The 121,703-nt window shown below is 43.9% G+C and overlaps 33 protein-coding genes and 2 non-coding genes across 35 annotated transcripts; 16 read left to right on the top strand and 19 right to left on the bottom strand.

Moving 5' to 3' along the window:
- Window positions 1-31,415: 31,415 nt before the first annotated feature.
- Window positions 31,416-34,291, bottom strand: BT62DRAFT_990110 (MFS general substrate transporter). The gene is made up of 16 exons (XM_043190202.1): window positions 34,095-34,291; window positions 34,029-34,038; window positions 33,957-33,974; window positions 33,836-33,896; window positions 33,625-33,784; window positions 33,535-33,575; window positions 33,363-33,483; window positions 33,264-33,310; window positions 33,128-33,218; window positions 32,954-33,076; window positions 32,666-32,903; window positions 32,226-32,618; window positions 32,121-32,171; window positions 31,979-32,073; window positions 31,771-31,923; window positions 31,416-31,713 (listed from the first exon to the last, which is right to left on the bottom strand). The coding sequence occupies exons 1-16, from the start codon at window positions 34,242-34,244 to the stop codon at window positions 31,495-31,497; spliced, it is 1,971 nt and encodes a 656-aa protein (XP_043046693.1). The 5' UTR covers window positions 34,245-34,291; the 3' UTR covers window positions 31,416-31,494.
- A 3,318-nt stretch (window positions 34,292-37,609) lies between these two features.
- On the top strand, window positions 37,610-38,638 carry BT62DRAFT_1070847 (uncharacterized protein; the record flags this gene model as incomplete). Its single annotated transcript, XM_043178696.1, has 5 exons — window positions 37,610-37,681; window positions 37,743-37,823; window positions 37,875-38,165; window positions 38,223-38,360; window positions 38,408-38,638. The coding sequence occupies 3 exons, from the start codon at window positions 37,610-37,612 to the stop codon at window positions 38,157-38,159; spliced, it is 438 nt and encodes a 145-aa protein (XP_043046692.1). The 3' UTR covers window positions 38,160-38,165; window positions 38,223-38,360; window positions 38,408-38,638.
- A 1,335-nt stretch (window positions 38,639-39,973) lies between these two features.
- Window positions 39,974-41,990, top strand: BT62DRAFT_1070846 (uncharacterized protein). Its single transcript, XM_043178695.1, has 2 exons — window positions 39,974-40,862; window positions 40,913-41,990. Exons 1-2 carry the CDS (start codon window positions 40,026-40,028, stop codon window positions 41,810-41,812), a joined length of 1,737 nt encoding a protein of 578 aa, XP_043046691.1. The 5' UTR covers window positions 39,974-40,025; the 3' UTR covers window positions 41,813-41,990.
- BT62DRAFT_50846 (uncharacterized protein) lies at window positions 41,940-44,103 on the bottom strand. The gene is made up of 6 exons (XM_043181199.1): window positions 43,914-44,103; window positions 43,811-43,850; window positions 43,593-43,755; window positions 42,782-43,541; window positions 42,544-42,730; window positions 41,940-42,488 (listed from the first exon to the last, which is right to left on the bottom strand). Exons 1-6 carry the CDS (start codon window positions 43,981-43,983, stop codon window positions 42,068-42,070), a joined length of 1,641 nt encoding a protein of 546 aa, XP_043046690.1. The 5' UTR covers window positions 43,984-44,103; the 3' UTR covers window positions 41,940-42,067.
- Window positions 44,104-44,659: 556 nt separating this feature from the next.
- On the bottom strand, window positions 44,660-47,108 carry BT62DRAFT_50419 (uncharacterized protein). The gene is made up of 16 exons (XM_043181182.1): window positions 47,099-47,108; window positions 46,394-47,044; window positions 46,310-46,336; window positions 46,235-46,256; window positions 46,097-46,177; window positions 46,011-46,045; window positions 45,820-45,899; window positions 45,508-45,766; window positions 45,412-45,453; window positions 45,297-45,342; window positions 45,204-45,242; window positions 45,136-45,146; window positions 45,058-45,077; window positions 44,918-45,005; window positions 44,829-44,862; window positions 44,660-44,778 (listed from the first exon to the last, which is right to left on the bottom strand). The coding sequence occupies exons 2-16, from the start codon at window positions 46,720-46,722 to the stop codon at window positions 44,767-44,769; spliced, it is 1,125 nt and encodes a 374-aa protein (XP_043046689.1). The 5' UTR covers window positions 46,723-47,044; window positions 47,099-47,108; the 3' UTR covers window positions 44,660-44,766.
- On the bottom strand, window positions 46,878-48,939 carry BT62DRAFT_50458 (uncharacterized protein). Its single transcript, XM_043181184.1, has 14 exons — window positions 48,649-48,939; window positions 48,565-48,591; window positions 48,493-48,514; window positions 48,353-48,436; window positions 48,221-48,294; window positions 48,075-48,163; window positions 47,757-48,018; window positions 47,658-47,699; window positions 47,554-47,599; window positions 47,463-47,501; window positions 47,400-47,410; window positions 47,330-47,349; window positions 47,188-47,275; window positions 46,878-47,132 (listed from the first exon to the last, which is right to left on the bottom strand). Exons 1-14 carry the CDS (start codon window positions 48,831-48,833, stop codon window positions 47,033-47,035), a joined length of 1,089 nt encoding a protein of 362 aa, XP_043046688.1. The 5' UTR covers window positions 48,834-48,939; the 3' UTR covers window positions 46,878-47,032.
- A 175-nt stretch (window positions 48,940-49,114) lies between these two features.
- Window positions 49,115-51,616, bottom strand: BT62DRAFT_977591 (kinase-like protein; the record flags this gene model as incomplete). Its single annotated transcript, XM_043189288.1, has 9 exons — window positions 49,115-49,318; window positions 49,375-49,613; window positions 49,667-49,781; window positions 49,829-49,982; window positions 50,038-50,175; window positions 50,223-50,452; window positions 50,502-50,836; window positions 50,889-51,217; window positions 51,273-51,616. 9 exons carry the CDS (start codon window positions 51,614-51,616, stop codon window positions 49,115-49,117), a joined length of 2,088 nt encoding a protein of 695 aa, XP_043046687.1.
- Window positions 51,617-52,359: 743 nt separating this feature from the next.
- On the top strand, window positions 52,360-52,759 carry BT62DRAFT_915473 (uncharacterized protein; the record flags this gene model as incomplete). The annotated part of the gene is made up of 3 exons (XM_043183939.1): window positions 52,360-52,464; window positions 52,506-52,671; window positions 52,722-52,759. The coding sequence occupies 3 exons, from the start codon at window positions 52,360-52,362 to the stop codon at window positions 52,757-52,759; spliced, it is 309 nt and encodes a 102-aa protein (XP_043046686.1).
- A 1,010-nt stretch (window positions 52,760-53,769) lies between these two features.
- On the top strand, window positions 53,770-54,015 carry BT62DRAFT_835498 (high mobility group box; the record flags this gene model as incomplete). The annotated part of the gene is made up of 1 exon (XM_043182424.1): window positions 53,770-54,015. A coding segment is annotated over one exon (246 nt), but the record flags the coding sequence as incomplete, so codon positions are not given.
- A 748-nt stretch (window positions 54,016-54,763) lies between these two features.
- Window positions 54,764-55,693, bottom strand: BT62DRAFT_1070842 (uncharacterized protein). The gene is made up of 4 exons (XM_043178694.1): window positions 55,530-55,693; window positions 55,342-55,454; window positions 55,127-55,284; window positions 54,764-55,077 (listed from the first exon to the last, which is right to left on the bottom strand). Exons 1-4 carry the CDS (start codon window positions 55,595-55,597, stop codon window positions 54,895-54,897), a joined length of 522 nt encoding a protein of 173 aa, XP_043046684.1. The 5' UTR covers window positions 55,598-55,693; the 3' UTR covers window positions 54,764-54,894.
- Window positions 55,694-55,912: 219 nt separating this feature from the next.
- Window positions 55,913-56,725, top strand: BT62DRAFT_977590 (DUF1649-domain-containing protein; the record flags this gene model as incomplete). Its single annotated transcript, XM_043189287.1, has 6 exons — window positions 55,913-55,945; window positions 55,993-56,109; window positions 56,161-56,256; window positions 56,311-56,396; window positions 56,451-56,488; window positions 56,550-56,725. 6 exons carry the CDS (start codon window positions 55,913-55,915, stop codon window positions 56,723-56,725), a joined length of 546 nt encoding a protein of 181 aa, XP_043046683.1.
- Window positions 56,726-57,765: 1,040 nt separating this feature from the next.
- Window positions 57,766-59,301, bottom strand: BT62DRAFT_1070840 (uncharacterized protein; the record flags this gene model as incomplete). Its single annotated transcript, XM_043178693.1, has 4 exons — window positions 58,908-59,301; window positions 58,225-58,505; window positions 58,053-58,169; window positions 57,766-57,996 (listed from the first exon to the last, which is right to left on the bottom strand). Exons 1-4 carry the CDS (start codon window positions 59,014-59,016, stop codon window positions 57,766-57,768), a joined length of 738 nt encoding a protein of 245 aa, XP_043046682.1. The 5' UTR covers window positions 59,017-59,301.
- Window positions 59,302-60,318: 1,017 nt separating this feature from the next.
- On the top strand, window positions 60,319-61,810 carry BT62DRAFT_50177 (kinase-like protein). The gene is made up of 9 exons (XM_043181176.1): window positions 60,319-60,387; window positions 60,451-60,549; window positions 60,605-60,880; window positions 60,936-61,025; window positions 61,077-61,150; window positions 61,206-61,240; window positions 61,293-61,388; window positions 61,449-61,568; window positions 61,629-61,810. Exons 1-9 carry the CDS (start codon window positions 60,385-60,387, stop codon window positions 61,658-61,660), a joined length of 825 nt encoding a protein of 274 aa, XP_043046681.1. The 5' UTR covers window positions 60,319-60,384; the 3' UTR covers window positions 61,661-61,810.
- A 241-nt stretch (window positions 61,811-62,051) lies between these two features.
- Window positions 62,052-63,137, bottom strand: BT62DRAFT_999213 (uncharacterized protein; the record flags this gene model as incomplete). Its single annotated transcript, XM_043190782.1, has 4 exons — window positions 62,052-62,124; window positions 62,178-62,422; window positions 62,475-62,577; window positions 62,980-63,137. The coding sequence occupies 4 exons, from the start codon at window positions 63,135-63,137 to the stop codon at window positions 62,052-62,054; spliced, it is 579 nt and encodes a 192-aa protein (XP_043046680.1).
- A 1,675-nt stretch (window positions 63,138-64,812) lies between these two features.
- On the top strand, window positions 64,813-67,162 carry BT62DRAFT_50144 (uncharacterized protein). Its single transcript, XM_043181175.1, has 9 exons — window positions 64,813-64,866; window positions 65,020-65,086; window positions 65,139-65,376; window positions 65,424-65,520; window positions 65,573-66,170; window positions 66,222-66,381; window positions 66,428-66,732; window positions 66,785-66,959; window positions 67,009-67,162. Exons 2-9 carry the CDS (start codon window positions 65,084-65,086, stop codon window positions 67,050-67,052), a joined length of 1,620 nt encoding a protein of 539 aa, XP_043046679.1. The 5' UTR covers window positions 64,813-64,866; window positions 65,020-65,083; the 3' UTR covers window positions 67,053-67,162.
- Window positions 67,163-67,738: 576 nt separating this feature from the next.
- On the top strand, window positions 67,739-69,398 carry BT62DRAFT_50041 (uncharacterized protein). The gene is made up of 3 exons (XM_043181170.1): window positions 67,739-67,866; window positions 67,926-67,954; window positions 68,006-69,398. Exons 2-3 carry the CDS (start codon window positions 67,935-67,937, stop codon window positions 69,000-69,002), a joined length of 1,017 nt encoding a protein of 338 aa, XP_043046678.1. The 5' UTR covers window positions 67,739-67,866; window positions 67,926-67,934; the 3' UTR covers window positions 69,003-69,398.
- A 1,001-nt stretch (window positions 69,399-70,399) lies between these two features.
- Window positions 70,400-72,743, top strand: BT62DRAFT_50058 (uncharacterized protein). Its single transcript, XM_043181172.1, has 10 exons — window positions 70,400-70,493; window positions 70,550-70,660; window positions 70,719-70,941; window positions 70,987-71,071; window positions 71,134-71,740; window positions 71,797-71,812; window positions 71,867-71,956; window positions 72,006-72,301; window positions 72,363-72,528; window positions 72,588-72,743. The coding sequence occupies exons 2-10, from the start codon at window positions 70,583-70,585 to the stop codon at window positions 72,629-72,631; spliced, it is 1,605 nt and encodes a 534-aa protein (XP_043046677.1). The 5' UTR covers window positions 70,400-70,493; window positions 70,550-70,582; the 3' UTR covers window positions 72,632-72,743.
- On the bottom strand, window positions 72,702-74,602 carry BT62DRAFT_940565 (uncharacterized protein). Its single transcript, XM_043187759.1, has 2 exons — window positions 74,360-74,602; window positions 72,702-74,309 (listed from the first exon to the last, which is right to left on the bottom strand). The coding sequence occupies exon 2, from the start codon at window positions 74,287-74,289 to the stop codon at window positions 72,856-72,858; it is 1,434 nt and encodes a 477-aa protein (XP_043046676.1). The 5' UTR covers window positions 74,290-74,309; window positions 74,360-74,602; the 3' UTR covers window positions 72,702-72,855.
- A 263-nt stretch (window positions 74,603-74,865) lies between these two features.
- BT62DRAFT_925710 (ribosomal protein 60S) lies at window positions 74,866-75,854 on the bottom strand. Its single transcript, XM_043184882.1, has 4 exons — window positions 75,810-75,854; window positions 75,616-75,681; window positions 75,318-75,560; window positions 74,866-75,263 (listed from the first exon to the last, which is right to left on the bottom strand). Exons 1-4 carry the CDS (start codon window positions 75,810-75,812, stop codon window positions 75,243-75,245), a joined length of 333 nt encoding a protein of 110 aa, XP_043046675.1. The 5' UTR covers window positions 75,813-75,854; the 3' UTR covers window positions 74,866-75,242.
- Window positions 75,855-77,186: 1,332 nt separating this feature from the next.
- Window positions 77,187-77,743, bottom strand: BT62DRAFT_49958 (uncharacterized protein). Its single transcript, XM_043181169.1, has one exon. The coding sequence runs from the start codon at window positions 77,571-77,573 to the stop codon at window positions 77,235-77,237; it is 339 nt and encodes a 112-aa protein (XP_043046674.1). The 5' UTR covers window positions 77,574-77,743; the 3' UTR covers window positions 77,187-77,234.
- On the top strand, window positions 77,703-78,318 carry BT62DRAFT_999208 (uncharacterized protein; the record flags this gene model as incomplete). Its single annotated transcript, XM_043190781.1, has 2 exons — window positions 77,703-77,888; window positions 77,959-78,318. The coding sequence occupies 2 exons, from the start codon at window positions 77,703-77,705 to the stop codon at window positions 78,316-78,318; spliced, it is 546 nt and encodes a 181-aa protein (XP_043046673.1).
- A 352-nt stretch (window positions 78,319-78,670) lies between these two features.
- Window positions 78,671-79,879, bottom strand: BT62DRAFT_999207 (uncharacterized protein; the record flags this gene model as incomplete). Its single annotated transcript, XM_043190780.1, has 7 exons — window positions 78,671-78,892; window positions 78,943-79,176; window positions 79,234-79,281; window positions 79,332-79,532; window positions 79,583-79,645; window positions 79,696-79,791; window positions 79,841-79,879. The coding sequence occupies 7 exons, from the start codon at window positions 79,877-79,879 to the stop codon at window positions 78,671-78,673; spliced, it is 903 nt and encodes a 300-aa protein (XP_043046672.1).
- A 796-nt stretch (window positions 79,880-80,675) lies between these two features.
- On the bottom strand, window positions 80,676-81,632 carry BT62DRAFT_925708 (uncharacterized protein). The gene is made up of 3 exons (XM_043184881.1): window positions 81,592-81,632; window positions 81,147-81,539; window positions 80,676-81,089 (listed from the first exon to the last, which is right to left on the bottom strand). Exon 2 carries the CDS (start codon window positions 81,532-81,534, stop codon window positions 81,148-81,150), a length of 387 nt encoding a protein of 128 aa, XP_043046671.1. The 5' UTR covers window positions 81,535-81,539; window positions 81,592-81,632; the 3' UTR covers window positions 80,676-81,089; window position 81,147.
- A 17-nt stretch (window positions 81,633-81,649) lies between these two features.
- BT62DRAFT_49868 (AAA-domain-containing protein) lies at window positions 81,650-84,412 on the top strand. The gene is made up of 8 exons (XM_043181165.1): window positions 81,650-81,701; window positions 81,755-82,258; window positions 82,311-82,412; window positions 82,465-82,582; window positions 82,629-82,776; window positions 82,823-83,510; window positions 83,560-83,679; window positions 83,734-84,412. The coding sequence occupies exons 1-8, from the start codon at window positions 81,690-81,692 to the stop codon at window positions 84,310-84,312; spliced, it is 2,271 nt and encodes a 756-aa protein (XP_043046670.1). The 5' UTR covers window positions 81,650-81,689; the 3' UTR covers window positions 84,313-84,412.
- Window positions 84,413-84,787: 375 nt separating this feature from the next.
- On the bottom strand, window positions 84,788-86,625 carry BT62DRAFT_990096 (uncharacterized protein; the record flags this gene model as incomplete). The annotated part of the gene is made up of 7 exons (XM_043190201.1): window positions 85,950-86,625; window positions 85,609-85,895; window positions 85,329-85,551; window positions 85,222-85,276; window positions 85,133-85,165; window positions 84,886-85,084; window positions 84,788-84,827 (listed from the first exon to the last, which is right to left on the bottom strand). Exons 1-7 carry the CDS (start codon window positions 86,565-86,567, stop codon window positions 84,788-84,790), a joined length of 1,455 nt encoding a protein of 484 aa, XP_043046669.1. The 5' UTR covers window positions 86,568-86,625.
- A 990-nt stretch (window positions 86,626-87,615) lies between these two features.
- Window positions 87,616-87,738, bottom strand: BT62DRAFT_t5. The gene has a single exon. It is a non-coding gene; the product is annotated as a tRNA-Leu (tRNA).
- A 6,101-nt stretch (window positions 87,739-93,839) lies between these two features.
- Window positions 93,840-93,962, bottom strand: BT62DRAFT_t4. The gene has a single exon. It is a non-coding gene; the product is annotated as a tRNA-Leu (tRNA).
- Window positions 93,963-94,273: 311 nt separating this feature from the next.
- Window positions 94,274-95,595, top strand: BT62DRAFT_1070830 (uncharacterized protein). The gene is made up of 6 exons (XM_043178692.1): window positions 94,274-94,573; window positions 94,632-94,747; window positions 94,800-94,898; window positions 94,958-95,122; window positions 95,171-95,356; window positions 95,409-95,595. Exons 2-6 carry the CDS (start codon window positions 94,741-94,743, stop codon window positions 95,495-95,497), a joined length of 546 nt encoding a protein of 181 aa, XP_043046668.1. The 5' UTR covers window positions 94,274-94,573; window positions 94,632-94,740; the 3' UTR covers window positions 95,498-95,595.
- Window positions 95,596-95,805: 210 nt separating this feature from the next.
- BT62DRAFT_925704 (OPA3-domain-containing protein) lies at window positions 95,806-96,961 on the top strand. Its single transcript, XM_043184880.1, has 5 exons — window positions 95,806-96,020; window positions 96,076-96,122; window positions 96,174-96,296; window positions 96,343-96,567; window positions 96,629-96,961. The coding sequence occupies exons 1-5, from the start codon at window positions 95,985-95,987 to the stop codon at window positions 96,852-96,854; spliced, it is 657 nt and encodes a 218-aa protein (XP_043046667.1). The 5' UTR covers window positions 95,806-95,984; the 3' UTR covers window positions 96,855-96,961.
- Window positions 96,962-97,442: 481 nt separating this feature from the next.
- BT62DRAFT_49797 (uncharacterized protein) lies at window positions 97,443-98,416 on the bottom strand. Its single transcript, XM_043181162.1, has 2 exons — window positions 98,300-98,416; window positions 97,443-98,241 (listed from the first exon to the last, which is right to left on the bottom strand). Exon 2 carries the CDS (start codon window positions 98,228-98,230, stop codon window positions 97,655-97,657), a length of 576 nt encoding a protein of 191 aa, XP_043046666.1. The 5' UTR covers window positions 98,231-98,241; window positions 98,300-98,416; the 3' UTR covers window positions 97,443-97,654.
- Window positions 98,417-101,218: 2,802 nt separating this feature from the next.
- Window positions 101,219-102,818, top strand: BT62DRAFT_999198 (uncharacterized protein; the record flags this gene model as incomplete). The annotated part of the gene is made up of 6 exons (XM_043190779.1): window positions 101,219-101,411; window positions 101,470-101,579; window positions 101,647-101,734; window positions 101,784-102,174; window positions 102,228-102,471; window positions 102,525-102,818. 6 exons carry the CDS (start codon window positions 101,219-101,221, stop codon window positions 102,816-102,818), a joined length of 1,320 nt encoding a protein of 439 aa, XP_043046665.1.
- A 325-nt stretch (window positions 102,819-103,143) lies between these two features.
- On the bottom strand, window positions 103,144-106,136 carry BT62DRAFT_925700 (glycoside hydrolase family 5 protein). The gene is made up of 3 exons (XM_043184879.1): window positions 105,729-106,136; window positions 105,574-105,673; window positions 103,144-105,527 (listed from the first exon to the last, which is right to left on the bottom strand). Exons 1-3 carry the CDS (start codon window positions 106,061-106,063, stop codon window positions 103,320-103,322), a joined length of 2,643 nt encoding a protein of 880 aa, XP_043046664.1. The 5' UTR covers window positions 106,064-106,136; the 3' UTR covers window positions 103,144-103,319.
- A 1,450-nt stretch (window positions 106,137-107,586) lies between these two features.
- Window positions 107,587-107,993, top strand: BT62DRAFT_925699 (uncharacterized protein; the record flags this gene model as incomplete). Its single annotated transcript, XM_043184878.1, has 2 exons — window positions 107,587-107,865; window positions 107,914-107,993. Coding segments are annotated over exons 1-2 (152 nt in total), but the record flags the coding sequence as incomplete, so codon positions are not given.
- A 2,145-nt stretch (window positions 107,994-110,138) lies between these two features.
- On the bottom strand, window positions 110,139-111,618 carry BT62DRAFT_925695 (proline-specific peptidase). The gene is made up of 7 exons (XM_043184877.1): window positions 111,299-111,618; window positions 111,231-111,236; window positions 111,147-111,176; window positions 110,934-111,091; window positions 110,591-110,878; window positions 110,334-110,544; window positions 110,139-110,279 (listed from the first exon to the last, which is right to left on the bottom strand). The coding sequence occupies exons 1-7, from the start codon at window positions 111,454-111,456 to the stop codon at window positions 110,234-110,236; spliced, it is 897 nt and encodes a 298-aa protein (XP_043046662.1). The 5' UTR covers window positions 111,457-111,618; the 3' UTR covers window positions 110,139-110,233.
- A 7,854-nt stretch (window positions 111,619-119,472) lies between these two features.
- BT62DRAFT_832584 (uncharacterized protein) lies at window positions 119,473-119,640 on the top strand (the record flags this gene model as incomplete). The annotated part of the gene is made up of 1 exon (XM_043182408.1): window positions 119,473-119,640. A coding segment is annotated over one exon (168 nt), but the record flags the coding sequence as incomplete, so codon positions are not given.
- Window positions 119,641-121,703: the final 2,063 nt, after the last annotated feature.

Below are 121,703 nucleotides of genomic sequence, written 5' to 3'. Positions count from 1 at the left end.
GAGCGTTGTCTCTCCCTTCACAGCATACAGCAGCGCAGCGGAAGAATGACTGTCTTGGGCTGCTGTGTGATTCCCATGGTCACGTGCACAGATAGGGGTCTTTTCCAGAAAAGTAAAGGAGAAGTGAAAAAATCGTAACAGAATGTTAATGGCCCTTTGAAGGTCTATGGTGAGGATAGTCTCACCGTCTTCTAATTCCTCATCCCATCGGTCCTCAGGATCCTCATCTGGGAGTTCGAAAGGAATTTTCCAGCAATGACACCAGGCGAAGATGATTCATCTGGTCTTCCAGTTGATTAGAGGATTGTGTCTGATCAACCAGTCATGGCCGAGGAATACTTCTCTGGTTCCTAGATCCATTACTGCGAGGTCGATTCATTCCGAGTGATCACCGATAGTGAGTCTAAGCTCCACATACTCGGTGATTGATCCCACTTGGTTCTTTGTTCCGTCTGCATTATAGACTGGTATAGGGGCTGCCGTTGCCTATGTAGGTAGTTGGTGCTTGGCGACAAAAGCTCGATTGATGGAACTTCCCATGCAGCCACTGTCGATCAGAGCAGTGACTGCATGGGTAGATCGAGACATTAGTGTCTCGATCTGTGCCTTGGTCATCAGATCCTGTCCTGTGGTTTTAGTTCATCGAATGAATTTCCGTGGTCCATGTAATTCATCGAGCCATTCGAGTGCTTGGCATCTCTCTGCCTTCTTCATCCCTGTGATCATATCATCGACCACTTCCTCGACATGGGTCTTGTGTACCCAATTCTTGAGTACGGCTTTTGCTGCTGTCTCGTCCCTGGCATCTTTGATTGCTCACCAAGTCCATTCAGTGTTGAATAGCTTGAGCCAGGCTGTGGGGTTCTCTACCCCTGTTCGGCCTGAAGGCAATTGAGTCTGTTTTGATTTTTTAGTTTGATGAACTGAAGATGAAAACGTACCTTTGGGGCTCTCTGCCCCTCTTCAGCCCTTCATCGGCGCTTGAGTCATAGGAGTTGATTCCTTAGGCAATTCTGGTTTCTGAGTAACGAGGTCAGATATATTCGAATGCACACATAATTTAGACATAGGTGGTGACACTATAGAGGATAGAATGTTAGTCTGTCCAGCAGATTGTGATCCATTACTTGTTCCTTTGGCTGAAGCAGTCGAATTGCCTACTGCTCGGTCCCGTCTTTTTCCTCCTCAGGTTTGTCATCATTCCCGAGGTCCTGAGCTTCCTTTGTCAGCTCAGTGATCTGTGCTCTGATGTCTTCCCACGTGCGCTTGTTCTTCTTCTCCAGGCAGTTCCATGCCATGTGGCCTAGTTGGCCACAATTGAAGCACTTCCCCTCCTTCTTGAGGCGATCCACATTGATCTGCTTACCCTTTCCGGTATTTGGGCCCTTACCGGTTTGCTTCCCATTGTTCTGGGAAGTTGGGGTTGAGCCGCCGGGCCTGGTGGATGTGGTCGTGTGGGAGGTGGAGGGCTTCGGGCTCTGTCCCTGGTACCTGTGCTGCCTCCACAGGTTTGCTGCTTCGGCCTTCTGTTGTTGTTGCTCCTGCCACATTACGGTGATTCGTGCCTTCCATTCATCATAGCCGACTGGTACACTGTGGCTGAGATCCGAGATCGTCTTGAGGTAGTGAGGTGGTACCCCCAGTTTCATATACTCAACCATTCGGCCTGAGTCCACCACATCTTCTCAAATCCCGGCAAGTTTTCCGAGGCACTCCAGTTTGTCGAAGTAGTCGGGCGCTGCTTTATCGCCCATCTTGTACTCCTTCATCTTCGACTTGTGGACTTCTCAGACAGCCGGATCCATGAACTTGTCATGGATCATCTGCTTTAGTATAGGCCACAAGGAGAGTCGGTGGTGTTGTCTTGTGGTTGACCAGAAGGTGGGTGCCATCAGTGCCTACCATACCTTTGCTTTGTCTTCAAAGTATATAGTGGCGTAGTTGACTTTGTATACGTCGAGGAGGAAGTAGGAAGCGAAAACTTGGAAATATTGGTCGCAGTCTAAAAGGAAGCGGTCAATATCGTCTGAGGCCCTCTTGAAGGGAAGGGGATCCCACCCAAATGTTGGCTTGACATTTAATACATGCACCTTCGGATCCAGAGGCACCATCGGATTTGGGGGTTCCCCTCCAGGAGGGCCGATCCAGTCCATCGGGGGCCCTGGAAAGGAATGCAGAGACCCATCATTGGCGACAGGGCTTCTTGGCATCAGAGGCCCTTCCTTTTAGATGATCCGGCCATCTTTGATTGTCCACCCCTGTGCCACAGCCTCGGGGTCATCCTTCTTCTGATTAGTGGAGACCAAACTACTTCCCTCGGCTTCATCAGGCAGTGGCTGTCCTGCCAGTAGTCGGCTTCCTGTGCCGGTCCAGGGATTCGGGTGATGAATTCTTGGCTGTCCATAAGATCGGGCTAGCCGGGATGCCATGCTGCAGACGGCAGATGTGGCATCCGAGTACCTTGATGTTGCCGTTCGGATTGACGATGCTGTATTTGTCATTCTAGATGGCATGACACTCGGCATCCACAGCATTGGTGTCTGTCATTTTCCGAACCTTGGTCGATATGGTGGCATCGCCATTATCTGATAGTGTAAGAACCGCTGATTGAAGTTAAAAATAGCCTGCTCTGTCGCAGCATACTGTAAAATCTCCTCCTTCTCAACAGGATCAGTGGCTGTGTACCTTCTCTCCAGAGACGATTGTAGCTAGAGATCGTCCTTCCACAGTTCAGCTACCTGTTCTTGATATAGCTGAACAAACTCCTCCTCCCTCGCTTCTCGTTCTCGTTGCTTCTTCTCCTGTGCTTGATGTGTAGTTATATCGACAATACTTCCCCACTCAAGGATGAGGTCCACGACTCGGCCCCCTTGGTCCTCCTCCTCAGCCTCGTCATCCCCATCGGCCCCCTTGTCGGTGGTCCCCTCAAGGAGGGAACTGCCTTGCTGGCCGAAGGTTTCTGGGGCGGGCAGACTGGGGCTGAGTGCTGGACTCGGTGTCCTCGGGTCTGGATCGAGGAGTAGGCTCCCGGTTGGGCTGCTCCTCTTCTTCTTCTGCTGGCGGCGCCACTGCTCTGCGATACCGGCAGAAGTTTCGATAGAACCGGGGATGGAGGAAGAGGGCAGCAATTGGCCAGTCGAGAACCCTTTTGAGATCCCCTGTGAGGTCAATATGTTCGTCGTCTCCCCTGATTGATCCGAGGTCTGACGGTATCCTATTTCCCCAGATGGGGATATTGTCAGTCTTGGCGATGGTGTCTGTCCCATATGAAAGCGGGCAGTCATCGCTGAGGAGTGTCTGCTCCCTGTAGTAGTAGTTGTCAGCCTGGACAACTCCGGCAGTTGACCCTGTCCAGGGGTCGGAGTTACTGGGGGGAGAGGCTGGTTCCCAGAACAGAAAGTCAGGAGCATCGAGGAAGTCAGCAAGAGACTGGGGGGTTGGCCATATTGCATTTGGTACCACTGGACTACTCCTTGGTATGCATGGGGCTCCTCCTCGCTCCTGCTCCAATCTACTGGCTGCTCTGGATGCTGCTTGCCAGTATTGGACCTCGTCTCTATTGGTGTCATCAAAGAATGGGTCAGGACTACTGACCCGGGTTCCCCTTCCACTGCTTCTTGTTGATGAGGTGTGTCAGGGTTCACGCTGGTTGGTCCTTCTGGGGTTTGGAGCCATCCAAATAGCATCCAAGGAGTCTCTAGCCCAGTGCCCAATTCCAGACTGGGCGACAGTTGTTCTTGATGCAGTGATGCTGCGCTCAGGGGAGGGGATGGGGGTGTTAGGTCGGGTTCATCGAAACCCTGTAGCCCAAGGGTTTCCAGGGTCTCAGATGACTGCCGACGGGGGTCTTGGGGGATATTCGTGCTGCTGCTGCTCCTCCTCTTCCCTAGAATGCCTTTGAGTTGAGCTCCTAGGCTCGTCTTCTGTTTCTTCAGGGTGTTGGACGGAGTTTCGGACAGAGGGAGGGATGTCATAGAGGGGGAGATCTGGTGTGACATTGCGAAGGATTGTATGAATGCGCTGAAATTCTTGATAGTGTCAAATAGCCCAGGCGGTAATAGATTGGTGTCTATGGCACAGCTGTATGATCACCAACAAACCGATCAGGGTTCCAATGATAGAAGCTAGGAGTTCGAAGAACTCGTGTGTAAAGTTTGGATTGGACAGATTTAGAGCAGGGGGCATTCGGTTTCTCAGCACAAATAGGCTTGAGAAAAGGAAGTGAGAAGTCTCGAACTAATTGTTAAGCCCAAACTCCATGTGACTATTAACATGTGATGATAAACTGATAGAACCTTGCACTTCAGGTTAGACTATCAGAGTTCACCGAATGCTAATGATGTCGATGTGGTCAAGGCATGGCAAGTAGCTGGAGCTCGAGATAGGATGGTAGAGAATAAACTTTAGTTCGAGACTGGGGTATTACAGCGAGAACTATGCTACTTAAATACTGTTCTGTTATCATGCTATAAATATCCATTCACAAAAGCTGTTGTCTTGCTGTTATGCTGTTTCCTCTACTGTTGCCAGTCTCTCCACAAAAGCCCATTGTTCTGCTGTGTGCTGTTACTGCTGCACTGCAGTTGGAGAACAAAAAGAGTATTGTCTCTCCCTTCACAGCACACAGCAGTGCAGTAGAATGACAACCGACTGGGTTGCTGAGCTAAGCATTCCCACGGTCCTAAGCACTGGCCTAAGCGCCCTGACTAAGCAAGATAAGGGTTGTTTCCAAGGAAAAAGAAAAGAAAATAGGAAAAATTGTAACAGTATTGGACACAGAAAATCTTGCACTCTAGCTCTGAGTTTGTGTTTGTAACTTTAGGCAAGAGAATAGATGTATTATTGAATATCCTTGAGAGAGCTGTGAGAACTAAGTGAAGCATTGAAGCTCACAAAGGACTTAAGTCTAGTTTGATAAGAGGTTTTAGATTGCACTCTAATCTGAGAATAAGAGAGTGGTGTCTGAAGAGCATCATCTTGAGTTTTTAAGATATTTGTGATATGCAGCACTACAGACAGCAGAGGTTCAAACTCTTTGGCTTGATTAGTGTGCACTTTTGTGTTATTTCCACAGATTGGCAGAGGTTCAAACCCTTTGGTCTGTCAGACAGTGTTTATTGTGTTTTGTGTCTCTAAATTGCATAGGTTTAAATCCTGTGGGTCTATGATTGGTTTGGAAACTTGTGAACAGAGATCTGTGCTCTTTAGCACTTGTGGATGTGTTTGTGATTAGTTTTTGCTTAGAGCACAAAGCTTTGAGTTGTGTATTGTGTGTGTTAGAGATTTTGAGGTGATCTGAGCTGTGCTTAGGACTTTTTGGAGAGTTTTATGAGAGAGTTTTGATGTATTGTATTGAGCTGCAGTACTCTTTGCCTTGAGGCCTAGCAACACCTGTTGCCACCTCTTGTTTTGATAAAATGAAAAGCTTTGAGACTTAGAGAGATTTAGTACTGTTGTAAGCATGCTATTATTGTTCATGCACTGTGGATTCTTTGAAGAAGACAATTATATTTGTTGATTACTACTTTTATTGCATTATAATCCTCCTATAAACTAAGAGTTTTGTGTGTGTGTTGGTGTGAGTGTGGTCAGTGGATAGCACTCTGCTGTATCTGTTTTCATCTTATGTGCACTCAGATCCTCTTCACCAGTTCCAGTCTTCTGTGCAGTGTAAGAGGGTATCAAGGAGATGCTGGCTTTGGAAGTGCCAGTCTTCCCATTAGAAGAGGTGGTGGACTTCTTTTCAGGTTGGAGTCTGACATTTACTGCTTTTTGCTGAAGGCATTTCTTGTTCATCTCAGTAATCCTGTCTTTCCACACATTGTACCCTCTGAAAATGTTTGTTCTTATATCAGAGATCATCTTGATATATGACAATGGAGCCCTAAGTTTGAGGTGCTCAACCATTCTTCCATTATCATTAGTGCTGTCCTGTATTCCTGCTAGTATTCTCAGATATTCCAACTCATCAAAGTACTTGCTGGCAACTTTATCACCTGCTATTTGTAATTCCTTTATTTTGTTCTTGTGGACCTTCTAGATGGCAGAGTCAATGAACTTGTTATAAACCATCTGTTTAAACATCAGCCAAGAGAGAAATCAATGATGCTGTTGAGTCATAGAGTAGAAGAATGAGGAGATGAGAGTTCATCAGCATTTGGCTTTGCTCTCAAAGTACAAGGCAGTGAATGCCACCTTATTCATGTCAGTCTCTAGATATATGATGTATACTTCAAAGTATTGCTTACAGTCTATAAGAAAGTGATCAATGTCATCTGATATCCCTTTGAAGGGGCAAGGAGTTTATAAGAGATCAGGTTTGCATTGTAGTATAGCTGTGTTATTTGATAGTGCATCCATCAGATTCAGGTATTTGCTAAATGAGAGTCAGTGCCATTCTATCAGTGGTCTGGGAAAGGAATGGAGGGAGTTATTATTGGCAACAGAGCTTCCTTGCAGGGCTGCTTCTTTTCAGATGATCACCCTATTTTTGACAGTAAATCCTAATCAGACTGCTTTGGAATCATCTTTGATCAGGTCCTTTCTGGCTCTGCTTCTCTTGGCTTCATTGGATGGTGGTTGTCTGCTGAGTAATCAGCTTTCTTTGCTGGTCCATAGGTGTTGAATGACAGCAGGCCAAGTGGTTGGCTGTGACCAGGACTGAGAAAGCTGGATTGCCAATATCTTTATAGAAGGGTCAGAATATGAGTATCAGCTTGTATTGCTTCAGGTCAAGAGAGCCATATAGATGGCTCTCTTGAGTGTCATAGATGGTGTCTATGGCATGGGTTCAATATTGAATCAGAGCTTATACTCTGGCAGCTTGCTGAGTAGGTCCTCTGGATGCTGTTAGTTATATGTGTTAATAGCATAATTGGTGGCAGAATATCATAAGACATTCTGATGTTCCTCATGATCTATATAAATATACTTCTATCCTATTGGTGAAGCCAACTATTGGGTGTCCTTCCACAGAAAGGCCACCTCTCATTCATACAACTCTTAGTACTCACCTTTTCTATGTCTTTGTATCTCCTTGATTAATGCTTCTTTATCAGTTTCCTCTGCTGGATCCTTTGAATATTGGTATTCTTCTGGAAGAGCAAATGGGTCACTGTCCACCTTGTTCTCATCTTTCTCTTTCTCATCATCTCCTTCTCTACTGTCCTCATGGAGGGAACTGTCACATGGGTTGAAGATGAATAGTGCCAGAGGTTGGAGAGTTGCTGGAGAGCTGGTTGTTGATTGGATTACTAGATCCAGCAACATCGGCTAGAGGAGGAGGCTAGAGGAGAGTATTCTCAAGGTTGGGGTGGTACTGAGTGCCTCCATGTGCTCATGCCACCTCCAGGTCTTAGCTATAGATGCAGAAGTAAGCATAGAATCTGAGATTAAGGAAGAGTTGAGCAACTCTTTCACCTAGAAATTGCCAGAGTCCTCAGTCAGAGACATGGGCATTGAGTATAGAGTCAGACTGTGAGAGGATGGTGTTGATGCTGATGATGCTGATGGCTTGGGGGGGAGAAGTATCATCTCTTCAGAGAGAGAGAGTCTGATCTCTTCTTGCAGCTTTGCTGGAGGTAATAGGGCTGTAGGGTCCTGCCCAGAGGTCACTTTCAATTCTGGTGGTGCTGAGCTCTCTGAACAGAGAGCATGTGTGGTCTGTTCAGATGTCTGAGGCATGAGAACTAGAGATATCTCACTTGGCAGCCTCAAGCTCTCATTATCATTGATAATACCATGTGTTGTATAACTCATAGTAGTAGAGGGTTTTCTTCTATGCTTGCTCTCTTTCTGCCCAGTCAAGATCCTCAAGAACCCCTTCACTAGCTTCTCAGAGCTCTTCTTTGATGAAATCTCTGGAATGCTCATTAATAACATCCTGGACTGTGGGTCTCTAGCTGGTATGTCCTTGTTCTAGCTCTATGTCTTAGGTATAGAGTGAGGGTGACTGGAGGTGTGAGCTGGATTGCAGAGTGGTATAGAGAGAGTTGTATCTGAAGTATGCAAATAAAACAGATTGGAGTTTTGGAGCCACCCAAGTGGCATCAAAGGAATCTTGAGCATGGTCTCTAATCCTATGCTTTGTGAGGGCTGAAGTGTCAGAGGGTGTGTCATTAAAGAAGTTGTTGAAGAGGTCTTTGTCCTTATAGTTGGAGACCAGTGGCAGGATCCATAGATTTCTGAACTCTGTGAAGTGAGAGTTGCTGTTTCTGCTTGTAGTTTGCTGGAGTTGAGAGGAGTATTGGTGTCTTTCTCCTTGTGGAGAGCTCTGCAAATTCATTCTCTTAGACTCAGCTTTGGGTACAGTTTCTATTGTGGGCTGATAGAAGGTTCTGGGAGTGATTGGAATATCATAGAGAGAGAGGTCAGATGTGACATTTCAGAGGATATAGCAGATATTCTAGAACTCTTGATAGTGTCTGACTGCCTAAGCAGTAATAGATTATCAGCCTCTGCAAAGTTGGATGATTATCAACAATCCTAACAGTATTCTAATGATGGAGGTGAGGAGTTCAAAGAACTTATGATTAAAGTTTGGTGATTCAGGATTGATAGATGACATTTGATTTCCTCCACACTATTATATATGAGAAAAGGAAAAAAGAAGCTTTAAGCTAATTGTTAGACCCAAGCTGCATGTGCATTGTTGAGCAATGCCATTGCATTAAAGGACAATGACTGACTAGGCTTGTTGTGCTGACTAAGCCTGTCCCATGGTTCTAAGTGCTGGTCCAGGCACTCTGACTAAGCATAAATAGAGGTTAATTCTGAAAAAAAAAAAAGATAAGAGAAAAGATTATAACAATTCTCAGAACAACTCATTGAGCTCCTCTTGATGCTCCCTGTCTATCTCTCTATAGAGCTACTTCTCATTTTATTCCTCCTTCTCTTCATCTTGGTAATCCTTAAACTAATCAAATATCAAGAAAACTCTCTGTGCCTTTACTGTTGCTGAGAAGTCATTCTGGCTGGCTGAGTCTGAGGTCAATAGAAGACTGGTCCTAAGGTCAGGAAGGCCCAGCAATGGGTTGCCTGGCCCTATCTCAGGATTCTCCTGCTGCTTCCTCCATTCACTCATTATATTGGCAGAATTGATGGAGAAACTCATTATTTCTGAATAATCTAGCAACTCAGATTCCAAGAAATTGCCAAAGGATGTCATCACTGATGTAGATGAGATCAGGCCTTCTAATCCCATAGACAGATAAAAGAGTGTCACATGCAGTCAAAAGTAGTGTGTTAAATCCACTGGAGGTAGGTTCCAACCAGCTAGATTCTCTGAAGGGTTGGTGGATTTTTCTCCTTGAGTTGAGCTCTGGGTTGCCCTCCATTTCTTCAATGTCTTGATCAGAGTGGTTGTTGTGGTCATGTTGGTATTCTCTCATTGCTTCATAGATTTCTCTGCTGATGCTATTACTATCAGAGTCAATGTTTGCAGAAAGATCTGAATTATAAGGGCTTTGAGTTTTAGAGGCAGAGCTGTAGTTGGAGCTCCAGTCTGAAGCCAGTTTGGTGGTATCACTAAGGGATTCTTGAGTATGGTCTCTAATTCCATGCTCAAAAGAGGCAGTGAAAGGATCAATAATAGTCAGAGTGTGTCAAAAATCTCTTGGAAGAATGTTGTTATAATTTTTCTTATCTTTTATCTTATTTTATCTTATCTCTTATCTTATCAAGATGTCTATCTGATCTCAAGCTCTTAACAGACAGGCATGGAACAGTTATACAATCACAATAGGTAATCCACACTATTATTCTTCAGACAGTTATAAGCACCTTATTAATAGATAATACTCTATTGTTCCACTCTCAATGACTAAAGGCAATAGATACCATAGTGCAGAACCATACAATTAGCAAGACTATATTTATCTTTAGGCAAACTATATATAAATAGCATAGCTCTGGATATAGATATCCAGCTTTGAGTTAAAGTTTATTTTATATCATCTTCTCTCAAGCCTAATCTGTCATTGGCCTTAAAGCACAGCATCTGTATAGCATAATCAGTGGACTCTGATGTGACTGTATGAACTTGATACAGTATCAGTTTATCATATGTTTAGGTCATATGCAACTTAAGCTTAATAATTAGCTTAAAGCTTTTTGCTTCTCTTTTCTTATATACACTAGTGGCAAAGGAAACTGAATGCTATCAACAACCAATATTACTGCCAACTTCTTTAAGCTCTTGAGCACTGTTATCAGCACTCTGCTTAGACTTTTTATAATCATTTATCTCTGCTAAAAAAATCAGTCTATTATCACATGGATAGTCTGATACTACCAATCCCTCAGAACTTCATACTGAATCCACCACAATATCTTCCCTATCCTCTCCTTCCATACTCTTCCTTCTGAATCTGACTGAAACTCTGACAAGCTCCCATAAGAGTCTGTATCAGAAGACCTCTCACTTTTGGAACCTTTTCAGAAAACAGAAACAATCCACCAACATCCACTAGGAGTGGTCCTCTGAGACAGCCTCTCAGTGGAGTAGGGCTGGTGCTGCTTCAATCAAATTCCAATGCACTTCTCTCCAGTCCTGATCAGACTTACCAACAATCTCTTTAATGACTTTTTTGATGCATTGCCTTCTTCTAATGCTTCTACTTCTCCCTCTGAGTGCAGAACTAGAAGCCATAATGGAGACTCCATTACTTCTCTCATTGAACTGGCTCTAACCTTGGACACAGCTTATCAATCTGCTGAGACTGCAGGTGATACTAAAACTTTTGACTCAAAACTTTCTCTCAATGCTGATCTTGGGAGTGACCAGATACACCAGTACATCATTGAAGTTATAGAACAATACTGGCAAGGCTTCTGAGAAGCAGACTTCACCAGCACAGAAGAATCTCAGGAGTGCATTGAGACCTACAATAGAGAAATAGTGGCTGAGCTTTAAAACTGCTGGGAGCAAAAAGCAGAATCCAACTCCAACTCCAGCCTCAAATCCTGGCTCAGGATTCATACCCTCTATGAAGAATCTGACTAGAATAAATCTATTTATAGAAATCAGCAGGCAGCCACACTATCCTCTAGCACAGATCTTAGTATCTTCCTATCTGCCTGCAGGATCAGACTGCTCAAACCAGCCTATGTTGAAGTGATTTTGCATGTGTGCAAGGTGAAAATGGATGCAGCAGAGTGATATCCACTGATCACAATCACACTAATATACACACAACATTTCTTAGTTTATGGAGGGATTATAATTCAATAGAGTAGTTATAGCAAGTACAATTGGTTTTTCAAATGATTCCACTGCATGCAAATAGCAATAATATAAGTATAACTGTCTCAGATCTCTCTAAGTCTCAAAGCTTTTCATTGATAAAAACAAGAGATAGCAACAAATGTTGTTATGTCTCAAGGCAAAAGGTACTGTAGCTCAATACAATATATCAAAGCAATCTCACAAAACTCTCAAAGGTCTCAAGCACAGCTCAGATCAACTTAAAATCCCTAACATATACAATACATGACTCAAAGCTTCATGCTCTAAGTAGAAACCAATCACAAACATGTCCACAAGTGCTAAAGAGTTCAAAACTCTGTGCATGAGTTTTCAAACCAATTATAGATCTACAGGATTCAAACCTATGTGATCCAGAGACACAAAAATACAATAAATGCCATCTGACAGACCCAAAGAGTTTAAACTTCTGCTGATCTATGGAAATATCACAAATAATCCTGTCTATAGGCCAAAGAGTTTGAATCTTTGCCACCTGTAGTGTCTCACATCATAAACACCTCAAAAACTCAAGATAGTGCTCTTCAGACACTGCTCTCTTATTCTCAGGCTAGAGCACAATTCAAAACCTCTTATCAAATCAAATTAGAGTCTCTTGCAAGCTTCTATGCATCACACAGTTCTTAAATCTCCCTTAATGATATCAATAATAGGTTTATTCTCTCACCTGAAGTTAAACATAAACTCAGATTTGGAGTGCAAGGTCTTTGTGCCCAATACACTGTAACTATAGGGGATCAGAAACTTGACTACTACTCTTATAATGCAGTACTTAAATAGTTTACTACTGCACTTACTAAGTGACATCAAATATAGTAGTTTCAAAGCATAAAACTCTGTTTCAGAGTTTCTGACATATCATTTGTGCATATATTGCAGTCTGACATGCATATTCTGCTCCAGATCAGAACTGCCTTTTTTTTCTATGCAACTTGACACCAGTTATCTCTGTAAGTGGCCTGGCCACTGATTTCTTCACTTTCTTATCTTCTCAAGGCAATTAATTCATGCACAGAAGTCATTCTAGACTCTTAGAATCATTTCTGGTCATTTCTTTCATCAAATCTTCTTATTTCTTAGTCAATTACTCTAATATTTGGGTTTGTCTTATTGTGCATCAATGCTCTGTTGTAGAATATGTTCCTTGGCAATTTAATACCTATGTATCATTGATCAATATGATGTGAAGTCATGTGCAAAGCCCTGATTGTATTTTGATGATATACTCTTTATTTTTAGTAGGTCTTTCTGTACTTGTATTAGCACAATTAGTATCAAGTGCTAGGACCTCATGCACAGTCTGACCCCCTCTGGTATCATTCTACTGCTAGGCCATGCCCTCCACCTATTGTCACTCAAGCCAGCTGTCACACAAGTCCCATTTCATTGCACTTTAGTCATATTCTTTATTGCATGCATAGTAGACTGTGATACAGCCAATGTATTGTTATAATTTACAAAATTACATGCTTGGACATGCAGCAGACTTGTCAACATTACTAATGACATGATCTGACAACTTCTCAGAGGAAGAGTTGCTAGACTATTTCTCAATAATAATGAATTCATCCACCAAGTCTGCCTCTATTGCCAGTGATTAGAGGAGACAGCAGGAATACCCAATGAAGGAACCCAGCCACCAGTTGCTGGACCCTCTTAAACCTGACAACAGCCTCCTCCTCAAACTGAGTCCAACTGATCTGGAAGATTCTCTAGCAACAATGAAAGCAGTTGGAGATCTTCTAATATCTGCTCTATCTGTTCTTCAAGGCACAGCTGACTCAAAAGAATAGACAGAAGAAATTATGGAGAAAATACATCAGGAGCAGAAAGAAGACTTTAAACAGATGTTCCGGAATATAGTAACCATAATCAAAACAGATATGATCTGGGCAATAACCCTATTAGGCATCAAGTATTTATATGCAGATAACACTAAAAGAATTGACACTTTACAGTATATGGCCACTGAACAGGCCATCTATTTGTATAATCAGACATACCTTGAATGGGCTATGGTGACTCTACCATCATATAAGTCAAAATACAAACTCTGGCCTATGCTAAACATGCTGCTGATTCAACCCTAATAAGCCATATACACAGCACTCTCTATTCAATCTATATCTATATGAACATCTCAACCCTGACCTCATCAGGCCAACATCCTGATTTCAGCCTGATACTCCTAGAAGGCAAAAAGAAGTCAGCTATTAGCAGAACAACTATCTGCTGATGAAGCCAGATAAGCAACCAAGCCAAAAGAAACCAGGATGACCCTGATATGCAGAGATTAGATTTTATGATCATCAATGGACAAATCATAAGGAAGAAAAGCCTCAGACTGGCAGAAAGCCTGATTGCAGACAATAACACCCTCTACTTATTCTCTGGATCACCTAAGATATAGAAACACTCATCCTTCAACAAATACCCAAACCTGATGAATACCCTGACTTCTGACACCATCCTTATCCAGTGTAAATCTGACCTTATACAAAAACCCTACCCTTTCAAGAGGCTCTCTGATAATATTGATCACTTTCTCATTGATTGTGAGCAGTAGTTTGAGGTGTACTTCACTTACATGACAGCTGACATCTACTGGGTTACTTTTGCTGCCTCTTACTATGAGAATAAAGTGAAGACCTGATAGACCCTGCAGAGCACAGACTTCTATTCTATGATCAGAAGGCAGCATCAACTGCCATCTTAGGACATCTTCAAGAAGATGGTGCATGATAAGTTCACTGACTCCACCATACAAGAAGTCCACAAGAACAAGATGAAGGAATTACAGATGGATGACAAGACTGCCAATGAGTACTTCAATAAACTGGAATGACTTGCTAAACTTGCTAGACTCCTGGATGATATAGACAAAGACAGACACATGATCAAAAGCCTGAAGCTCAGAGTACCAGCTTTCTATATGAAAATCATCTCTGACATTAGTGTCAATATTCCAAAGAAGTATAAGGAGTGAAAAGACTGAGTCACCATCATAAACAAGAAAGAACAACAGCAGAAGGCAATAAACATCTATCAGCAGAACAATTGAAAGCCTAATCATCTAAATAAATCTAATAAATCACTATCCTCCATCAAGTCTTGTTCTATGACCACCTATATCATGCAGAAGACTAGAATTGGCATAATATATATGGGGCAGAGGAAGCCTATGGATATTGATCAGATGAAGAAGAAGGGAAAGTGCTTCAACTGCAGGGAGAAGAGACACCTATCAAGAAACTGCCCAAAGAAAAAGCAAATCTGAGAAGATATATAAGCTTAGATCACTGAGTTGTAGAAAGAAGCTGATATACTGGAAGAGAACAGAAAAGATATGAAGATTGAGGAGGTAAAAGATGAGGCTGATAAGTGAGTGATTCTATTCAATCAGCCAAAGAACTTAATAGTGTATCACACATAGCTGCTGGTGGGACTTATGATACTTCTGTACTTATGAGTAAATTATCCATGCATTCAAATATACCCTCTTTCACTACTATTATGATACCATCATTAGAATCAGAAGCCAAGACTTAATTGCCTATAGGTCAAATAGAGGGAATGACCCTCATTAGCTGGTTAAAACCATTCAACATTAAATGGACATAGCAAGCCATCAAAAATGCCAGAACAGAAGAAGAAGCAAAGGCCATGCTTAAGAATTAGATATATAAAACCAGAGCTGAAGAAGTAATCAATGAGATGATCAAAGGAATAAAGAAGGCAGAAAGATGCTGAGTCTTAGAGTGGCTTAATGAATTATGAGGATCAAAAAAGTATATCCAAAGGCAGAAGGCCATCAGAAGAGACTTAACCATCAAGGCTCAGATTGAGACTCTTACCATAAGAATCACACATGCTGTGACAGCTCTGATTGACAGTAGCTATATAGAGAGCTCTATCAACTATGCTTTCATTGCCAATCACAATCTTCCAACACAAGCCACTGCAGCCTCTATCTCAGTCTATAATGTGGATAGGACTAAAAATCAAGCTGATTCAATTATTGAGTTTCTTGAACTCTATCTGACTATTGGAGATTATGCTGAGCAAATCAACCTAGCTATCACTGATCTCAAAACAAAGGAGATCTTTCTTGGGCAAGACTGGCTTCTTTTCCACAACCCACTAGTCAACTGGAAGACCAGGTGAATCATCTTCATCTGCTATCAATGTTGCAAGATGCTCTTTGAACTACCAAATGAGAATCCAGAAGACTGATAAGACAAAGAGATGGAAGATAGCAAAACAATCCTCACTATCAACATAGAATGAGCAATTCACATTCAGACAGTGTATCATGCCAATGACTTGGCTGCCAAGTCCAATGCAGAAAAAGAAGCCAAGATGTTTGAGGAAATGGTGCCTGAGTGGGCATACAACTTTTGGAATCTGTTTGACAAAGAAAACTTTGACAAGTTATCAGAGCTGAAATCTTAAGATCACATGATCAAGTTAATTCCAAATGCCAATGCAAATCTTGACTGCAAAGTATATCCTCTCAGTCAGCTGAAACAGCAGAAACTTGACAAGTTTCTAGATGAGAACTTGTCTAGTGGACAGATCTGACTATCAAAGTCCTCCATGGCATCCCTCTTCTTCTTTGTCAAAAAGAAGGATAAGAAGTTGCATCTGATCTAAGACTATTGGAAACTCAATGAGATGATGATCAAAAACTGATATCCACTGCCACTGATATCCAAGCTCATGGACAAGTTACAAGAAGTGTGATTCTATTCTAAACTTGACATACAATAGAAATATAACAACATCAGAATCAAAAAGAAGAATGAATGGAAGGCAGCATCCAGAACTAACTGAGGCCTCTTTAAGCCCACAGTTATGTTCTTCAGAATAACCAGCTCCTCAGCAATCTTCCAGTGAATGATAAATGGCATATTCAAGAATCTCATTGCCACCAGGAAGGTCATCATTTATCTTAATGATATTCTTATCATGTCCAAAAGTCAGGATAAACACTAACATCTAGTATAACAAGTGCTGGCTCTGATGAGAAAGTATAAACTATTCCTCAAAGCTAAGAAGTGTGAGTTTGAGGTATTGGAAACTGAATACCTCAGAGTAATCATCAGTGAAGGAAGCATCAGGATGGACTCAGTAAAGGTAGCAAGAGTGATGGAATGGCCAGGACCATCAAAGAAAAAGTTGCAGTTGTTTCTCAGATTTACAAACTTCTATTGCTGTTTTATTCAGGACTAAAGCAAGGTTGCTAGAATAATGACCAGCTCATAAGCAATGTACTCTGGACATGGGAACATGGACAGCAGTTAGCATTTGAAGATCTAAAATGACACCTGGCCAAAGATGTGCTGTTGGTGGTACTGACAGACTTAGAATGATTCTGAGTGGAGGCTGATTTGAGTAAGAGAGCAATAGGCACAGTATTATCACAGGAGCAGGATAGAAAGTGGCAACCAGTTGCTTTTCTTTCTAAGATGCTAACTATTACTGAATGCAACTATGAGATTTATAATAAAGAGCTACTGGGAATCATGCTTGCACTCACAGAGTGGAGGCACTACTTGATTGGAGCATTGCAAATCTTTGAGGTCTGGACTGATCACCAAAATCTTCAATACTTCTGATCCCTCTAGAAGTTGAATTGATGACAGACTCATTGGGTCACCAAACTCTTAGAATACCAGTATATGCTATATCACAAGGCCAGAACCACTAACAAGAAGGCTGACCTGCTGAGCTGATGGGTGGATCATGATCAAGGAGCAGAAGACAATAATAGAGTAATCCTGTTGAAGTCTGAACACTTTAGAGCTATGATCATACTAACAGAGAAAGAGATCCATGAACAGATCAAGAGTGCCACAAGGCAAATGAGCCTATGGAATTAATGCATTGCCCCCTTGGTCAATCACAACAAGAAATGATGAAGATCAATAATCTCATTTATTATGATGGATGAATATACATTCTCTGAGATCACACTTTTTGAGGGGAAATCATCATCATACACTATGACCATGTCATAGCAGGATATTCAGAGATTATAAAGATAAAGAAGCTTGTCCTGAAAGAATACTGGTGGCTGAAGATGATGCAGGATGTTAAAACATATTAAAGAGTGTGAGACTTGTCAGCAGTCCAAATTGATGACACAGATATAGACTGCCCTATTACACTCTAATGAGATACCAACAGAGCTATAGACACATATCTTAGTCAACATGATCACTGGATTATCTGACTGCAACAATTACAATGCTATTATCACAATAGTAGACCAATTATCTAAAGCAATCATTCTAGTCATATGCTCCACAGAATTAACCTCAGAAGGATGGGCCAAAATCCTTTATTATAAAGTTTATATGAAGCATAAAATGCCTCAAGTAGTCATTTCTAACTGTGGTCTGCAATTCATATCCAAATTCCTAGATGATCTATACTGACTTCTAAACATCAGAAGCAATGTCTCCATAGTTTATCATCCACAGACAGATGAACAGATAGAGTAAGTTAATTAGGAAATAGAAAAATATTTGAGAATGTTCATCAACTATAGACAGGATGACTAGACAGAATGGCTTGCACTGATGGTATTTCAACACAACAATCAAGTACACTCTGCTACAGGTAAAACCTCATTCTTTATAAATCACAGACAACATTTCTGCATTACTATGTTAGACTGCCATCACATTTCAACCCCAGTGTCTTCTGACTTCACCACTCTGATATTCACCATTCATAATAAAACCCACATTACTCTTGAAAAAGCTGCCTCCACTATGAAGATCCAGTATGACAAACACCATCACCCAGCCTGTGAATATTTGGTCAGTGACAAGATTTGATTAGACACTATCAATCTACATCTCTTTTGACTCAAACATAAACTGGCCAACAAGTGCACCAGCTCCTTCTTCATTCTCACTAAGATTGGCATCTCTGCCTATCATCTTCAACTTTCTGATATCTAGCATGTCCACTTCATCTTTAATGAATCACTTCTCATACCATATATTGCCTCTGCCTTTTCTAATCAAAAAAAACTGCCTCTATCTGAACCTGTCCTAATTGAAGATAAAGAGTATTATAAAGTGAACAAAATCCTATATCATAAGCTATACAAAGTCAGAGCCCATAATGATAATACACATACCACCATTGATTATCTTATCAGCTGAAAGAAATATGGCTCTGAATCCAACTAATGGATCAATGAACAGCATATGAATGCTGACAATATCATTCACAACTATCAACTCTCTTTAGAATGATCCATTAGAATGATGATCTTAAGAGAGAAAGTAATATTATGATTTTCTTTATCTTTTATCTTATTTTATCTTATTAAGGTGTCTATCTGATCTCAAGCACTTAACAGACAGACATGAGACAGTTACACAATTATAATAAGTAATCTACACTATTGTTCTTCAGATGGTTATAAGCATCTTATTAACAGATAATACTCTATTGTTTCACTCTCAACAATCAATGGCAATGGATATCATAGTGCAGGATTATATAATTAGCAAGACTATATTTATCTTTAGGTGAACTGTATATAAGTAGCATAGTTCTTGCTGTAGATACTCAGCTTTGAGCTAAAGTTTATTTTATACTATCTCCTCTCAAGCCTAGTCTATTATTGGTCTTGAAATGTAGCACCTGCATAGCACAATCAGTGGGCTCTGATATGACTGTATAAACTCAATACAGTGTCATTTTATCATGTGTTTAGATCACATGCAACTTAGGCTTAACAGATGTCAGTAAGATCAGCTAGGACTAGAGAGAAGTGCATTGAGATTCTATTGAGATGGCACCTCTGCTGCTCCTCAGAGAGTCAGTTTCAAAGAGGTCAGAGTGAATACTGAAAGCTGCTGAGTTGATCAGCTTCTTCTCATATTTTATTAGGAGATTTCTGAAGTGGCTAAAGAATGGTTTTAGATACAGACCTGCTTGTGAGCTTATTAGTGTTTCAGAAAGGTTCTGCTAGGAGATCATAAAAGGGGAGGATATGATAAAGCTGGTCATTAGTACATGTAGCTTCTCAAGAACAGCAAAAATTTGAAAAAGAAGACTGCTGACTGGGACAAGATATTTCATCTGACTCTATATATGATTCAGAGGATGGTATAATATCTAATCACTCACATAGTGATAGACTGATTTCCTCAGCAAAGATAGGTGATAATAAAGAGCCTAAGCAAGATACTAATAATAGCATTCAAAAGCTTGAAAAAGTTAGATGTGAGATCAGAGGTTGATGGCACTTAGTTTCTTTCACACTAGCATGTATAAAAAAAGAGAAACAAGAAGCTTTGAGCTAATTGTTAGATTCACTTGACATGTGACTCTAAACATGTCATAAACTAATGCTGTATCATATTTACACAATCACATTAAAGTCCACTTAGTGTGAATTGAGTAGTATTTGATCAAGGCTGCACAAGTTAGGCTCAAGAGAGAAAGAGTGATATAAATAAACTTTAGCTCAAAGCTGGTTTATTACAGCAAGAGCTATGCTACTTATATATGTTTCTGTATGCAATAAATATAATTCCTACTAATTGTGCATTTTTGTACTATAGTGCTATAATGTCTGATTGTCAAGTGTGGAATAATAAGATATTATCTGTTGGCAAAGCATTTATTGCATGTTGAAGAATAATAGCATGAGTTGTCTTTTGTAGTTAAGTAATCATCCTATACTAGTTGATGAGCACTATAGATAAGATAGATACTCTGATAAAATAAGATCAAAGATAAAATAATTGAGATAAAAGATAAGACAATAAGAAAAATTATAACATTCAATCAGCAAGACAAAATAAAAGATCTCAATCTCTCTACCATCACTTTTGAGTTAGCATACAGCAAGACTCTTAATAAACTTGCTTGGAATCTCATTCAACTTATATTGAGATTGAAAGGTGACTTACAAATAGTGTATGAAATAAAGCTCCACTCCAGAAAATCTCATCTCTATAGAGATTCTCATCTGCATGTTCTATAGCAAAAAAGAACTGGATGATGTGAAGGCAAAGAATTTCAAATATAGAAAGATATATGGGCATAAAGATAGAGGCAATTGAGAGTTATTTCTTCAGTGGCACATTCTAATTGAGTATAAAGAATTCTGAATCCTGCTATTTAAGAGTCTAAATAATCAGTTCTATGTTAATTGCTGTTTTCTGAAGCAATGAAAGATATAGATCCTCTTTGATCATCTTTAAAATACAGTATTAACCAATGATAACATCTAGATAATTGAAGATAATTGAACCTATAATATAATTATCTCAGCCAAGACCCTGTTATATGAGGGTGAGAGAGAGAATATTATCATCTCTGTAGCTAGGCTGTAGAACATCTTTCTGATTAGTATTTATAGAACTGAGTATATTAAAGATATAGATGTAAAGAAGACAATAGAAGAAAGAGACTGAAAACATAAGCTTGGAATAATATTTACAGAGGATGATGTTTCTGGCTCCAGCAAGAAGCTGAAAAGAAACTAAGAACTTTACATATGTTTTAAACCTGTTTTATAATCATGCAAAATTCTAATTTTATATACTTGTGTTTTGATGAGATAGTTTCAGTTCTCTGTGTGATTGGTTTGAAAGAACATTCTGAAGTAGATGAGACTAGAGACTAGAGATTGGATATCTTACTGTTATGGCTATAACCATAATGGTATAGCTATAGACTATAAATTTTTTTTTTCAAAGTATGATACAGTTGATTTTAAGTTTATACCATTTGTCCATAGATCATGTGATGATGATAACAAATATCTAGAGTGAAAATATAAATAGTATTTACTTTATTAAGATAATAGATATTTATCTCAATAGCTTTACTTTTCTACTAACCACTTTATTAATGATCATATTTCAAATATATAAATATATAGATTATATCTCAGCTTGAAGAGAATATTTAGCAATTATTTATTGTTATTTTCATCAGATAAACAGCTATAAGCTTACAGTCTATGGATATGCTTTTCACAGTGGAATATAAAAAGAAACAGCTAACTCATGCTTGCAGTCAGTTAAACTGAAAATTTCCATATAACAATTCTCTTGGAAATGATCATAACAGAAATAACAGATGTTTAAAAGTGAGTAAGATAAATGATCAGTCTTATTATAGACTTTGATGGACAGTTATTATATACAAGTGGCAATGTTATGAAACACAGTGACATCTGTTTCTGGTGTGTATATTGTCATAGAGTTTAATTAATAACAATACTTGTCTAAGTTAAATATTCTGGTGCTTTAAATAATTCTTATCTCTGCCTATTCATATGCAGACTGACAGATACAAAATCTAATCAAGCTAATTCATGAATATATTTATAGCATCAAATCATACAGATACTGAATAGGATCTCTTGAACTTATCAATATAAAGCACTAAGCACTCTACTCTTCATATTACTTCTTACTTATTTAGATAATAATCTGATTAAGCCTATCATTGAGCTTGATGATGAGCTTAGTCAGCCTATTGCCTAAATAGATGAGGAATGTCATAGCCAGCATTCTTTGTACTTTATGATTAAGACTTTAAGTTTTATTTTTCTTTTATGTATAAAAACTTAATATTCATATTTAAGCTGTTATCTATTGTAAAGTAATTTGATGCCAGAATGTTTATACTTCATATGCCAGGCTTACTCTTTCTATGCTAGTTAAATAGATTTACAGAATTATCCACACAAGAAACTATTTCTTTGACTAGGACAACAATATATTTGCTAAGTTTCAAAATAAAATGCTATCCTTTTCTTTTTTGTAATCATTCTAAACTATCTAATATTAGGAGGTCAAACCAGTTACACCACTCCTAATACTAATACTTGTTAGAAAATTTTTTGACAGATCCATCAAAGTTTCCATCACCAAAAAGTAGCTGTCTATTAGCTGAGTTTCTATCAGATATTATATTCATATAAATAAAACCAAAACCTACTCTAACTTGGCCATAATCTGGGGATTAATTAACTAATAACCAGCATCTGATCAAAGTGTGTTAACTGCTTTAACTATGTTATATAAATATTATATCTTAATAGTCAAAAACAAAAACATTCTCATAAGAATAGTGAAACTGTATATATTGCAGATAGCAAAGATACTATGCCTTATTATATACCTCTGCATCCAACCCTGATAACACATAAGGAGACATGTTATCAACATATTTCTTAAGAGTGTTAAAGGATAGAATCTGCTCCACCAGAGCTATAAAGTCCTGAAAGTCTTTTGCTCTGCAGAAATCTGGCTTGATATTTAGTACAACAGTGGCATCAACAATTATAGGTCAGAAATTTGACCAGATAGATTTTTGAGTGATAGTGCTCTGGTATGCTCATATTATAGATTGCACTGGCTTATAATATTGTATTCACTTCTTAGAGAATTATATGTTGTTCAGACTCTTCTGTATATCTTCATGAGTGTTCTCTCTTACTCATACCAGTAAATAGACACTTTAAACAAACTCTTTCACTGAGGATAGCAGGAAGCTTAACATTAGCCAGCTTTATTTCAACTTCTAGAAGGCCAGAATATATTGTTTTGAAATTACTGAACCCAAGCTGCAAGTTTCAATGTTCCATCCAGTTAATGTAGATATAGCTTCTGAACTCAGACTGAAAAGCAAAATTGAGCTTCACAAAAATATCCTTTTGTGGTCTTGGAATTATATAAATTATAACTAGATGTTCTAATAAACCTTTTCAATATGAGAGTCAAACATCAAAATATATCAAAATAAAACTTTACCTGAGGCAATCAATATCTGTCTCTTTGCATTGGCCAGCTTATTGAATAACCATCCTCATATTCTGAAACTATCTTTCATAATCTTCAAACTGTTCTGAGCAAAGACATTTTATGCTTCATCCAATTATAGTGATTGATAGATGCTGCTTTTATATTCTAAGTAAGAGAACATTCTTTAGCTTGAATAACTTACTGCCTAATTAAAATCTAGCTGATGAGGAGTGCTTTTGCTATGCATTTATATGGCTGTTGAGATTTCTTACATACTATATCCAAGAATCTTACAGATATCATTGCTGGAACACTGAAATGAATTGGAGATCTTATTGCTATGATGATCATGGGAAACTGTAAAGATTTGATCAGGATGTGATAATATTAAGAATCACTTGCAAATTCATCACTGCAGATCTAACCTCTCTGTCAGTATTTATTAATATCACTTTATTGACCCCTATCATAGTCTGTTGCATTGGTCTAAAGTTATTAGAGTTAAAAAATCTTTTTATTATCAATGATCACTTCACAAATACTTGAATAAGATACTAACATTATACTCATGCTATAATAGATATTTAAACCAGTTTTCAAGAGACAAGGAAAATCATATATGTTAGATCTATTATTTTCTGAATCAGACTACATGTATCTGTCAGTGTTATAGAATCTTGAAAAACTGATGTACCCTCACATAGCCTTTGGCCTTCTTGTGCTTTCAGTTTTTGACTGGTGTTGACTTTAACATTGTGAGAATGAAATTGACAGTGAGAAAAATAACAAAGATACTATTGATGTTTCTCTGATCCTGCCTTTGGTGGGATAGTAATTGTAGATAGAGATCACAGGTAATGATGAGCAGCACATGGCAGTTCAAAAGACAGAAGAGAGAGAATTAGCAGGAATTATGCTGGCAAAAGTCAGTCTGTATTTTTTTAAATTGGTGAATAGCAGTATTGATGTATTCCATTTCTGGTCTCTAGCATTAATCACTGCACTTTACTATGATTGCCAAGGGTCTGAATCTAACTGGTGATCGATTGCTGAGACTCAGTATAGATTTGTGATCTCATAAAGACAGTTGCCTCAAATTTATCCTCTATAACAATAATATAAGCTCCTCAAAATGGAATTCATTTTATAATCTTCTTCTGAATCTCCTGCTATTTCCTTCAAAATATTATTTATTTTAAGTACACAGAGTGATAATTTACAGATAAATAAATTTTATTTTAATCTAATCATTTATAATTAAATAAATTATCTGTGAAAGGAAATGTCAGATGGTATACACTGAAAATGACAAAAATACAGATTTTATTGCATATTGAGACAGAGACAGTCAAAACATTAAGTCTATATTAAAATTATTTAAAATCATTTAAATGAAGAGGCTGGCATCTGATACTGAATGGAAATTGGAGAATAACTGGTGGAATAGTAGTACTGTGAAGATTGAGGGATAAAAGATAATGACAAGGTAGAACCTGAATTAAACATGGATTGGAATTGAAGCAGAGACAATGGGGTCATATGATAATGCCTATAAAAAGACACAAAGATTGATAAAATTGATCAAGCATTATGAATAGCTAATGCTAGTTCTGTATTTTTATCTTTGACTGGAATTTCATAGTGATATGCAAGCTTGTTAAAATGATTTTGACTAAATCTCTGAAAAGTAGCAAGATCTTAGATATCAAATAAAGCTGGATCAAATGATATCATATTGGTTTGCTGACATTCTTATGACAATAGCATTCTAGATGCATTGAAAACCAAAGGAGCAGGAATTGATGTTGCTATAGGCATCTAAGTATTTCTTGATGATGATTGTACTAGAAGTACAGAGTTTATCACAGAATTTATTAGAAAATCTAATACAGAAACAATTGGAGAGTATGTATTAGACTGAGATTTTGACTTGAATAAATCTTTCTAAGAGTTTTTAGTTATCAGTATCAGATCAGTTACTCTTACCAGTAAATATTAACACTAAGAACCATATTTCTTGGTTTTTTTGCAAATACTTGTACTCTTCCAGTGAACCTTTCTTCATCTCTCTCTCCACAAGTCTCTTTTACAACAAATATATTGATCTTGTCACATTGCTATCTATAATGTCATTTTAACTATCATCAACTAAAAAAAGTTATTCTTTATAAAAGTAAAATCTCTAACTCTTTTGTGATTATTAATAATAGACATTATCTTTTCAAAAATAAGATCATTGACTTCTTGTCAAGATATGATAAAAGTGAATTTATATCCTCATTGTATGTTCTTTGTATAACAGATGTTAGATGATTGTAAAGAGAAGTACAGAAATATATCAAGAATAATAAACCTTTTTTGGTTTTATTTTACTTCTTTACTTAAATAACCATCAATAGCCAATATTTAATATTTTTTCTTTAATTAATAATATTGGACATGTGCTTCAGAGTAGTTTTTTGTAAAGTTCATTGTATTCTTTTCATAATTTGATAAGGCAACCAGTAGATAAAAAAACTATAGTACATCTATAGTGTAGAAGAATGAAATTTTTTTGAAATATAGTTAAAAATCTCTTATTTTTGCATTTTGCTATTTTTACTTTTTTATTAATTGTCTCAATGTCAGATAATCTTCAACTGACTTCTGGATGAGCAATCTTCTGCTGTATCATTTTTAAGAGAGAGACAATCTCTTTTTAAGTGAAAAGATCAGAGAAACAATCAGGAGGTCTACTTCTTGTAACTGCAATAAATAGCAGTGTTAAAGCAAAACAATGAAAAGACTTACCAGAAGATAATTACCTGCTTCTATTTTTCAATTTCTGTTGCATACTTTCTATGTTTCTCTCTGCAATATAGTCAGTTTCTGTTCATAAGAAAAGTAGTAAATCCTACTTTATATGCATTGTTGCATGGCAGCCATTATCATAATATCAATTTCTAAGGACAAGAAGATAAAAATCAACTTACTTTTCACTAATTCTACTTTGTAACAATTTTTATACACTGTTAATATCAAGATACTACTTTCAAAAACAGACTGATATCTGGTATTTTTGCTCATTTAGCATGAATTTATAAGCCTCACTATTGAGTGAAATTTTAGCACATTTATATTACTGGCAATGATCAAAGCTCTGTTCATCTATAAAGATGATATCTACAAGTGAAGTTTCATTGTTGGCATAGCTCCTTAATAATATAAAAATATTAACATATCATATTTGAGCATAGCTTTCATTGAAGAAGCTATGAGTTATAAACAAAAGGGTGACAGAAAGATTGGGTAAATCTTTGAAATATAAAGAAAGCAAGTAGTTGGACCTTTTCCAAGCAGTCAGAGAACATTTGCATAAACAGACAAGTCATCTTTATGTTCTGTTTCATCATCTGATTGGTTGGACATTCAAAAATATTAATTTTTCTCACAGAAAAATAGTTCTTTTTTGATACATGATTCTGAAACATATTACAGACTGTAGTCTAGATACCTCAGCAATCACACACAACTTGAATTCTATTTTCTGTTTGACATGTAATTTACTCTTGTTATTGTTAGTGATTATATTGCTATATATTTTGACAATCTGGTCTGTCAAATTTTAATTTTTTTTTATGCTGAACCAATACCTGCTGCTTTGTAATTTATACAGTCCTGGAGATTTTGATAGTACTGAATATTTTAAATTTTTTGATAAAGTCATCAGACTAAGACTCAAGTAGTTGTAGAAAATGCAGAGTAATATAACTGATGAAGTTTTCTGTCAAAAGCTTCAAAAGATCTTTGACAAAACAAAGTACATGTTAGAGCATAGTTTTTTCTATTGCCTTCTTGATTGGTAGTAACATTTTGATAGATTGTCAAGTTTCAAAAAAATAAAAAATTGCTTTTATCATAGAATCTCTTTCTTATTTATATGATAACCTTATTGTTGCACTCAACAACAATTCTCAGCACATTAACTTCTTTTATATTATTTTCTATATTTTCAATAAAGAAACTCATTAATACAAGAAAAAGACTGATTCTCCTGATCATTTTATGTTTACTGCTAATTTCAATCAGTCCTGTTTGTCAATTGACTGATTTATAATTATCTGTCATAGTTATAGTCAAATGAATCACTTCAAGAATGAGTGTGAGACATTTGTGGCATAGACCATCAGATCTTATGATAAAGAAATTGTCCTCTAGACTGATATTTAAAAATTATAGTAACAGTAAAAGATTAATTTCTCTATATTTATTTATTATACTCTTTTTCATTCTTTTTGTTTTAGATCCTCTAGATGTCATAAAATAGCAAGAGTGTTGAGATTTAGTTTTTATAGCTTTAATATAATATTTTATTTATATATATATATTATTTATTTTATACTTTGATATTTTTATACCTGTTAATTTGACTCAAAAACCTCACTATCTCTACTCTGTACAATGAAATATACTTTTTTCTGAATCACCAATACTTAAATTTCAGCAAATCAACTGTATTTCTATTATATGGTCTCATTCTTTATATTTAGTGAACCTGTCCTGTCATGTTCATATTGGCTTTTGCATTAATTGATCAACTTCAAAGTCAACATGGTCTTTTCCACTTTCTCATTTGCTTGCATATATAAGAAAATATCTGTAGCCTGCCTGTATATATATTGAGAGTACTTGCCAAAATCCTCCTTAGATTTAGCCTTCTTTATCTTATCCAATTCTTTGTGTCTTTCTAGTGGCTTGCTCTTTCTGGTATATCTTGCTGAGTTATTGCCAGTCTTTATCAGAGAACTTCATTTTATATATATTGCAGATTGCTACTACATCATTTGCTGTTGAAGTGTCAGAAGTGGTATATAGTGGTCAAGAGTAGTGAGACTTTGGACAGATGCAAGCCATGTCTCTTTTCATATAATTGAAGCACTTTTCCTTCTTGCAGAAAGTGTCCACATCTATTGGCTGTCTTTGGCCACTATATATTACACTGGTTGAGATCCTTTGATCACCTCCTGCTGGCATAGATCTCTTTTAGAGCAATCCAGCCATATTCATCTTGATACCTCTCATGCCTGTGGTATGGCTACTCTCCTTTATGATATTGACATAGTAATTATAGTTCATCTGCAGGACTCATTGTTTCTATTTGTTATATGTGATCAGAAAATTGCTGTCTTCTAACAAATAGTGTTTTGGATGTTGAGGTATATAGCATTTTCTATCTGCTTATACATTGCTGTCCTGTCCTCTAACTTCTCTGTCTGGCATGCCAACTCTTTGAAGTCCTAGAAGAATGCCTTGGCATCTCTGTAATTAGTCTGCCACAATGCTCTCTACTTAATCTGATGGAGTTTCATCTTCTCATCCTCCTTGAACTATCTGGTCACTGCATCTTTGAAGTCTGGGTATGATGAATATTGCTATTGTCTTATCACTCATGCATCTTTCCTTCAAACTGCAAGGAGCAAAAATTGACTTGATGTATGCTGAAACTACTATTGCACATTGAGAAGTAGGTACTATAGATCTTAAAATAGATCTTGCACTGGTTGAAAAAGCAGATGAGGTCTGCACTTTTTCTCTCAAATAATACTAGTTCTCAGGCAATAGTCAGTTTCAAGTTTTTCATAGCTTCATGCTTTCTGGTTGCCATAAAAGTGGAGTATCAGCAGGAATGGTAATGATGATAGCAGTGCCAGGTTTCTGAGTCTCAGTAGTAACAACAGTTATCAGTTGTAATATGGATTCTACAGCAGAGAAGCAGCTGGTGCTGATAAAACAGATTCAGCTGAAGCTGATGGATTGTCTGGCAGAGTACTCTCCAGTCCAGTGCCAGTAAAGAGTCTACTCAGAAAGGATGGCAGTGATGCTGAATACTTATAAAAGAGGTTTTGCTTCTCTGACTATACTAGCTTAATATAGCCAAAGATGGCTGATGGGATACTCAGAATAATGATTTGTAGAGGATCAACATCTCTATGCACCTCTTCTCTTTTACTACTCTGACAGTGTTTTGTACTCATGTCTATATTCATAATTCATCTACAAAATCTTGATTGAGTTCTGCCATACTAAAATACCATAGACCTTCATCTGATCTAAGCCATCATGTGTCCTTTAGCTGCCTATCTCTCAACTTCCAGTGGTGTATCAGCAGATTCCTCTTCCACTCTGGTTTTCCACTCTGCAACATAGATGTAGCCTCTTTTTAAGATGTGGAAATTGTTGACTGTTACTCTGAAAAAGTGGAGCTTGATCTCTCTGAAGCTGTATGCATTGAGCTATTGGATGAACTCATTCATGATGTTCTGCTCTTAGACTGACAGGCTGGAGAGTGTGGTGGCCATTCCTCTAAAGAGAATGGCTCTAGGTTCTAAGTTGTGGAGTTGTATATAAATCTCCTCCTGACTCAGGAGTATATAGGAGATTGGCCAAATGGCATTGTAAATGACAGTCACTTGCTGCTGAATATTCCACTCTTCCAACTCTCTTCTTCATCACTCTTATTCCTTTGAAGCCTAAACAATATTGTAAATAATAAATCCAGTTACTGAAAATGTGAGACATATGCCTGTGAATATAAGAGCAATATAGTTTTCTTTTGATATATTCATAAGAGTTGTCTTAAGCTGAAGGCCTTTGGATCAGAGCATGAAAAGTCTTGAGCTAAATGTCAGATGACAACCAAATAATTACAAATGCACTGCACTGCAACTATCAGAGTTCAACACTAACTGAAGGTAAAGCAAGTAAATGATGATGAGAAGGTATAAGATGATGATGAGGGGGATGAGATATAAGGGTTGGTAGACTATAACTGCCAGTGTTGGTACTGGAGTGGTAGTTGCACTAAATAGCCAAAGAGTTTAGTTGGTATATTAACTTTAGCTCAAGACTAAAGTACACTGCTGTATAATACTGTTCAAAAAACCCTTTATTCTACAGGTGACTATTGTCTTGTCATCATGTCTATTATTTATTGTTCAGTGACAATAATCCCTCTACTGTGCAACTCAGTTGCACTGTTGTCTTTTTACAATATTATTGTTATGATAAGCTGGGCATAAATCATAGTTGGCCTTACTATTGTTGTATTGTTGCATAGTCCCATTGTGTGATCATCATACTATTACTGGCTGGTTGTCATGTGATAATAAGTCAGATACAGTGCTGTGTCATCATATATGTATCATCTATAGTTCCATGTGGCTCTAGCAAGGTTTCTCTGTGGCCAAAGACTGAGTGAGTCAGAATTTGTTGGGCTTTTCTGAGTGTTGGCTTACTAAGCATCAGCAGGTCACAATTAGAGGCTAAAATCATGACAAAGGGTGGGATACATAATCTAAAGTAAAATGAACAATGTAGTTAGAACTAAGGGAATGAATGAGTAAAGTATCTATAGTATATGAATTAAGTGAAGCATACCTCAGTCAGTGCAGTAATAGTGAAATGACTGAGAATGCAGATGTAACTACCAGATATATATACTGTCAGATTGAAGTATAGGAGTATGGATAAACAAAAGGGTCTGTAAGAAACAGCATACAGTGATTATTGAGGAAAGAGTCAGATTATATATGTTTCATTCAATAGTATGAGCAAGAAGGAGATGCCAGCCAAGAGAGTGGATCTCAGGCCCAGATCAAGATTAAGAAAGAATCCACAGCCAAACAATAAAAAAGACACTGACAGCTATTGAGTAGAAGAGAGTATTTCCTATGAGAACTGATGCAACATATGCAGGATATGCACATGTCACATATATCAGGACACTCTGAAAGCTAAAGTAGATGCTGGAGTGGTAAAGGGCAGCCCTGATAACAGAGAAGATCCAGTGAATGCTCTCCTTTGCTGTGAACCCAAAGATAAGAAGACTCATCAGGATAAAGATACTAGCCAAGAGTCCAATCTCAAGATGAATCTCAGGCAAGACATTGACTCCTGTGGTACAGGCTTTTGTGAAGAGAGGTGCAATGTGGTATTTTAGGTAGATGACATATATGATATACTAAAAAACACTGATCAGTGATGGTAGTGATAAAAGCATGAATGTTCCAGTTTCAGTTCCAATTGGCTGTGCTTCAGGAGATCATATTTTCTATGAGGAACCATCTATGTTAGTTGATACAAAATTGTAGCAATGGAGACCTATGTTTATTGCAGGATGGCATCTGTGGCATGTAGCATCAAAAAGGCTTGGGATGTTATGTAGTGAATCATCAAAGAAGACAGACAAGCAGATCTTGTCATGTTCCATGATGAGGTCTGCTGAGTCTCTTTACAGCAATTCTCATATTCTCAAGCAACACCATAGATCACATGGAAATCATTGAAATTGCGAAATGAGATAAGAAGACTTGCACGGACGTGCCTCTAGGTATGACGACATACGGCAACATGTCCAAAACAAGGACTCAACGCAAGCTACAACTACGTAGGACTTGTACATTAAGGAGGTGGCGGTTGCCTGGCGGAACCGCCTATAGTATTGCTTTCCAAGTCCATACTGCCTACGGCAGACTCAAAGGTAGACAGCCGGCGCACTCCCTTCTTGATCGTAGGAGGTTCTTCGTCTCCAGAACCTTCTTCGATAGCTGTTTCGTCACGCGATGCACCGGCAGCCGGGGCGTGCGATGTTGGTCGACTGTCAAGGTCTTTCTCCGGAATCTACAGGTAACCACATGACGGCAAAACAAAATACAGCGGTGTAGAGTAAAGACGTACCGGCAAACGGACAATGAATGCGAGAAGTGTACAGCAAGCTGAGAAGAAGAACACGGCTTTTAGACTTGCAGAGTAGGAATCTCGAGCTTTCCTCTGCAGGTCCGGTGGTAGGTCGTGAATCAGACGCGCTGATTGTCGAATAGATTTAACCCACTATGTGAAGACATGAACACAGGAGCAAGGGAACATTCAAAGGAAAGCGGCTAACTCGTTCTGCGTCAAGGCCATCAAAGCGTTTCCGAAGTTCACCATCCAACTTTGTCTGGAAGATAGCAGAGGAAATTGCAACACCTCCTACCTGACCTGCACATGGTGTCAAAAAGAAAAGTGGCCGATATGAACTGAGTTACCTATGCCTCGGAATACTTGGCCGAAACCAGTGCCAACCGCCATGTGAGAATCTTCAATTTTCATTACTGAAAGTTCAATTAAACCACTGGAGGTTTTGGTCTTACCAGGAAGGTGGGCCAACAGGGCAACTAAAATAAAAAGATGTTGGGTGAGATAACGGTATGAAGCCTCATCGTACTTAGCATGGTTTGAAGAACAACGGCATTTCCGAATCCAAGAGGGATCTAAATGACATATGAACACACGCAAAGTGGTGAATGTCAAGCCACAAAGGACAGCCAAAGAAATCGGGAGGCACCCGTTTCGACGTACGATACTTAGCCAAGATTGGATTGGTCCAGAATCCTCTTTCATCTGTAGGATGAGCAGAGTGGCAATGAATGGGAACAAACCACAGATAAGGTTGATCATCTTGTATTTGCCTGTACGGTGCATCATCCAACCAGCGAAAACCGACCCAGCCGACATGGATACACTGTTAGGCGCCAGGTGCAACCCTGAACAACCATCAGAAAGAGCAACATGAGAAAAAATTGTTACGTACCAGCAACGGATGCGCTTGTAAGAAGGACCGTCTGGAACCACATTGGGAAGAAAAACGTAACAGAAAAATTACATAGCGCGACAAGGAAATTTGAACATCCCACGAGCACCGGTATGCGTTGCTTCAATAAAAATGGTGCCAGGACAGGTTCTCGCGCCACTCGAAGTTCGACGAATATGAAGGCAATGAAGAACGTGATTGACAGGATCAATGGAATAAGGACCGTCGGGTGGGACCACTGGATTTCAACAATGAAAGGGAATCTCCGTACATGCATATTTCACTCACAGGTAAAATCACGTTATAGCGGGTACTGAGAAAGAAAAGACAGCTGCCCACGGAGATGAGCAACGCCAGACTGCCTGCATAATCGATGCGCTTTAGAATATCCTTAGTGCTCTTCCCTCTACCCTGAAAAAAAATGAGCAAACTTTCCGGTCCCACACAGGCGGACATGCATACCGAGGTCACGTAGCGAAGGTTATGCGATGTCAGGACGAAGGAGAGAGCGAACAGAGGGATTTGTATCAGGAAGGCCCAACGCCAACCAAGCCTGAAACCATAAGCCTATGAGACATCTATCGTCGCGGAAACATACCAATCCGTTACAAGCCCGCCTATGGGACCGCCCAACCCCATTCCCAGCTGGAAAAATCCCAACTTTCTAGCAGTACTTCAGAGGATGGAAGAGACTTACACCGCTGAAAACACTCGCAACTCCTTGGGTTAAGCCTCTTGACTGGATAACTGTCAGCGATATAGATGAAACCAAGTCCTCAAAACCCACTCGTAGCGTGTACATGTCGCTGATGACAATTCTAGGACAAAGATTATCAGGTCAACCCTGAAGGAAGTTACATTTTACTTACGTCGATGTCGTGAAAATACCACCACCCCCCATGCCTGATATCTGGGTATCTGTCAATACAAATCTATGAGGGGCCATCAGGAAGACTTACAAATCGAGCGAGAATTAGGGTCTCCATGTTGGTTGACAGACCACATGCAAGCGTCCCCAGGCCGGCGAAAAGCACCGCCGTCTGATTCGCCCCCCTTCGACCCATGACATTGCAAAGACGCCCGTAGAGCGGAGTGAATGTGCATGTGGCAAGTAGATACCTGTGAAGCAAGCGTTCGAGCAAACGAACAGGAGATATTGAAAGTACTAACGATGTCCCGAGCCAACTAGCTTGATGTGATTTGTGAAAATTAGAAGAGATAGATGGAAGCACTAACGGAAATGTTAGTCCTCCACGTCAGAATCGATGTCCAGGACCGACTGTACACTCACTTGTAGGGACTAGGGTCACTATATAGAACATGTTTTGAATCATTGACTCGACAAGGGCAAACTTTCACGTACTATTGACAGACTTTGAAAGGGTATAATTAATGAGCCATTTTATTGGAGAATAAGCACGAAACTTACCGACAGAAACGTGGCAGTCCATATTCCAGCCAAGATACCGTACCGCGTCGAAGGGGATATTTCGAGAGGGCCTAATGGGTGCTTCTCTTCAGAAGTCTTATCGACATCTTTTGGGAGTAAGGGATCTCGTTCAGTAAGCTCCGTAGTCATCAAGTGGTCGTCGTAAAGTGAAGAGTATGGAGAAGGGTAAAATCGGTGCCAAGCTTCGGCCGCTCAGGACCGGGGATTTTCATGTCGGAGTTTAAAAGAACGATCACATGATCCGAAAGCAGCTAATTTTAGCAGCTATCATTAATACTAATTGAAGTTTACAATTGGCATTTCTAAATTTGCAAAATTAACCGTGGCGTCGGCAGGCAGGCAGGATCAGTCGAGAGGGCCGACTCGGAATTGTCGAGACCGCGAACAGCGGACATGGACCTTCGTAAAACTGCATCGCAGAATTCACAAGCTCCGTACCTTACCCAAATCTAACCACGCGCTGTTGTTTGTACTTACGTTTGATGATTTGAGTTCATGGACAGGACTTCGTGGCGAAGAATCTCGATTTTAGTGCGCATCATTTACGTGATTCAAGTTCAAGATGTCGTCGCCATCACTCAATTGCAAAAAGTATTTGACAAATGACATAGAGAACGAACGGCCGAAGCTTTGATAGATGAACGCGATTGTGGGGTCAGTGGCTATCAGACTGATACCGTGCGGCAGCCACGAAAGGGAGTCCGCGATAACTTATGTAGCCTGCAGACGATCCAGTCTCCAAAAGCTAAACTGCTGTCATTTCAAGATTCCTTTAAGCTGATGTTCCGTACACCGGTTACTTACGTTGCTCGACCCCGCTCAGACCTGTGCAGTGTAGTGTGTGAACCGCGGTATCCAGGCTAAATTCCGTAACATTATTTAACGTTCCTCTGAGTGACGATTCGCCCTCTTTAATGAGGCTCCCTGGATACTCGTGTAAGCCATTGATATAATGGACATGATAAGCGATTAGTTGGTCTATAAAAAGATAATGAAGCGGAAATTCCCTTCGCATGCTTTATCATGCCCAAAAACTAAGTACCCACTAGCACCACCGACCAATGCGCACTCCGCGGAAAGCAATTAAAAGTGAGACCAGTGGGTCAACTCAGTCCAATCAGAGGCACTGTATGTCTAGGACAGCGACTGAATCTGATCCGTTCGATTGCTGCCGATCAGGTACAATCTCCGGGATCAAAACTCCTCAAGCGCCTGTGTGGACAATATGTCGCCTTCACCTTTACTACAAGCTTAAGAGACAAGGGCTCAAGGATGTCGTAACTATTTATCTACTCTACAAACCAGTACGTATTAAGCTCCTGTAAATATCTAGGCCCAGCAGGTTCTTTTGGTAAGTGCACTCTATCGTGGGGTCTGAGTAAGTAGGTCTATCTAAATCCATGCTAATTAATGAAACCTTCTTTAGTGACGGCATTGATATTGCATAGCCTGGCAGGTTGGGCAATACCCGTCGATGTTGGGGACTATGAATACGGATGTTAGCGCATAAGAACAAAAGAGTCGTAGAAGATGCCGTACGATATTGTTCTGGAAATCGGCGGCTGTAATATAGCGGTCGGCATGAAGAATTGTAGAGATATAGGAAGGACGTACTACTGCCAGCAAGTCTGCTGGCAAGAAGGCGGCTTGCAGCTCGCCGGGTGGAATGGACTGAACTTGCAGTTGGATTCCTCGCAAGGAACCTAGAAAGCAGCGAAAAATGAGCCTTGAGGAGGTTGGTGAATTAATCTTCGTACAATTTCTTCCGGCTGAAACAAGAGTGGTCAGTGTGGGGTGACGTTGGGAAAAGAAGGACGTACAAGATTCACAGCATGGCCGCATCGGAGGTAGACGTTTCTCACTCTGAGAAAGCGGTATGAGAAGCAGGAATGTAGTAACATTGACAGGTTACTTACTGACGACGGCGACACATGATTTCTGAGAGTTTTGGAAGAGAAGATGAGGGTGTAGGTGTGAGATTAAGAAGGAACGATGAAGATGGGACATCCCAGAGATGTTTCTCTCTTTTTATACGATACTCAGTGATCCAATGATCCATGGGCGGTCGTACAAAGCACCTGAGACCGTAAAGTCGGTCATCGCCCGCTAGCCACATCAGGTAACTGAGGAAAGGCGCCGACAGAAGTAAAAAAGAAAAACAGGCAAGGAGGCGCTGCAATCATCACGGGAAGCGCTATATTCATCGTACCTTATCTCTTAGTGAACCATCCTCTTACAGGTCGATGCGTAGCCAAAAGTTTGACCAGTGTCCTTAAGCGAAACGTCGTCGTTAGCTACTGCAAACGAAGACATATAAAACACGGTGATACCCTGCAGCTGTGCCAAAGGTCATCATGATTCCGTTGATGTGTGTATCGTATTTTTTTCGAGTCAGTTGGGGCCGATCAGATGCATTAGGGAATGAATAACCACGTCGACGTGGCGATCACTATGATCAGATCTATTCAGTGTAGGCAACAATGTTCCATACTGCAACACGTTATGATCACTCCCCAAGTAAAAAACACCTGTCTCACTAACAAAGGACAAAGTCATCGTCGAGAAGGGTCGATGAGAACTCGGAGGGTCAAAACCCGGGCGTTTACCCAGATCAACAGCGCCTCTTGCCTGATAGAAGAAACCAGGGTATAGTTTACAAGAAACATTTTAATTGGAGAAAAAAGAACTCGAGCAGGAAGTTGAAGGCTCTCGAGATAACCCAAAAAACCCCGGAATCATGGGACCGTTGATGATGTGAAATCAAGTAGGAGAACGCGAGTTGGGTCTGTAAACCGAAAAAGACGGACAATCAAGAGCTCTTGCTAGGAAGATCTAAGGAGTTCAAGGACGGTGATGCATGTCCCAGCCCGCGTCCCCCGAAACCTGTACGGAGTCCTTCCTACGCGTCCCAGTGATGGGAATAGATGTATATGATTAATGCAGGAACGCAGTATCATTAGAATATCACTCCAGGCTCTTGCTCGAGAGGCCGCGCAGGTGTCAATGAACCTTGATATGCAGGAAAAAACAAGAACAGCGCCAGCGCCAGCTTGATATAGAATAGATCCCACAACGTACTTATCAGACACCTGGCCGACATGTAATGGGAGTGCCTGTATCCCATGGCGTCCTTATAATGTAACGATGATGAATGCCGGGCGCTTAAAACCGGACAGAGGACAGATTTGGGTCAGGGTTTAGTAAAAAAAAGAGTTGAATGTCGACCAAATGTCGACGGCAGACTTTCTGGGTTCCAAATAATAGATCAGTCCTCTATGTGGCTTTTACGCACATATATTCCATGCCATTTGGTCGGATATTAGTTGTCACCAGAACTTCAAGAGAAGCATTAAACAGAAAATAGAGGATGGTTGAAGCGCAGAGAGGCCGGCTATCAAAAGCACTTCGATCGAGCTGACTAAGCTGTACATTCCTTCTCTGCTCACTAACACCGAAACTCTCACAACGCCGTCACGCCGTTCTACAGTGTGTCCATGGCAGCTGCATCTGGAACGGCAGGGAAAAAAGGGAAGGGTAAAATGCCTAAGCGATTTCTAGAGTCACAGGTCCGAAATACCCGTATCCAGTTCACAATTTTTTATTGGTTGATGCTTTTTTTCCGCACAGGATACCCTTGAGCTTGCACTATCCATCGCGGAACTGCAGGAATCCAAATCTAAGAGCAAATTTAGCCGGCGCCATACACAGGTACGTTGACGCTGAAATTTGACCCGAGGGTACGTATTGATCATCACACAGCTTGTGCGCCCCGAAAGTACAAGGACTGAGAAGAAGTCATCCAAAAGTAAACTTGTGCGCTCGGAAATTTTCCTATTGTTTCTCCCTGATGATCAGTCGAGGGTGCAGAAAGAGAAGAAGGCCATCTTGGCAGCAGAGCGCGCGAAGCACAAGAAAGAGAAGGCAAAGTACCGGAAACAAATAGCATCACAAACATGCACAGGAAGCACAACAATCAGTAACGACCAGAAAGAACAACCATCCACGGATCGCTCAATGCCTCGGAAACGTGTTTCATTCGCATAGATATAGGTAAGCAGCTCTAATACTGGTCTAATATGCTTTCTGACTGCGCTTTCATCATCGTAGCTGCGAGGGACGCTGTGTTTCCAGCTCTGCTGTAACTGTGTCTAGGTGACTGACGCGCAGCGACCATTTAATGATTCTGACCGCAATATAGAGCACATATTGTAGGTGATGGGACCAGTTAATGGTCAGATTAAACTGGTGAGGTTTCAATGATGTTAGTTTATCGATGCTAATTGATTTCTTAGGAGTCCCAAGCTGCATGTACATCTAGAGAGTCCAACATTAGGCAGTCCTCATCATAAGTCAAGACAGCGATGCTGAAGGCCGTTCAGTTCAGTAAACCAACGTCCGGCAGTGTTATCTCTCAGATCTCAGAGCTGGCACTCTTCTGTATGAAACATGTTTTTTGTGAATTTGATATATTCTCGGCATACTGTAATTGTTGAAAGTCCGAAATGAAGGGAATCGTAATCCAGAGTTATTTTGCAAATTCCTTGACCAAGAGTGGCGCCGAGATGTATGAGCGATGCGGAATTGCTGCAAAGGGCCATCATTGATACAGGAAGTGTTACAGACACGTTAATTACGGGAGCTTTGGGACTGCACCAGATTACAGTCGACTCTCTCTCATAACCCATAGTCGTCGGTGGACCCTCAGAGCTGTGGGTTACGAGAGAGTACGGAGTTGGAGAGAGGACATTGTAGGTCAACTTCGAGGCCCTTGTAGGGCTTATATTCTGTTAATAGGCCTATAATATAACATACTTGCTATTTAGAAGTGAAGTAGCTTGTAATCTGGCTGTCCTGAAGTGAATTAGCCTCATCAAGTCTTGTTTCTTGTCTGAACAAAGCCAAGATGCTTTCCAAGTTCCAAGAAAATGGATCATCTATGATCTTGATGTACTTTGGAAGGGTTCTGACAGCTGCAGGGATGCAAACTTGCCATGCTGCTCACTGGTCACAGTAGGTGCTCCTTTCCTTTTTTTGGCTTGTGCTTTCCCACCATCACTGTGATGCTCCACATGCCTTTCCGGTGCTGCATGATAAAGAATCAATATATGCTGTTCAACAGTTAGAGCATGGCTTACTGGAGATGGCTTTTAAATTTTTTGATTTGACTCTCAAGTCAGTCATATGCATGCCTCAGTTTCACCTTTGCAGGTTTGGAGGGCTTTTTTCAATTCATGAATGATTGGAAATGTCATACTAGGACTTCTAGTGCAATGGAAAGGGCAGTAGAGGCAGTTGATAATGGCACATGAGAGTTTTTATATTTCTCTGACAGCAGCTCCAACATAGCAACCATCCAGCTCCCTTAAATTGACATTGCTAGATGCTACTGTCAGCACAATGACTAAGTATCTATGGGATACCAGAGAGGAGATTCTCAGGAAAAGCTATAAGGTATAGAGTATGGGTTTATGGCATCAGTGTTGGAATTTAGGTGCTGGTGATTCAGAGGAAGGCATATTAGACTCAAAGGAAGAGTATATTTTGTCATATAGAGTAAGGACAGTGGTGGTTCTGAGTCAAGTCAATAAGGTACAAAAATGTCAAAGTATAAGATAAGCAGTAAAATATATATAAATAGAATATGATATTAAAGCTGTGAAAACTGAATCTCAACAATCAATTTCCCTGTGAACAAGGTTGGTGGATCCAAAAATCTATGGGGGAGTATGGGTTATAAGAGAGTCAACTGTACTGCTACTGCCGTAACATTTAGACTCAACTGAATAATCTGGCGATCAAAATTCTGCTATTTGGCCGTGCTTTATCGGGAAGCCTTTGCATTACGTGATCCATTCGAACTTAGCGCGCCTTTGTACCATACTATACTCGAATTCATTCTAATACGACGTAATGACTGCGAAGCCTTTCAAGCCATCCAAGACACCCTATACACCAGTATTCTATTCTAGCCCTTTTTCTTCCTCAATGTCGTCGTCTGTGGCATCTGGGCACCGCTCACCGTCAATATATCTGGACCAACTATCTCAATATCATTTAGCGCTAGCTGGATTGGAAGAAATTCCAGCGTCGGATTGTGGCACTGACTTTGACGATGATGCCCAGCATCGTGTGCGCGCACTGCGCGACCGCGTTATCGAAGCTCTTGAATACAGCAATGGAGATCCCGCGGATGGCAAATGGTCTCGCTTGAAGGACCTGCTCCGACTTCGTTCCACCACCGCCGGCAAGCGGTGGATTGGCGTTCGCGCTGACGGATTGGAGGCGAGCCCTGGACCCGGCGGATTCCTTTTGGTGGACACCGAAGAGCAGTGGTTCGAATGGGAGAAACGGAGAGAAGCAGAGAAAATGTTGAAGAGCAAAGTGGAGAACTGGCAGAAAGATGTTATCGTTCATGCTGATCCTACTTTGGACGACATGGAGCCACTACCAGGCAGGGAGAAATCCAGGAGCAAGTCAAAAGAAAACGCAGAGGTCGATGTTCCTGCAGCCAAGTCCAACTCAAAGGGCGCAAGCAAGACCGACTCTTCTGCTACCAATGCCCCCAAAAGTGGTGATATTAAGGACCCGTCTCCATTGGGATTCAATGTTTCGAAGCGTAGAGGTGCCACGAAAAAGAGGCCGTCTGCAGCACCGAAAGACAAATCAGACGACATATACGCGCCTGGCAATGGAGACGTCAGCATGGTTTCTGCAGCTAAAATAAACATCAGTGATGTTTCCGAGACGGTCAGTAGTGATTTATAGTTGCTAAAGCCACAACTAAGTCGAGGTAACAGGCTTTTTTCCCACCTTCGTTTCCTACGGGACTGGAGACGTCTACTCCGCCGGACCTTGTACGCAAGAAACCTCCCCCAATTATCCTTGTTCCATCGTCTTCCCCATCGTCATCTCCGAATACGAAACCCCCACCCTTGTCTACAGATATCTCAACTTCTCCAGAACGGAGTGGTACCCACCGCCGCCAAGCATCATCTCCAATTCCAGGGCTAACCCTGCTTAGACAACATTCCACGACGCCTGATAGGCCTTCGAAGCGTATGCGGGCAGAACCGCCGTCTTCAGGCTCTAGCAATATCACACCTCAGCTGGAGGCTTCCCCATTGGCTGATCTAGTTGCCAGGAAGCATCAAACGGCAACTCCGACGACGCCTCAGGCCAAGCCCCTACCGACCCTATCAGAGCTTCTCGCCTCAGCTAAAAAGACACCAAAGGGCAGAGGTCGCGTTTTTTCCAAACCACGGTCGCCCGTCAAGGCTCCCGTACCAATTGTACCGGAGGAGCCTGTGAATGTAGACCCAGACCCAGACCCGGACCTGTACCTGGACATGGAAGTCGACCTCGCATCACCTGCCAAGTCGTTATCATCTATTGCTGACGAGGATTCTGATGGTGGTGAGGACGGCGTTGGTGGCGCCCTTCCTGACTTTACATACGATGCTGGGGCGTTTAAACCACCTTTTGCATCTACACAGCTCCAGGGCTCGCAATTGGGATATAATTCCCAGGTGGACGTGGAGCGAAATGTCAATGAGCTGGATAAATTTCTGGCCAGAGATGTCGATATGAGTGGAGATGAAGACGACGATGTTTTCAGGCGTAGGGATGGAGACGTAGATTATGCTACATGGCTGAAACCTGAAGTTCTGGCTAGTGCTAGCAGCGAAAAGAGCTCTTAAGAGGTGCACCAGGGCGTTGTTGCCTATTTAATCTTTTTCTTGTATCATCACCCTGTTCAATGCTACGCAACAGCCGTCAAAATACTGATTAACAATGTATGTACATAAATATGTGCACCAAGAAGGAGGTCGTGATAAAAAAGTGTAGTACCATAGTGATAATATTATATTACAGCCCAATATGCATGGTCATATTCACTTGAGTGGCTCGTATTTACCATATAAAGAACGCCTTTGGGGGTGTGTCCCAGGGTATCAAACCACGAGACTATGTCGTCGGGTCTCCTCATCGTGCAAACCGGCTCTCCTTGCTCCCTGTCGTCGCTTTCCATCATTGACCCATCCGTTTACCAGCCCTTTGGCTGGTATATACTCTGCATCCGCATCAGCGCCGTCATCGTCCTCATCATCAAGCACAGGTGGTGGTCTCGACCGTTTTCTCTGCCCTACCTTCGATGACGGCCGTGAGGGTGGAAGAGGCAACTGGGCAGGGTCAATCGCTGTCCCATTGGCACAAGGATGCTCAACCGACGACCGGGCCTCAGTGTCATTGTCCGCATCGTGTACAGTGTCGTCCACAACGATCTTGTACGTAGGCGTGGCCAGTGCCGCAGACGCCGACGCACGCTTTTTCGGTGCTGAATTACCCGTTGCAGGGTCAGGTTTCCGCATTTTCCTGCGGCTTTTGTCAGGCGAGGGAGAAAAGTTATCAAATAGTGGATACAACGCACGTGTTTAGCTTGGGTTCAGCATAATTGACACTTTTTCTGACCCGACGCTCGCGTCCACCGGTGTCAGATTCGGGTTCTGGGGGGGGTGTGGGACTCGAGGGATGGGGAGTCAGAAGATGGGAGGTGTGCGATGGGGAAGATACCAAAAATTGGCGAGGAGCCCCAGAGTCTCCTGGAACATTGTCGACTGCAGTAAAATATTAGACTTATGATATGCAGTAGGCCAGAGATTACACACCAGAACTATCAGTCTCAGGAAGAGTTGCACGCCGCCTCGGCGAGTTCGTTACGTCCTTGAATTTGAGTTTTTGAGACGCCGATACCAGGTCGCCGTCTTCATCTTGAAGAGACTTTATCTCCTTATCGCATGGGGTATCGGCTACGTCGTCCTTGTCCTTATATTTGCGTCGTTTCTCCTTCTTGACTTTAGCAGACCCCACATCCTCCTCGTCCACGTTTTCGACCAAGCCATTGTAGACAGCCGCTTCCTCCTCTTCTTCTTCTTCGCACGCCTCATTCTCCGCTTGCGTCATTCCCAGGATAGGAGTTACTGGTCGCTGGATGGACAGCTGGTCCCTATGGACCATGTCAACATTGACTGTTAGCAGACCACTCTGACGTCGTGCAGCTTTCTTCCGTAAAGTATTCATATTCGTGGAAGAAAGATCAAGCATTGGCGGCGGAGACGCTATCCGAGATGGCAGCGGTAGTTTCGACGCCGATAACCGTGGTTTTGTCTTGACTTTACGGCGAGGACTGGGTGGTTTCTCGACTTCAATCTGCTCTTCTTCCGAGGTTGGACTTGGCTCCTCCTCTTCGCAGATTCCTGGTACATCCGGGGGCTTGGACAGACGGTTCGTTGGCGACGGTGAGGACGAGGACGTGGTTGATGATGGGCGTCGTGTGGCTCTCGGTAGTAACGGCGTGCGAGATACTGAAGGCTGCTGTATGTCAAACGTATGCCTTAGGAAACTAAGATGCTTGGTGAGACCGAGCGCCTGGGAATCTATCAGATACCGTCGTCAATACCGACGACTCGGCAAGCGTACCGCTATCTCCACCTCAGCCATCACCTTTCCCGACTTTTGTCGTTCTCGCTTCAGTTCCGTTGAAAGGGCAATTTCCGAGGCCCGGAGTCGTAAGTTTTCGTTATATAGCGTCGATATCTGGGCGTTCAGTTCTTCTATTCGAACGCTCATCGTTGAATTGAGTCTGTGTCAGGGAATATCAGAAAACCGGCCACGATAAGATAAATTGCAGCGCCCACTTAGTTATCTGCTTGTTCGCCTGCAGAAACTTCTTCTTGACTGTCGTGCCACCCACAATCAGTTATCTCGCCGAGAAAATGCAGAGGCAATATGGTAACACACAGTTCTCGAACTCGAAAAGGGCATCATTCTGCCGCGCCCCCGTAGATGCACGAGATTCCCTCCTGCTCATCGTTGCCGGTGACGACGACCGCTCCTTGGAAACACAATTGGAAAACAAAAAGTGGGAATGGCCCACGTCCGTGGTCAACACGCGTTGATGGAGAACAGGATCACGTGCACGTCATCCCCGTTTGGTTTGTCTTGTTCCCACCGACGGTCCGATATCCGGCCAAGATCTGTAGGCGTGAGTAGGTCCATCACACCCCAACCGCACAAAACCTTACAGACACAATAATATCATATTATTGATCATCTCCGCATTACAGAATATCAGCAGGTTATTCAGTTCTCTAAAATTAAGACACACATATGTTTTCATTCTCCAAGACGGTTCCACCCGGCCATGAAACGGCAGGCTTCCAACCGAGGCGAGAGCCATGAGCCGGTACTCCCAGATCGAAAAGCTAACTACCGGTAGCGGTAAGATCGCAATGATAGCCGGACGGCCCGTGTACCGTTCCTCCTGAAAAAATTTTGAAGCCCTTGGTATTTTATGCATCGTCACATAGACCGTCATCTCTGATAGAACTCTTACAAGCTGTTGGCTTACTCGCAGATATTGGGTCGCCCTGTGTATAACTTCGACCTGGCAGGTTTATATCCTCTCCATTGGGTAAATGCTCGACCGGACTTCAATGCTTGTTTTCATACTTCCAATAGTTTTTGCCAGCGGCGTAATTATACAATCATACGAACATGACATCCAAGTTGACAAGGGAAATCGTATAAATCGACCTCCAAGAATTTGAAATGCAATGAGAGCGGTATGTTTACTTTGAATCCAGAAGTGAACTCAGAAGAAGGCCTATTGCTTTGTCATTCAAAGAAATGTTCAACAACGGAATGGCACCATACCGCAGCGTTTGGGGGACTCGCACACCCGCCAATACTTATGATGGATGTTCAGAACGTTGCTACACTATCGAAAGCGTGAGTACACTCACATGTTCAGGGGCCACGACGAAAAGAAGAACGTATAGCGTCCTGTCGTACTGCATATCTCTGAAAGTCTTTCCAAGTCGAACATTTCACCTAGCGTGGTTGTCAATTCGATTTCGCACTTAGAACAGCTATGTTGGCATACCTATCGGCATACCCCAAAGGCTAGAAAAAGCCAGGATGTCAATGAGATACGATAAGTGTAATAATCTCAAATTCTTACGCCAACAATGTCTGGAAACTAGTGTGAGACAAGCATGGCATGCGACAATCAAAAAGAAATCAACCAACTTGATGCATATGGGGTATTCCTTCGGGTGTAGGCCAGCGCTGGATAAAATGCAGGTTGTTTTGATGTTAGACACCGCATGGTTTCTGACGCACCTCAAGAGCAGGTTGGTCAGACGCTACGGCCGCGAAATGATTGTTCCTAATAGTATAATCCTGTGAGTCCACTACCAGCCTCCGGCCACAACATCACATCGCGGAGTTGCCATACCAGAGGAACCGCTTCATGTCATCCGACTGCTCAATTCCGGCACTATCGGGTTTGAACTCAGCCCATCAGCAAAGGCAGAGAGAAAAAGGGGCTCACAAAGTCTCCGGCTTAGTCGCCAGCGCATCTCTCTCTTCCTGTGTCACCTCGCTGAACTTCTTTATGAATCCCACGTGAAGGATTAAAATATCCCCCGTTCTAAATTTGACCCCTTGCTTAGCTGCGCATGCTTCAAGCTCTTTAACTGTGATCGGGTGGCTTGCCCAGGGATCGTAAGGCAGTGTGTTTCCTCCCGACGTGTAATATCTGACTAAGTCCAACAAGACGCCTCGTCCGCATATGCCGTGATTCGCCCAGTCTACGCACCAGGCGCTCATCAGATTTACTCGTGGTATTAATTAACGGCCCTACTTTGAATACCGAGGTGCTTGTAACTCGGGTTGATATTGTTAGGGTCAGGGACGCAGATACTGCCACCGGGAATTGAGTTTCTGTGAGTACTACAAGGGAGAAATGGCATAGGCGTTGAATATACTCAAGTAATGCTGAGAAAAGGACGCAACTTGTTATAAAAGATATCATGATCGATCAGTCCAAAATGCCTCATTCCATCCCATTGGGTACCGGATTGTGAGTTCTGTTGGAATATTATTACCATCGAGTCCCTAAACTGTGTCTATACACATACGATATGAATTTCGTCATCTCGTGTAGCACGATCGAAGTTATCTATCACAAGCAATTCAGGACTCCTACGGTGGAACATCGGCTGCGAAAAAGTAAACATGGATACTGAAAGATTCGGAGCGTACATATTCCTACCTACCTTGCTGGGGAAATTCAACGGCCTGGCACGTCTATTGAACATCTTTATCGTTGGCGTTGAAGGACACTGACATACCAATTTAACGAGACCGTCTGGCCTGTCCTGTGTGCTAGAATTAGCAAAGTATACTCTCGTCACTGCCTTTAGACACAAGCTCACTTAATCTCTTCAGAGGCAGCTGTTTTGACCACCTCTGCCGTCAACAGATTGATAGTTCCCAGCTGGTCATCGGGACCCCAAACCTGCCATGCACATCCTTTGTGATCCTTGAACATGGGCAGTTCATCGAATGTCGGTAGCGCCTCATGACTTGCTGTATTCATCTCTCGGGGAGCAACGTACGTCAGGATCTGTTGAAGACGGTTATTGGGGGATGGATTGGTCATCGTAGTTGAGGTGTTTCGGAGGAAGTGAACAAGAAGACATAGCCCTCCTACATTAGCACTATCTATCCGCAGCATCAAGTCTGATCCCTCAGCTGACAACATTCATGGCATCTGACCGCTAGGTGGGAATGGGGCTAGGTAATATGACTTCGCACGGATCCTTGTGACTTACAAAACCTGACTCAGACCCAGAAATGAGGAAACGAATACACAATGGCGGCCGATCTTAAAGCCGCTTCTCATCGAATAACTTATCGTGCGAGACAGTATAACCATGTCGACTAGTCAGCTTATAGGGAATGTCTTCCATGTCTCCGAAGGCAGACAAAACAACATGACATGGCGCGTACTTAAGTGTCGGGAACCGCTCTTTGCTATATGATTAAACCTTGCCACTGCAAGTCTCTCAGACCTAGAACATTGCCTGGCATGTGGTCGTCAGTAAAGTAAACCAATAAGTGGTGAAATGAATACTTACGGCGGCGTTGGGAGGCGCCGCGCAGCCGCCGATGCTGTTGATAGGGCAACTTTAGTTCTCAGATGAAACCCCATAATCATGTTACGTACATCGGAAGAGGCCACGACGAGAAGAAGAAAGTGTATCGACTCGTTTTCTTGCAGACTTGTGACAACTTCTCGAGGTCAAACATTTCACCTTGATTAGAATAAACAATGAGCGACACAGACGTGGGTTTCTGTCTGTACTTACCAATGGGCATACCCCACAAACTTTACAAAGATGAGTCCGATAGAATGACTATGCAGCTTTGGAAGCTTACCCCAAGATCGTCTAGAAAGATGTTCTAAAAATCCACAGAAGCTCTGATAGTGCAGCGACGTACCTGGTGAATATGAGGCACACCTGCCGGTGGTGGCCAGCGCTACGTTGGTCCACGTAAATTACTGGATAGTTACCGTGTAAATTATACGGACCTCTAAGGCAGGTTGATCAGAGACGATAGCGGAGAAGTGATTGTCCCTTGTTCATCAGCCGTGAGCTTCCTGGAACATCTCCTACAGAAACACCTGTGTCCTACCACAGGAAACGCTTCATATCGTCCGACTGGTCGATACCGGCCCTGTCAGAAATCAATCAGGCCTTGACAGAGCACAGCATCAAAAAAAAAACGGCTTACAGTGTCTCTTCGTCCCTGCTTCCCACAGCATCCTTCTCCTCCTGCGACGACTCGTTGTAACGTTTGATGTGACCTACACGGATGAGTAAAATATCTCCTGCTCTGAACTTTACGCCCTGCTTCGCAGCACACGCCTCAAGTTCAGGCACCGTGATCGCATAAGTGGTCCAGGGATCGTACGGCAGAGGATCTCCAGAAGAGATGTAGAAATCGACGAGGTCGAGGAACACACCGCGACCACAAATTCCGTGGTCTGCCCAGTCTGGGGTGGGATTTTATGGTCACAGGCGTACCAGACGGAGGATAGCCTTGACGCACTTTGGATCCCTAGTCTGGACAATCGGGGGTCTATATTCGTAGGATCAGGAATAGGAACCTTGCCACTTAGGAGCATATCCTTAGGAGTGCTGACATAGAAGCTCGTTAAAAGGCGGCGACGCGTAAGGGAAAAGAAAACGGCATACTTGTTATAGAAGACATTGTGGGCCACGACGCCCAAGTGGGTCATTCCATCCCACTGCGAACCCGATTGCGTGTCCTGTCGACGTTGTGTGACTTGGTGTGCACACCATATATAGAAGATTCCTTGCACGAACCATTTCTATCTCATCTTCCCGGTGGGCGTATCCTCTCTCATCAGGAATCATGTAGATTTGCGCAGCTTTACGTTTGAATAATGGCTACAAGAGTGATCAATCCACTTGGCTAGCACGAGCGGAATATAGCCCATGCATACCTTCTCCGGAAAGTTGATTGGCCTAAATTTCATTAGAAGTGCACAAAGGAAGTAATCACAGGAAGCACCCACCAATTCAACGATACACTTTGGCCTGTTCTGATTCATGGATCCAGATAAGCATAATATGACGAAAGGATAACGATAAGCTCCTACATGATCTCTTCCCTGGCGGCTTGCTTGACAACATCATCGGTCAGCAAGTTGATAGTCCCAAGCTGGTCGTCCTCTCCCCATAATCCCCATGCACAACCCTTGAAGCTGTGGAAATGGGGAAGCTCGTCAAACGACGGCAATGGCCTTCCATCACTGGTCTTCGGCACGAGTCCGCAGGAAGTCATGACACTGCAACGTATACTGATGATTTTCGCTTGGTTTATATACCTGTTGCCGTGCCTTGACAGCCATGGGTTACAAACAAGACTACAGCCGGAGAGACGGGTACATGACGTGCACCGTTGATAACAGCGGTGATGTCAGCCAAGTCTGCCCGGTCGAAACCAAGACGCTGTTCTTTAACGGCTGCTGTCAAATCAGATGCGATAACGGCTATAAGTACAACATATGTATAAGTGCCATGTAGGAAGGACTCGCCCACTTCATGTATATGGAGTCCGACTATCTATCCTCGGATGAATGGGTGGGTTAAAGCTTCTCGAGGGGTGATCCTCCGCGAAGGATCCAATACTAAACACTTGTCAAGAAGATCAATGAAAGACACAAGTAGCTTGCTCTCGTCATCCTTCATTTTGACCGATGCTGGCGGCATGAGACGGGCGCGAAGATCGCGCGTGGGTTTTGAAATGTGGACTTTGCGCACAACATCCTGAAAAGGGCAGGATCAACGTTTTGGCTTGCCAAGGGGTGTGAAATACTACTAACCGTTCCTAAAATTCGGTCACGCTCAAGACTCTCAAAGCCTCCCATGTCATCGAAATAAACATCACCGAACTTCGCCTTCTTTATCATCTTGCTGTTAAATCGACCCTTCAGTTCCATCATAAGAAGCAGCATCTGATTATTTGATCTTCCGGGGAAAAGAATTTTGCCCGTGTATAGTTCATAAAGCGTGCAGCCCATGGACCAGATATCAAGAGCCGGATCATAGGGAATCCCGAGTACTAAAAGGACACCGGTAAGTCAGTTACCAGTAGATGTAAGAGAATTGCTCAACTGATTTCCGGAGCACGGTAGAATCGGCTAACGAGATAAGGAGTAATCTCGTTCTCGGAGGCATCAGACGCAGACCCAAGGTCGCAGAGTTTCAGAACAGTTTTCGCTTCATTCACCTAGCAAGACTAAGAAAAGGCCCACGAACATGAGAGAGAGAACCTACTAGAATATTGTCCGGTTTGATATCAGCATGCATTACGCCCACCTTCTTCAATAAAGCAAGTGCTAAGAATAATTGATGGGCATACGCCCGAACAGCCCGTATATTTAGACCCACGTCCTTGCCAAATCGTTTGACAACTTCGCGTAGATTCATACTAATGGACAGATAAATGAGTAAACGAATCATTCTGGGGATGAGTTTATGTCCACCTCAGGCTTTCGAAAACGAGACAGAGATGTCCTCGGTGTTCAAATGTTCGTTCTAGTCTGACGATATGTTTCTTGTCGTCAGGATCGGCTTGCATAAGTTTGTTGAGAATTTGAACTTCCTTGAGACCAGCCTTATACCTGCACATCGTGAGCGAATGACTACCAAGGAAAAGCCATAAACGTACATGGATTCCTGACATCGAACAATCTTGATTGCGACCTCTCTTCCAGCAGCATCTCCGCCACCCTGTAGTATTCGCGCACGAACGACGTTGGCAAACATTCCTTTACCAAGAGAAGAGAATACTTGATACCGTCCCCCGTCAAGCTGTTCAGCAAGGATGACAGAATAATAACCTTCTGAGTCGGCTGCAGAATCCAGAGTAGTCGTTATTAACGCCGGCACTGTGAGATTCTATGCGAAGGTGTTTAGTAGAATGAAAAGTAGGCAATTGGAAACTGACCATCTTCTTGACTTTCTTGACTTTTTCGGACTTTTTCTCGGCCGTAGCGACAGCAAACATATCATCGACATCTTCGTCTTCATCTTCTTCGTCATCGTCCTCCTCAACCTCCATAACTTCAGCTTCGATTGGAGCAGGACCAAACACACGCCTTTGCTCGTCTTCTCTACGATCTAGACTGGGATCATAATCACCCGCAGAAACCTGTACCGCGCCATCTAGTGTGGAATTCTCGGCTTGTGTCTTGCGCTGTGACGATTCCGCTTCATCATCCTTAGCGAGCTCGAAATCATGGCCCGGAGTCGGCGATGGCGACAGAGACGTGCGCTTGTTATCTTTTGATGCATGTCAGTATGAAAAATAAACCTTCTATTAGACACCACGCACCCGCCTTGGCGCCGTTACAATGCAAGGGCACATGGCTAAAACTGCTCGTTATATGATCAGAAACGGTTGAAGAAAGAGGCGGTTGGACCGCACTACTAATCTCCGGCGCAGGAGTACCATTGACACTCGTGTTCACGCTTGAACGTGCACGGATTGCGTCCCACTTGGCTAGACGAGCCTTTCGAGCCGCGTCAGGATCGTAGACGGTTTCCGTGAGGACTGGTATATCTAGTTGCATGTCCTGCAAAGGCTCAGAAGACGGGGCTGGAACTGGTGAAGAGACTGGAACTGGGCCTGGAACGGTAGGAGGGCTGTGACGCAGTGAGATCCTGAAAATGTTGATTAGATTACTGTACACTGAACCGTAAATCTCACGATACTCACTCGCCTTCCTCCAGCTCATTGCTCTCATGCCTCTCATTTACATTGCTTCTTGGTGAGCGGGATCGATATTGTGGAGGTGAATTATCATGTCGCTGGTCCTCTCTACGGTGACTGCGATCCCTGCCGTCGTGTCGACTAGAACTTCGTCGACTATGATCAGTATCTCGTCGGCGATGCCCATTGCTACCTCTGCGGCCACTACCGTTGGACGCAGAGTGCCCAGTCGAGGTCTTTAAGTGGACATCCCTCCAATCTCTTGTATCTTCTCTTGGTTTTTTATGCTCCCGATAGCTGGAATCCCTGCCTTCCCATGAACGCTTTGATCCTGAGGACATATTAGTCATATTCGTTCAAAACAATGGTTTTTACGGGGCACCGCACGATGAGAAAGAGAAAAAAGGAAAAGGTGAAAAATAACAGTGATAGTCGGAGTTGTAGTGAACGTCTTGCCTGTGTGACTCACCCGGTCCGTGCGGTGGCGATTAGTTGTGCTATGTTTGTCATTTAGTCCCGTGACCAAGCTGAACGTATTGGAAATTTAATGGTCCTTATATTATGTCCTCGCGAAACTCATATCTCATCTGTTATTTAAATAGTGTTGGCATGACCCCTGGTAGGCAGTCAAACAAGAGGTCAACAAACATTTGTCTGACCTCTACGACCGGGGGATTGGGGTCAGTGGGGATCAAGTTATTTTTGCTCTAAACGTGCCAAAGTTGAGTCGGTATTCCGTTACCGCAACTAGAATTGTTTGTTCCTTTTCTGAGTGATGGGTATTGGTTGTCGGACGACAGTCGATCTATTTCCCGGCTTTACTGAACCCAATTATCGTTCCGATGTGTGAGGCACACCTCTACTTCATAAAATTTCTTCGCAAATATACCTCGGTTTAAAACCTTTGACCGGAGAAATCCAAAAGAATGAACAATTTACTTGACTACAGCTGTTTCTTATCGCGTTCTTTGCCCTATTGTCTGCCTATCTGACCCATTTGACCGACCGGGGGGTCGGACCCGGTCAGCATCAAATACTTGACCTGATCCAACAATTTGCAGAATAATTTCCATTCTACCATGTTCTGTATATCATGACGCTCGACCTCGATACCTTTTGCACATGCAAAAGCCAGCTCTGGGCTCTCGGTCGTGCAGCGTATCCCGAAGTTCTGCCAGCAAAAGATCCTTCCCCCCCAGTATATCGTTCCTTCTGGATAAAACTGTTGAAGAAATCCAGGTATATGCAAAACCTTCTCAGAATCCTATGAACACAGGTTTCGATGGTATCGAAATTCATGGTGCGAACGAGTATTTGCTCGAGCAGTTCACGCACAGTGGGAACATCATGAACCATGTGGGGTTTCTGGTACAAGCCATGGATGCTCTTGTGAATATCTTCGAAGGTAGGCTTCTGCTGACACATATCTGCCTATAATTCTAATGTTCATTGTAGATATGGCAATGAAGGATCCCAAGCTAACCTTCACCTGAAATAAACATATCCTAGCTGCCGATGAGAAGAACGGCTTTCAGTCGACATTTCTTCGCAAACATGAGCCCTTGGCTTCGTCTGAAGGGACTGGTTGGATCCTAATCATGTCGGTAGCCCAGACAAAAGCATAACATTTCGCTGAATCTATCTATACGACAGAGAGACCTTTTACATTACCACTAATGCTGTGAAGAGTTATACAAATTACCCACTTGCCGCAGGCGCTTAGGCAAATGCAAACGATATAAAAGTGATCTATTTCAATGCATGGATCCTTGGATCAACTAAAGAGTCCTTTAGGTTTGAAGGCCTAATCCCGGCTGGAGTGACGAAATCTTAGTCCTGATTGCACCATTTCAAATTTGGCTATGATCTCGGTGACGAAATGTGACGAAATGTGAAGGGGAAAAAGGGTTGGTTCGTACCTTGGTCTATATGGGGTTGATGATGGATGATGGGAATACCAAATGGGGCTTATTTGTGACCAAGGAAGGGGAATTACGACAGATTTACCCTTTCACACCTCGAGGCAGACACGGTGTTCCACCACTGAGGGGTGAAATTCCTACGCTCACCTTTAAGGCAATCACTCACGACCGTCAAAAGGCCAGCGCGAAAATGCATATTTCCCCAGTCCATTCGCTCCCGTCTTCGACTTGTACGAGTCTACAGTCTCTCAGAATTCGTATACACCTCTTTCCTCGCTAAAACACGCGTTCCAATGGCCCCAACTTGCACTACCACTACTCGTCGATCTCGGCCCTTGTCTAACCAAGTGCCAGTTCTGTGCGATGGTGAGTCTATCAGTAGTGACGAGTTGGTACGCTTCATTGATTCATTATATCTTATAGAACAAGGCTGGAACGCTGCCGACTTGTTGATGTACTCTGGTAGTCCAGTATCCGAAGTCTATTCACCAGCATCGTCGGTCTCTTCCCCTTCTTCGACTCAATCTGACACCCCTCCCCCTCGTCGCCACACTCCCTCGCATCGCCGTATGCCCGGACACGTACCCCGTCCCCCCAATGCCTTCATGATCTTCCGCTCCCACTACTGGCGCGACAACAAAGATACTATACCCGAACGTGACCACCGCGAGATTAGCCGGACCTGTGGTGAACTCTGGAAAGCCTTGTCGTCTGAAGAGCAGCAAATTTACCGAGACTTGGCCAACGACGCCAAGAAGGATCACCGCGCGAAGTATCCCAACTACAAATTTACGCCGGTGTCGCGACAGAAAAAGACGAGGAAGAGAGTGGATCGGTATCCTCGTATCATAGAGGGCGCCGGGTTCGAAATGTTAATTGGAGGGGGAACTAATGGGATGGAGCTGGAGAGGGCAGTGGAGATGAATGATACTATACGCGGGACCCCTTCTCCCTCAGCTATCGCCAACGAAGACCAAATCGCTATCTCGATGCTCCAGTTTTCTGCTTCTGGCTATCAAGAAGAGTTCATCTGCGGTGAGGAAGAAATTCTCGTCCCCACCTCAGGCTGCGACGTTCCATCACTCGTCCTAGACACTCCCAACCTAGAAATGGTGCGTCGATTCTTTTTCCGCTACAATAATTTTTCACTAATTCCCTACCTTTAGGCGGACCACCTCCCACAGCTCCCCAACTATGCCCGCATCGATCCTCAATTCGGAGTCAAGGCGGATGTGGATATTAGCAGCCACTTTTGGTTTGCGGCCACAGGTGAAAGCCTTGACCCGTTTCCAGCTATCATCACAGCGCCGATGGCCGACTTATTTCAGGCCTTTCCTCCCTACGACGAGCACCACGGTTCGGACATGTTTGATATCAATTCCATTGCCAGTTTTAATGATGCGACGTACATTTAACTCGACTGGCGACTTATAACTAATGCAATACCCTTCACTATATGTATAACATTTACTCTCCGAATCATGCATTTCGCAGTATTTATACACGACTTCTGAAAATGTCTCTTTTTTACTATGATAATTGTCGAAGTTTAGTACGTTTCGCTAATGATCAGATCCTCGTACATTGTATACGCTCTTTCGCAGGTATAAAACTTTCTACATAATATCAACCTAGTACTAGTAACTAATTCGGATATGAGTATCTAATTTGTCTCAGAATGAGTGTAGAAGTCGTAGCAAACCCAACTATCGAGTTCTCCGTATGATGGACGGTGTAGAATCTCTCCAGGAAAGCATAACCGCTGATGAATTCGAGGTCTTCGGGAATATCTCGTCCAAGTTCATTAACAATAAGATAGATACCACCAGTGTCGCCTCCGATAGCGAACGAGGCCAGATTTGAGCATTCGGTGTCAGCTCATAAGTTATCTACGGGCAAATTTCAATACGTATCAGATCAGAGTTAAGCAATACTAACGCTGTTGATACGAAAGTAGAGACTCGAAAGATTGGAGTATTGAGATGAGGAGATACGAAGAAGACCTGTAGCGCTGTCTATTGTTGCTCCGGCCCGGGTGGCTGACTGCCAGTGGTATTTCTCGAATGCATCAGAAGCGAGGTATACCAGGGTTGTCCCTATGTATATCTGACCGTCAAAACGTGGATAGACCATAAGTATATCATTGCATTCACCGGTGTCGACGATACCAGCAGCTGATGAGAAAATGGCAGTTGTATTATCATAGGAAATGGACTGGTCAACACACCAGTACTCGCTTGCCGGCGAAGTTGTTGTTATCGGGCATCTTGGATACGTCGATCCCGCCATAAATTGTCAATTGTCAAAATTCAGCATATCATATAAAAGCCACGAACCCTACGAAAGCTCGCCGTTGACGTTGTCGAGCTGCTGTATAGGTGCAAGGTATATACCAACCATATTGTTCATGATAGCTTTCTGACTATAGAGATTGTCGGTGACAGTAGGTATGAGTGTCGTTCTATGGAATAGATTCCCTGGAATAAGCTTCACGAGGCTCACGATGGTGACGGCCGCATTATTGATGCCTTGGTTGATTACTCCGCTCTCCCCGGAACTCCTTGCACCGTTTTCACGCGCAAATAGTGCAGCTGATCGCGTTGAAGAGCGTTCGGCATGTTATGTAAGGACTTCTCATTTATGTTACGTGGCTGTGCGATAGGCTCTACCTTTCGCATCCATCTTCCAGTTCTTCTTGCCTTTTTTTTCCTTGGGACGTACATTATGTCTAGTCTGTCTACAATAACGATTGACCTGGTATTCCTGCCTGTCAGCCTTAACAACCAGAAAGCTCATCTATTCAGGTCCTAGACCGATCAACGACGAAGGATGTCCTTCGCGCAATGCTACACTCAATATTATTCCATAGGTTATTTGGCATCGTAAAGCCGCAAACGTTTGAAGTCCTTGATGTGACGATGGTGTGCAACCTCTCGGTCCCGTCTCCTTGAAGCTCACAGTCGATTCACCAGCCGGGAGTATCAGACCCGGAAGTCGAACAGATGGTACACGAAAAGGTGGACTTGTTTTGGAAGAGCATCGAAAACGGTGGAAGTAAACGGGGCCAGGTGTGTAGTCCGCGTCTTTGATTGCTAGTGGGACTGATGTTAGCGAATTCGGAGATATTGGTAACATTTTCGGAGAAACGGCAGAAGAAGGGATGGTTCGTATACAGCGGTGGAGAGGAGGACGTTCCTTGGGAACAATGGTGCCATTCTTCCTGCGAATCCTTCTCCCCATTTGGGCTGATCGTTGTGTGAAGGGTAATCAATGCAGAAATTCGACAACCGCTTGATAGAGGTGGGGGCCCCGTTTTGCCTCCCTCTGCTCGTGTGTCCTGATTATATATATACGACAATAGACAGACTCACTTTCGACTCGACGTTAGCAGCAACACTAACGAAATCAATACAGACCATGCTCACGCATACATCATCGGAAAGAGGCCGTTCCGTTGTACCTCCCATCACACACAACGGGATATCTCCCTTTCCATTCAAACTGGCTGTCAAGATAAGCGGCATAGAAATTTTCTGACGGGGTTGCCACTCGATACGTACTGTTTATCCGTGAGTTGCGAGTTCTCTTACACATTCCGAAAGAGATGCTGATACGTACATGCCTCTAGCTCTTCCCTCTGGCCATACCGTAGAGTCCTTATAAAATGTAACAACCCGTACAACCCAACAATACGACCAACCGACGCCTGCTTGCATCCCACGCGGCATATAATAATCTTGGTACTATCTCCATGCTTTATCATTTTCGCTTCATGACTGATACCGCAAATGCAGTTACTAGCAATTGATATGATATCTTCTGCTTGTCGTCTGTACATACTACGTCGCCCTCCGATTCGTATCTCCAGAAAAGCAAACTATAAGCTCGCAGCAATGACCCTACTCTCTTTGCGTTCCGTAAACAATGTCGACAGACGCAACATACATGGGTGGTGACATCCCGCGCAACATCAGATCTGCCAATACGCCTAGTCTTACCAAGCTGGAAGTTGTAGAGGTCATACCCAATTATCGATGCTACTTGCCTTGCCCAAGACTCATCTTGGATATATTGTTTGAGAGATGAAGCCGAAAGAGTTCCTTCCGAGACTAGCATCTCTAGAGACCACCTTGCTACAATGACAGAGGCGGAGCTGCAAACGTGCAACAAAGTATGCTGATTGTTGGCTTAGCAACCCTATTGACTGGCTTGTAGATTTTGGATGAAGCAGACTGGGATATATATTGAATGGAGCAGGGCATTCGGACCTGCTCTGGCTACGAAGCGATAATATCCCGGATGTTCTTCGTGTTTGCTTGAATGACTAACATCAAGGCGTTCTCTGAAGAGTACGATTCGCCAGTATGCGGATAGGAGCTGTTAGACTTGCACTTCCTGGGTCTAATTCTATCTATACGTGGAAAAAAGTTGCACGTTTGACCGTCACAACCGGTGAGCGATTTTTTGGTGATTTCTAAAGAGCAAGATTTTTGACGAGATCTTGCTAGTTTTGTAGGGATCGAGTAAAAATAGCTTCAAGGTATCGACGTCGAAAATTGCGATTCAGACGGCTCCTACTAAACGAAGTGCTTCGCCTGTGGTGACGGGAGCTGGTTTCCTCCCTGGTACACTTCCATTCTACGCATGCTACTCACGCTACTTCCGACTCTGAACGTTTGTGCATGTGTGGTCGTATGGTTGTTGCTGGAAAATGACAACTGGGCGGTACGGTGTACCGCCTTGTGCCGGCAGGGACTCTCTCCCTCATGCTTTTCTTCGAATTCGAACTTTGATCCGGCTTTTGATGCCTGAGATCCTGATGATATCAATTCGAAATTCAAATTAACTGGAGCATGCAATTAACGGAGAGGTACAGGGCTTTGCATCGCACGTAGAAGGTCAAGAACTCGAGACTGGCAGCAGACAAAATGAGGTTGCATGATAACCCGATTCTCTTTTCAAGAACGACTTGCCGCATTTTCTATATCAAGACTTTTGCACCGAAGGAGTACCACCATAATCTCATACCCACGTACAGTCAGCGCCTTTGCTTTTTGGGTGTTACTTCGATGTCTGATGTCTCGACAGAGGTCGGATGTCGACGACTCATTGTCAATGGTTTCTATCTCGAGTCGCTGCATCGCCCGAACATGTGACTCAATTGGGATGGTATTGATACCGTAGTCGGAGACGACATCATTACAAAGAAAGGTACGCAGTTTCCAATCGGCCCGCCATCTCTCATCTTCTATTATGAAGGCGAGAAATTCCCATTCGATGTTATCATTCTGTCCACGGGGTTCGTCACAGTATGCATCTAGTCTTTCAGGTTCAGGTCATAGCTCAATACAGAAAATATCTGTAGGATGACTATCCCCTCCATGTCAGTGGCACCGAGCAGACTGTCAAAGAATACTATACTTCTAAAGGCGGTCAGACTGCATACCGTGGTACCACAATTCCCGGATTTCCCAGTTTCTATATCATGGGAGGTTCGGTCATTTTCTCTTGCCATAAATAAACTGCATGAAATGAATTGGTGTCCAGGTCCAAACACAGTGACGGGTCATATTTGTTGTTTTTACCGAAGAGGTCCAGGTGCTGTCAGCTTTCTTTCAGGTTTCCTTCCTGGTCACAATTCGGTTTTCAGGCTAATTATGCCATGAATTTGGTAGCGCCGGTCATAGAAGGGCTTGTGTCGTCTTTCACAGTCAAACACCAGCCCACGGATGACTGGAACACCAAGATTCAGGCTCGTCTGCTCGTTCCGTCTTCCCCGATTGCCTTTCGGGGTATCGAAGCGGGAAGAACGAGAAGGTTACAGTCATATTCCCTGGTGGCGCACCACTGTTTTGGTGGTGGATGCGGAAGACATACTTTGAGCACTATGATGCCGTCGCGACACAGGACTGGTATAAGCAAGTAAAGCGAGAGAGACGCATGAAGCTGACTAAGGTGATGGTGATGAGATTGTTGGTTACAGTACTTGGAGTGTGGTTCGCGCATGAAATTGGGAGGACTGGATCAATTCTGGAGTGGTAAATGAAGCGCGAGAGGTTGTTATCCCTCTTTTTTTGTATATTGGCATGTGTTGATTGCCTTCAAGGAAATTCTGTCCAAACTTGAGGAGCTCGCTAGTTTTAGGGAATTCTAAGCGGCATATATATCGACGGTATCATGAATTACTCTACTTAATTCAATCTAACATAACATTTTTGAGAGCATCGATGCGATTATTACCACTGTCTTTTGTTAGTGCTATCACTTCCTGGTATTAACTGCCCGTCGCATCCATTGACAATGAGTGGTATATAAGATGGTATCGAATACAAGTTGATCGAATGTTGTGCATTCATGTCGCTCGCCTTACCATACGGTGGCACACCACACCAACCTGGACAGAGCCATACTTTGTCCAAGACGGTCGGCCAAACATCATCAAAGTGGCAAGAACAAAGACAAGGGCGCTTTGGCCAGCGGCATGTATAAAAGGCTCGGTCATTCTTTCATTCACCTCTGCCGTTCAGAGACTCATTCTCCACCTCCAGATGCCTTTCCCTTCTTTCAAACGGTTCAGGGCTTATCTTCATCGATGCTCACCTACATTGAAACGGCGTGGCGCTCCAAGAAAAACTCCAATTTTTGGCAATGCCACTCGTGCTGTGGATTCTCTCGGCACAATAGGAGCCTTGCCTCTCTCTCACGACGAAGTCATTCAAGAAATCGTCGTCGGTGCTATTAGGCACCATCGCGGCAACGCTGACATCGCCACTTCCGACGTCCAGGATGTCATCATCGCCGCCACTCCCAAACCTCGGGCGGCCTTTGTTGAACATCTTCAGTCAGAACTACAGCACCGAACGCTTGAATCTGTTACGCGCAAAAGCCGTTTCCGGCATCGTGTAGAATGCGATGGACATAATTATATATTTTCTCACGTCCTCGGCAGAGGCGCCCACGGAGTCGTCAGATTAGCTTATGATGGATCAAAGGACCGTCCAGTGGCTATCAAAATTGTCAACAGGACACAATTATTTATCGACGGCGTTCCCGTGGCCAAAGACGAGAAAGAGGACGGCTATATCTCCGACCTATGTAAGGAACGTGATGCACTAAGACTTGCGGGTGCCACAGGATCACCTTTCCTTCCTACCTTGTTGTCTTTCTTTCAAGACCTCCAATACTTCTACCTTGTCATGGTGCGCTAGCCGAAATTCCATACAGTCCCTCAGGTCAGGATCATACTGATTCTGCCCTGACAGCCGCGATATTATAATTCCCTCTCGGATCGCCTGGGAGAGCTAACAAAATCCAATCGGGTCATGGTCATGGCAGAGTTGAGACACCACGCAGCCGAAATTGTATGTTATCATTTTCTCTTCCTTGAAAGTTTCACTTGAGCCCAGAATGATCTAGGTTCTGGCTGTCGAAGCTCTGCACCACTTTGGCTGTTTCCACTGTGACATAAAACCAGAGAATCTCATGTTCACAGAGGAAGGGCACCTGGTCCTCGTCGACTTCAGTCTATCTGAAGTAGGCTCTGGTATTCTTGAGGCGGGCGGACGAGGCACGCCTGGATACATTCCCCCAGAAGCCCTTGATGGAAGATCGCACTACTCTGGGTACGCTGCTGACATCTATGCTATGGGAGTGGTTTTTCTTCAAATGTATCTCTGTCCGCGCAAGAGTTATGTATGTATCCATTTTTAATTGCAGCCCGTCCTTGATTCTGATCCTTATGATGCAGGACATTTTCAATGATAAGGGCGACATAACCGTGTCTGTTTGGGGAACTTTACATCGCAATGAAGAAGCTGCCGGATGCCTGATACAAGAGGTGGAATGACTTTCTTCGCTACCAGTGTCCCGGCCGCTAATCCCGTCGTAGCTCATGGAAAGCAATCCGGATAGGCGTTTACCGATGGGCGTTATCAAGGGGCATTCTTTCTTTCACCCTTGCTTGTGACTATCCCATAGTCTATCGCCCTAACTTCATGCGCTAACGTTGCTCCGGTAGAGATTGGCACAAAGTACAAAGGATGGAATACGGATGTGAGTGATCGTCTGCGAAGAATAGAGCCTTTATTCTCATGGTCATCACCAGCTCCCCATGTTCCAACAAGCACACCGCTAGAGGCGCATTACACTTGCAATTTCCAGTCCACGATCAGAGGTCATTCCCAAGTTAACGGGACAATGCGTGGGTGGCCAGGTTCATGGTCTGTCTATATTACTAAAACATGGTCATATGGTTTCGTAGCTATTGAACCTATGGACCGCAGCATCCCAGTAGATGCCGGCCACAAGGAAGGTGCTCGGGAGCTTAGACCCACGGAGCCTTCCACATATAATTCGAAGGCACATCAGCATCAAACATGTCGTATGTATCTGCTTCCTCTGGGATGAAATCTTATTACTAACAGTCCTTTGAACTTTGAAGGTATGACGGATTCAGATTCCACTAAGATATGATAATGAACATAATATTTTCCTCGAACGCCGTGGTTCATCTGGCTCAGACCTTCCCCCATGCTACTGAATGTAGCTGGAACTACGGCATGCATATGTACAATATTCTGAATCACAACAAGAATAGTAATTCTTGTTCAGTCTCGACATCAGCAGCGAGGCCGGCTTAAGGTCGGCTTTCAGTTACTTTCGACGGAGTTGATCATCTATCGATGTTCTTCAAGGACAAGTACCACACCTTGTAAAGTCTGCATGCGTTATTTCTCCCTACATCGACATCAGCAGTGACTCGCTGTTATAAGAATATTGATTCGGAACGAGTCTCAGAAACACAACCTTGGAGGTCCTCGGAGTTAGTCCGAGTATTAGGTGGATGCAGCTCCGACGTTACAAATTATCGGATCCATGACAGCCCATAGGCCAACGCTCCGTTGTCTACGGTACCATAGGTAGAAAGGACATTGTGCCTAAAATAGCTGTGAGTACTGTATCATGAATCCCGTATCGATTGTTTGAATACCGGCCTGCCAGTGCGTTGTAGGCCATTAGGGCCTCCGGGACAGCTTGGCCAGTCACGCTCTGGGTCTTCATGATGTAAACAGCGCCCAAGCTTGTTATCTCAATTTGGTTCCATTCGAACGCCTCGAAAAGAGTGAGGCCCCAATCATTGTGTAGTGTCACGGCTATGCTCAACTTCTTCAAGCTCTTGGCGATGTTATGTCGGAGGAGCTCCAAGGATATAGATATAGACGAAAAATCACTTTCCTTATGGAACTATCAGTAATATTACAGAGAAAGAGCAAAGGTATAAATTCACCAACACCGCCGTCACCGTTACAGTTGAGTCATTCCTCAATACTTTTGAACACCAGATATCAGGGATCATATGCGATGGACGATAAAGTTGCACAGTTAGAGTCCTGCCAGGAAGATGAGAATACTCTCGTCATATGTGATAGCTATGAATACCGAGATTTATATTGACTCGAAGCCACTAGCTGCGCCGCCAGGACTGGGACCAGGACTTTCAAAATGATACTTTTATGCTGGCACAGTGACTCTTAAAATATTAAAGCTTGAGCGAGGGCAGCACGGAAACTCTTGCCAAGTGGACACGGGCATCTTCGTCAACTGACTTGCGATATTGCGAGTCGGACCGGGTCAATGAATTGTGTATGAATGGATATATAGTCGTCGAGTAGTCAGGCTTTTTTCGTTTCAAGGGTACCAGACAAGGCCCTGTCGCAGGCTTCGTCGTGGACGAAATCGTGGATCCGACAAGAAGCAGTAACATCAGTCAGAACCCGATCAGATACACATACCGATGTCGGCATAGCGCCTCAATGCAGCTACCATAACGGCAGTTGGTAGTCTTCACCGGGGGCGTTGATTGCAACATCCATCCCAACAGTCTATATCGAATTGGAGTTTCCATCAGATATTTATTGACCAGCGCTCGTGTAGATTTATTCCCAGACATTGCCGTTGAGGCCGCACATTCAAAAGCGTCACGTACACAGATAGCGTGTTGTTGACGTCGCTGCTTTCGATCTCCATTGGGATGTCACCTAAGAACCGTGGCAGGGCGCGCCCATCAAAGTATCAAGATCATAAGCGCCACTATGCCTCAAGTAGGCGTCGTTGTAAAAGGCCCTTCAATGAGGGGGCATCGCATTTTGATAGCAGAAGAGGCTGCGGCTACAATGCGACATGTACGAGGCCCAGCCTCACACGGCCCAGAGGCATGTCGCATTTATTATGTAGTTGCTTTCCACTGATGAGGCGGGCGACAGCACTGAGTGAAAAACGGTGGTATCGCAATGTGTCATGAAGGCAGTCCTTTTGGTTGCATATGCAACGAAGAATTGTGGAAGGCGTAATACCCAGATAACCCATATTGAAGTGGTAGGATACTCGGACGTAGTATATGCAACCGCGGCCCGCTTCCAATGGGAAAATGTCAGGTCGACATATTGTCCACCTATCAGTACGTTGACATCTTCGTGCCTCAATGAATGTGATGATGACAAGGGAATCAGCTCACTCGAGGTACCGATTCCCAAGTACCTAGATTGACGAAGGGGTCGAATATAATTTCCAGTGGTAGACAGCAGATCCAAGTTCGCTGTACGATTAACTTGGATACGTCAATTCTGCCTCAAGGGTGACTACGACCACGAAGACTTTGGGGCTTTCTCCTGTTATGAATCAAGAAAATCAGTCATACTCAAATGAGAGAAACCGGGCTTTCCACCGCTAGAATTCAGTTCTCTCAACAAATTTTAGTTGAGATATCAATTCCAATAAAGTCCTGCACAAAATATGTTACTGAATTATAACGGAAGGGCACAAAAGTTACACGTTGGTCTTGAGTTCCCGGCGTCCGTTCAACTTGAACGGCGCTGATTGATCTAGCCGCTTTGCCGACACTGATTTCGGCGTCCGGCATGTACTCGGCTACCGATCCGAGCATCCTTCGATCAATGATCTCAAAAGTATTTCAGCTTTTTCATTGTTCCTAGTAGAGAAGATATTATTGCATAGGGTCCCGCCTCCTGACATGTGTGGATCTTCCGCACTGCTATAGCCTTGGATGAAGCGCGTACTAATCCTTGCCTGCACTAAATCGTTCACTGGCATTCTAGCTTATCTGAGTCTGTCACAGGCAGCGTCGAGAGGCGCGTACTACATCAATTTCGTCTCGTTACGGGCTTGCGACACTGGACATCCGGAAAACCGCAGCAAGGCAGTTCCTAACCTTTACGTTTTTCCTCCGGTGCTATGAGCACCGACACCGACAAGCCGCCCTGCCTGAAACATGATTCGGATTCTCCTGGCAATGCCCACATCCCCTTTCTGTTTGCAGTCGTAGAATCTAGCGATCACCCTGCTTACTTACAAAGACTTCGGGCTGGGTTGATTACCGTTCTGACCATCCTCGCCCAGAACGTTTCTGTGGCTGCCGGCTCACGCGGTATTAATTGAGTACTTCGAACGACGTGGTCACTCAATGATGATTTTTGGGGGTCTATGATACATCAACATCATTGTTATTCCGTCCAAAATGAGGTATGTGCTTAGATATTCAATCAGGCATCAGCATCATTCGTTTTCGCGCAGTAATAGACGATTCAAGGCTGGCTAAAACTCCCGACTCACAGGGTAGACCGCAAAGGATCAATTTACCAATGGTTTCAATTCCACAGTTTGTGAGTACAAGGATCTTGGTGATGCCTCAAAATATTTTTCGATGTGTCCAGACAAAAGCCTGTCGTTTATATAACGTTGGTGCTTGGAAGGACATATTTGCACTATCATTTTTCTCCTCTACGTCTTTCCACAATACTGATAACTACAATGAGCTCAACGACTCAGAGCCACGCTCTCCAGAGAGGACGCGCCTGTTTTCATTGCCGTCGCAGAAAAATGGTCAGCGAATACTGTGTTATTTGGGCGCTCGCTCATTGCCTTTATCGTCTAGCGATGCGACGGAGTACGTCCTGTATGTGGTCCCTGTACTCGAGCGCGTCGACCCGATGACTGCCAGTATACGGACAATCAAGGACGCTCTCGAATGGAAATATTGGAAGAAAACATTAGTCGCGTCCAGGCGCGTATTCAAGAACTAGAGCACCCCACAAGCTCCGAAGCCTCGATTACCTTACACTCGCCTTACACACAAGCTGCAATGAATACTACAGGGCCGTCTCGCGTCTCTAGTAAGCACTGCCATAATGTGAAAGGCAGTTCACTAAGTAGTTCACAGCTCCGTCACCTTTTGGTCCTCGGGGTCCACAGCCAAATGCTCCTCGACAGAACTGGTGGATGTTACCCGAACCTCCCTCTGAATTGAAAGTGACTTTGTATGTTTGAAGTGTAGGATATTTCCAGTGTGATCTGATTCTTCTTGCTCAGGGTTGACAAATTTCTATTTTTTGCGTCCGAGTTCGGGTTTTTCCTTCATCCGGCACGTTTCCGAGCTTCTGCTCTTCTGTCGTCACCTATAGGACATCGTTCCCGTCCTTTACCCGCGTTACTGACGACTGTTTATCTTTGGGGGACTAAACTCTCAGGCTCGTCGACATCGACAGAGATCGAGAGAACACTCTTGGCTCGTGCATTATCACAGGTCTCCGGTTCCCTCGCGGGTAACCATCCGCACAAAATAATACACACAATACAGACGGAATATCTGTTGGCGTATTATTTTTTCTCCTCAGGCAGGTTCCTGGAGGGGAAGTACCACGTTACAACGAGTGTTTCACTGGCCGTGAGCTCAAAGATTGATAAAATACGCTCCGATCAAATCGATCCCCGAGAGAATTTAGTGTTACCAGCAGCGCAGGATCCTATAGAGGAAGGGGAGCGAGTTGATGCATGCTGGAGCATGATAATTCTTGATAAGTGCTGGGCGGTAGCCCTGGCGTCTCCAACGAACAATATTTGTCCCTCTGATGATCCTAAGATGCAAGTTGACACACCTTGGCCTCTCGAGATCGAAGATTACGAGAACGTGAGTCGGCTCTTCCCTGCTTTGCAGATTCATTGATTTCGTTGTCTTCAGGGTGGCTATCCGGCAGGGATGAGGGGCAGGCGCACGCTGGACAATTATCTCAGGGGTGCATTGAGCTCCAGAGGTAATGAGATGTCGATGAAGAGCCTTTACGTTAAAGCTTCCTTGCTGTGGGAGCGCTCCAACGATTTGGTTGGGACCTGGAAATCGCGTTCGTTCGCCACTCCTATAACGCCTTATCTAACTGCTCTCTGTAGACATGAGCTCTCAAGAATCGGCCGCTTTCTATGGAACGTTCAATACCTTGGATACTCTACTCGAGAGTTTGCGTGTCAAACTTCCACCCCCGAATCAGATGGCTAATCGCACTCCGCCCAAAATGCGCACCCTGTTTATCATCCATAGCTTAACCTACGCTGCTATCATTCAACTACACGCAGTCTTCGCGCAGAATATGGCGGAATCCAAGACGAAGGTTCTCCTCTCAGCTCAAGCCATTTTTCGCATGGTTAATGCCATCCGTCTTGGCAATGCCACGCAAACTATCAATCCAATAATGGGAGTACGTTTGATTCGCCTCTCTGCTACAGTGAACTCTACTGAACGTTTTGTAGACGGTTTGGGTCTCTGCGGGCCAGGTAATCCTGGAAGAACTAGCAGCCTTGAAAGCCTACCGTTTGTCAAGATCGGAAAATGCACCGCCGACTGAAGAGGAAACGGGTATCCTCAGTGTTTTCGAGAACGGCTTGAGGGATATGATGCCCTTAGGCCGAAGTTGCTGTCTCTTGAGTATGATAATTTCTCCATGTGCCCATCTCTGTCTGATCTCGTTGATCAGGATATCAGTTGAGCCAAATTCAACAGGCTTATGCAGCGCTCTGATTAAGGCTTGATTATTTATTAATTTATCTAAGCTATTCATTTATTTAAGTGCTGTCCGCATTTTTTAATACAATATATATATACACGTGGCCAGATTTCGATTCTAATTTATACAGCAAGACAGTATTTAGCGGCTCTGGCCCAATGGAAATGAAGATGCCAGCCAAAGATAAAGGGAGCCATATTGCTGGAAAAACCCATCGACGTTTAGCGAGATGGGATGAAGAGAAAAAACTCGGGATTGGGCGATCGCCATCCTAATGGAAAGCGCCGTATTCTCATACGTGATGTCAAACAAGTATATGGCGCCGAGTTCGACATTGATTTTGAGGCATCGAAAAAGCGGGGGTCAAAGACCCCGATTGGGATAGTATGGTGACGCCCGAGCAGGTTGAGTGGGCGACGGATATCTGGGAAGATACTATGTACGATGACCTATATTGTTGATGGAGATATGGTTAATCCGGTGACTAATGAAATGATTGGAACTTCTTGAAAATTAATGAATTCTAATACAGCTAGGGGTGCAGGCTCAATTTTCAGGGTGTACATCCCCATGGCCTTACCATTATGGACCGGCCCTATTAATATCGGCCTAATACAGAGCCTGGAGTTACGGCGCTGGAAAGATGGAAGAATGCTTCCCCACTATTTCGAGGTAAGGGCTCATTCTAGACCCACCGTGACTAGGATACCACCTGACTATGCCACAAGTCTATGTATCCCACGCAAGAGCCAGCAATGATATTACGCAAACCGTGTCGGCTTCTCTAAGATTCGATAGGTCCTTGAGCAGCGTGGGCAGCGAGAACAGGTAAGCACCCTTGCTCAATTTTTCATAGGAGCGATACGATGCTCATAGTCTTTCATCAGGAGATAAACATGAGTGAGGAACAAAAGAGGTGCGAGTATTGAAACATTCAAATGGGCGTTTGTAACCCCAGGAATTGCAGTAGAGGCGCGGGCCGTCAAACGGCTGGTCAATGGAGATGCGACGTCTGCAATCGCACCATGAATGTCCAGAACAGGGAGAGCCATCTCTCTGGTAAAGCCCATCGAGACCTTACAGCTGCTGGAGGAAGTCAGCATGCGGGGACATCGACGGAAAGAGCGTCTCGTTGGAAATGCGACATCTGCGACAAGATGATGAATAGTAGGGAAAAAGAAAGCCACCTCTCCGGGAAGAGTCATCGTAAGCGCGTAGCTGCTCAGCAGAATCGCCACTCCAAACCGCCTCCCCCACAATGGAAGTGCGATGTTTGTGGCTGCGTGACGGATGTTAAAGACAAGGACGCCCATCTCTCTGGTCAACCCCACCAAGACTTGGCTGCTCGTCAAAGTCAGCAGAGCAGGGTGCCTCCGCCAGGAGGGATCAGCTGGATGTGTAATGTTTGCAAGGAGATGGTGTATGTTAGGAAGGAAACCCATCGGCACAGCACGCGCCATCGAGAACTATTAAAGTCCATGCAGCGCCCCGCTGGGCCTAGAGGCGAATCGTCCTCTTCCACAGTTGGTGTCGCACAATGGATGTGCGACTTCTGTGACCAAACGATGCTCGCGAATAGGAAGGACAACCATTTGTTTAGTCAAGGACACAGACAAAAAGTGCTGGCTGAGTATATTAAGCCAGATTGGCGATGGGAGCCTCGATGGAGGTGTGATATTTGCGACCAGACGGTGAGGGCCGAGCAGAGAGAGAGCCATCTCTTCAGTAGAAACCATCGAGATCTCGAGTTGGATGTCCTTCGGCACAGCGCCGGGAAAGCGATGGTAGGAGAGGTGCTTTGGATGTGCAATGTCTGTGGTCAGACGATACATAAGAAGAGGAAGGAAATACATCTCGCTAGCGACCGACACCGAACTCTAAGTATGTTTCGGAGCGTTCCTACGCTATCTGCGTTTGAATCGGACGCACATCGTAAGGTGGCACTTTCGAACCTCAAGTATTGAATGATTCTGGGGCCACCTGGCGAACGTACTAACTATTTTTTCAGCCCTCGTGCTGTCCTGCCATTTTCATTTTTCGTATGCCTTCGTCTATATGATTCATGTCTTTACTAAATACCTGCCTGGTCTATTCAGTACGCAGTCCTATGTCAAGAAGTATTTACTTCGTGTATTTTTTCTCCTGTCAGATGCTCTTGAGTTTTGACTTTTCATTGTTTTTAATCAGCACAGTGTGTACGTACCGAATTCTCTTTAAATTTTTCAGAAGGTCAAATAGGTAGTTGCATTTCGTTCAGTTGTAGCCATTATGACTACCTACCATTTTCGAGCAGTGGTATCCGGGACAAGCCTCAGGTAATGGACGTTAACGATAAGGGGCTGCAGTACAAATAAGGCAAAAGAGGTTGCGTACTTCCCGCAGCAATGGGAAGGGGATGACGCAACCCGGCTTGTGCCACCAACCGTCACCTAGCAGCCTTGAAAGCCTACCGTTTGTCAAGATTGGCAAATGCACTGCCGACTGAAGAGAAAATGGGTATCCTCAATATTTTCGAGAGCGGCTTGAGGGATATGATTCCCTTAGGCCGAAGTTGCAGTCTCTTGAGTATGATAACTTTTTCCATGTGCCCATCTGCATTTTTTCATATGTATACGTGGCCAGATTCTCGATTCTAATATTCCTGTCATTATGGGAGTGTCGAAGTGGTGCACCACAGCTACGCTGCAGTACGGACAGCACCCCCTGCTGCACTACCAAGTCTAATCATTATTGACCATGACACCGATCGGTCGCGGTATCGGACCTGCCAAATTCTTGTGCGTCGTTCGAGACGGAGTAGACTTTTCGGCCTAACTTTCCGTCTCCGGGCTACCGGCTATTCATAGCCGACTCGGATATTCCCCACGCTTTCCGATTCCACAATGGATTCTGCTTGCCAATGGACAGAAAAGCCGACACAGACTAGTAATGAGCAATTTTCTAAGTGTCTCATCCCGCGAATGTTCAGTCTGCTTTGGGGATGTGCTGATGTGCAATCCCCAAGTGCGCTAGTGCACATTGCTCAAGATTCACAGCACTCTACGATTTGCAGCGAACTCCCTTTAGCCTGGAATTCATTCAAGTCGAATTATCAAAGTGCGTAGACGTCAACCATAATGCGGCGCATAATATTTCATTGATCTTTGTAAAGCTGCAATCATCCATGTGCACTCAATGCTTTTTTTAAGTCTCAACTGTACAGAAAGTTTTTATCCTGCTAGAAGTGATAGTTAGTATATGCGCGAGTACATTGCAGCCTGGCTTCCTCCTCAGACGTTCCCAGCTCTACAAGTTTTCTAGATCCTTATCGTTCTCCCGGATGACGAGAAATCACAGACTCGGCCTTCGGTCATTCACACAGCCACAGCGGGAAGAGTGAAGCTCACTGACAAAATTTGCCTTCGAGGGGAAATTCGCTAATACTCCGTACTCGCATATTATGCCTTGTATCCTGAGTACGTGTTCACTTAGGCAGTGCATGGCACCCTCCTACACGGGTATAAATGAGAAGGCACCCTAGGTATGCATTGCTGCCTAACACTCGATGTCTTCTCCTTCCTCCATTCGCAACTCCTCTCTTCACTGGGGCCATGCATGTATTCATTGCCGTCGACGAAAAGTGGTTGGCCTTCATATCATTCACCAGTGTCGTACCTAGTTTTTAAGTAACTTCTTTGCAGCGATGCGATGGTGCTCGCCCAATTTGTGGACAATGCAGGCGAGGAAACCGATCCGAAGACTGTCAGTATAAAAACAGCCAGGGTCGTACCAGGATGGAGATCCTCGAGGAAAACATAAGTCGAGTTGAGGCTCGAATCCGTGAGCTTGAAACCCCCCAGGAGCTGGTCCTGCCTGTCGTTTTGAGTAACCCTTACTCAACTGCTGGTTCCTCTTCGAATCCCAGTATGCTTATTGTTTCCTTCATCCTGAAGTTGGGCTAATATACAGGTGTACCTCCAAGTACTGCACTTCCTTCGTTAGGTTATGGCTGGTGGACACTACCAGACCCTCCTCTGGAAGTCAAAACACTCTTGTTCGTTCATTTACCCCCTTTATACTTATAAAAAGTCTGAATACAATATTCACGATCTATAGGATCGATAAAGTTCTTGATAGCGCTTCAGAATACGGATTCTTTCTTAACATTTCGCGCTTCCGATCAGCAGCCCTTGACCCTTCAGCATACTACTCCAGGCCATTACCAGCACTCATGAGGACTGTCTACCTACTAGGAATTTTTCTATCGCATACGCCGTCTTTGACCGTCCATGAGAAGACGTTCCTTCAACGAGCGCTGGCCGACGTATCCGGTGCACTATCAAATAATTATCACCCTCAGAAATTCGTGCAAACCATGCAGGCAGAGGTTCTACTGGCGTGTTACTTCGTAGCATCCGGACGTTTCTTAGAAGGGAAGTACCATATCACAACAGCTGTTTCCCTAGGCCTCAGTACTGGGCTGAACAAAATACGATCCGACCGGAATACCTCGACGGGTCTGGCGACGTCGGTTCTCCCCCCGCCGCACGATGCCATCGAGGAAGGGGAACGCGTGGACGCTTGCTGGACGGTTCTGATCCTGGATAAATGTTGGGCAGTCGCTTTAGCATCTGCTCCCAACTATGCGTCCCCTTCTGATATCGTCGGAGAGGCCCATCAACTCGACACCCCGTGGCCTCTTGAAGTTCAAGATTATGAACATGTGTGTTTGACTTACCTCCAGTGATATGCCTCTTTTCTGATGCGTAATATCTTTAGGGAGGGTTTCCTTCTGGTATGGTGTGCAGTTGTACCATTCAGAAATACCTCACAGGTGCGCCTACGTCAGGCGGTAATGAAATGTCGACAAAGGCACTTTATGCGAAAGCATCCCTCCTATGGGAGCGCGCAACCGACTTGGTAAGTAATTGGAAACCTGGTATGTGGGCGGCTCCCTATTCTAAACGATAATCCTAACATCAATGTAGACATGGCCCAACAAGAGTCGATTGACTTTTATGCGTCTTTTGGGACCCTGGACGGCCTACTCGAGAATCTGCGAAATGCCCTTCCATCGCCAAACGCCGCGACCAACCCGAAGTCTGTCAAACGGAGGACTCTCTTTGTCGCCGATAATTTGACCTACGCCGCTATCATGCAGTTGTATGGTCTTTTCGCGAAGGTTGATACCCAGTCCAAGGATAAGGTTCTCATGGCCGCTCAAGCTGTATTTCGAATGACCGGTACCGTACCGCGTGGTTCGCCCATCAATCCGATTATTGGGGTAAGTCCGACATTCCGTCGTAGATTTTCTATCGATCAGGCCACTTATTCTGTTGTGTCAGACGGTCTGGGTATCTGCGAGTCAAGTCCTACTTGAGGAACTGGTTGCGTTGAGGGCATCGCGCTCTTCCCATGGTCCTGCGAATGACAGGGAAACGGAGCTTCTCGGTGTCTTTAATGCTGGATTTCAGGATATGATCCTCTTGGCAGAGGGCTGCATTCTCCTAAGTAAGTCGAAGTTGGGATGGGATGTATTCCACGCTAACCTTGAAATGACCGTGATATAGAGTATCAGGTGAAGCAAATACAGGAAGCGTTCGCTGCGTTGTGATTGCTGGATTCTGATAGATGGAAGTGCTTACATGATTCTATTAATGGACGACACGCTGTCGGGAATGCATCAGTATTAGATATATTCTTTATCTTACATTTTCGTAATCATCAACATATGTTAGATCCCTAGCGATACAAAAAGTGTAGTTGTACCGTATATCCAAATAGTTGGACAAGACAACAAAAAAGAACCAAGGACAACGGTCTAGTCAAGAATAGAAACTACCAATCTTCACAATCGACAGCAAGAACCAGCTGTCTGTGTTTTTCATCGCTCCCGGTGACGGGAATTTTCGAGCCACTGCGCTGAATAGCAAATTGTGACCCGAATCCGAATCCGAATCCACTGCCACTGCCATACCTCGACAGATGGCCTGGTCGACGGTCACGCGACGAGCTCCGCGAAGTAACGCCACGCGTTTCCAAATCCATAATTACCTCAATACTGGGCCTCTCTCTTTTCAATCGTTCCATCCCATCGAAAGACTCGAGTCCATTGACGTGGATCATCCTGAGCAAGGGGCATACGCAGCTTCCCGCACATCCCCCAACAAGAAAGTTGACCAACACTTCGAAATCCTCGTCGTTACTGGAAACGGAAAGCTCTTCCAATGCCCTCGCCCGTCCCAAGCACCATTCCCACGTCTGAGCACCTGGATCATCACGGTGAAGCGAAAGCCCCGTGATGTACATACGCTTGACACACCAATCCAACACCCCTCTGGACATGAGTTTGCGGCTGACAGTCTGTAGTGACTGCGTTAACTCGGCAGACGCCCCATGTCGCTTTCCGTCCAAATCGTTGATATGAAGTTCCTCCAATACCGGAGCAACGAGGACCTCAATGAGCGAGGGGACCTCGTTTGTCCTCAACGAGAGGCTCTTCAAGTAAGGGAGGTACAGCTCATCAAACAGGGGCTGGTGAGTTTCCGCATGTACCACGCGTGACGCAATCTCTAGGTTCACGAGAAAAGGCGCGGCATGTACGATCTGCAAAAGCTGCTGAACGGATATTGGAGGGGCTCGGAGTGGGCGGGCAATAGTCAGGGTCTGGAGATTATGAAAATCCGGAGTGAAAAGCGAGGGTAGTTTGTGATTGGTCAATTGTAGAGATTTCAGATGCGGGATGTGAGTGAAGGAATGGAATACGGACGTAGCGGCCGAAGTTGCAGGAAGACCCGGAGTATCGGACGCCACGCGAAGCCTTAATGTTTTTAGCGGTAGCTGGGTTGGGGAAGGAGAGAATGGAAGGGGGAAGTACAACGCGTCTAAGAAAGAATGCGCTGCCTTCTCTGTTTCTGAACGGACGTTCAGAGAAGAAATGCGGGTGGTGTGACGCTGGAGAAATGCAATGAGGAATGGGTGAGTCTCGGGTATTTTGGTCGTCTGCCCTTCGATGTCGACATACAGGTCGAGGCAGCAGACGCCAGAGAGGGAGAACCAGAGGGCTGCCTTGCGAATAGCCTCACGTTCCTTTTCTCGACATACAGAAAGTCGCAGACTGCGCCAAGCACGGGGGGTATTCAACGCTACGACACGAAATCGTTGGCACACCGTAGACAGAATGGTGGGTGCATCAGCAGAATAGTATGAGCAGCGAACGAAAACCTCTCCTAATAATTCGTGGGGTATAGTTGTAATACCGAGGGAAGCCATTGAAAAATACAGCCAGTGTTCTGCGTGCGAGTCAGTACAAATAGCACGATAATGTAGTTCCAGGACGTACAGAGAGAGCAAGGTAGGAGCAAGGTGGGCATAAGGTTGGAAGAAAGTGATGCCCTTTTAAAATTACATGCAACGGAAAATTCGAAATGTGAAACACACGGTACGGCTCCAAGCCGTGTTCCGCCCAGCCCCCTTGATCCTTTATAGGCACAAAACCTAGATTCATCGCTGACAGCTCAGTCAATCGATCGCAGAGTCAAATGGAAAGGCCGGCCACCTGTAGGATGCATGTAAAACATTGCCGTTACGTTGGCGTAAGTATTCGGCCCACTTTCAAAGATTTTCAACCACGTTGCAATCAAATTTCCACGCTTTTGGAAATTGCGAAAATCGGCCATTTGCAACTCGTAAAAGCTGTGTCAAGCTTTGCCAGACCGCCACGGCAAAAAATACAGTACATTGCAAGTACATTCAAGATGTTTGCGATACTGGTACGGGTAGGGGCGAATACCACCAATGCAAGGATTTTATTTCATTCAAATCAAGCAAAAAAGGGTAATATTACATCAGAGTTTTACCAGATTGCACAGTTTGGGCAGTCATGTAGCCACCCGCCAGTCCTCTAAGAATAATACGTGGTCACCATGAAACCACACGCCGAAACGAAGCTCCCCGGATGCAATGTAATATCTGTTCTGAGTGGCGTTAACGTCGGCGGAAGTAACGAGGGCAGCCTTACTTAGTCGCGTTTGGCGGCAATACGGATTACAAGACCCGCATTTTCCAAGAATTTCCTGCGACAGTCGGGCAAGCATACAGTGCGGCAACGATGTTCACATTTCTCACGATGTTCGCCACTGCAGTCACACATATAATTGCGGGGTTTCCAATGTTTTTCATAAGAAATTGCAGTACATGGTGCATGGAAAGCGTAGCAAAAAAAATTAATCAAAGAGACCGAAGCCCTGTAGCGATGATCAGAAACTCATAATCGTTACGGATTGTGAAAGAGAACGAACCATATCATCGTCGGACTCTTCCTTCTCTTCCTCCTTCTCCTCCTCCTTGGGTGCTTCGGCGGCGGCACCACCGGCAGCAGCAGCAACGGGAGCACCACCAGCAGCAGGTGCTCCTCCACCAGATCCAACGTTTGATAGAAGGTCTTTCACGTTCTTGCCCTCAAGGGCTTTTGCCAACAGAGTTGCCCAAATTGGCTCGAGCTCGACATTGGCAGCATTTGTCAAAGCAACAATTTTGTCAGACTGTTCCGTGACTTTTCCTGAGCTTCAAACAGAGCCAGAGAGTGTTGAGACGCACGGTGATTTCTATGCCATCGTCGGCAAGGATGAGGGCGGCGTATGTAGCGGCGAGTTCAGCAGAGGCCTATATAGAGAATCAAGTCAGCGCGTCATCCAAAGTTGTACACCTCCATCCAACGAATCGGGCTATTCGAATAGCATAATTTCGCATAGCAGAGATAATAGATGCATCATGGAGTCGAATGAGCTCACCATTTATGCGAGATAGGACCGGGAGTTGTCTGTAGGGAACGAGAGGGACGGTGAGCGTACTGGAAAATTGCGTCTTGATGCGTGGGAACTGCGGGATAGTGGTGTGACGTCACATATTTCCTGTTTTGGCAATGGCCCCCATCACGCCTCGCCCGATCTCGAGCCGTACCACTGAAGGCGCCCAGAAATTCGCATCCGGAAGCGAAGGGCAGCTGTCTCGTAATTTTGTACCAGATATCTGCAATCTAGACATAGCACATATATTAGACAGCTGGCAGGTTCTTTGGGCGACCAGATTCGTCGAGAGTCCTAGGTCAAACTAGACTAGATTTGTCTCCAGCGAGAATGGTAAGAGGCCTCCTATACGAATTATCAGTAATAATTTATTTACTCCTTGGAATGGTAAGGTTCCAGAAATAGCTATTTCTCAGAACCTCCACGCCACTCCGTCAGTGAGTGCTGCGGTAGTAAACCCTTAGTTTCTTCGGGTCCTTGGGCGTTACCTAGATGAGTACAATGGCGCGCCTCATGTGGAACATCACCATCTTTCTATGATCCCGTTAATTGTGTAATCCCTAGGCCCTTTATTTACACCGACCGAATGTTGAACCGATCTAAACACTTTAACAGCTGGTCGCTCCAGTCGGCTTCAACTTCAAACCTATCGGAATGAGCAAAAAAAATAGCAGCTCGTTTTCCATCAGCTCAATTCTTAGATCTAAAGGGGATGAGCCACACCGCTGAACATGAAGCAAAAAAATCTAACACGAGGCGGGGTCTAACATCACAGCGACCTTAACGTCATCGTATTAGTCCCTGAAACAATCCGCTTACAGTTGATATTGTTGATATTCACTGCTCTGTGGATAGATAGCATCACGCCATTATATGGTGCCGTCATTGCCACTCACTAAGTTTGCCCCACCCCCACCCACTTCCAACACTGCTCCGTTCTCAGTGGATATCGGGTTGCAATGTGAATGCCCACCTACAAACGGGTATATTGCAGCTTCGGTATTGCACCCACTCGTTCAGTCCCACTATTTTTACACACTAACGCAATTGCACGACGCTGACGATATCGACTTCACTTTCCCGGACGAACTTATCATTGTCTCCCCTCCTTCTGCAGCTGGCGCATCAGATACGAATTCAGTTTCTGATATCGATCAACTTCTTCCGCCACTGAGGCCAGTATGCGCTCAAAGTCGGCGGTATGATTTTGCAAAGCAGGGAGGATGAACGTAACATTGCACTTCTTGCATCCGATCGCCTCCTTGAGTTAACAAGACAAACAGCATGTTCTGTTGGCGCCTCGTGGTATCCTTACCTATCGATTTTCAGTGCATGAGAGGTCGATCTCCATGGTTGAAACGTCCCAAGGTAAGCGACTTTGACATTCTCTTGATATGTACTGAGAAATTTTTAACAGATGTACGCTGATGATACGGCCCGTCGCCGAAGCGGATCGACTGGGAATTTCGTACTCTGCTCCAAAGGGCGACAAGACGTACTTCTTGCGCGACCGAACGATCGATTTCCCTGCAAGAAACTCGATGTTCTATCTCTACTGATGGCGAATCTCATAACGTGACCGGAGTTATAGAGGCATAGAATGATACGGTGGTTTTGACCACCGAAGTCCGTCAGCTGGAAATTCGTTACGGCGCAGTCTCGAAGGTACTTGATCTGTTTATTCGACAATCTGATGTCCAGAGCTTTGGGATTCGCTTTGAGGTGCTCGATCTTCCTTCCTTCAACCATTGGAAAACGTACGGCACCTTGTGCATGACATACGGGATGCCGACTGGAGAAAGCAAAAAAATCAGAGAACAATTCTAAGAGAGCCAGAATGCAATCAACAGTCAGACTTTCAACACAATCTCGCCCGAAATGACTTCCAAGGCCTTTGAGACCTTGATCTCCACGACGCTTCTCTCCCAATCTGGACGAATAAATGGTCTACCCTTCTCCCCCGTCTCTCCTCCCTCAACCTCTGCTCATCCTCGTCCATCCGAAATCATCAGGAGGCGAGAACGTCCCAAGGAGCCAGAGCCATACCAAACTCTCTTGCCATCAGTATGATTTCCCTCTTATGACTGCTTTATGATATTCCACCGGCTTTGATACACCACAAACGCGTCTTGAGCCCGTGGCACAAGGCATACTGGCTTCCTTGCGCCACGATCCACACAGAAACGTCGGGTATACCGAGATACATCAGTTTACAGAGAGAGACAAGGCGGTGAAGGTCGTCCATGACTTCGCGGACCGGGAACTGAGAAGTTTTCAAAAATTGCTTCTCACTTTGTGTTCCATTCTTGACAGGCTAGATGATGCTATCAAGTTCTGGAGAGCGTTGCAAACGAGAAAAGGTCAGACCAGTGTCGGGGTAGAGGAGAGGCATTTGATCAGGAAAGATTACAACCACAGATCCGTTGATCTTGCGTTGATCCGCGTCAAAACTGGTCAAGTATGTAACTTTGGGCGGTTTAGACCTTTTGATTGAATCAGATGTCGAGATTGAATTTAAACTCGTACTAGTGGCAATGCCATTTTTAGCATTGCGTTCATGTCTAGGATCAGAGTCATGCGAGGGAGAATGAATCGGACCGAGTGAACGTACCACAGAAGTGACGTGGGCTAGACTCACCACATTGATCTACTCGAGCAAATGGACCCGGTCTATCTTAGCAGTAGCGATCGGAATCGCAGGAGAACAAAGTTATGCGTTCTAAGAGTTAAAATGAATCGGATTGTCAACAAACAGTACAATATGGGTAGCGTTCCAATCATTTATGTGAATTGTCCTTTGCTAGGAAGGAACTAATGCTACTTACCATAGCATGGTTCACGAAACTTCACAGCCCAAAAGCGATCTCCGGAATCCAGATGCCGGGCTCCAAGCTGTAGATGGACACTAAACTTGCGTTGAGTACGTCTCCAATGCTGTAGAGGTCGCTTTGAGTATTCTGCTTCTCTTCCAAGTAGTGGTATACATGGGTGGACATCAAATATGCTAACCCATGTATAGTGACCGAACAATGGTAACAGCGCAGTTGGACCTTTTCTCGCCGATCTTCCTGTTCATTTCTATGAGTCCGAGTCTCCAAAGAGTAACAGGAAGACAAACATATCGAAGTTCCATCATCTTGTGCTGCAGGCTATCAACGTCAACAGCTTTATCACCGTCGACGATTACATCATCTCCATGCAGAATTCTCAAGATGCTGACACCCGGAACGCGGTTATTTGGTCTGGTTGGGACAAACTCGATTCTCTCTAATATGAGAGGGCCGTATTCTAGAACCGCTGACTTGTAGTTCACGTAGGCTTCGTCTCCAGGGTTGTTTGGCTGAAGAACCCACTACAAAGCAGGGAGATCAGAGAAAATTGTGTCGGGGGATAGCGCCGATGTACCAACCCAGGGTTCCTCGCTCCGCCAAATCGAAGTTGGCATGCAAGGTCGACACTACATGGCGATAAGAAAGAGGAGAGGTCATGACAAACGTCGTGACTTACGGAAAAATATCCTACACGGCGTTGGGTCAACAAGGGCGTAAAAACTGCAGGGGCCTTTCCCTTGACGCGGGCGGGATCCAGAGGAGTTGTGGAACGGCTACGGCTACGAACGTCCGGCGATTGTTCTCCGCTGGTGGGACGATCAGTCGGCGGAGGAGATGCGCTGGACTCGAGGATTGGCGAGGCAGAGGCAGAGGCATCCTGGTGTAAATGTCATGCCACTGGCAGGACATAACAAAAAAATGCTATACCTTGTTTTCCGAGGCCCTTCCTGAGGGTGGCTCGATCGATGTGGAACGCGACAATGCATTTTCCTGTAACTGATGTCAGCACAAAAATCCGGAGGGATGGAGAGCTGGTTTACTGTTACAGTTGAAGCTTGGCTAAGAGAACTTGTAGGTCGTGCTGGTTCTACTCCTTGAATGGAGGGGCTTATGGGCCGTGAGAGAAGGAAGGAGACCTGCGGTGCAGAGGTCAGACACGATAGCATGAAGAAAAAGATATTATACCGAATGTCGACGGTCCTGGAAGGAAGAGATAGGATTCATTCTCAGCGGGAGCAAGATTGGCGTGCGGTGGATGGGAAAGAACTGAGAGCTCTTAGAGGTCAATTTAAAAATTAAGATAGAACTGCCACTGGATTCGACCCTGGGATCTGAGGTAAAAGGAGAACAAGGACATTTTAATCGAATTTGACGCTATATGCCAGGATTTCGAAAAGAACAAAGGACATCAGACGGTTCCTGCCAATCATCAAATACAGGCGAAGGTTGATCCTGTAACGAATGACGATGCGGGCCTGGGAGTGTGGTCGAGATACTTATAAGGAACTAGAGACGCAGCATGTACATGACATCATAAGGTGAGCCAAGATGTGGCCGATCTGCTATCATTGAAAGAACAAGACTGTCAGAAGAATTGGTGCTGGCAGGACTCGAACTTTAAAATGAAGAAAGTTATTATCGTGCAGGGGAAATGGTGATCCAACTCGGATTCGGCCGGCGCGGCACACGAGACATATCGAAAGGTGTTGTCTTCGGTGCCTGCGGAGGATCCAATACGTGAGGGACCTACAAGTCTAAGCACCGAGGTAACGTCGAACTGTGTATTCTCTGCTACCCGTATCTTCACAGCATTTCGCAGGCTGCCAGGACAGATCTGACCCTTCTTTAACGAAAGTGGCTATGATGATGGCAGACTTGTTTTTTGAATTATAGATTCACTGTGCCACGAACAGAACGCTCCATTCACAAGGATGAAACCAATCGTTCATCTTGTTCGAGCTGGATGATAGGAATGACTCGTCAAACACCTGTCAAACTCAAGCACTCAAGCACTAAGGTCTGGTCGTTTGCCACCTAGAGCGGTATTGACCCTATATAAGGAATCGGTCGTCAGTTAACGGATGCGATTGTCGATATGAAGAAAGTCACGATGAAGCTCAAGCCAGTTATCGCTTGGAGTGGGTTGGGTGAATAGGCTTCCTAGACGCAGCACGCATATGCAGCGGATTGATATACATGGGTGCTGTTTTGACGGGGTCCGCGATGGTACTTGACGCTCAAACCATACTGACCAGATCATTCTATATTGTCCCCGGGTGCCTGAAAGAGCAGGAGCTAGGAATGTCACCTATGTTCTTCATTCAGAACATGGTGTCACCGGTCAATGGGACTATGATAGATATTCGGGCAATAAAATATTTCATATTTTTCACGGGCCCATCGAACACTAGACAAAGTAACAGAAGCAATTAAACTGTATGGAAATGACAGTCAGAAAGACGATCCAAGACAAACCGATGCCAATACGTACCTTATATCGATGGTCGCGAGGACCTCACCAATTTGTATCCTCGCTTTGGCCGCCTGTCCAGAGTCTGCTGCTGCTTTGTCCGCACAAGATGATCTGGGACGTTCTCAACCTCGACCAATTCCTTTACTTTGAGTATCTTCCCAGCAACGATAGGTGAATGTGGATGGTATACGGTCTGCATTCGTCGATGAATACCAAGCGATTCTAGTGTCCCCTTGATTCTGTCGCCAAGGGATATTGCTGAACGTCGAAGAGTGATTTTGAAATGGGTATTAGGTGCGTTCTCTGGTGCTGGCGTCGACGATGATGTTGTTGTAAGTGTCCTGAAAAAGGTCGGGTAGGTTCTGCGACACGTTCTGCTCGTGCTGCTTAACATCCACGACGACATTTCAACTAGCAAGCCAAGTATAAATGCAATAGAACTGAAATACAAGTAAGCACGTACCAAACGACCGACGGAAAGGAAGACAAGCTTTGTTGATCAAGGAGACCAAAACAAAACACTCAGCTTTTTTCACTAGCACCGTCACTGTCGAGTTTACAATGGATTCTTCGGTGCGTATAGGCTACACTTTGCGTACATTTATCCTTACAAAAGCTCAAGACAGGGTTCCAATGTTCTCAACAAATCCATGCAGGGACTTTGGTCAAGTCATAGACGGAGCAAACTCAACCTGAATGCATCTTCGGCGGGAAATTCGCCTTTGCCTACACCTCAGGAAGAGCCGCCAGTGCCTTCAGTAGACGCGGAAGGACAGTCAGCAATTCAGAACGGTGTTGTGGAGGGTGCTGTGGAACCAAAATCCCCCCCGCCGGTTGTGAATGGGAAGCGCAAGGTCAAGTCATCTCGGTCGACGGAGGAGGGCTCTAAGAGGGTTAAGCTGTCGTCCGGAGCCGCGTTTTCCAGTGCAAAGGATTATTCACCGCCTACTGCACGATTGTCGGACCTTGGAGGCGTCGAAGGTTGCATCGAGAAAATGCTTGAGATGGTAGCCATGCCGCTCTGTCACCCGGAAGTTTACCTGCATACAGGCGTGCAACCACCTCGCGGCGTTCTGCTACACGGACCCCCAGGGTGTGGGAAGACTCTTCTAGCGAATGCAATGGCTGGTGTGAGTAACGGACTGCTTTTCAACTTGATGCGAATTTACACTGCTTCAACAGGAACTTGGGGTTCCCTTTATCAGCATATCTGCTCCGTCAATTGTGTCCGGCATGTCTGGGGAGTCAGAGAAGACTTTGCGAGATGCTTTTGAGGAGGCAAAAGTACGCGTTTCTTGGGGGCTTCTTGCAATCAAGCTAAAATTTGTCTCTACAGAGGGTCGCGCCTTGCATTCTTTTCATTGATGAGATCGATGCCATCACTCCAAAACGTGAAAGCGCCCAACGAGAGATGGAGAGACGAATTGTGGCGCAGTTTCTAACATGCATGGATGGTAATAGCGTCACTTTATCTCTCTTCCCCATCTGACTTGCATATAGACATGTCTTGGGAGAAGAACGACAACAAACCAGTGATTGTGATGGGTGCAACCAATAGACCAGACTCGCTTGATGCGGCTCTACGACGAGCTGGTCGCTTTGACCACGAAATTAGTATGGGTGTTCCTGATGACGAAGCTCGAGAAAGGTGAGAAACCGGTCTATTGGTTAAACTCTTTCTCACATTCGTTCAGGATTTTACGTGTCCTATGCGTCAAACTACGGATAGAGGGAGACTTCAACTTTTCCGCGCTCGCCAAAGCTACTCCAGGTTATGTGGGAGCTGATTTGTCGGCGCTTACTGCTACTGCTGGTATCATAGCAGTCAAACGGATATTCAAACAACTTTCAGAAGGTTCACTGCAGTTGCCGTCGGAATTGGATACGTCTATGCAAGTTGATGATCCCCAAGGTGCCGCCCAGGTGCTATCATCTTCATTGCAGCCGGCTCCGACAATAAAGGCTCTAACGTCCACCCTTTCATTTCCCACTTCATCCGCCCATTCCATTGCCCATTTCCTAAACGCCCACCCAGACCCTCTTACGCCCATACAGCTCGCTCCCCTTTGCATTACCTCGGACGACTTCACCGTCGCCCTAACTCAGGTTCAGCCCTCTTCTAAACGAGAAGGTTTTGCCACTGTACCAGATGTCTCGTGGTCGGACATTGGTGCCTTGCATCGTACCCGGGATGAGCTACATATGGCTATCGTTCAGCCTATCAAGCGACCGGAACTGTTTAGTGCTGTTGGTATAGAGGCAGCATGTGGGGTATTACTCTGGGGTCCACCAGGATGTGGGAAAACATTGTTGGCGAAGGCTGTCGCGAATGAATCTCGAGCAAACTTTATCAGCGTCAAGGGTCCTGAACTCTTAAACAAGGTAGCTTTAAGCTTTTCTTCGAATTAGCTTAGCTCATGCCGTTGGTCAGTATGTCGGTGAAAGCGAGAGAGCAATTCGTCAAGTCTTCTCCCGAGCCCGGGCTTCGTCTCCTTGTGTCATCTTCTTTGATGAGCTCGATGCACTCGTTCCTCGGCGTGATGACAGCCTTGTAGGTCATTTTCTCTTGCCATGTTGAATGTCCGCAGTCTGATCATTGCGTCAGTCGGAATCATCAGCTCGTGTCGTGAATACGCTCTTGACAGAGCTCGATGGATTAGATGCCCGGAAAAGTGTTTATGTCATTGCTGCTACCAACCGTCCTGATATGATAGACCCTGCCATGGTTCGGCCAGGACGGCTTGACAAGCTGCTCTACGTGGACCTCCCCAATGGCGATGAGCGTGCCGAGATCGTTCGTACTATGACGCGGAAGGTACCTCTTGCTGGTGAAGCAAGTGAGACACCAGACGCTGTCCGAAATCAAGTGGAGGATTTTGTTCGCGAGCGCTGCGATGGATTTAGCGGCGCCGATCTGGCCGCTTTGGTTCGTGAGGCGGGGGTCACTGCATTGCGCCGAACGCTTGGTGTGTTGGATCATATGGACGATGACACGAGAGGGCCTGGAGAGAGGCCCACGGTTACGGTCCGTATCGCTGACTTTATTGCCGCCTTGGAAAAGGTCGGTCCGAGCGTCAGCCCTCAGCAAAAGAAGAGGTACGAGGCGCTGAAATCTAAATTAGCGGGCTCGCCCGTGAAGATGGTGAAAGACGAGGTGAAAGGCGAGGGGGGTGGGCAAACGTGAATTGCATTTATCCAAGCATGGATTCAAATGATATTCATACACTCTGACGGCTCTGACGGTACACCCAACCACGTTTGGTCTCGTAATGCAGAGAGAATATCGTCAGGCGCTAAAAACGAGTTTAAGATACGGGGTGAGCAGTAAATGTATACACACACCTCAGTCGGGGACAACTGAGGTGAAAGGACTGAGATATACCGCTAATGTATCAAGACAGACAGGAGGTAGGGTACCAGAAAGATAATAAGGAATGTGACGAGTAAGTAAGATATAATGCCAGTGGGTGGTTGCAATGGATGCTCGTTTTCAACATTCCGATACATTCTTTCCTTTCTCACCAACTCCTTTATGGGCAGATGCTCGTTTTCGACATTCTGGTGAATCGGTGCTTTCCCCACCAACTCCTTTATAGTGTCAGTCGGTGGATGCTCATTTTCGACATTCCGATGCATCGGTTTCTTTCTCACCAACTCCTTTACGATTCGTCGTTCTTCCTCGCTGGGCGGATCCATCTCCTTTTCCCAAGGATGCTCATTTTCGGTATTCCGGTGCATCAGTTTCTTTCTCACCAACTCTTTTACGATTCTTTGTTCTTCCTCGCTGGGGGGATATATTTCCTTTCCCCAATAGTCTTCTCCAAGCAGCTTGATATCAACGCCATATTCTTTTCTCAGCTGCTCCTTTAGCTGATCCTCCGAAATGCTAGGTGGCGCGAAGATTTTCAAGTACGCATACATGCTGAGGACGGCGATGGGATCCCCGCTTATCATCGCTGCAAGCCGCATCAGTCGAAATTGAACAATCACAAGATGAGGAGTACCTCGCCGCCGCATAAATGTGAAGAAAACTTTGGCTTCAGAAACAGAAATTGTGAGGACGTGGGCCACCTCAGAAAGCTGTCCCTCTCACCTTCAATATCGGGTATGTCAATGCCTATGTCGTCGAATGGACGTGGCTGCATGTACTAAGGAATCGCAGATTATTGTCAGATCGCAAATGCGTAATTTCACTCTTACGACGTAATCATGTGGTATCGGCTTGGTGATGAAAGAAATTTGGTGCAGGAGGTCTGGGGATCGTTTGAAAGACGGGTCTGGGGGCGGGATGCCACTCTCAAGCTCCGTGTCCTTCGTCTCTGGAATGCTCCCATTGGGCTTCTCTTCATCTATAACGTCTTTTCCGCAGATGGCTTTATGAGGTCTGGGGAATCCATGCTTCCAATCTTTCTTCTGGCATTCCCTACCGAATACCAATTTAGCGTACGACGACTTGGCAATAAGGTACACAAAAACGCACACTGAACAATACCTCACCACTCGACCGACGACTTTGCATCTACTACAGACTTGGAAATGCTCTCGTTCGGCAGACACATCAGCTTCTTTGCGGTTGCAATGACAGCATAGACTTTCATGAGTTACAGCCTCTTTTCGACGAAGATAGTCATTCTGAATCTCCGAAAACTTGAAAAGTTCTCCTTCGGTCTTATAGAGTTCCCTGGCTTGGCGTAAAACGTCTTTGTTGGCCTTGCTATTGTCACGATACAGAGGCTTCCCTACTTGTATCCGCTCTCTATTACCATACTATGCTACTGTTCAGTCATATGCACTTGTTGTCGCCTAAGAAAGGGGACTCACAAATGCGTTAAAGATGCTCCATACGGCCATGGTAATGAAATAGCTTCTATTTAGCCGAAATCTGTCGACGGTGCGTCTGAGCACAGGATCGTTGGTCATTATCAGCTCCTCGAATGTTGGATTTGACAAGAGCAGTGGAGGGCCCAACGTTTCTTTGAGTTGATCGATGGGAAGGAGCATTTTCAGAAGGTGGATGAAGTCTCTGTCATTCGTTCCAGAAAGCCCCGCGACGGTCATTTCGGGACACCATAATCGCCAATTCTCCATACCATTCGGGACGCAGGCAGTCACATATAACCCTTCGAGGACCAATTCTTCACGTCGCTGCTGCGATAACGATCTCCACCTTTCCTCTAAGTTATCGTTGCTCAATCCTGTTACAGCAGCTTGAGCCAAGTCTCGCTGAAGAAGACATATCTCCTTGGTTCGGACGTCTTTTTCCAACTGAACTGATGGAAGGGATTCGGCCGCTTTGAGAAAATGAATGCTCTGGGGAGACATCGTGCTGAACATATTTGGAGGCTTTTGTCCTGGTGGATATCTATCCAAAAGGTCATCTTCCCAACTTTTGTTCCATGCTTTACGATATTTGTCTTTGTCTGGACGAAGTTGGGCCATGGACTCTAACGGCAGTGGCAGTTTGTGGTGCGAGGTTCATGTTGGATTAGCAAGCAGGAGCTCCGTCGTATCCCGCCGGCCAAGCTCGATACCCCTTTATGTCGGGATGGACTATATATATTGAATACGGTCTGTCGAGCACCCTCACCGCGTTTCTGCTTATCGCTACGCTGTGTGAGGGTGAGTATCTACTTATATTACTTCGTTTATGTCACTGATTGGTATTCTGTAGTCTACGTTATAGCTAACAGCATAATCTATTAGGTACAGTGAATACAACACCGCGTTTCTGCTTATCGCTACGCTGTGTGAGGTCTACGTTATAGCTAACAGCATAATCTATTAGGTGCTACAAACGCGCGTCACTTTCTTAGAGTTCAAGCATGGGAACAACGTTTAGAAACAGATAGTCTGGCAACGCGGCATATTGGCCAGGTGTTCACGGGGTGTTACGCGTTACACATAGTTCGTAATTATACGGTACACATGAAAATCTGCTGGCCGAAAGTTTCTCACAGGGAACGGACTAAGAAGAGTATAGATGCACAGAGTAACATCGTTGACTTGCTACAGTGGAAAGTCTAAGAAATGATTATTTTCAGGTTATTATTGTTACTGCATACAGGTCGTTTGGTCAGGTTTACGATCCTACCTCACCTCAGAGAATAGGATCCAGCTTTACGGAGTTTCTTGCATATTCTACCACTTTTACACTCGAGCAATGCAGTGATTCGGTCAAGACTGTGGGTGACAGTGAAGAGGACAACCATCGGCAAGTTCCAGAGAGGAAAGAATGAATAAAATGCAATATTGATAGTGTCAGAAGAGCTCAAGAAGAAGGGGCGAGACTCTGCTTTCCGCACTTTGAACTGCCGCCCTTCACTAAAGACTGCTCTATTGACACGCGTAGAACCTCAAAGATTTTAAAATGTTTATCATCAGCAAAGCATAAGTAAAAGTGGACAGTGTACACTCTAAAATTTAAATAACTAAAAATCTCAAGAGTCAATACTGAGTGCTCTTTACTCATTGACTCGGACAACAAAAGTGACAAGGGTGGGACTTGAACCCACACCACGATACCGTGATGAGAAACCCCTTTCAGGGCAAGATTACTAGGCAATACCTAGTTCTCTTGAGTCACACGCCTTAACCGCTCGGCCACCTTGCCGGCACAATGGTATACATTGCGAGGACTCAGTTCTCAGGTGCCTGAATTAGACAACCCCAAACCAACTGCAGGATACAGAAACTGTAGACTAAAGTATATATGAAGAATATGATGTTTAGGGAGATGGGAGGGAAATTTTATCTACATGATACAATGTACTGTGAGCAGTGAGTACAGAAGTGAGAGAAAGTGTATGTAAGCCTATCTGCAAGCAGTGAGTATAAGAGTGAAGATTTTACTGCTTGCTGGTTTGAATATATAGAAAACTAAACTGAGACATGTACAAAAGCAATATCCATAAAAAGAAGGCAAGGAAAAGAACAAGTACCAAAGATAGAAAAAGTCAAGCTAATGATTATAAGATAAGCTGTATTGATCAGACATTGACTTTAAACAATCTATCACTTGTTCATCAATCAATGCCAAGATCTACTTGAGGGTGAGGTCACAAAGCAGGGACTCTAGCATTGATGAAGTAGATGAGAGAGAGATTTGAGACAATAGTGATATTGTGAGAACTGAGTTCATAGATGCTCAAATTGGATAATTCAAGCCATAGAGAGATGTGGCACCTCAGAGGTTTAGAGGAATGTAAGAGGTATTGCTGAAGTGAGTCCAATAGGGAGAGAAAGAGATGTAGAGGAGATATAAAGGTTCAACTTCAATGTAGAGCTTATATGTGTTGTAATTGGATCTTATAGTTAGAGCAGTCTGCAGTAGTAGCCACAGAGACATCACTGTGATGGAAGCTATATCCAGCAAAGAGAAAGATCATGCTCTGCTTAGCTAAATGATTTATAAATATTTTGAGGTAAAAAAGAAGATGATATTTTTATAGTGACTAGCTACTTATATACTACCTTATAAGTAAACTAGAGTCATTGAGAGTTATTCTTCTGAGTCATTATATACAGTTGACTATCTCACAATGCATGATGTCAAAATGCATAATTCTGACTTTGCATATGGATTGGGCTGGAACACAGTTAGGGAGCAGGAAAATAGGCTGGAAATGCATATTGCATAATGCATATGGTTTTAGTTAGGAATATGCATTGTCAGATCTGAAATTGTAGTAAGCTGATATGATATTATGCATATATTAGAATAATAAAGAACATAATTTGTTTGTATAGACTATAACAAACACAAAAAAAATTATTGTAAAGTGGTACAGCCTATATCTCTATAAACATGCCTCCTGAACCAACATGAAAACCATATGCTAAATCTGAAAATCTATATGAGCATACAAAACAAAAGGAGAAAGTTCCAATGTATACATCATCAGCTCAGCCTCCAAAGCAGATCTTCCACCCACACTTCACAATAGAAGACTGGCTTATAGTATTCAAATATGTTGATAACCATCCTTCCTATCAACATGTTGACATTGTGACACATTTTGCAAACTGAAAGGAAGGTGCACTGCTCTTTACTCAACCAACTCTTTCATAGAAACTAGCATCTTATATAAAAATTGAAGGCATGCAAATGAGAACCCTAATGTACTATCATCTAAAAAGTCTCATATTGTCACCCAACCTGATGTAGAGTGTGCTGTTGCATCCTGGTATCAGAATATGCAGCTCTGAGATGAGACTGTGACTAGTGCAATGCTGATAGAGAAGCAAAATTGAATTGAAAATCTGATGAATATTCCAGAGAATCAGTGTTTGAAAGGAGAGAGATGATTGAGGTCATTCTGTAAGACATGGAAGATTCAGGAGGTTTGGCAGCATGAAGAAGCAGGCTCAGTGGATATGATGGCAGTGGAAAAAGAACATGTGTGCCTTCACAGCATTATGATGAAATATGCAATGCAGGACAGATGGAATATTGATGAATCTGATCTTGTCATCTTTGCTATTCCAGATTGTATCTTGGCATCTGGTCCTATGAGTGGACAGAAACAGGACAAGTTCTGCATCACCATGTGTTTTGCTATGAATGCAGATGGGAGTGAGCAGATGTCAGTTGTTTTCATTGGAAAATCAAAGCAACTACAGTATTTCAAAAAAAAGAGTCCAACAGCAATGAGATTCTATTATCAGAATAACAAGAAGGCCTGGATGACAAGCAAAATATTTACAGAGTGGATGAAGATATTTGATTTAAAGATGAAGAGAGAGATGCAACAGGTTCTGCTGACCTTAGACAACTTTTGAGGGCATTCTATCACTTATACATCCTATAACACAAAGCTGGAGTTCTTTAAGCCCAACATGACTCCATATGTCCAGCCACTAGATGCTGGTATTATCCACTGCTTCAAGACATATTATCAGAATGCCATATATATCTGTGCACTTGATCTCAATGATCTTAGAGAGTCTGAGTTCTTCAAGCTTGATCTCCTTGAAGCTATGACTATTACTCATAATGCTTGAGCAAATGTCAGCAGTGAAATAATAGCAAACTGCTGGAAACACACTGGTATAATGCCTGACAATGCACCTGAGTCACAGTCTACCACACCATCCAATGATTTCTAAAATGTCTCACTCCTCAAGTCTGCATGGAATCTTGTTTGTGACTTTGCCTCAACAGACAAATACATGCTTTCAGAGATCGAATAGGCATTGCAGAATCTGCTTGGAAACCAATATGCTGATGCTGACTGGCATCCTGCTCTTATGGCTGTTATGAATGCAGAGAACAATGTTGGTAAAGCACTGGAGGCAGTCAATCAGTTGGCTTCTTTGTCACAGTCAAAAATGAACACACCTTCCACCCAAATTGCCTCTATTCAACAGCTCCAGACAGCAGAGATAATATTGAAGGACTACCTTGTCAAATTGAAACAACAAAATCACATGTTTGGTCTTATTCCAACCATTGAAGAGATGGTTAACTCTTTTGCAGAAGAGTATACTGAAGATCTTAAGGCAATGCTAACAGATGGGGAGATTGTTATTGCTGTCAAGCATGATATTGCAGTAGAAAATAGAGAAATAACTGTCATTGATGATGATGAGGAGGAAGAGAAGGAAGAGGAGGGTGAGAAAGAACAGACCTTAATAACTACAAGAGAAGGATTTGAGCTTATTTAAAAGCTGAAGGCATTTTATGTTTTACAAGATGACTAGGATGGATTAATACCACAGCTGAGGAAGTTGAGAGGAGCATTATTCAAGGAGATGCATGGAAAGCTGATCCAAAAGCCACTGACAGCATTTTGGGGCAATAATGATGTTGTCACATAAGTCACATGTCACATCACATGCTATTTTGGTTCTGTATAAATCTATAAATGCATATAGTTTTGGTGTCTCCTGACTGTATATATTGTGAGATAGTCAACTGTAGTTATATTACTTTATTGACTCATTCCAACTAGAGAATTACTCATCAGAATCTATCAGACTCTGACTCAGATTAACTATTTAATATATAAGTTGTAAAAAATTCTATACTACTATATTTTAAATATCAACTTGGTTCAGTCCAATAACTCTTTGAACTTCAAGTTAATACTCTCATCTGCAGATCTCTGACTCTATTGGACTCCTCCACCTCTCACTCTCACTCTCTGTAAACCTCCATCTGCAAGTTCTTAGGGCTTTGGCTCAGAGATGATATTGCTAATGGCTTCACCTAAGCTCACACACCTTACACACTCTACTATATGCATCTCCCTCTCTTCTATTGGCATGTTCCTAATAGGATCCACTTTGCAGCCTTATCTTTAATCTCAATAATATGTAGTGTAGCATCCAACCTCTTTTCTTGGGCTTGGCCTGTTAATAAGCAACTCTGCTGCTAGCATATCTGCCTCTATTTTCACACTCTTTTTTAAAATAGAGACAGTCACAGTCACATTCATTATCTAATACAAGCTTCACTGCTCTGATCTCTATAAACTTGACTTATGCTACTATGACAAAGCTGAAAGCAAGACTTTGGAACTTAATAGGATCACTTTCAAGCTCTCTAATGATAACTCATCTCTGAAGGAGTACAAATCTCTCAGCTCTATAATCATGCTGCTATCAACATATTTTTCTATTCTTACTGTATACTGCCAGTCCAAAGGGAATTTAGTCTTTCTCTCAATCCAGCTCTTCTGCTATACTGCCTATCTTATAAAAATCACTTTCAAATATAAATAACATGCAGTTATAGCATATAATATAGTATTCTTCACTCAGCAATATTATGAAATAATCAATGGTGACTACAATAGATAGAGATACATTGATCTGAAACTTTGAGATGAATATCTTTTCTCTTATAAGAAGATCAAGACCTCTTTGTCTGCCTCAAAAAAAGAGCCATGCCTGCAGATTATACTATAACTTCAATATCAGTAAATATATAAGAACTCAGTGTTCTTGGAGTTGACAGTGTATTTATATTACTTGCAGTAAAATAGATTGTAACACTCATACTCATAAAGCTGCTTAGGTCTCTGGAAGAGCAAGTTTTTTTTTACTATGCTCTTATTCAGATCTGAGTCCTGGTGAGGATCTCCTTTGTCAATTGGTTATATTATTCTTATATATTGTTTCTATTCTTAGTATCTTTCATCACAGAAAGCAAACAGTTTTAGGGAGCTCTGCATATTGTCAATACTATTAAGATACTCAATAATAGTAAATGGGCTATCAATTTTTAATGGCTGAAACTGCAAGTCAAACTGTCTTCTGAGTGCTAATATCCAGTCTAAAGCTTTCTGAACTGTGTTATAAGAATGCTCAGACATGAAGATTCTCAGAAAATCATCAAGATAATACTAGATATGAGCAGGAATATATTATTGTAAGATCCAATAAAGAGCTGGCTGTAAAGATACTCAACAAAGATCAAAGCATAAGACAAGATTATAGTAAAACTTGCTAGCCCATGTGAAACCCCAAAGGTGCTAGTCTTCTGAATGGATGAGAATCTGACAGAATGCTTATTCTAAGTCTAATTTGACCATCAACAAACCAGAATCAGATGTCATAAGATCATTAATATCTTTGCAGAACATATTATAAGCAATAGAAGTCTTGAAGTCAGAAATGCCACTATTTACAGATGACTCACATGGCCATAAGAGATGGAGTATGCAGTGGATTTTGCTGTGATACTTGTAAGTGACAGCATCTTGCAGTAAAGTGCAAAAAAATAGTAATAGCAGTTTGTTAAAAGATCTCAGAGTATGACCAGTGGTGACTTAAGCTGCAATATCAGCTATGATAGTTGCAGAATGTTCTGTTGCAGAGCAAAGATTAGAGTACATCTGTGAGCAAGTTATGATTCTTAATATTTGCATTATAATAAGTGATATTTATTATAGTTTATATAAATTCTTAGTCAGAATAATTAAGTAATGACTCCAAGTGGATGCATTAAGAGAGGTGACTGCTGGCAATAAAGAATAGAATATAATTTGAAATATAATTTGAAATAGTAGTATGTCAGTCATGAGATGCAATGAATTAGAAAAAAGAGAAATACTTAGTATTTCTTTATCATATGAAAATCCTGAAGTTGGTTTGTAAGTCAGAGGTCTGCAGCATGCATGTGACAGACTCCAGTGGCAGAGAGAGTTGCATAGTAACCAACATTTTGAGTTTATTGAATGCCTCAAGCATAATAGCTTGACCTTCAGCAAATTCCAGCATGATACATTGATAGTGAAGCATATGCAATTCTGATATATCAGAAAATTTAAGACTATTTTCAGAGTGGAAGAAATCTGAGAAACTAGATTGGGAGGCTTAAGCTTCCAGTAACTATTTTTATCCTATCACTGAGGATCTTGATCTTGGTCAGAGTGAAAATAATTTTTTATTTATGCAATATAATGTGTAAGTATAAGGATGAGGCCTGCTTCTTTCTGGTCTGAATATATAGGAAACTAAACTGAACTGAGACATGCATAAAAACAATATCCATAGAAATAAAGCAAGAAAAAAATAAGTTGATAGTCATAAGATAAGCTATATTCATCAGACATTGACTCTGAACAATCCATCACTTGTTCATCAATCTTAATTGCTTAAGCCATAGGTTTGTAAAATAAAAGTCAACAGTGTGCACTCTTAGAATTTAAATAATTAAAAATCTCAAAAAGTCAATACTGAGTTACTCTTTGTCTCGCACAACGAAAATGACAAGGGTGGGACTTGAACCCACGCCACGATACCGTGATGAGAAACCCCTTACAGGGTAAGATTACTAGGCCAGGCCTAATTCTCTTGAGTCACACGCCTTAACCGCTCGGCCACCTTGCCAGTGAAAGGATATATCACTTTCGCTAACTAGTACTAGTGAGTGTTCTTTTCCTAACGTAATTTGGCGGAAAGCCTCGGAATGTCTTCTAATGGCCGATTAATCAAGTAAGCGAGTTTAAGATGATTAATAACCCGTCTCCTCTCTGATGTGTGCAAATCAATTAGGTACGCGAGGAACTCAACAGCGGTTGCGGAAAGTCTGCTAATGACGCTGCTCAAAATTGAGCAGGCATGGTTTCCCTCCGCTTCGCCTCACATCGTGGGAGCGCCGATTGTTCTATCTTAATCCACCTTGCCGCGTATTTCCGCAGTATGTAATTAATTCAGCCTTTGTGCTTACCATGTCTGGCCGATTCATCGATGATCCATCCGTTTCCATCGCTTTCGACGGCTTGCTAAACTTTATACCACAAAACGTCTTCTGGTTGGGAATTAGGCAGTCTCAACGATATTCCCGTGGCGCTTAAGGGATTACTTGGGTCTGACTTCCATTATTCTACTCCGTGTTTCTCGTAATGAGTCCTTATCCGCTGTGACGTCTTTTGTTTCAAGGTTAAATGGCGATTGGTGGGGGTGCTATCATTACAAAAAATGACAAATCGAATTCACGAGTAAGTGCGCAAAAAATAGAAACCACCGGGATCGGTCGGTGCTGACTCGGGTCATGAGTTGGGCGTATATAAATGTGAACCCCTCCCTAGTCTGTCGTTGTTCTAGCCACCTGGAAGCCACCAGCAGTCATCTCCCCCGTCCCGCCCTGCGAAGTTGAGCTGTTGTCATGCCTGGTTCGTGCGCGTTATTCTTCTGCTATCATGTGTATACTGACATACCGTATAGAAAAGAAAGATGAAGTCGTAAAGTCCCCCTTCAAGGTTTTCGTCACCTCCCCAAGACGCATGCTTTATGCTATCGCGTTTTTCCTCGTCTTTGCTTTGAGTTCGTAGCTCGTCCTTATATTCACTCTTCGTCATACTCAACGTCATTGATCACAATAGCTTCGTCGGAACTTGGTCTCGTTTCGCAGCAGCTTCATAATGGTGGTAACAACTACGCCAACTACCCTGGCATGGAGTACAAGCATGCTCTCGGCTTGCTTCTCTTCAGCTGTGTCTTCACCTACCTATACCTTATTGGACATCTATATGTCTCTGGCGTCGGCCGTACGTTCTTGAGCAACTTTTCTAGCGCAGTTCTAATATCTATTATAGTGATCACCTTCTTCACCTTTGTCGGCGCTGTATTCTGGGGAACCGGCGCAGGTGTTATATTCCAAGTCAGCCCCTTCCGGTCGTACAATTGTGGCAACCCCGCGGACTCGTTCTCGCCAAACTGGGCGCGGTTCGCCAATCAGTGTTCAAGGATCGTGTCTATCCAGGGTATCGCATGGGCGAACTGTGAGTAACGTTGACTCGCCGATGGGCCATGCACTTATGTTGGGACTTTCAGGGGGCCTGTTTGTCTTCCTATTCTTCGGAATGCTTATTCACAAGCTCGAAATCAAGGCTAGGCCTAATGTGACGTTCTACGGGCCGTAGATATTCCTACTCGCGCGAAAGTCCGCGGGAACTCAACATACAACGTTAATGATTCATGTCGCATGACCTTTATCTTACTTCACTCTTGTCACTAGTAGAACAAAATTGTGACCTGCATGACCTTCATCAGCTTTTGGGAAATAAGAAGTTGATAACGAAGACGAAAGGGTGGGTTATTGCGCTGCCGCGTCACTGGCATGTTGTCACCGGAAAACCGAAAAGCCCTTGGGGACCGAGGTTACGCTCGGTAGAACACAAGCACATATTCGTAAAAACAATAAGATCCCGAGCTGATTGACTGTTCCTTCCTTACCTAGTGTACGCTGCAATTAAGCTTACGCGACGCCATTCCTTCGCGTCGGGAGATGTCGGGATGCCGGCGTACAGACAAGCGACAAAAAAGGCAGATGACGCATTCTTCCGGCACTGACTCCCGAAACGCCGGTGCTCTCTCTCTTCTTCAAGTTGAACGAAATTCATCCTTAACATGGCCAGTGCAAAGATCGCGACACTGTTAATCCGAGTAAGTAATGGACCGCATTTCCATTGAATCTTAAACTTATCTTTTCCGCGGAGAGACTATCGCGAAGCCAATAAGTTCCACCCTCAAGGAGCAAGCTAAAAAGTCGTGTTCGTTTTGCCTCATTGGACAGACAGACTTATTCTATGTTTGTAGGCATGACCGTTTTCGAACATTCTGTGTCTCATTGGCCCAAGGAATGTACCGCGCTGAAGTAAGACTGAGGACTGGGCTACTCGGAGAGCCAGTAAAACACATACGTCCACTTTCCGAACAAAAGTGTGTCCTGATTTTTGATTCCTTGCGCGTCTGACCCTATGTACAGAGCTATAGACAATGGGGCAAACGCATTAGCAGAAGGATTCCTATTCGGTGTAGCGGCACTCCTAATCATAGGAGAAACATGGCGGTCATCGCGAAGTCAATCGAAACGTAGAGACGACGTGGACGACAAGTTGGACGACCTGGGGACGCAAGTGGCAGAACTGAAAACACGGATGAACGTGCTCACAGATCTGCTCGAGCAGAGGGACTTGGAGCAACAGCTGAGGTGCGTTGCGTGCTATTTCGGTAACCCCTTACGTGGCTTTTACCATCTGCCATCTGTACAGGAATGACGAGCTCACGCGAATATTGGAGCGTGTAGTCGAAATTGGGCTTCGAGGTGGATGGGCAGAATTTGAGGATACGCCTCTTCAGTTTCCTCGTATATCTCTTGCGCCGCCAACTGCTTCTTCGGTCTCTCATTCCCCTCTTTCCCCAGACGATACCCGAATAGATGTGAATACCCCAGACAAAGACTCGAAGTCCTCGGACGATAAATCCCCCTCTTCATAATGCTCACATACTGTATAACAATCTAATGCTGCTCCTTCAATGACCCGGACTGGGGTCAAAACATGTATAAAAGGCAAAGCAAAAATTAAGATACTACTCAAATGCTAAGATCTAAGAGTTTATATATAGAGAGTTTAGAGAACCTGCCTAAGGAAGCTTGTGAAAGGCTTGTTTACGCCTGCTTAAACTTTGGGGACAACCTCCGAGCCGCGGGCCAGCCGCTTGATAGTGGCTGTACTTAGTGTATCGGAAACTCTTCAGTGCGCCGTTTTACACCATCCTCTTTGACTGTGCGTTCACGACACAAAAATCATTTTAGAAGACACTGGTAGGTCTCGTGAAACTCCCCCCCCCCCTTCCCTTTTCTTTTTCTCTCTTTTTTTTCTTTTTAATTTATTTCCAAACCCATCAGTAGCGCGCCCGCTTTCCTGGGTTTCTCCGGTACCGATAGCTATCTTGTATCTTTTAGTAAAAATAGGGAGGCCGGAGGTCTTGCCGAGCCTCATTGAAAAGTGGAGCGGTCTTAAAGAAAAATATAACTGGCGACGCAAATGAATTGGAATGATAGGCTCTCGACAGAGTCGTCTGATGGGTGCTGCAGAGGGGATGAGGATATACCATTCAAGAACTCGTTATTTATACAAACTGACAGGTTAAGTGGCATCGAGACAGATACTAACCAGAAAAGAAAAAGTCCGTACGGCGGTATACAGTATGTGTGAATATATCAGAAAGTAGGCGGACGTCGGGAAGTGGGAGCGGGACATATGTATCTCCCCCCCCCAGTCTCGAATACAACGCTAAGCGCCAACAGGCCAATCCACCGAACCGGCACTGGGATCCTCCTGCCAAATCGTGCCATACTTGGATCGCACAATCTTTTCTCGCCCGGTCGCAATCCACGAATCATCAGAGCCGGTGTTCCACAATGCAACCTGCTTTCCATCCGCACTCATAACCACCAGAGACACCGTACTTGCACCTAAGAGGCCGGCGATGCCGGAGGCGCTGAGATAGATAGACAAAAAACCCTCGCTGTCGACGTTCTTATGGTCACCGTTGCCAATGGAGACAGCTACTTTCTTGAAGGCGTCAGCCATGGCCAAGGCAGCCTCAGCTGAGCGACTCCCCACGCTGAACGACCCGCTGAGCAGTTTAGCGGCGATCTTGAGGAATTCGTAGAGATCTCGGAAAGTGTTGAGTGCTGCGGGTAGCTCTGCTGCCGTGGCGACGGCTTTGATTTCTTCGACACCAACAAGGAGCAGGGCGATGTCGGTGATGAAGTCGACGATGGCCCAGTCGGGGTTGAGAGATGCCATGACGTAGATTTCATGCCCGCTGTTATTGGCCATATATATATATTGTGATAAGGACATGATTTCTAGATCTAGATACGTATGAGCTTTAGACTTGGCGCTGTTGGGGGAGATTCTTGCTGTGCTCACCTGGATTGGCTGTGCGGAGGGAACCAGGAAACTCGAGTGGGTAACGAGGGAGATGAGCTAGTCTCTCTTATAAGTGCTGCGTCTTGTCATAAGCCGACATTTTATGATAGAACAACAACACACTGCAATATGAAGTACGCAAGTTAGTATAGCATGGCAGAGAGTATGTTACGATCCATAAGAAACCAGATGAGGAAAACAACCCCAGTTTCCTGAGGCAGGAGGAACTACACAATCGATTGTTGATTACGGGTAAGCGTGTATCCGTTGGCTGATCCTGAAAGGCGATCTGCTGGGTAAAACGAAAAAATCACCAACCCCATGACTGAATACTTCATGTCGTCGCTGACATTCGCAATGCTGAGAGTAAGACCATTCAATGGCTGAAAATAGTTGACGTATAGGCTTGAAAGCGTAGGAAGGACCCATAATTGCGTCCGATAACCAGATTGAGGACAAGCCAACATCTGGAAGGGGTTTGCAGTACCGAACATGGAGCACGAGAAAAATCGGATTTATTCTCAATTGTGAGGGGGCTTGGTACGAGCAAGCAGTCGAGTCATCATATTCTATTTCCGGCCTGCCAGAAGCTTTCAGTAACTCGATTCTAACCTTGCGATCTGTTTAGAAGAGACCCACCTCTCAGCTCAGCATATTTTGCAAACATCGGCATGTTTCAATAAGCTATTCTTGTTGGGACATCTGACCGTCTTCATTGGGCAACTCGCTAGTCACGCACGCACGGTGAACCCTCTCGATATCAGCTCCTTATGCATATTGATGATTCATTGAGAACAGAAAATCAAATCAAGAAAGTTCGGACAACTAACAAGCCGTGTACTCCCACTGGTAGCGAGAAGGATTTTTCCCACATATTGGACTGAGGGAAGAGCATGACCAGTTCGGCGCTGTTAATCTTCCTTGTTCAAACAAAGTGGAAACTTCTCCAACAACGAGGAGGATCTGGAGGACAAGAAAGGAGGGTCTTGACAGCTAACTTGGAAGATATCGGCAGCTATATGGTCTTTCTCATCTATACATTGTCAAATGTCTTTGGTGAAGATTCGACAAAGTTGCATCACTTACCACCAACTGATCTTCGAATCTTCTTGAGGACCCAACATGATACCTGGCGTCGTTGTATTGAAGAAACTAAATCCGTGATATTCTATCACTACGCCTTCATCAATGTGTGGGGAAGGTCTCGGGGGAAAGAAACACCGTACATCCAAGCAAGTCCGTGGGAACCCAGAACTCGAAGATGACGTCCATCTACGTCCTCGCTTCACAGAAGAGAACACGAAGCATGAGACACCGTATTCGAGCTGATCTGACTTCATACTTTAGCCTTTCACGTATACCTTCAGAATTCGCGAAACGAGATGACGTTAGTTCAATCTACTCCAAGTATGGTGGAGGTAAGAGGGAGAGGTGCACGACACGGCTAGATCACGGAAGTATCTAAGAGCCGAGAAGCGGGAGCTGATATCGCAAGTATTGGAGGCGAGAGTACTAAAGATGGGATGAAGTGTTAAGGAAATATGATTAATATGTTGGTGAAGATGATCTTGAGTCTGCCGAGGTCCGCCGAGAAAATTACCTAATTAGATCTGCAAAACCCGCTACGTTAACAGCACGAGTGGTCTATTCAAAACTATCTCATTTGCATCACTGCTTATTGAATATTTTACCTTCTTTGACACTAATCAAATGAGTGTGGCTCTCGGTAAGTGACGCTGTTGGAACAGATTTCCTTCTGAACTCATGCGATATCACGGTGTGGAGAACACCCGGTTTGTATTCCAGCAAAAGGAAGCAGATATGAACTCTGATACATGACTTGTCGTTTAATGGCTTCATTGGCGTTGACTAGGGAGAAGAAACTGCTATACCAAATATTCACAAATTTTGGAGGTCCGGTAACACCACTCTTTGGTCTTTAACTTGATCGGACCCATTAGTGGATGGACCTGTACTCCTGACAGAACATCATGAGGGATATTCAAACGGAAATGAAGGGACACGCACTGATAGATTCTTGACGGTCAAGACCAACGACAGCTTAAGCTAAGACGCCTAGCCAGCCTTTCTCTTCATACTGACCCCCGTGCCGAAATGGTATAACCTTGTTAGGTTGTACTGTCTTGCATCCGCCGTCGAGTTATCTCTCGCTTGACGAACTGACCACCTCAGGCAACCCTTTAGCCAACAGAGCCCGAAAGTACCATCGACTAGAACCCATACGTCACCATTCTACCTGTCTTCGTCTTGATATTCTGATGTTGCCTTGAGGTGGATTTCGAAGTTCCGCAAACTCAGGAATACCGGATTCCGCTCTGAGTTGTTTTAATAGCGCCGGTCTTCCCATTCTTCGATTTCTTTCATTTACAAGCATACGCTCGATCTGGTGGGTTGAGTTTCTCAATATCTTCTTCCATTCCATTCCATTTCACTATCCTTGTTTCAACGTCTGGGACAACGACGTCTGTTGCCTGCAAAATCCAGGACCACTGTCTTTTAGCTTTTTGGTGCAACATCTGTCTGTTTAATACGATTCCTAATCAAATGCATCGTAGTGACCAGTGCGCTTTTTGTCGAGTGCTCATACATACAAGATCCCGCCTGGATCACCCGCATTGCGGTCTACGGTTCCAGTAACTGTCGTTTTGGATGCATGGTTTGCCGCTGTACTCACGATGATTATTTCCACACAGCATCAATTTGCGTTTTAACGGCTTCGTATCGTTCACTTGCTGCGAAATCGAATAAAGGTTCGTTGTGTTCATGGCTCTGACGGTCACAGTTTAGAGCTCATAGTTGCCTATATGCCTGACTTTTTTGTATATGTTACAATCATTAACAAGACCAACAAACTCCTGCGAAAGGACAGTGCTCATGCTGATCATGGGGAATGGATCAATGTCCCGACCAAAATTCAACCACATACGACGTCCACACGGTTTCAGATTAAAGACTCCTTTGGCTTGGGGGCCATCAGCGCTCGATTACGAGTCCAAAGTTGCAGCGGTTGACTCGACGTCCTCGCCGTGGAATAGATACGTAACCGGAGATGTTTTTAGAGACTTCAACAAGATATACAATACCGTCGATGGTGTGTCCGTTCTCTATAGGCTGCACAAATTTTTTCTGACATTGCTTTTTTGATACAGGTGCCGCAGCCTTTGGAGTGCACTCTCAGGGCGGAGAATTCCTTGAATCATTCTATCTCGCTGCAGACCAATCAGGAAACCCAGGGACGCTCTTTCGATACGTTAACTGTGTGTGCTATGCTTGAGTTAAGTTGCAGTCTTTACACTGGTGACGGTGCAACAAGTTTGCTGCTGCAGGCCCCGTTCGGGTATATAAATGACACATATCTAGTTGGAGTCGCCGACCAGTATAATAACCCTATCCTTGTCAACAACCCGTTCTTTGGTACCGACCGGTCACTCAGCCATCTTGGTATCAACAACGCCTTACGAAGGCCTTTCTCCTGCCAAGTGTACAATGACCACTCGAGACCTTTTGTTCTGGCCAGTGACGGCATATACGATGGCCTGTGGTGGTCCGCATCTGGGCAATGAAGATGCCGCCGGCTACTTGGCCAGCAGTATCGATACCCTGACGATTCTATACATAAACAGCCAGCCTGGTAACATTCACAACATCGCCATTTACCCCGGCGTTACAAGTATAGATAGATTTTACTCTGCATCTCCGATGGCTTTGGAGCGCCATACCGAGAGTGCTAGCAAGGCGGTTTCGACCCTCCTCAATTTGTCGACCATTGAGACCCCTGGCGCGGTATCGTATATCAACTGGGCGCATGCTCCAGAGTGGATCAGTAATGTGCTGGACGGTCACTGGGACGTGAAGTTTGGGCGAGTCAGTGCGGGTGACTCGACCGCCTCGCGACCGTCCTCACCAGCACAGACCGTAGTCTCGAGGAGCTGTGGGCTCGCGGAACACTCGAAGAGTTTGGCCAGTATTCCCTGCAGTATGCGAATGACGTCGCTGCTGGTCGTGTTGTCATCGTTGCTGACAATGTCCTTGTGGACATCAACGGGATGTCGTCAAGTACAGCTTTGGAGAACTATGCTCGCAAGCTCCTGGGGCATACGATTCACAGGAACCGCCCTCCTTTGGCTATGCCTGTTATCAGATATGGTCCGGTGAGGACTACAGGAAATCACGAAACGACGCTGCTCGATGACAGCACGGGCAGAAAACCATTGTTCAGGGAGTCGATACGCGATTTTTGCTCTACTTTGAGCTCAACAAAAACATTGCCGCTGCCGCTGCCAGTCCTGAAGGAACTGGCATTCTTTTTGACAACTATGTTCTTAAGGAGGGTCTAGAAGCGTCCACCGCGCATTCTAACTTGAGTTTCGATGTTCTACTAGCACCATGTACGATTTGGGTGAAGCGAATGCAGCTTTCCCTTCAGATGATTGTCAAGGCTGCAATCCCTTGGGAGAAGAATTTTGTCGAGCCTCGGTGCGCATTCGGCCTAGCATGACGCCCGTCATCAAGTCTGTTGCTATATGAATGGTAGGCTAAACCAGCAAGGAATACAAAACACACAAATTGCGCTTACGAATCAGTCTTGAGTGGAGATCTCAAAGATGATTAGATGAAGAGCGTCCATAACTTCTGCAGTTGTTAGTATTCCTTCCCTTCTTTGTTGTCCTAAATGCCTCTGTGCATGTTAACTTTACCCGTGGTCGAATTTGGGATTAGATTAGAAGCCACCGGGAAGAGACCTCAGTACACTTTTTGTTCTTGCGGATATTTCTGCCTCTGTCTCTTCGCACATAGCCCAGTTTATACAAATCCCGAATCCCCTTTTTTATAGCAGTAACATATTGTGTTAACTTCTAGGGATACCGGAAAAGAAAAAATGAATTAGAATAACAATATGACAGGTAGAAGTAACTCTACAAGTAGGGTAGCCAGTATTAATATCAAGTACAATGTCCCATGAAATTGGACAGAAATGCAATAGAAATGAAAGAAGACATCACATTATGCAACAGCGTTCTTGGAAAGGACATATATTATGCACCCAAGACCATGAACACTCCTTGCCGGTCACATCGCGCGTCGATATCGGACCTCCCGTCCTGCGAATCTCGATGACATACTCCTTATCTTCCTCCCCCTCCTGCGGTACATCATACCACCACCGGAGGAGTTGGTTTTCAACGGCCCACCGCCCCGCACTCACCGTCACCTCGATATCCACAAGGTTCTTCTCCGACAGAATATGTAACAAATCCTCTCCCCCAGTCAGGGTGTGACTCGATCGTGAATCTGTCAAATTCAATGCAGACGGAACACGAGACACGGATTCGCTCGTGTCCATCGTACGATCCAAGCCGTCATCACTAAGCAGCCGAGAGTGTGCGTAATGCACTAGAGGAACGAAAATCTCCGTAGCCGGTGACTCTTCGTCCACACCACCAGGTTTGAGCTTGTCTTCGGCGCGCACGGTCACGACGAACTTGAAATATGCTTTTCGTAGATCGAACGCGATGTCCTTGGGCCGGCCAATGACTTTGTGGGGCCAGGGTCTGTTGAACGCCCGGTCTGCCCTGGCTCCATCGGTCAGGAACTTGTAGGGACTATCCCGCCAACGCATCATGTATAATTCTTGTCGTTGCTGCGCTCTCAGCTCGTCATAATTCGTACCATCGCCCATCCCTAGCGTAGCCAAGGAGAACGTCGATGCAGCCCAAGCCGCTCGAATGTCGAAGCCTTCCGACGCCTTCCGTTTCAGTAAACCGGCCTGTGACTCCGTACCTTTCAAGGGGTACTCGCAGTAGTCGTCCTCCTCCTTCCCCCTCCGCACACCCAGATCATCTGAGCTCCACAGACTCAGGTCCTCCATATTCCACCCATCGCCCCAGTCGTGGCAGCTGTCGGGACAATACGTCCACACTGTCCAATTCAACGCATTAGGGCCATCAGCTCCATTGAGACTAGCGTCAAGGGCCCGTTCCTGCCGACTGTAATCGCCCTTGTGCTGCCCGTGATCCGTCCAACCGTAACTCCGCTTGTTGTCCATGTCGAAGGGAGTACCTATCTCACCAAGAACGGTTGGATACGGGCCTAGGATAAGCGCATCTACTTTGTACACAGAGAGTTGTTCCTGCAACGACTTCCGTATAGCGGTCTCACCAAACTTCACGGCCTGCAATGGGGAGGAATATTTTCCCCTCAATACTCCCAGAGCATCGGCATTAAACCAATTCCAGTGTCGTGTTATAAGGGTAAGCCCGTCGTAGTAGTGGGGGGAGTACGCGGCACGGCCTTTGAGCACGCTCTCTTCGATGGGTGGCGGCGGTGCGAATACGGGCGGCTGCGCGAACATGATCGATTCCGGATGCGACTCCCTGATACGAGACGTGAAGGCTTCGAAATGAGGCTGCCAGTAATCAGCAATAAACTCGACTTCGACCGGCTGCGCATCTGCACACCGCGAGGAAGGGACATATCGAAAGTAGTCGGGAAGAAGGATGTATCCTGACTGTATGTCCCATACTCCGTGCTGCGCCCAGATGCATGTGCCGAGCTGCCAGTCTTTGTGCCGTCGCCAGCCCCACTTTGGATGGATACCTTCTTCGGTTTCGGTTTCTGCATCCGACCACATTTTGTATCCCTTGGGATCAATCGTAACACTTCCATTCCGTGAAGGACCAAAGGCACCAAAGGACCAGTTATCTACAATTTGCGCCTGTCCCATACCAAGACGGAGAGACTGTGCTGGAGAGGGATGAGTACCTTTACGGAGGGTAGATCCCTGTTGCGTAGGGGATATATTAAGGTTCTCCCAGCCACACAGGCCTTCGAAAGGCTCGTTCATGCTGTCCCAGCCAATAACGCATTCGTCCAGTAGGTCACCCGCATCCCTTATGCGGTCGGCCATCTGGCCCATGGCCTCGGTATAGTGATCCTGCAGATAGTCCTGAATATTTTGGTCATCGATAATGCAGTTGGGCGCAAAGTCACGGCCAGCGAAGAATAAGGTGAATATTGTTTGTGATGCTAGACGGCCGTAGTTGGTGGACCATAGCATGGCAGGTATCGAGGCAGGATCGGGGTCATACGACGAAGGATATTCCGCATGAATAATAGCAGCCTGGGTCGCAGTGAAGTGCCTTGGCTCGATGCCACATGCTGCAAGGGTCCAAATGGGAGCACCTGAGCCGCCCGAAAAGCGTGACCACTGGTACCCGTGAGCAAGATGGTCGAATCTAGAATAGGATACTCACGATATCCTGGTGTGGATCCATGTACACTTTGAATCCGTAATCTTTGCACTTTCGTAGCACTCGCACCGTGTATTCCATGAATCCGTAGTCGTAGATGCCCCTAGGATGCAAAGGTGACGCGTAGTCCCGAGGACGACAGTGAAAGGCATACTTACGGCCCCTCGTGCTCCAGCGCCTCCCATGTTACAGGGAAACGTAGCATATTGAAGCCCCAGCCCTTGAGCCGAGCCAAATGAACATCCGCAGACCCGTCATCAATGTTCAGCGGTCGTCCTATGAAACTCTCGCCTCCTTCCTCTGCTGCGTCCCACAGCCCCTCGAGGACATAGGATGGCTTGCCCACGGGTGCCTTTGAGGAGCCTGAAAGATTGACTCCTCGGAGTAGTAATGTTCGACCCGCATTGTCAACGAAATTGCAATCAGTAGTATGAATATATGATGACGAGGTGAGTTGACCAGTTGCAGGAGATATTGAGGGGACTCTAGGCATTTTTCTATGAAGATAACGAGGAAACGGAGTCGGCTCGTCGTTGTCGACGCTGACGGTGAAAGGGGAAAGGGAAAGATGGGTGAATATAATGACGCTGCAAGATCAAGTCGTACCACAGGGTAAATCCTAATGGGGATATTCCAAATAGGGAAATCAGGGCTATGTTCGGCAAATCCGCTCTTCATCCTTCTCGACGACGCCTCGACGCTGGCCTAGTATGGATTCTTCAACAAGTCATCACAGATAACCTGCTAATCTCTCCCCCTTCCCCTGCGCCCTCGTGCTTGTATATTTTTTTTTGCTGGGCAACCTAGTAAGATCGTGCCGCGGCTGGTCTGATATCAAAGGTTTAAAATGTTACGCTATATTGTCGCTCGCTGATATTTCACAAGCACTCATGTCCGATAGAAGAGTTCCTGTTGATTAGCCTCGAGTTCTTCTTTGCCAGTACATATCCTAGTCTTTCTTCGTCGTCGCGGAATATCATTTCAATTCGAATTCCGTTGTCGGCTTCATGGGCAGATCCAACTATCCATCGTGATCTAAGTATTAGTTCACTCCGAATCGGACAGTCAGGCGGTGCACAAATTCCTGGTCGAAGAGAAAATATAGTACAGTTGTTCACCAGACCAGCTGAATGTGCAAAAAGTATAGATGAAACAGAAGTCCAAACTTCTTCTGGAGGGCTTTGCCACTCCTCCCGTCCCTCTATGTCATCTAGGGGGAAGCTGTTGTGGCCTAGGCTTTACATCTTCGAGACCGTCTAATCATGTAAATGGCATTGACATTTCCGACTACCGCCTTGGTGGTTGGCTAAGATAAGCCTCAGGCTGTACACACCGGGCTGAAAGCATGAAACATTGCTTATGTATAGTTTACTGATATTAACAGGATGATGGAAAAGAACTCACCGTCTTAAATTGCAAAAAATGGATTCCAGCTAGTCTCTGATACGCCCTGAGGCGGCTTTTTAATACTGGCGGTGATTGCCATTTTAGGTGTGGGGAAATTTGCCGTAGGCTTCAACTTAATTTGCCACCGGCTTTGTGCCCATACAGGCTCTCTTCTGCTCTCCAACTTTCAGTTGGTCTACCTCCTGCTCTGTCAGTATCCGCTGCTCAAGATGATGATATTGAAAAACTAAATCAAGAACAGCCATTAACAAAGCTATTACAAAGCACACACCGCTTTGTAACTTCGGTCCAAAGTTGCCGTGGTGACTAATTGATTTCCTCAGTTTCTCAACTTTCAAGAAAAAAATAGTACCGAAGTATCCGCGATTTACCACCTTGACCGAAACGCGCCGTGGAGAAGGTTTGACCGCAGTTATCACGGTAAACCGTAAGCGACGTCCAACCTGCGGCTGACATCTCTTCCGTCAGTTCTGCTTTGGTTAGATGAATACGACGGCGATACGTCGGGATTCATGCTCAAACATTCAGAACATGTGAACAGTGTTCACCGAGAAGCAATCAGGTCCTCTTATTGGACAGTAGTGCTCGCTGATGATCTAATTCTTGATGTCTTCCTAATTAATGGTCTTGACGTTCCGAATAACTACTAAGCATCTCCAGTATGACTTCCTCTGGCCCCGTGGTATCTGCTTCTGTGAAAGATGCACCCTTAGTGCTTGGGATGCTCTTTGCAAACACGAATACTGTTCGACAGTGAAGGCGGGACGACTCCTCTAGTTTTATCGACTATTCCGTCGTCCTAGTCTTTGAATGCTTAAGGACGAGAAGTCTCATATCAGGATACATTCCGCACTGATCATCCTCAACTACGTCCTGGTCGTGACATGGGTGATTTTTACCACCCTACGTGGATGTCGGCTAACTCGGCTTTTCTAGACGACGATCTCGCCACCCGAGATCCCCGCCAGTAACAGGTCCACCTGGGCAGCTAATCCTGATATTACCTTTAGATGATCTACCTCATTGCGCTCGGCGGAGATCCCGAGGAAAACCACCTCCAGCTGGAATAATTCCCATTTCCTATCTCTGCAATTACCATCCGTTCTGCAGAAAGACGCTTTAACTCCCAAAGTTTATACGCCAGTAAGGGTGCAAGCATGACCACCAAATAGCGAATTGCAAAAAATTACAACTCAAACGAGCACGGCGACGGAACAACTTCGCGCCAAGAAGAGAGTCAAAAGGGATAGAACATACGACCGGATAACGCGCGCCGCACTTATAGTAATGCAGCACTGCGGCGAATTTCAAGTTGTCTTGGGGAAGATCCTCCCCAGGCTGACTTTGGGTCTGTGGACAGTGCGAGGCCTGTATTGCCCGACCGATGGGGCTTGAATGCAGCGAGCCACGGGTCTGCAATTCTTAGCCGTTTAATGATCGGTACGGCTCATGATACTTCTTAGTTGGGCATCGAAACAATGGACCACGGAGGCAAGAAAGTGCCGATGCGCAAATCCCTTCAGAGTGGCCTTGATACGATAGAATTTGCCTCTCGGGATATCTACTCTGAATGTCAAGGTGTAAACTTGGTTTAGGTTCTAAAAAGGGATGAGATTATTTTAGGGGGAGCAGAACCCATCGTCAAACTAGGATCCGATGGGACGGAGGGTCAAAATATTCACCTTCGCTATGTAAGACATCGTCCTTCGTTTGTTTAAGTCGTAGTTGACAGTTTGACAGGGCGATAGCAAGCGAGTATTTACCCTGAGCTGTTCTCATGCCCGACTCACGCTTCACGGACTGGCATTCTTGGCCGCTACGGTGGTTTACAGAGGCCTTGCGGGTGCGAATATACAGGTGATTTGCATTTGAGTCTGTTTAATGGCATCTCGTCATCTCCTCCACAGGACCCATCGGCCGACTCGGCCGAGAGATAAGGAACACCAGGCTATTGGGTCTGTGTAGGACAAGTGCGGCTACTTGGACGGCTGAGGTTGCGTCTGTAATTTGAATAGGTTACTAGTCGTTGTTCACCCCGGGTGTGACCACGCAACACGTAGTCTGGCAGTATCGGAACTCCGTTACCATCCCTGGAGAGCACCCACATGTCATCCTTGTTCCATATACATTGCCGAGCCAGACAGGCAGGCCACTCTGCAGCACGCAGCATGGAGTTCCAGATACCGGAGGAATGGTAAAGTTCTTGGGATCATGACGAATTAGTGGACTCAATCCCACGTCGGGCACCTGCAATGAACACGAGCTGTGGTACAGACGTCGCCACCCAGTAGCGATTGGAGTCCTCGTTTCCCTAAGAGACAATCTCAATATTGATCGATCCTGGAAGTTGAGAATGAACGATGCGTTCGAGCCACAACCGCGATATATCAAAGCGGTTATGCATCTTTGGTGCGAGGGTGAGGACGTTGCTCAAACGATGTACGCCACCCCCATTGAGCTCGTGGAAGAGACCGCTTGAGAACTGCCTAGGCACTGGCGGCATAGTTAGAAACATGTCAAATGGACGAAAACTTCCTTGAACCGATTCTGTACCCTTTTTTTTCCAGAAACGGGCCCAGTGGTATGGAGATTAGTCGAGTCGGCGATAGTGTGAGCGCACTGGCAGTCATCCCATTCAAGCTGATCGCCGCTTTCTTTGGTAGCCTTTTCGTGGAGCTCGTGATTCTTTGGATGCTATCGTCGGCCCATACTTTCGTTACAACACAACGGTAGCCATCGCGAGCCAGAGTCTGCCATATTCTCAGATTTCGTAGGTGTAGCACGTTGGCCCTTGGCTGGCGGTGCTCGGGAGAGGGCTTCAGGTTCCCAGGAGGCGTGTGACGAAGAGCAGGGGGTCCGACTACGGTTCATTGTCGATTAGTTTACAACACTGAATTCAAGGCATAGCTTACAAGTGGAACTCCTCCAACTCCGCTATATCCTTATCGATACCCCCGGTATTATTGCACGACTTGACAGCAGTAGACATCTCCGCTACCGCAGATGGCGTAGGCGGACCGTACCCGATGGGATGTCAGTCGTCTCCCAAATGGCGGCCATCGACGCATTGTTATTGGTCGAGTCTGGTGGTTAAGATAGAAAGCTTATATAATCACTTACGCGTTAATCTCTGATGAAAGAAGTGTACAGTCAAAATCCATGAATGAGATAAATCCCATTGAAAAAACAATTCGCGGTAGCTAAATGAAGGAAGTACTAGGACAACAACATTCTAAGATTGTTCTGAGCGAATCTCTCAGGCGTCAACATTAGACAAGAAATCAATGAGGATCTTAAAGTAGCTGATATCGCAATGAGCCAAGCGCACGGGATGGTGTGGAGGCGAGCAAGCTTACTTATCTGGTTCCTCATACATCGGTACGTGCGTACTATTCTGCAATTCGACCCATTTACATTTTGGAATATTCAGGAAGAACGGCCGGACGGCCGGCTCCCACATATCATCCTCCGGCGCGCTAATGAGAAGCGTCGGACAAGCAACATTGTGCAGGACGTCAATGACACTCCAATCCTTCAGCCTCTTGTTCATAGCAAACTCGGGATGCCCTGCATACTCAGCCGGCTACGCTACATTACCTGCTGGAACACTCACTGTTGCCTTCGGCATTCCCTATCGATTGGAGGAGTTTTTCCGGCAAGGGAGCCAATGTGCAGAGGTGCGTGTTCCGATAAACGACCAGCGCGTCTTTATATTCCTGAGAATCTGTGGTTCCTTCAGCCTGGTGCTTTTTGATCACCTCGCCGAGCCCATCGGGAAGATGATCTCTCCAATACTCTCCGCCTTGAAGGTAGAGCTTGGACGAACAGAATGTATTGGTAAGGATCAGACGCTTTAATCCTGGGTGCATACGGTTCGAAGCGTAGTCGCTACCAAAGATGCCTGTAGAGCGTGCTATCAGTATGCTTCTAATTCAAAGGTCCATTTCACTACGCACCTCCCCATGAATGCCCGAGAAGGTCGAAGTTGTCTCTGATCCCGAGATACTCGAGCAGGTTATCAAGTTCGTCCTTGAAAAGATCGACGGTCCAGAACTCGGCTGGTGAGTCGGGGTACTGGCGAAGACCAATTTGGTTGTAGAATACAACCGGTATGCTGATTTTCGCGACCATTAATTCAAAGCGACCATCAAGAAATCGAAGGAACGTACTCAGCGTCTGTAAAGAGTCTTTCGTGTGGTCTGAAAGATATCAGTCTATCTGTAGTCAGCGGGCAAAAGGTAAGTTTGGCCTACGTCATACTGTTCAATGGTAAGTTAATTCAGACGCCGCAGATGTAGTACATGAACGAGAAAGTACTCACTACACATGATTGAATCCTGGACCCCCATGCAACATAACTATCGGCCTTTTATCGCTAGTCTTCAAATCACCCAAGATTTTGTACCATGTCTGAAATGTGCGATCTCCAACTACGAAATCGACAGTTCCCGTTTTCGTTGGTTGAATGATTTCGGCCATCGTGTAAGGGACAGGTGTCTTGCCTGTTTCTCTTTATATAGAAGATTCAGTTATGCAAACCACGAGGAACTTGTCTTCCAACAGATCGCGGTTCAATCAGACTTCCAGCCGCCGAGTCATCATTTTGAGAACCTGGATGCTGCTTCAGCCGATTACGTGTTGTTGGGATTTTGCTGGAAAGTTCTAGAAAGGCAATCCGGCATCATGCCGAGAGTTGATGAGTAAGCCTGAGAGAAAGAGAAAGTTGTAGTAAATTCTAGACACAAGCCTGGAGAGTATAAATATGAGCTCTGTAGGAGCTGCAGAATAAGAAGTTCATTCTTTCTGGCCTTACCAGCCTGGAGTCTACCCTGTGCATCACTGAGTGTTGTAAGTAGAGAGCAGAGTAATGTACAGAGGATTAGAATTAGCCTCTTGAGAGAGAGATGTTCTACTTAAATACATTTTGTATTACTTCAAGATCTTTCTATGAGATACTAAATAAGTCCGGATCATGATCCAAGTCAGCTGCCACTGACTGGCATCATATCTTTGAGTATGTTCTTGTACTTGCTCAGGATTGCTATTCCAACACTCCCCCTCAATTCTGAGTTCCTAGAATACCTGCAGATAGATACTCATGTAATGGTTTTGGTAGGCCTTTAGTGAATATATCTGCTAAGTTCTCCTCTGATGCACAGTGCTGAACTTTGACTTTGTTTGAAGCCATGCACTCACAAATGAAGTGGTGTCATATGTCTATATGCCTTGATCATGCATGGAATATGGGGTTTTTAGTGAATTTGATTGCTGATTGATTGTCAACAAAAATAGTCATCGCTTCATAAGGTGGCAATCCTAATTCGGTTAAGAGTGCTCATAGCCAAATTACTTCCCAGGTTGTGTGTGCAAGAGCCATATATTCTGCTTCCATAGTGGATAAGGCTATAGTGGGCTGTTTCTTTGAACTCCAAGTAACAGCTCCCCCTGCATAGGTACAGATATAACCAGATGTTGATCTTCTATCTGTTCTATCTTCTCTCCAGTCTGAGTCTGAATAAGATATCAGCTCATCCATAGTCTCTCCATATGTGATTCTGAAGTCTAGAGTTCTCTTCAGATAGCAGAAAACTCACTTTAAGGCTGTGATATGCTCAGCAGCTGGATTCTGCACATACTTGCTTAATTTGGTGACAGCATGTGCAATGTCAGGCCAGGATCCATTGGCCACATACATTAGTGATCTGACATCAGTATGGTAATATTGCCTGATGGCTGTGTCAACACCTTGTGGGTTTTCTGTCAGAATTTTCTCTAGCCATACATTTAGGTTCATAGGCATTTTGACCAGTTTGCAGTCATTCATGCTCATCTGCTCAAGTACTTTGAGAATATATATCTTCTGGGATAGAGTGATAGTGCTCTTGTCCCAATTCCTGTCTATCTTCATGTCCAATATATATTGAATCTCCTCTATGTCTGTGACATTTAGCTTCTTCTTAAGCTCTTTTTTCATTTCAGATATAGTTTCATTATCTGAGGCAAGCAATGTCATGTCATCAACATGTACAGCTATGATTATGGGACCAGAACCCATTTGTCTGATATACACACATTGATCACTGATCAATCTGATGTATTCAAGTCCCAAAAATATAGCATTTAATTTGTCATTCTAAACTCAGCCAGATTGCTTGAGTCCATACAATGTTAATTTGAGGTGTGCCACTTTTCCACTCCCATCTAAATATTCAGGTGGCTGTGCCATATAAATGGATTCATTGAGTTTACCATTTAAGTAAGCTCCAACAACATCCATTCCATGAATGATTAGGTTTCTTTGAGTGGCAATTGCTATGAGTAGGTAGAATATGTCCAGCCTGACAACTGATGCATATGTCTTGAAGAAATCAATGCCAAATACCTGCAAAAATCCTTTTGCAACAAGTCTGGCCTTGTACCTGGTGATTTTCCCATCACCATTCATTTTCAATCTGTAAGTCCACTTGCAATCCACAAGAGATCTGTCTTTGGGTAATTCTTCCAGCTGCCATATACCTAAGGAAGTCAATAGATTGTATTCTTCATCTATTGCTTTCTTCCAATAATGTCAGTCTGGTCTTGTTTTGGCTTCTTCAAGGCTTAATGGCTCATCACTGAGGTTGTCTGCAGTTTTTCCAATGCATGTATAGTCTATTGCAATATTTACAGCTTCCAAAGATGATTCTTCTGAGATATGCTGTTGTTCTGATGTTTTTACAGCTCATATACTTGGATTATGAAGTGTCTGGTAACTTAGTTGGGTCTTTGATGTGATCTGGGCCAATTTGTTGCATGGCTTGATCATTTTCCTATGCTGTATTGGAAACTTTGATTTGATCAATGACACATCAGGGGCTATTTCCCCTTTTGGTTCAGCATTTCTGGCATCCATGGAATCATTCAAAATGCTATTATTTCCATCCAGAGTCTGCTTGACTTTGCTTTCTGACTCTCTCTCAAGTGACAAAGAGTGGAAGACTATATAGTCAGTGTCTATAGGCTCTGTAGTGTTGTTTTCAGAGAATATAACATTTTTTGAGGTCTGAATCTGCCTGGTTTGAGGGTTATAATATCTTCAGGCCCTGGATTCATCTGTAAGATCTGTAAAAATAAATTCTCTTGACTTTAGGTCCAGTTTTGACCTCTTGTTGTCTTGCTGCAACACCCAGCACTTTACTCCAAATTTCTGAAGTGCTGAAATATCTGGTTTCATGCTCTGAAACACTTCTTTTGGGGTTAGATCATTTTTGATAGCCCTGGTTGGTGATTAGTTCTTCAAATATGTGGCATATGCCACTGCTTTGAGCCATAGAAACTTTGGTAAGTGATGTTCTTCTAGCATAGCATATGCATGCTCCACAAGGGTCCAATTTATTCTCTCAGCAACTCTGTTTTGAGATGGGGAATATGCTGCAGTCAATTCCAACTGTATGCTATTGTCCTGGAGGTATTTCTTTACCTCTTCATTGACATATTTCTTTCTATTGTCAATCCTCATAAACTTCAGATTCTTTTCTTTGTGGACTTTGATGTATTTTTGATACTGCTGGATCTTCTTTCAAATTTCCATACCTTGCTTTGACTTCAAAAAATACAACATTGTCCTTTAGGATTTTCTATCTGTGAAGCTTATATAATATCTTTTATTATGGATACCCTGAATTTGAGCTGGCCCCCATAGATCTGAAAATGTCATTTCCCCTATTTCAGTATAGTCTCTTTTGGCTTCCTGTGGAAATGGCTTAGTATGATGTTTGGCTTTTATGCAAGCTATGCAATCTGTCTGAGACTCAGCTGACTCATCTATATCCATCCTCTTGACCATTTTCTTCCTAAATAGTCTCTTTACTGATCCCATGTTTAAGTGGCCTAATGTTTTGTGCCACTTTTGCCATGATCAGGCTGATTTCATAGCATAGGCCTGGGTTATTTCTGGAACAATGATGTTAAGGCTATACAGCTTTGATATTTTATCTCCATGGCTGATTATCTTGCCATATGGTGAGATAATATCCATTCCAGACTCTTTGAATTTGAGTTCAAATTCAGCATCTGTAATGTGCCCTATTGACATAAGATTGAATGGTGCATCAGGGCAGTGGATACACTCCTTTAGTGTGACTGGAGTGATCTTTTCTCCTTCAACTATTTTAATCTTGACAGTTTCCCTTTCTAAGCCTTTGGATTTGCCTACACCAATGATTTCATGTCCTGGGGTTTCAACATAGTCAGAAAAATATAATCTATTTTTGACTATATGTCTGGTGATGCTAGAGTCTCCTAGCTATGATACTCCTGAGAGTGAAGTAAGTGTGATATCTGTTGCACAAAATATATAGTCATCTTTTTCTGAGTCTGATTTAGCAACATGTGCCTGAGTCTGGCCCTTTCTCTTTCCTTTCCATGACTTTTTAGAATTCTTCTTTCTATTTGGGCAATTTGTCTTGATGTGATCAGTTTCCCCATATCCATAACATGTGACTTTTGGATTAGACTTCTTGCCATGTGCTGCAAGTGTCATGGTCTGATCAGAAGTCTTTTCCTTTAATCGGATGTCTTTCTGAAGAATTTGGGAAATCAACTTGTAAGAATCTTTCAAGTCAGCAGTATTCACTGATGAGATGAATGAATTCCATGATTCTGGAAGTGATATAAGCAGTGTGATAGAAAAGTCCTCCTCCTCGACTTTCTGCTTAAGGGATGCCAGCTCCTTCTGATAGGATCTCAAAGTCCTAATATGCTCCTCTATGTTTCCTCCTTCTTCGCACTAAGCTCTGAAGAATTTCCTTTTGACAAGGACAATTCCTATAGATCCTCTGGACTCATACATATCTTTCAGAGCTTTCTAGGCTTCTGCTGAAGTCTTTGAACTAGCAATATATACCAGTGGGCCATCTGAAACCCATAATCTTATTGTTGAAAGAGCCTTCCTATTGCTCTTCTTCCAATCTGCCACCAGTGTCATGTCTGCCAAGGCTGGAATGCTTCCATCTACATAATCAATTAGTCCTAAATCAGTTAGAATATCGATCATCTTGATTTTCCACATTGGATAATTTTCCAGGCTCTTAAGGGGGTCAATTCTATACATGGACTGGCTATCCATGCAGTTCTACATGTGTATGTAAAGTATGAAAGAGTGTGAAGTGAGTAGTGATATAAGTTCAGTTATGGCTGGAGCCCATAACCTGTTGTAAGTAGAGAGCAGAGTAATGTATAAAGGATTAGAATTAGCCTCAAGAGAGAGAGATGTTCTACTTAAATACATTTTGTATTACTTCAAGATCTTTCTATGAGATACTAAATAAGTCCAGATCACAATCCAAGTCAGCTGCCACTGACTGGCATTGTATCTCCAAGTACATTCTCATACTTGCTTGGGATTACTATTCCAACACTGAGGATTTTCAAGACATGTTGAGTCTCAAGCCTTGACCATCATTTAAAGCAGAGGTAGAGAAATGGAAAGATGTGTTCACTTCTTCCAAGTCATATATGATGCTAATAGAACATCAAAATACCAGCCTCATATTGTGTGCCAGCATCATCAGCTGCATGATAAACAGAGCTTGAATGTGTTTCTTGGACTTCTTGGGCTCAGAATGAACAATCTGATACTGTCAACTATCCTCAGACACTGGTATTTTATGTCTTCAAAAGATATTTATCTCCTCTCTTTCACAAACACATACAACATTGCCAGATGACAAGCAACAATGATGTCCACTGACAAAATATTTTAGATTCTTGAATAGAATGAATAGACTACCATGATGTTGAACTAGGATCAGGCAATATATCTCATAAACTTTAGCTACCTAAGCTACTTCTGTATGCTGAAACAAATGGAGGAGAGAGGAAATAAGCCACCAGCAGGCTTATTTATTGTGTGAGTGAGATTCTAGGGAAAGAGGCACTCTCCAAAACAAGTACAGGTGGATGCCACATGATATATCAGAAAAGGGTCATGATTTTCTGACAACAACCATCTATGTCAGTTTTCAGTGGGATATAGCACAGAGGAGAGTGTTCTTTTCTGATGAAAAGCATGAGAAGTATCTAAAGAAGATTATCAAATTTCTTATCACCAATCTTTAGCTGTCAGATACAAGAAAGTGTTGACATCCTATTATTCTTGAGACAATGGATGTCAGATACACCAAAGACAAAAGACTTACATTATTGGTAGAAATTACATTGTCCATAGGGTGGCAAATGCCACTCAGTCACAGTAGTATAAATACCTTGTAAATATCTAGAGCTACCTCAGTCAATTGTGCTATAAGCCTCAGACTGAGATATACATTATCTAGAAGTTGGTTTCTCAAATATTATGGGTTTTTTTTGCTCTATTAGAGCTTAAAAGAGATGAATAATGAAATCCTTACATTACATTTACATTATGTCTTCTCCAGACACTACCACTGCTGCCAATCCTGCCACTACCACTGCCATTGCTGTCTCTGTTCTTACTCCTTCCCCTGTTGGTCTGTCTCTGTCAGATATCTGCTCTATGGATTTCCAATGACTATTGGTCCCATTGATCAGTATCCTGGCCAACACCTTCAGCTCAGACAATGTGAAGCTCAATAAAGAGGAGAATAACTGGCACTCATAGAGTCAAAACATTCTAAATTATCTTACTCTCACAAGAGAGATTGATGAACATCTTCTTGGTATCACCATCTGTTCTGATCTATTGATAGAACTCTATGCCACCCAGAACTGAAAAAAGAATGATCATGCCACCCTAGCATTCATATCTCAACACTCTGTTTAGTCTAAGAGACTATTCCTATCTGGATTCACTACTGCAGCTAATGCTTGAAAAGCTCTGAAAATATGACATAAACAAGAGGGACTCATCATACAAATCAATCTCATTTAAGAGGCACTGGCTGTCCACTATACTCATACAGAATGCATAGTTACTACTACAGTGTATATCAAACATCTGAATATATGAATATAGGATATAGGTGATCCTGCATGGGATCTCTTCTTATGCATCTTAATGCTCAATACTCTATCTGGCAAAATGGCTTCAGTCCAGACTGTCATCATGCAGCTTATCAACCACTCTACTAAGGCTTCACCTGTCACATCAGCCAACATCAAACATGATCTCACTACACAACAACAACTGTTTGACTCTGATGAGGCCTATACAAAGGACACAGCACTTGTTGCAGTTACCCAAAAGCCCCATGGTTAATCCACCTGCATTAACTCAAAATGTTCATCACCAAAGAGCCACACAATTCCCTATTACATTGCAGAAGGAGGTGAAATGGCTGGCAAGACTGTAGAAGAGTCTTGTGCTGCACAGAAATAGAATAGAGATGGAAAGAAGAATTCACAAGAAAAATAGTCCACTTTATCAGTTTTAAAGGACAGTACTGGAAAAGTCTATGTTTTTAACATGAGCAATGAGTCATTTACTCCATTTCTCACATCAAGCAATTTTACAAAGCCCAAATTCACTGTGCTAGCATCAGAGCAAGCCACCTCTGAACTTCTTGATAGCCTTTCCAGCCTGTTCACAACTGAATACACTAAGTATCAGAGCTGGATGGCTATAATTGATGAAGTGCTGATCTCTGTTGACTGAGATAGCCACCATCAGAACATAGATGTTGCTTCTGCTATGACTATGCCATTAAATCAACAAAAAAGAACATCTATCTCATTGAAAGACTTTCCATATCTTTTTAACACTGGTGCTACAGCTCACCTGACTCCTGAATGAAGTGACTTCCTCACTCTGACTGCAATACCCCTCAAAGTGGTAAAAGATATTGGCAATTCCTCTATCTATGCTATCAGAGTAGACACTGTCTATATTCCAAACTTGAATGAGGCTCTCTTGACTCTACAGAATGTTCTATACATTCTATCAGCATCTGTATAACTCATGTCAATATCTTCCCTTATCTGAGACTCCAAACTAATTGTCCACTTTGATGACAACACATGTTGGCTTATATTCAAAGATACTGGTAAGACTATCATGAGTAGAAAACTCAGTCCAAACAGAAAACTATACAGTCTCATCCATGACACCTCTCTACAAGCTGAACATGCACTTATGACTATCTCTACTATCTCAGATCTTGAAATCTGACATAGACATTTTGGACATATTAACTATCAGACAATTGTCAAGATGATTCAATCTGACTCACTCTGAGGTATGCCCATTAATCTCTTCAAATTGCCACCAAAGTGTGACTTCTGTATTCTGGGAAAACAGATTAGACTGTCAATCTCAAAAATATGACAGGAGGGCCACAGAGTACAGTGAAGGCTTGAGATTGTCTGAGTAGATTTGATTGGCCCTCAGGCAGTGGTGTCACAGACAGATACATAATATGCTATAGACATTGTTGATGACTATTCCAGCCATATATAGTCAATACCTTTGTGAAATAAAAATGATTCTTTCTTGGAACTTCAGGCATAAAACAGGCTAGAGAAAATGAAACAGGACTGTGAGTTGGAATCTACCATACAGACAATAGTGAGCTCAAATCTAATGAGATGACTACTTGGCTCAAGTTCCACAGCATTCAGCAACAATTCACTGCTCCATACAGATCAGCCTATATTGGACAAGTCAAGAGACAGCATCATACCTTGATAAATAAGGCCTGTGCTATGTGACTGTATGCATCATACTCAGAAAACCTTTAGAATGAATTTTATCTGACAGCTGCTTACCTTGATAATCTTACAGCTACTAAATCACTAAACAGTATAATGCTATATGAAAAGTAGCATAGAAGGTGACCAGATGTAACTCACCTGTGAGAAATCAGCTGTAAAGCTTTCATGCTGATTCAGAATCAACATAACTCTAAGATACTATGATGCTCAGAGGAATGTGTCCTCATAGACTATGATGCTAATTTGAAGACCTATCATTGTTATTACAGAGTATCCTATAAAGTTATATTTTTTCACTATGTTCAATTCATCAAGTCCTATCAACTTGCTTCACAGCCTCCACAAGAGCCAGCAGCTCTCATATCTGCTCAGCCAGACCAAAACTCCACCCTCCTATTATTCACCATCAGCACTACCACTAAGGCTTTTTCTCTCTCTATTCTCAATGATAATCTACTGCTTATTTCTTCTCAACTGCAATTTGTTTTAGAAGTTCCTCCAGACAATGCTGCCCATAAACCTACACCTCCTGTTGTTTCAGACACTGAGAGAGATACCACACCTGATTCTTGTCACTCTGAGAGATTTGCCTCTAAAGTGACACCAATATTTTTATGGCTTGACTGTATACTGTCTGAAGTAAGAGACAACACACAGCATATTAAAGACCAGCAAGCTAAATAGAGATGACTGCTCACTGAATTACACACTATCTCTCTAGCTGCAGTATTCAGTCCTTCTAATACTAATGACACCCCTTCCAATGTCAATAATACTGCTTGTAAAGCTCTCCACACATCTCTGACTGACATGCTTAGTCTTGAAGTCTTTTTTGCTATTGATAATCTCTTTGCCCACATTGGGCATGAAGTCTTAGCTGTTGTTAGCCTTGAGGATAAGCCTGCAACATAGGAGAAGGCAAAACAGTCTGCTGATGCTGACTACTGGCTCACTGGCTACTATGATAAACTTCAATCCTTGAAGGACATGGGAGTTTATAAGCTGGTTTTATACTTCACTATCCCCTAAGATCACAAGATATGAAAGAGCCAGCCTGTTTTTAAGATCAAGAGAGACAAATATAGCAATGCTATATGATGGAAAGTTCATGTTATCTTCAAAGGCTTTGAACAGATTTTTGGCTATAACTATATAAGGACTATCTCTCCAACTGTCTGAATGGAGTCTTAGTGAATTTTGCTTCATCTTGCAGCTGCTTTTGATTAGGACATTCAGCAAATCAACATTAAAACCACCTTCTTATATAGCCTCCTGTCTGACAATGAAGTTCAATATATGAAGCAACCAAAAGACTTTGAAGAGATCAGGAAAGAAGACTGGATTTAGCAATTATAATGGAGACTCTATAGTATGAAGTAGAGTGGCTGTATTTGAAATCATACAATAAATGAGGCTATGCTTTCTTGAGGGTTTACACAGTTGAGTAGTGAGTATTGCATCTACTATCAGAAGACAGGTACTAGAGTTGTTATGGCTGCTGTCTATATTAATGATTTCCTCTCTGTCACTAGCTCAAAGGAGGAGAATAAGTTCTTCAAAAAGCAAATGTGTCAGAAATGGATCATCTCAGACCTAGGAGAAGCCAAATTTTGCATCAGTATTGCAATTTAACAGGATCACACCAATAAGATTGTTGCACTATCTCAAACAGCTCTAATTAATTGGATCATCCAACAATTTGATCAAACTGATGCTCACCCCACTTCTACACTCATAGAACCTGGTCTCAAACTTAGACAATATGATCCATCCTCTCTATCAAATGAAGATCAAGCTATCCCCCAGAAGACACCATACTGATCTCTTGTTGGATCTCTTATTTATCTTTCTGTCAGAACTAGACCTGACATATTTTATGCAGTTCAACAACTGTCAAGATTTCTGAATCATTACACCTTCATACACTGGAATTCTGCTATCCATATTGTCAGATATCTGAAAGACACCAGGGATCTAAAATTACACCTTGAAGGTAAACTAGGCCTGACCAATGATGTGCTTGGTAACAGCTAAGTGACTAAGAGAAGTGAATGAGGAAT

The sequence above is a fragment of the Guyanagaster necrorhizus genome (assembly GCF_019112545.1).
Source record: "Guyanagaster necrorhizus MCA 3950 unplaced genomic scaffold BT62scaffold_1, whole genome shotgun sequence".
In the NCBI taxonomy this organism is placed as follows: domain Eukaryota; kingdom Fungi; phylum Basidiomycota; class Agaricomycetes; order Agaricales; family Physalacriaceae; genus Guyanagaster; species Guyanagaster necrorhizus.
The sequence above is the reverse complement of the archived record's forward strand: the minus strand, read 5'-3'. Positions and strand labels throughout refer to the sequence as shown.

What these genes read in the sequence shown, in the direction of transcription:
- BT62DRAFT_1070830 (XM_043178692.1), top strand. An exon ending in ATATGTCTCTGGCGTCGGCC is followed by an intron (nt 95,123 to 95,170) that starts GTACGTTCTTGA and finishes TATCTATTATAG; the next exon opens with TGATCACCTTCTTCACCTTT. An exon ending in GGGTATCGCATGGGCGAACT is followed by an intron (nt 95,357 to 95,408) that starts GTGAGTAACGTT and finishes TGGGACTTTCAG; the next exon opens with GGGGCCTGTTTGTCTTCCTA.
- BT62DRAFT_1070846 (XM_043178695.1), top strand. Translation starts at nt 40,026, where the DNA reads ATGACTGCGAAGCCTTTCAAGCCATCCAAGACACCCTATACACCAGTA. An exon ending in TCAGTGATGTTTCCGAGACG is followed by an intron (nt 40,863 to 40,912) that starts GTCAGTAGTGAT and finishes TCGAGGTAACAG; the next exon opens with GCTTTTTTCCCACCTTCGTT.
- BT62DRAFT_50058 (XM_043181172.1), top strand. Translation starts at nt 70,583, where the DNA reads ATGTCTTCTCCTTCCTCCATTCGCAACTCCTCTCTTCACTGGGGCCAT. An exon ending in CCATCAATCCGATTATTGGG is followed by an intron (nt 72,302 to 72,362) that starts GTAAGTCCGACA and finishes CTGTTGTGTCAG; the next exon opens with ACGGTCTGGGTATCTGCGAG. An exon ending in AGAGGGCTGCATTCTCCTAA is followed by an intron (nt 72,529 to 72,587) that starts GTAAGTCGAAGT and finishes ACCGTGATATAG; the next exon opens with AGTATCAGGTGAAGCAAATA.
- BT62DRAFT_925710 (XM_043184882.1), bottom strand. An exon ending in ACGATGGCATAGAAATCACC is followed by an intron (nt 75,561 to 75,615) that starts GTGCGTCTCAAC and finishes GTCACGGAACAG; the next exon opens with TCTGACAAAATTGTTGCTTT. An exon ending in AAGAGTCCGACGATGATATG is followed by an intron (nt 75,264 to 75,317) that starts GTTCGTTCTCTT and finishes TCATCGCTACAG; the next exon opens with GGCTTCGGTCTCTTTGATTA.
- BT62DRAFT_49868 (XM_043181165.1), top strand. An exon ending in ATGCTTTTGAGGAGGCAAAA is followed by an intron (nt 82,413 to 82,464) that starts GTACGCGTTTCT and finishes TTGTCTCTACAG; the next exon opens with AGGGTCGCGCCTTGCATTCT. An exon ending in GTCCTGAACTCTTAAACAAG is followed by an intron (nt 83,511 to 83,559) that starts GTAGCTTTAAGC and finishes GCCGTTGGTCAG; the next exon opens with TATGTCGGTGAAAGCGAGAG.
- BT62DRAFT_50177 (XM_043181176.1), top strand. An exon ending in TCTGTCCGCGCAAGAGTTAT is followed by an intron (nt 60,881 to 60,935) that starts GTATGTATCCAT and finishes CTTATGATGCAG; the next exon opens with GACATTTTCAATGATAAGGG. An exon ending in ACATCAGCATCAAACATGTC is followed by an intron (nt 61,569 to 61,628) that starts GTATGTATCTGC and finishes TGAACTTTGAAG; the next exon opens with GTATGACGGATTCAGATTCC.
- BT62DRAFT_50041 (XM_043181170.1), top strand. Translation starts at nt 67,935, where the DNA reads ATGAGTGAGGAACAAAAGAG. An exon ending in ATGAGTGAGGAACAAAAGAG is followed by an intron (nt 67,955 to 68,005) that starts GTGCGAGTATTG and finishes CAGGAATTGCAG; the next exon opens with TAGAGGCGCGGGCCGTCAAA.
- BT62DRAFT_925708 (XM_043184881.1), bottom strand. Translation starts at nt 81,534, where the DNA reads ATGTCGTCGTGGATGTTAAGCAGCACGAGCAGAACGTGTCGCAGAACC.
- BT62DRAFT_49958 (XM_043181169.1), bottom strand. Translation starts at nt 77,573, where the DNA reads ATGGTTGAAGGAAGGAAGATCGAGCACCTCAAAGCGAATCCCAAAGCT.
- BT62DRAFT_50458 (XM_043181184.1), bottom strand. Translation starts at nt 48,833, where the DNA reads ATGACTTCCTGCGGACTCGTGCCGAAGACCAGTGATGGAAGGCCATTG. An exon ending in CACAATGTCTTCTATAACAA is followed by an intron (nt 48,164 to 48,220) that starts GTATGCCGTTTT and finishes CTTCTATGTCAG; the next exon opens with CACTCCTAAGGATATGCTCC. An exon ending in TTTGTGGGGTATGCCCATTG is followed by an intron (nt 47,276 to 47,329) that starts GTAAGTACAGAC and finishes ATTCTAATCAAG; the next exon opens with GTGAAATGTTTGACCTCGAG.
- BT62DRAFT_990110 (XM_043190202.1), bottom strand. Translation starts at nt 34,244, where the DNA reads ATGACTACGGAGCTTACTGAACGAGATCCCTTACTCCCAAAAGATGTC. An exon ending in CCTGTTGGCCCACCTTCCTG is followed by an intron (nt 32,172 to 32,225) that starts GTAAGACCAAAA and finishes TGAAAATTGAAG; the next exon opens with ATTCTCACATGGCGGTTGGC. An exon ending in CCAAGTATTCCGAGGCATAG is followed by an intron (nt 32,074 to 32,120) that starts GTAACTCAGTTC and finishes CACCATGTGCAG; the next exon opens with GTCAGGTAGGAGGTGTTGCA.
- BT62DRAFT_50419 (XM_043181182.1), bottom strand. Translation starts at nt 46,722, where the DNA reads ATGTTGTCAGCTGAGGGATCAGACTTGATGCTGCGGATAGATAGTGCT. An exon ending in GAGATGACGAAATTCATATC is followed by an intron (nt 46,046 to 46,096) that starts GTATGTGTATAG and finishes ATATTCCAACAG; the next exon opens with AACTCACAATCCGGTACCCA. An exon ending in GACATGAAGCGGTTCCTCTG is followed by an intron (nt 45,343 to 45,411) that starts GTATGGCAACTC and finishes TTATACTATTAG; the next exon opens with GAACAATCATTTCGCGGCCG.
- BT62DRAFT_925695 (XM_043184877.1), bottom strand. Translation starts at nt 111,456, where the DNA reads ATGGCCGAAATCATTCAACCAACGAAAACGGGAACTGTCGATTTCGTA. An exon ending in AGACTCTTTACAGACGCTGA is followed by an intron (nt 111,092 to 111,146) that starts GTACGTTCCTTC and finishes CGCGAAAATCAG; the next exon opens with CATACCGGTTGTATTCTACA. An exon ending in ATGTATGAGGAACCAGATAA is followed by an intron (nt 110,280 to 110,333) that starts GTAAGCTTGCTC and finishes TTGCGATATCAG; the next exon opens with CTACTTTAAGATCCTCATTG.
- BT62DRAFT_940565 (XM_043187759.1), bottom strand. Translation starts at nt 74,289, where the DNA reads ATGGCTTCCCTCGGTATTACAACTATACCCCACGAATTATTAGGAGAG.
- BT62DRAFT_1070842 (XM_043178694.1), bottom strand. Translation starts at nt 55,597, where the DNA reads ATGAACAATATGGTTGGTATATACCTTGCACCTATACAGCAGCTCGAC. An exon ending in TGCTGGTATCGTCGACACCG is followed by an intron (nt 55,285 to 55,341) that starts GTGAATGCAATG and finishes AGATATACATAG; the next exon opens with GGACAACCCTGGTATACCTC. An exon ending in TCTACTTTCGTATCAACAGC is followed by an intron (nt 55,078 to 55,126) that starts GTTAGTATTGCT and finishes ATTTGCCCGTAG; the next exon opens with ATAACTTATGAGCTGACACC.
- BT62DRAFT_50144 (XM_043181175.1), top strand. An exon ending in AGGGCCGTCTCGCGTCTCTA is followed by an intron (nt 65,377 to 65,423) that starts GTAAGCACTGCC and finishes AGTAGTTCACAG; the next exon opens with CTCCGTCACCTTTTGGTCCT. An exon ending in AGATCGAAGATTACGAGAAC is followed by an intron (nt 66,171 to 66,221) that starts GTGAGTCGGCTC and finishes CGTTGTCTTCAG; the next exon opens with GGTGGCTATCCGGCAGGGAT.
- BT62DRAFT_925700 (XM_043184879.1), bottom strand. Translation starts at nt 106,063, where the DNA reads ATGCCTAGAGTCCCCTCAATATCTCCTGCAACTGGTCAACTCACCTCG. An exon ending in GCGCTGGAGCACGAGGGGCC is followed by an intron (nt 105,674 to 105,728) that starts GTAAGTATGCCT and finishes TTTGCATCCTAG; the next exon opens with GGGCATCTACGACTACGGAT. An exon ending in TGGATCCACACCAGGATATC is followed by an intron (nt 105,528 to 105,573) that starts GTGAGTATCCTA and finishes CACGGGTACCAG; the next exon opens with TGGTCACGCTTTTCGGGCGG.
- BT62DRAFT_49797 (XM_043181162.1), bottom strand. Translation starts at nt 98,230, where the DNA reads ATGTCCTTATCACAATATATATATATGGCCAATAACAGCGGGCATGAA.
- BT62DRAFT_925704 (XM_043184880.1), top strand. Translation starts at nt 95,985, where the DNA reads ATGGCCAGTGCAAAGATCGCGACACTGTTAATCCGA. An exon ending in CTCAAGGAGCAAGCTAAAAA is followed by an intron (nt 96,123 to 96,173) that starts GTCGTGTTCGTT and finishes CTATGTTTGTAG; the next exon opens with GCATGACCGTTTTCGAACAT. An exon ending in CGTCCACTTTCCGAACAAAA is followed by an intron (nt 96,297 to 96,342) that starts GTGTGTCCTGAT and finishes CCCTATGTACAG; the next exon opens with AGCTATAGACAATGGGGCAA.
- BT62DRAFT_50846 (XM_043181199.1), bottom strand. Translation starts at nt 43,983, where the DNA reads ATGAGCAGGAGGGAATCTCGTGCATCTACGGGGGCGCGGCAGAATGAT. An exon ending in TCCTGAGACTGATAGTTCTG is followed by an intron (nt 42,731 to 42,781) that starts GTGTGTAATCTC and finishes ATTTTACTGCAG; the next exon opens with TCGACAATGTTCCAGGAGAC. An exon ending in GCTGAACCCAAGCTAAACAC is followed by an intron (nt 42,489 to 42,543) that starts GTGCGTTGTATC and finishes CAAAAGCCGCAG; the next exon opens with GAAAATGCGGAAACCTGACC.